Source organism: Stegostoma tigrinum, chromosome 8 (genome assembly GCF_030684315.1).
Source record: "Stegostoma tigrinum isolate sSteTig4 chromosome 8, sSteTig4.hap1, whole genome shotgun sequence".
Classification (NCBI taxonomy): domain Eukaryota; kingdom Metazoa; phylum Chordata; class Chondrichthyes; order Orectolobiformes; family Stegostomatidae; genus Stegostoma; species Stegostoma tigrinum.
The window spans coordinates 102,226,767-102,370,945 of NC_081361.1; the positions used below are offsets into that span (position 1 = coordinate 102,226,767).

Below are 144,179 nucleotides of genomic sequence, written 5' to 3' on the forward strand. Positions count from 1 at the left end.
TGTAACTGACGTACATTAAAGTTTCTGCAGGAAAATATCTGCAACTGAAAGTTTAACTCACAAATGACTTAAATTCCCCGAGGTATCGGAAACAGGGACCTGCTGTCAACACTGACTGAGTGGTCATTTTGGAAACTGTCCTGATGTGTGTTTTCGGGATTACAGAAGGGTTGTTTTGCTTTCAAATTATATGAGGACTTCCTTCTTTCATTATTCACTGATGGCCAGGCAGCATTTATTGCCCATCTCTAATTGCCCAGTGGGCACTTAAGGGTCAACCACATTTGCTGCGGGTCTGGAGCCACTTGCAGGCCAGCCCGGGTAAAGGTGACAAGTTCCTTCCGTAAAGGGCATTAGTGAACCAGATGGGTTTTTCCTGACAATCAACAATGGATTCATGGACCTCGTTAGATTCTTAATTCCAGACATTTTATTGAATTCAAATTCCACCATCTGCTTTGGCAGGATTCGAACCCTGGTCCCTGGAATGTTATCCAGGTCTCTGGATTAACAGTCCAACAATGCTACCACTTGATCATCGCCTCCCCCTACTTTGAGATCAATGTGATCATACATTTCCCGTGTTTTATCAATCTTTGCATCAGTTTTATAAGCATTGCATTGGTTTATTCCAGTTTTTCTTTGTTTCTTTTGGTAATAGACTTCCATTATAATTTTGAAGCCTATTCAGTAGCCTCACACCTTTATATTTTAGTGAGAAACCATTTTGATCAAACCAAACCAAATCAAAGTACAATCTATCAGGCCAAGTTTCTGTCTCCTCCCCTCTCATTTCCTTCAGGTCAGAGGGGTTGCCATGGGCACCTGCATGGGCCCGAGTTATGCCTGTCTCTTCATGGGGTACAGGAAACATTCCCTGTTCCAGTCCTATTCCAGTCCCCAGCCACAACTCTTTCTCCAACACATCGATGATATCATCAGTGCTGCTTTCCTCTCTCATCCAGAATTGGAAAAGTTCATTGACTTCACTCCCAGTGTCCACCCAATCTTCATTTTCATCTGGCCCATCTCTGGCTCCATCCTTCCCTTCCTTGACATCTCTATTACCATTTCTGGGGATAAACTGGCCACTAATATCCCCTACAAACCCACCAACTCTCACAGTTACCTGGGCTATACATCCTCACTCACACCTTCCTGTAAAGACTCCATCCCATTCTCTCAGTTCCTCCATCTCCATCTCATTTGTTCTGATGAGGTCAACTTCAGCAAGGGAGCTTCTGAAATGTCCACCTTCTTCTTCAACCGAGGATTCCCCAGCTCATTGTCGACAGGGCCCTCATCCAGGTCCATCTCCCGCACTTCTGCCCTCAACCTTTCTCTTCCCTCCCACAACAGTGATAGGGTTCCCCTTATCCTCACCTACCATCCCACCAGCATCCACATCCAGAAGATCATCAGGCACCATTTCCACTATCTCAAGCGAGATGCCACCGCCAGACACATATTCCCCTCCCCTCCCTTGTTCGCCTTCCGCAGGGAGTGCTCCCTCTGGAACACCCTGGCCTTCTCTTCCCAATACAACACCCCACAGCCCTACTGCACCTTCCCCTGTAACCAGCAAAGGTGCAACACCTGCCCATTTACCTCCTCCCTCCCCAGTATCGAAGGGCCTAAACATACCTTCGAGGTGAAGCAACACTTCACCTACACTTCCCACAATCTAGTCTACTGCATTTGCTGCTCACAATGTGGTCTCCTCTACTTTGGGGGAACGAAGCGTAGATTGGGTGACCACTTCGCAGAACATCTACGTTCTGCTCGCAAAAAAGACCCTGAACTAGCTGTTGCCTGCCACTTTAACACACCACCCTGTTCCCTGGCCAACATCTCTGCCCCTGTCTTGTTGCAGTGTTCCAGTGAAGCCCAACGCAATCTGGAGGAACAACACCTCATTTTCCACATGGAGACCCTGCAGCCCTCCAGGATCAATATTGAGACAACAAGGTGTAGAGCTGGACGAACACAGCAGGCCAAACAGCATCAGAGGAGCCCAAAAGCTGACGTTTCGGTCCTAGACCCTTCTTCCGAAATGGGGGAGGGGAAGGGGATTCGGAAATAAATAGGGAGAGGGGGGGAATCGGATAGAAGATGGATAGAGGAGAAGCCACTGAGGTTTTTCTGGAGGGAGGAGGGCTCAATTATTTTAGGGTCTGATCTCCCCCATGTCCTAGTCCTCTATCCTACGTACCAGGCCTTGTTATCATTACACACTATCTATTGTTTGTCTCTAACAGTCTCCAATAACAGCAGTTCACCCTCCTAGCCAAATCATTATCAATTCTTTTGTCCAACTGATCTGTCTACAGGCTTTATCCTCACCTTTCATTTACTCCTTACCCTGACCCCACAGCTTATTTTCTGCGTAAAAACTGACACTTTCTGAGCTACCATTAGTTCTGAGGAAGAGTCACTGGACCCGAAATGTTAACTCTCATTTCTCTTCACAGATGCTGCCAGACCTGCTGAGCTTTCCAGCAATCTCTATTTTTGTTCCTGCCTGCTGTTGGACATTTCCAGTACTAACTTTCGCTGAGACCATAATGTGGTAAATTTAAGTTCCATGTACCCAAATATCGATGATTTATTTCATTGCTGCCTGGAGGACTGGGTCATGTACATTTTTTTTCCTTTGTGATAGTAACTTCAGAATGACCTCAGAGGTCCTGGCGTAGAGTAAGCTGTTAAATTCTTCTGGAGATTTGTTTTCACAATTTGACAGAAACATGATTGGAAGACTCTGTTCTCCCTCAATCAAACATCGCCCCTTATGCTTCAAAGTGCTTGGCACTGATTGTGAAGTAGTGGTTCTATTGGAGCAGCTCACAGCTTTTAGGCTAAATGCTCCATATCAGGCCTAACTCTCAATCTTACCAGCTGCCATTGGCGTTTGTTGTGAAGGTTTACAGATCAATATCCAACCTGCTTAGCTGTCTCACAAACACACCTTCTTCGGCCATCCAGTCCTGGAGTGAGACTTGGCCCTGGGAACTTCCATCTCAGAGGCAAGCGCACTACCTCCTGACTCAAAAGACCTCCTTTATTCAGAAACTTATAAACTGCTACCTGTACTTTCTCCTATTTTAACTGAAATCACACCGCATGAGGCTGGCCTGAGGCACTGTAACAATAGAAGCATAGACAATAGACAATAAGCCTGCTCTGCCATTCATTGAGATCATGGCTGATGATCCAACTCAATACTCTTTTCCTGTGTTACCCCCCAATCTATTAGCGTCTTTAGCTCCAAGTGTTATATCCAACTCCTTCTAGAAATCACACATTTTTTGGTCACAACTGTTTTCTGTGGCAGAGAATTCCATAGGCTCCCCACTCGCTGAAGACATTTCTCCTCATCTCAGTCCTGAAAGGTTTACCCCTTATCCTAAAATTATGACCCTGCTTCTGGGCTCCCTGGTCATCAGGAACAATGTTGCTGAATCTGCCCTGTCCAGTTTTGTTAGAATTTTATGGGTTTCTATGACAGTCCCCCTCACTCATCTAAACTCCAGTGAATACAATCCCAACTAATTCAATCTCCCCTCATTGGTCAGGAATCAGCCCGGCAAACCTCCATCTACAGCAAGAACATCCTTCCTCAGATAATTAAAGCAAAAAGAAAACTTTCACACTTGAATTAAAATATTTTGTAAGGTATCCACCAGTCCCAGCACTGCCCACCAGTTGCAGAAGGTCAGGGTCATACTGATAGACACTGTGCCAATTTCCCACAATGCACAGAGGAGCAGGTGTAAGGCTGTAGTGGGCGATGACACCTCCACGGCCCGATGCCTGGTCCTGTTAATGGCTACTTTGGTCAGGAACAGCATAACCATGAGGGGATGCCAGAATCTGCTCACCCCTCTCCCCGGAGTGATCTTTCCTTTGTACATTAGCTTTATTGTTCCATCATTTCCCCATTGAGATGACTGGCAGTGGTTTTCTGAAACTATGTGGGAATCAAAGCAGTGCCCCAGGCTCAGGCATGGGGTTGAATTTGTTTTTTGTATTTATTTGTGGATTTGTAGTCTAGCAATAACCTCGCCAGGCCAACACGTCCCCGCATGAGAGACTCTTCCTGAGCAGCTTCACAAGAGAGTAATTTAGACAAAATTAGCCTGGAGCCATGCGAGGAGAGGACTGGGCAAGTGACAGACAATATGAACAAAGATAACAAAGTGTGGAGCTGGATGAACGCAGCAGTCCAAGCAGCATCTCAGGAGCACAAAAGCTGACGTTTCGGGCCTAGACCCTTCATCAGAGAGGGGGATGGGGAGAGAGTTTTGGAATAAATAGGGAGAGAGGGGGAGGCGGACCGAAGATGGAGAGAAAAGAAGATAGGTGGAGAGGAGAGAATAGGTGGGGAGGTAGGGAGGGGATAGGTCAGTCCAGGGAAGACGGACAGGTCAAGGAGGTGGGATGAGGTGGTAGGTAGGAAATGGAGGTGCGGCTTGAGGTGGGAGGAAGGGATGGTTGAGAGGAAGAACAGGTTAGGGAAGTGGAGACAGGCTGGGCTGGTTTTGGGATGCAGCGGGGGGAGGGGATGAGCTGGGCTGGTTTTGGGATGCAGCGGGGGGAGGGGACGAGCTGGGCTGGTTTTGGGATGCAGTGGGGAAAGGGGAGATTTTGAAGCTTGTGAAGTTCACATTGATACCATTAGGCTGCAGGGTTCCCAGGCAGAATATGAGTTGCTGTTCCTGCAACCTTCGGGTGGCATCATTGTGGCACTGCAGGAGGCCCATGATGGACATGTTGTCTGAGGAATGGGAGGGGGAGTTGAAATGGTTCGCGACTGGGAGGTGCAGTTGTTTATTGCGAACCGAGCGGAGGTGTTCTGCAAAGCGGTCCCCAAGCTTCCGCTTGGTTTCCCCAATGTAGAAGTTGCCACACCGGGTACAAAGCAAGCGGAGGCTTGGGGACCGCTTTGCAGAACACCTACGCTCGGTTCACAATAAACTGCACCTCCCAGTCGCAAACCATTTTAACTCCCCCTCCCATTCCTCAGACGACATGTCCTCATGGGCCTCCTGCAGTGCCACAATGATACCACCCGAAGGTTGCAGGAACAGCAACTCATATTCCGCTTGGGAACCCTGCAGCCCAATGGTATCAATGTGGACTTCACAAGCTTCAAAATCTCCCCTCCCCCAACTGCATCCCAAACCAGCCCAGACTGTCTCTGCTTCCCTAACCTGTTCTTCCTCTCAACCATCCCTTCCTCCCACCTCAAGCTGCCCCTCCATTTCCTACCTACTACCTCATCCCGCCTTCTTGACCTGTCCATCTTCCCTGGACTGACCTATCCCCTCCCTACCTCCCTACCTATACTCCCCTTTCCACTTATCTTCTTTTCTCTCCATCTTTGGTCCGCCTCCCCCTCTCTCCCTATTTATTCCAGTTCCCTCTTCCCCATCCCCCTCTCTGATGAAGGATCTAGGCCTGAAATGTCAGCTGTTGTGCTCCTGAGATGCTGCTGGGCCTGCTGTGTTCATCCAGCCTCACATTTTATTATCTTGATTCTCCAGCACCTGCAGTTCCCATCATCACTGATACTATATGAACAAAGATGTGGGTTTTGAGGAGTGTCTTAGAGAGATGTTGGAGAGATGGAGAGGGTTAATGAGGGAATTCTACAGTCAGGCAGATTACACTGGCTGAGCAGAGGGTATTTGAATCCGTGGAGTACAGAAGAGTATGAAAACTTAAGGAGCACAGGGCTCTGAGGATGGAGGGGACCACATAAAAACGGATGGAGGCCTGCGCTGAGCAGGTAACTTACCTGCCTCTGAATCACAAGCTGCAGGTTCAAATCCCACTCCCGAACATGTTGTCCCAGGAAGGTGTGGCCATATTGCAGCTAAATGCAGCAAATCCCTGGAACACTCACCAATGGAAGGCAGCAGGGGCTGGGAGAGATGGAGCCTGCAGCAAGACAAGTTCGTACATGTACCACAGGGAGAGGTCAGACTATTGAACAGGAGGAGGCTGTTGTTCAGAATGGTGGCTGGAAGTGCAGGCTGCTGAGCAGAATGGCAGGGGAGTGATGGGGATTTGCTGCTCAGGCCCTGGAGATAAAACCTGTGAAACTGGACACAGCACTTCAAAGTGACAAAGCAACGAGAAATAAATCCCCCCAACACTGAGCTTCACTTCCAGGTGCACCGAGAGGCAACAGCGCAGATATAAACTGCTAATCATTTAATGTTCACAGCAACAAGCAAATACTGCACCTTCCCATAGCTCTCACAACAGTCTGTTTGGAAAGCATGGAGGTTTAAATTGTGAAAAAAGCGCCCAGTGGAGATTTTCCGAACCCGATGGCTGGTTTTTCAAAATGTAATCATCTCAAATGTCAGATAAAAGGCCTTTGTGGATAATCACTTGAGATCAGGAAATATTTGACACCAGCTCCCTGGACAGCACAGGAAGAGATAAGTGGAACACAATATAAACTGTGATGAATGCTCTTGTCTAGAACACAATCGACTCACAACATTCAGCAGCGTGTTCCTCTTAGTTTATTGCATTCCAAACTCAAATCCTCAGCTTTCGACCAGTTAGAGTTAGTCAGATTACACTGCAACCAGAGATTGCCAAAATAGAGGTTACCAAGAGCTTCTCCTCATTTCATGATTCACACTGGCAGAGCAACTCGCCAGACCTTACTGTGGGGAGGCGCCACTTGGCATCTCATACAAAGGACAATTACAATAGACAGACACTTTCATCAACACAACCCAAACACCAGTTCCTGCCCAAGACAGAATGAGCTGCAAATGCTGGAGTCAAGGATAGTGCAGTGTGGAGCTGGAAGAACACAGCAGGCCAGGCAGAGTCAGAGGAACAAGGAAGATGACATTTCGGGTCAGGGCTCTTCAGAATTTCAGATTTTCTGCAGAAGGGTCCCGATCAGAAACATTAACTTTCCTGCTCCTCTGATGTTGCTGGGCCTGCTGTGTTCTTCCAGCTCCACACTTTGTTATCACAAATCCCAGCCTGACACTCAGAGAAGAGGACACAGCGACGATAGCAATCAAAGGACAGTGTGCCACACTGTCAGAGGGTCAGTACTGAGGGAGTGCCGCACTGTCAGAGGGTCAGTACTGAGGGAGTGCCGCACTGTCAGAGGGTCAGTACTGAGGGAGTGCCGCACTGTCAGAGGGTCAGTACTGAGGGAGCGCCGCACTGTCAGAGGGTCAGTACTGAGGGAGTGCCGCACTGTCAGAGGGTCAGTACTGAGGGAGCGCCGCACTGTCAGAGGGTCAGTACTGAGGGAGTGCCGTACTGTCAGAGGGTCAGTACTGAGGGAGTGCCGCACTGTCAGAGGGTCAGTACTGAGGGAGTGCCACACTGTCAGAGGGTCAGTACTGAGGGAGTGTTGCACTGTCAGAGGGTCAGTACTGAGGGAGTGCCGCACTGTCAGAGGGTCAGTACTGAGGGAGTGCCACACTGTCAGAGGGTCAGTACTGAGGGAGTGTTGCACTGTCAGAGGGTCAGTACTGAGGGAGTGCCGCACTGTCGAAGGGTCAGGACTGAGGGAGTGCCGCACTGTCAGAGGGTCAGTACTGAGGGTCAGTACTGAGGGAGTGCTGCACTGTCAGAGGGTCAGTACTGAGGGAGTGCCACACTGTCGAAGGGTCAGTACTGAGGGAGTGCCACACTGTCAGACGGTCAGTACTGAGGGAGTGCCACACTGTCAGACGGTCAGTACTGAGGGAGTGCCACACTGTCAGAGGGTCAGTACTGAGGGAGTGCTGCACTGTCAGAGGGTCAGTACTGAGGGAGTACCGCACTGTCAGAGGGTCAGTATTGAGGGAGTGCCGCAGTGCTGGATGTTCAATACTGACGGAGTATTGTAAATTCACAGGTTTTATCAGGTTGATATGAGGAATTGTATCCTAGTTTAAAGAACAGCAGGAGGTGATATCCCAGAGAGTCTTTGCTGAGACTTATCCCTTAAACAACTTCACAAACAGATTATCACATCATCGACAGCTTGTTATTTGCTGAAAAGTCCTTGATTGGCTGGAAAATGCTGTGGCACATCCTGAGCTGGTGAAAGGTGCTATTTAAATGCAGCTTCTCTGTTTGGTTGCCTCGGAGTCGGCCCCAGGGTTGTTGTGATTGGAGAATGGAGATGAGCTGCTGTCTCAGTTCCCCTGGGAAATTCTCTCACTCCACATCCTGGTGACTCCTGGCTGTGTCCAGGATCTGGGATGTATTTGGCATTAGTTCCAGTTAGCTTTTCCCTGGGATAGTCTGGCTGAGGGAGGGAAGTCTGGATTCTGCTGTATTTTCTGCACCATCCCGTGAGGCTCTGGGGGCTGGCAGCTGCTCAGAGGGGCCCATGGTCGTTAGCAGTGATGAGCAGGGCAGTGAGGGAGAGCAGCAGGCTGTGGAAGCTTGGTTCTTGGGGTGAGTGTGAGACACAGGCTCCTGTGCCCTTCCTGCACTGGTGTTTCTCACACAGCAATCCCGTGTATGGAGGCTGGCACAAGCACCGGCCATTGTCCTCACACACTCCCCCATTCTCACACCGGCTCAGCACGTTATCACAAACACTGGCTGCAAGGAAACACAGAGGTCAGCTCAATGACAATTTCACCAAGTCACAGCGCGTTTCAATGCCCCCCAGCACCCAGCTCCAACTTTTAGAACATTCCCATCGACAAATATCTACACCGTGAGAATCGATCGAAGGGCAGTCACAGTTTGTAAAGGAAAGGCCAACCACGAAACATAGAAATGAAGGAATCGGGGGAACAGGAAGGGAAATCAGAGAGCGAAATGATCCCAGAATAGAAACTGAAACTAGGAAATAATCCACAAGGAGAACCAGCCAGGAGGCAGATGGAGTGACTGAGGGATCCACACGATAAACTCACAGATTTCAGCAGAATCCTCTGAAGAGCAGTTTGTGTCTCAGTGTTTACAGGCAGAGGGTCACTGTGGCTGGCAGGTTAAATGGAGACACTGAAATAGGCATTTAAAAACAAAAGGGGGAGATAATAAATGGATCGATGTAAAGGATCATTCGAGCTCACACCTGGATTGAATCTCACTGAGAATTTTAGCGGAGTTTGGGGAGAGATAGCAATCACACTCTTACAGATTTCTAACAAGTCTCGGGGAAAGAGGGCTGTACATAGGAAATGGCAGAGACTGAGTGGGATTCCTGTATTTCAAAAGGAGCAGAGAACGATCCTGGGAATTGTAGATTTATTCCTGTAAAGCCAGAGCGAGGGAAGCTGAGGGAAACTTTCCTTAAAGATGACTGAGAAAACCTGGAGAAGGTGAAAATATGAGCAACCGTGGTCAAAAGAAAGTGCAGATTCCAAAAAGGAAACTAGTGCAAGAAGTGAGGGTTGATAAGAGGAATCTAGTCGATGTTGTGTATTTGGAGTTTTCAATGTCCTTTGATAAGGTGCCGCTGAGTGAGCTCATGGGGAAGGTGAGACCATGAGGAGGATGGATAAGGGGCAGAGTGAGCTCATGGGGAAGGTGAGGCCATGAGAAGGAGGGACATGGGGCAGAGTGAGCTCATGGGGAAGGTGAGGCCATGAGAAGGAGGGACATGGGGCAGAGTGAGCCCATGGGGAAGGTGAGACCATGAGGAGGAGGGACATGGGGCAGAGTGAGCCCATGGGGAAGGTGAGACCATGAGGAGGAGGGACACGGGGCAGAGTGCGCTCATGGGGAAGGTGAGACCATGAGGAGGAGGGACATGGGGCAGAGCGAGCTCATGGGGAAGGTGAGACCATGAGGAGGAGGGACAAGGAGCAGAGTGAGCCCATGGGGAAGGTGAGACCATGAGGAGGAGGGACATGGGGCAGAATGAACAGAAAGTTGCCTCAGAGAAAGCACTGACCATGGGGCATTGGGACAAAGTGGATGATGAATTGTTGACAGAGGGACTGAGGATGGAATTCTGGGCACAGATCTGAGCCTGGTTCTTTAGGAAGGGTGTGAGGGCTTTGGACAGGGTTCTTTCAGTAAAAACCTCCGTGTGTGTCCCCGGTTACTCTGCTCTTGGATGCCCTGCTGTCTCTGAGAGCCAAAAGGCAGGATGGAGTGAGGACAGGAGCTGGGTAGGATCGGTACTGACCTCGACAGCCCCTGTGCCAGTAATATCCAGGCAGACACTTGTCACACTTGGGCCCTGTTGCTCCAGACTTGCAGACACAATACCCCGTGTCATTACAGCGTCGGTGCAGAGCGCCGTCAGGGTTACACTGACAGTCTGTAGGAACAAGACAACACACACACACTGTACACTGTATACCATACACTGCACACCGCATACTGCATACAGTACTCTGCACACTGTATATTACACACTGTGTACTGTACACTACACTGCACACTGTATTCCGTACACTGCACACTGCATACAGTACACTGCACACTGTATACTGTATACCGTACACTGCATCTGTATACCATACACTGTACACTGTATACTGTACACTTCATACTATACATTGCACACTGCATACTGCATACCGTACACAGTACACTGCACACTGTATATTACACACTGTATACTGTACACTACACTGCACACTGCACACTGTATATTACGCACTGTATACTGTACACTACACTGCACACTGCATACCGCACACTGTACACTGTACATAGAGATTACTGAATCAACACATCAACACTAACTCAGCAACACACCTGACTGGGAGTCAGGACAAGGAACAGTGAGACTCTGTGACTAACACGAGTCTCTAAAACTCCAGGAGCAGTTTCAATGCTGCCCCCACTGATTGCGCACAGCCCGGGTCCCAGTTTCCCCAGAATCTGCAGAGATTCCCAACACCAGGAAAAGCAAACATGAGCTCCACTGTCCCAGGATCGAATTCACCAGCAGGGAGGAGAGACCTCACTGGTATCAAACCATAGGTCACACTTGGGAAGCAGTGAACATTTCTGTCCCTGTGTTATAGGCAGCTGGAGATCAGTGGAGAATGGGGTGACGGAGGGGATTAAGATTAACAAAGACACCCCAGAACAAACAGGGTCTGACTGTCAGGAAGGGCTGGACAGGCAGGAGGCTGTTTGCTCCTGACAAGAGGTGGCAGAGAATCTGATGTGAGGGAGCTCTGTAAAATGATGGGGGCTAGGGAGGGTGGGGTTCACTGGCAGACAGAGAGAAGGTGTCCCCCCACCCCTGACTGTGTCGGGGAGACCAGAACGCGGGGCCATCAATATCAGACAGTCTCCAATAAATCCCAGCAGGAATTCAGGAGAAAACCTCTTCCCCGAGGGACTGGGGAGAATGTGGGAATCACTCCCACATCATAGGGGGAGTTGGGGGTGGGGGGAATGTGGGACTGATCCCACCACAGGTAGAGGGTGAGGGGATTATTGTGGGCACATTCAGGGGAAAGCTGGACCCTGGGGAAAGCCTGATTGGGGGGTGGTGGGGGAAGCAGCGGGGTGAAGTGGGGGGTGTGGGGGGTGTGGGAGAGTGCGGCTCAGAGCAGGCACTGACCTAAGCAGACGTTGTGATGGTGGAGCTGAGCTGTAGGGTTTCGATGGTAGCCCAAACGACACAAGTGGCAGCGTCGGCCCCTGGTGTGGTGTCTACAGTTCACACAAACAGCAGCATGGAACAGCTGGAGGAAACTGCACCGGGTCGAGTGTCCGAAACATTGACAGTCTTGTAAGGAAAAGACAGAGACGGGTAGGTGCAGCAGCGACAGCATGGCCGGGTGGGGTGGGGAGGGGGTTTGGCCAACATGCTGCACCACTCAGAGGGAGGGAGAGGGTACGGAGCGAGAGGGGAAGGACGGAGGGACCAAGGGGGTAGGGAGGGAGAGAGGGAGAGGGGAATGATGGAGAGGGGGGGAGGGAGAAGTAGAGCGGGGAAGGAGGTAGGCAGAGAGGGAGGGAGAGAGAGAGAGGAATGAGGGAGAGAGGGAGGGACAATGAGAGAAAGTGGGAGAGTGAGGGAGAGACAGGAGAGTGTGAGGGTGTGAGAGATGGAGTACAGTGTGACTGAGTGATTGGTGGGGGGTGTGCAATGCTGAGGGGTGGTGATGACAGATGGCCGTAAGGACCCTGACTCATTCCTGTTCACATTCATTCAGAAGGTGGTAACAGATGGTCCCAATCCTAGCTGAGGGTTCGGGGTTGTGGGCTTAGGGCCCAAATTAACAACGTCCCACATCCCCAAAGGTCCAGAACCAGAAACACAAATCCTGAACTTCTGAGGAGTTACAGTCACTCTGGGGAGAGTAAGGTCACTCTTAGTCAGTGTGGAGAGTTACAGTCACTCTGGGGAGAGTAAGGTCACTCTTAGTGTGGAGAGTTACAGTTACTGTGGGGAGAGTAAGGTCACTCTTAGTCAGTGTGGAGAGTTACAGTCACTCTGGGGAGAGTAAGGTCACTCTTAGTGTGGAGAGTTACAGTCACTCTGGGGAGAGTAAGGTCACTCTTAGTCAGTGTGGAGAGTTACAGTCACTCTGGGGAGAGTAAGGTCACTCTTAGTGTGGAGAGTTACAGTTACTGTGGGGAGAGTAAGGTCACTCTTAGTCAGTGTGGAGAGTTACAGTCACTCTGGGGAGAGTAAGGTCACTCTTAGTGTGGAGAGTTACAGTTACTGTGGGGAGAGTAAGGTCACTCTTAGTGTGGAGAGTTACAGTCATAAAGTCATACAGATAAACAGCATGGAAACAGACCCTTTGGTCCAACTCGTCCCTGCCGACCAGGTTCCCTAAATTAATCGAGTCCCATTTGCCCAGCATTTGGCCCTTAACCCTCTAAATCTTTCCTAACCATATCCCCATTCCGATGCTGTTTAAATGTTGTAACTATACCAGCGTCCACCACTTCCTCTGGCAGCTCATTCCATACACGCATCACCCTCTACATGAAAAAGTCTCCCCTCAGAGCCTTTGTAAATTCTTCCCCTCTCGCCTTAACCCAATGCCCCCCTAGTTTTGGACTCCCCCCACCCTGGGGAAAAGTCCTTGGCTGTTTATCCCCTGGTCACCCTCAGTCAGTTACAGTCATTCTTGATCAGTTATGGTCACTCCGAGTCAGTGGCGGTCTCTTTCAGTCAGTTACGGTCATTCTTCATCAGTGTGGGGAGTTATGGTCACACTCGGTCACTCTTGGTCAGCATGGGGAGTTATGGTCACTCTCAGTCACTCTTGGTCAGTGTGGGGAGTTATGGTCATTTCCAGTCAGTCAAAATCACTCCTGGTCAGCGTGGTCACTTTTGGTGAGTTGCAATCACCCTTGGTCAGTGAGGGGAGTTACAGTCACACTTGGTCAGTTATAGTCACTCTCGGTCCATGTAGAAAGTTTCGGTCGCCCTCCGTCCGTTATAGCCACTCTTCATCAGTCATGGTCAGTTATGGTCACTCTTGGTCAGTGTGGGGAGTTATGGCCAGACTCGGTCAGTTACAGTCCATCTTGGTCAGTGTGGGGAGTTATGGTCACTCCCGGTCAGTAATGGTCACTCTCAGTCGGGGATAATGTTTCGGGAGTTCGCTCTATGAAGGGTTTGGAATGATGTGAACAGCATGCGAAGGGTTAATGATGAGGACTAGTTTGATGCTAAATCCATAATAAATGTGAAAGGATTGTGAGAGTGAGACTCATCCAGTTCCCATTCCGGTATCTGGGAAATCAGGATTACAACAGGATCAAACCTGTTCTGGTTACAGCTTTCCCACAAATATTCCCTGTGCTTCCCACTGAAAGCTCACACTGAAACAGAGTTAAGATGCAGTTTCCTCTTTGTTCAGATGTGAATCTTGTAAATTACAAATTCCCTGCTTCCTATTTGTTGCTGTATCCGATAGAATCACATGTTCCTCCCGAGATTCCCAATCCCAGATCCCAGTCACTCTAATCATGGTCACACTCACTCCCTGTTCGCACTCACTCCCTGTTCGCGCTCACCCACTGCTCACACTTACTCCCTCCATGCTCACACTCACTCCCCATTGACACACTCTCCCTGATCACACTCACTCCCTGTTCACACTCACTCACTCCTCTTGCACACTCCCTCCCGTTGCACACTCACTCCCCGCTCACACTCAATCACTCCCAGATCATACTTACTGTCTAGTCATACTCACTCCCTGCTCACTCACTCTCTCCCTGCTCACACTCCCTCCACACACACTCACTCCCTGCTCACCCTCAGTCCCTGTTCACCCACTCACTCCGTGATCACACTTACTTTCCATTCACACTCACTCACGCCCTGATCACTCTTACTTCCTGTTCGCACTCATTCTCTGCCCACTCTCACACTGGTCACACTCACTCTGTGTTCACTCTCACTCACTCCATTTTCACACACACACACTCCCTGCTCACTCACTTCCTGCTCACACTCACTCATTCCATGTTCACAGGCACTCTGTCCCCATTCTCACTCCCTCCCTCTTCACACTCCCTCTCTCTTCACACTCCCTCCCTCTTCACAACCTATCCCTCCCCATTGACAATCACTCCCTGCCACGCTCATTCCCTGCTCGTATTCACTCCCTGTTCACATTCCTTCCCTCCCCATTCACACTCACTCCCTGTTCACAATTATTCCCTGTCCAGACTCACTCCCTGCTAACACTCACTCCACGCTCACACTCACTCCCTGCTCACACTCACTCCCTGCTCACACTCACTCCCCATGTACACTCATTCCCCACCCACACTCTATTTACACACTCACTCCCCGCTCACACTCACTACCTGTTCACTCACTCCTCTGTGATCACACTCACTTTCCACTCACACTCACCCACTCCCTGATCATACTCCCTCCCTCTCCATTCACACTCGCTCCTTGTTCACAATCATTGCTTGTTCACATTCACTCCCTGTTCACTTTCATTCCCTGCTCATACTCAGTCCCTGCTCACATTCACTCCCCACTCACTCTCACTCACTTCCCGCTCACTCTCATTCACTTCCTGCTCACACTCACTCACTTCCAGCTCGCACTCACTCAGTGTTCACACTCACTCCTTTCCCATTCTCAATCCCTCCCTCTTAACACCATTCCATTCCCATTCACACTCCCCCCCTTCACAATCACTCCATCCCCATTCACAATAACTCCCTGCTCACATTCACCCCCCCGCTCACACTCAGTTTACACACTCACTCCCCAGTCACACTCGGTGTTTACACTCACTACTCGCTCACACACACACTGTTCACATTCACTCCCTGTTCACTCCTACACTCGATCCATGGACAATGAGGGGAGAGGGATGTTTCAGCCTGTTGAGTTCCCGATACTGGAATGGTCCCTGGTTTCGCAGCTCACAATCAGAGGGTATCACTTTGAACTTACGGTCACTGGGGGTTTTGTCCGGGAGGCCTGGAGAGAGAGACAGAGAGACAGAGAGAGAGTTAGTGAGACGGTGAATTAACAATCCATATTGATCACCAAACACACAGCGAGATTGTCCCGAGACAGCGAGAGACAGAACAAGCCGGGAATTCATGCACTATCCTCCTCAAAGTGCTCACGCCCACATGAAGAGAGACTGAGCAGGTCACTGAAACACTCACAGCACAGAAAGACTTGATTGGAGTGAGACTGTAATATTTCTGAGTGTGAGCAGTGAGACAGTGAGATCACTGAGAGTGTTGCGATGTAATCATGGAAAGGCAATGACCTGCGGCATTATCGCTCGGATATTATTCCAGAAATCCAGGTCACATTCCTGCAGATCAGATTCAAATTCCTACATGAGCGATGTTGGATACTATTCCCATATGTCAGGTTCCTGATCTGAGTTTAATGCCCTGAATTCCATCATGAGCTAACAGAGTCACACTTCCATCATTTCCAAATATCTCTATCCTTCAAGATTCCTGTCCCAATACGAGGCTCAGGAATGCCTAACAAACAATACATATTCATTTCTATTTGTCCCCTCAGCTTAACCTTTCTGGGTCAAATGCTGCAGGAACTCAGATACACAGCCTTCAGTTTTATCTTGTTACACTGTGCAAACTCTCACCGGTTTGTTAAATCTTCCAGTCAGACTCACCATTGCTGCCTGTCGCAATCTGTTCATTATTTTTCACATTAATACCCCTTCTCTTTCTGTGGCCTTGATTCTGTGACTTAATACACATTCCCAGAATTGATCATTTTCCCTCGATATTCAGTTTACAATTTTCTCGGCTTTCCTGGTTTTGGTGTTGGTAGGACCCCCAGCCCTAGTACAGATCAGCTGGAGACCATCCCATTGCTCCCGATCCTCGTGCCCCCCAGAACATTGCTAGTGCCCCACAGCTCAGACCCATTCTGACCCCCAGCCCAGGTGTCTCTGAGCCACACCTTACTCCCTTTAATCTGATTTAGTTGCTGCTGGTTTGCCTGTGGCTCTGGGAATAATATCAAGACGATGTCCTGTCCAGCTTTGGGTAATGTCCCAAACCCTGGCACTGGGCAGCTAGCGCCGATGCTGAGCTGACCCTGCTTGCTGCACAGAGCCCTGGCAGTGCCCCTCACTATCCTGTCCCCAGTCACGACATGCCCTCCTACTCCCATCTCTTGCACAGCTTCCTGTGGCACAGTGTCCCCACATCCCCCTGCGCCCCCAATCCTGCCCCACCCTCCACAGCCCTCACTCTCAACCAGACAAACTGAAAGACCCTGAAAGCTGACGAGAAACTGGAAAAACTGAGGCTCCTGATCTCCTTCCCTCGAGGACCCCTCACAGAACATCAACAACCCGAGGGAGAGGTCACTCAGACCCTCAGCAGCAGCAATCTAGGCTCAGTGTGAGTGAGAGAGAGTAAGAGTGAGTGTGAGTGTGAGTGTGCTAGTGTGAGTGTGAGTGGGTGTGTGAGTGTGTTAGTATGTGTGAGTGTAAGTGAGAGCAAGTGTGTGTGAATGAGTGAGTGAGTGAATGCGTGAGTGGGTACGTGCGTGTGAGTGTTAGTGTGAGTGAGTAAGAGTGAGTGTTAGTGTGTGTGAATGAGTGTGTGTGAGTGAATGAGAGTGTGTGTTAATGTGTGTGAGTGAGAGTGAGTAAGTGAGTGAGTTGGTGTGTGTGTGAGTGTGAATGTGAGTGAGTGTGAGTGTGCTAGTGTGAGTGTGAGTGAGTGTGTGTGTTAGTATGTGTGAGTGTAAGTGAGGGCAAGTGTGTGTGAATGAGTGAGTGATTGAGTGCGCGAGTGCGTGCGTGTGTGTGTTAGTGTGAGTGAGTAAGAGTGAGTGTTAGTGTTACTGTGTGTGATTGAGAGTGAGTAAGTGAGTGAGTTAGTGTGTGCGAGTGAGTGCGTGAGTGAGTGTGCGTGAGAGCGAGTGTGTGTGAATGACTGAGTGAGTGTGTGTGTGAGTCTGTGTATATAAGTGTGAGTGAATGTGTGTGAGTGTTAATGGGTGTGAGTGAGAGTGAGTAAGTGAGTGAGTTAGTATGTGCGAGTGAGTGTGTGTGAGAGAGAGTGTGAGTGAGTGTGTGTGCCAGTGTGTGAGTGAGTGTGTGTGTGTTAGTATGTGTGAGTGTAATTGAGAGCGAGTGTGTGTGAATGAGTGTGAGTGTGTGTTAATGTGTGTGATTGAGAGTAAGTGAGTGAGTTAGTTTGTGTGAGTGTGTGAGTGAGTGTGAGTGAGAGCGAATATGTGTACAAGTGTGAGTGAGTGCGTGAGTGTGTGTGTGTTTACAAGTGTGAGTGAGTGAGTAGCAGTGTGTGTTAGTGTGTGTGAATGAGTGTGTGAGTGAGTTACTGTGAGTGTGTGTTAATGTGTGTGAGTGAGTGACTAAGTGAGGGAGTTAGTGTGTGTGAGTGAGTATGAGTGAGAGTGAGTAAATGCGTGAGTGAGTGAGAGTGACTAAATGAGAGAGTTAGTGTGTGTGAGTGAGTAAGAGTGAGTGTGCGTTAGTGAGTGAGTGTGTGTTAGTGTGTTTGAATGAGTGAAACAGTGAGTGAATGAGTGTGAGTGTGAGAGAGTGTGTGTTTGACTGAGAGAGTATGCGAAAGTGAATGCCAGTGAGAGAGAATGTGAGCAAGACAGTGAGTGTGAGAATGAGTGAGCATGACAGGGACTGAGGGAGAGAGATAGAGACAGAGAGAAAGTGTGAGTGAGTGTGCGTGTGTGACAGTGACAGTCAGTTTGGAGACCTGTGTAGGATTGTGTGCGTGAGTGAGTGGGGTTGGGCGGTGGGGGTGGGTAGTGTGTACGGAGGGGATTGATCATTTGTAACACAGATTTCAATGTGAACCTCAGCCTCCACGTAATCCCAGGAACTTCACCGTGTTCACTGACTCCAACACGAAACAGATTGTCAAAGCCTTTAATGTAAATGAGGAGACAGTGTCTCTCAGGGCAGGAGGGTCTGTGAGCCGAGGGAGACAGGTTGAAAGGAACTGGGGAAAGCCGCAGAGAGGGGGATGAGAGGGATTGTTTTACACAGGGAGTTGTTGGGACCTGTAATGTGCTGCCTGAAAGGGAGATGGGAGAAACCACACAATACTTACAGGCCCTTTGGCCCAACAAGTCCACACTGACCCTCGGAGCATCCCACACGCACCCATGCCCCTATAATCCACCTAATTTACACATCTCTGAGCACTATGGGGCGATTTAACAAGGTCGATCCACCCTAACCTGCACATCTATGGACTGTGGGAAGGAACTAGAGCACCCGGAGTAAACCCACACAGGCACAGGGAGGATGTGCAAACTCCACACAGACAGTGACCTGAGGGTGGGATCGAACCCGGGTCCCTGGTGCTATGAGGTAACAGTGATAACCACTGAGCCACCGTGTTGTGATTCAATCATAACTTTCAAAAGGGAATCAGGGGAATCCTGAGAAAGGAACATCACAGAGGGGGCTTCTGGGAAATGGTTCCAATTTGATCGATTGGGTACAGGATGGATGCAGTGAATGGCCTCTGCCTGTGTTGTCAGGTTTACTGTGTGTGTGAGTATGTGTGTGTGTGAGTATGTGTGTGTGTGTGCGCGGTGTGCACGCGCATGTGCATGTACGTGTGTGTGTGTGTGTGTGTGTGAGTGAGTGAGAGTGTGTGCGTGTGTGTGTGTTTATGTGCGTGTGCGTGTCTGTGTTCGCGTGCGTGCGTGTGTGTGTGCATGTGCGTGTGTGCATGTACGTGTGTGTGTGTGAGTGTGCATGTGCGTGTGTGTATGTGCGTGTGTGTATGTGTACGTGGCGAGTGTCTGCGCAGGAACACAAGAGGAAACAGTGACTGGGCTGGGATTGGGAAGCGAGGAGTTGCTGGGAATTGGGAGGGAGCTGGAAGTGAAGTGGATCTTGCAGTGACCCTGACGAAATGTTTGCTACTCACAGACATTGGCCGTTCCTTTGGGGATAGGGAGGTAGGAGCCTGCTCTCCACGGCCGCCCTTGGAAACCATTCCTGCAGCTTTCACAATCCTGGCCTGTTGTGTTGTGCTCACATTGACAGCTCAGCCTCCCGCTCTCCAGGATGCAGTTGTTGGCATGAAGATGGCACTTACACCTGGGAACAGGCAACACGAGCTGCTTCAGAACATGCTCAGCAACTTGGTTCGATAAAAGACTCTGTGCAGAGGCTGTCTGTGTCTCTTTGAGCAGCCAACAACAACACCATTTCCCTCACTGACTCACATTCACAGCAGCAGGCAGGCCTCATGCTCATTGTCTGCCGACACATTCATCATCAGACCCTCAGCAACAACAACAACTGCAGGGCAGGAGTGAGTATCATCATCAACTCAAATACCCCAGGCCCTCAAAGAAAGACCCTGCATTTATATAGCACCTGTCACAAACTCCGGGTGTCTCCTTGCATTGCAAGCTCTTTAGCACATGCTCTTCCAGAGGGTCCATGGAAATGCCAGATGTTGTTGTAGTTTTCTGCTGCTCTGAAAGGAAGCATGTACATTTATATAGCGCCATTAACAGAGTAAACGATCCCAAAGTGTTTTCCAGGAGGAATGATCAAACCTAGTTTGACATTGAACCACAGGAGGAATTATTGAGAGAGGTGACCATGACCCTGGCCAAAGTGGGCAGTTTACAGAGAATCACGTCAGGGGGAGAGAGGTGGTGAAGCAGGGAGGCTTGGGGAGGGAACAGCACAGCTCAGGAGCCAGGCAGCTGAAGGCAGGGCTGCCAATAATGAGTGAGGCCTTCACAGTTTGTGTGCAATCATTTCCTTCAGAGAATTAAAAAATCCGGAAAGAATCTAATCCAGGCAATCGTCCAAGTGAACCTGCAAACTCACGTCCATCCCAATGTATTCCTGCTGTGTTTGAGTTCCCCTCCTGTGTAACACCGAGAGACATTTCATTGTGTGGAAGGTGCTATAGAGAGGCACATTGTTGTTGTTTAGTAGTTGTGATTTAGTGAGGGCTCAAGTGTTTCAGTGTGTGAACAGTTTGCTCAGTGAGTCTGTGCTGATAATATCCAGTCGTTCTTTAACTCAGCACAAAGCCTCCGAATCTGCAGACCGTCCCCTGCATATTTTGCAAGTTGGCAGTTCTGGGTAAATTTTACTAAACTAAGCAAAATGCAGACTGTTCCTTGGAGGGAGTTGAAGGGCAGCATCAACATTTTACTGCTGCAGTTCTCTCATTAGTGGTTGAAGCTTCTCCTGCACTAAAACCTCGGGTGAGTCTCCCAGCAGCTGGCTCTAGAATAATGAACTAATGGTTACCAGTCCTGGAGAGAGTGAGATGGTGGGGTGAAGTGTTCACTTTTCCGACTGAATGTAGGTTCCACACACAGGGAGGCGTTCTGTCAGAATCGTTCACAACATCAGCAGCAGCTTTCAGTAATTAAACAGGAACGTTTGGGGAAAACGGGGCGATTAGGAAGCGGGATAAACTGAATAGAGCTCTCATGGAGCTAGGACAGACTGAGGGGCTGATTGGCCTTCCCCAGAGCTGCCTGATCCTGTGACGAGATTGGGGATTGGCTGTGAGGAGAGGGCCACAGAAGATGTCCTAATGCCAAGCCTGTGGTCACACTCCTTCAGTGAACCTAGCACAGGGACACAGGACACTGCTGATTGACTACGGGAAGCAGCACAATCCATCCCTGTGAAAACACAACAGTTACCAAGGGTTCACAGCAGCTGCTCTGAGCAAAGGGAGAAAAAGGAGCGGAGGGATCTTGGGGTTCAAGCCCATAGCTCCCTGACAGTGACCACAAAAGGTGGTAAGGAAGGCATGTGGCATGCCTGGCATTATTGGCCAGGGAGGTGAGTGCAAGAGTCAGGATGTCATGTTGCAGCTTGATAAGACTTGGGTTAGGCTACACTTAGAGTATTGTGTTCATTTCTGGTCACTGCATCACAGGAAGGATGTGGGGGCTTTGGAGAGGGTGCAGAAGAGGTTTACCAGGATATTGCCTGGATTAGAGGGTGTGAACGATAAAGAAAGGCTGGAAAAACTCAGGTCGGCTTCTCTTGAGTGGCAGAGGCTGAGGGGAGGCTTGATAGAAGTTTATAAAATCATGAGACGTATAGATAGTGATGGCAGTCAGAATCTTTCTCCCAGAATTCAAACATCTGAAACTAGGGGGTGTGCATTTAAGTTGAGAGGGGAAACACTCAAGGGAGATGTGAGGGGCAGGTTTTTTACACAGAGAGTGTCGGGAGTCTGCAACACACTGGCAGCGGTGGTGGTGGGTGCAGATATGAAAGGGGCATTTCAGAGACTTTTAGGTAAGTACATGCCTATGGGATGAATGGAGGGATATGGACCAAGGGCAGGCAGAAGGGGTTAGTTTAATTTGGGCCGAATGGCCTGTTCTTGTGCTGTACAGTTCCATGTTCTATGTCCAATCTATGTTCTATGAACAATCTGTGATCTTCTGGGAAACTCCCAGAGAGAGTGATCCAATCCAGATGTGAGCCCTGAGAGGGGGACTCCAGATGTTGTCCCTGGGAGATCATCCCAGGAGGTATGAATCCCAACAATTTCCCTTAAGGATTTCCACAAGCACTGTAATGTCACTTCCCAACATTAACCTATAGGATGCTTCCAGATGTTTCTAGCCAGACAGTCACCCCAGAATTATTCCCAGGAATTGGGAATCTGGATGTTTCAGGACCCAGCAGTGCTCCAGATGTTAATATGAGACAGTAATTACCCTTTCAATGTTCATCCTGAGTTTCCCCAAGATGGAGACCCCAATATCATTTTGATAGTCTCCCCAATGGCCACCAGATGGTGATCCTAATGCCACACATCCACAAATGATCCTTGGATACTTCTTGCAGATGTTTCCCCCAGATGTTTCCCCTGCTATTTCCCTGAGATATTCCCTCTGACATACCTTCCAGTTTATCCCACCCCCAGATGTTTCCCTGGTACCATCCTTTTATTCCCCCAGATGTTATCCTGTGTGTTGCCTGAGATCATTCCCCGAGATACCCCCTCATATTTCCCCCGCAGGTGTGTCCCCTGATTTTTCCCACAGATATTTCCACCAGATGTTACCCCTAGATATTGCCCCTGGTGCTACCCCCAGGTATACCCCTGATATTCCCCCCAGATATCCTCCCTATTATTTCTCCAGATGTTTCCCCAATTTAAGCACAGATATCCCCTGATATTCCCCCCAGATGTTGCCCCAATATACACACAGATGTTACCCAGATTTTGCCACTAATATACCCCTGATATGCCCCCCCCACTGGGTGTTTCTCCTCATATCCCCCCGAAAGTCCTCCCGGTTGTTGCTCCTGATACGTCCCAAGGTTTTGCCCAGGTGTTGCCGCCGATATCCACTGATATTCTCCCCAGATGTTGCACCTGGTATTCCCCAGATGTTGACCTTCAAATCCCCTCCAGACATCCCCCCGACATCCCCCCAGATGTTGCCCCTGATATCCACTGATATTCTCCCCAGATGTTGCCCCGATATTCCCCAGATGTTGACCTTCATATCCCCTCCAGACACCCCCCTGACATTCCCACCAGATGTTGCCCCAATATTCCCCAGATGTTGACCTTCATATCCCGTCCAGACATCCCCCTGACATTCCCCCCAGATGTTTCCCCGATATCCACTGGCAATCCCCCCAGATGTTGCCCCGATATTCCCCCAGATGTTTCCCCGATATCCACTGACATTCCCCCCAGATGTCGCCCCGATATTCCCCAGATGTTGCCCCGATATCCACTGACATCCCCACCAGATGATGCCCTGATATTCCCCAGATGTTGCCCCGATATCCACTGACATTCCCCCCAGATGTTGCCCCGATATTCCCCAGATGTTGCCCCGATATCCCCTGACATTTCCCCCAGATGGTGCCCCAATATTCCCCAGATGTTGCCCCGATATTCCCTGACATTCCCCCCAGATGTTGCCCCTGATATTCCCTGACATTCCCCCCAGATGTTGCCCCTGATATCCCCTGACATTCCCCCCAGATGTTGCCCTGATATTCCCCAGATGTTGCCCCGATATCCCCTGACATTCCCCCCAGATGTTGCCCCGATATCCCCTGACATTCCCCCCAGATGTTGCCCCTGATATCCCCTGATATTCCCCCCAGATGTTGCCCTGACATTCCCCCCAGATGTTGCCACGATATCCCCTGACATTCCCCCCAGATGTTGCCCCGATATCCACTGACATTCCCTCCAGATGTTGCCCCAATGTTCTCCCCAGATGTTGCCCCCGATATTCCCCCAGGTGTTGCCCCGATATCCCCTGACATTCCCCCCAGATGTTGCCCTGACATTCCCCCCAGATGTTGCCCCCATGCAGTCGCCCCACCCACCCCGGTCCCAGGACTCCGATGGCGGAGGGTTGTGAAGGTCTCACCTGCCCCTGATGTCCAGGTTGGAGATGGCATAGAAGTACCTGGAGAGGTTGTGAGGGTCGACACTGGTGGGGCCTGTAGCAGGCCGGAGGAGCCGCAGCCTCAGGTCAGTCACAGTGAAGAAGTCCCTCAGCTCCTTGGTAGTGTCCAAGTGGCTGTACAGGGAGGCCATATCACGGAGCCAGGGTCCCCCAAACAGGGCAAACCGCGCCTGGATCTCAAATCGCACCGTCTTCTCCAGCTTCCACACATAGCCCCGAGAATACTCCTCGGTGCAGATAATGTCCAGGACGGAAGTGACACTCAGATCCCGCGCTCTCCGAGATTCCATGCCAAAGGAACTGAGGCAGTCGGCTGCGTAGAACTGGTATGGCTGCCACGTTCGTCCATGATCGAGCGATTTCTCCAGCACCATCTGCTCTGGCCGGCCTGACTCAAAGGTGATGATAATATCCTCGGTCAGCTCGACGCTCTTACCCCAGGACAGGGTCAGATTGACCACCAGAGGCTCCGGGAACTGCCTCCATGAGACACTTTGCCAAAAGGTGTTTGGGACCCGGCCCTCATCATCCACCATTAGCTCGGGGGGGTGTGCGAGCTCAGGCGTGCGAGCGTCACACTCATTGTTGCACATGTACGGGTTCTCCTGGAAACAGCAACCAGAATGGCACGGCGTTAGGTACAGGGTAAAACTCCCTCTACACTGTGTCCCCCATCAAACACTCCCAGGGACAGCGTTAGGTCATGTAAAGCTTTTTCTACGCCCTGTTCAATAGCCATCCCTGTAGTGACGTCTCGGGAAAAGCTGAATGATTGTGTGCATGCCTTATCAGACTGCACTGTGCAGTGGGCAGTCAGACAGCTCCAGAGTGATACTGCTGCTGTGCCGGTGATGGATGCCAGCTCTCTGACTAAACATAGCTTCACACCATAAAATATTAACAGACTGGAATTATAAAGCAGCGCAGGATTGGGAAAAGAGATCTTCAATCTCATGCTGTCCTCACTGGGAATTTTTCCCTGTCTCCAAGTGATTCCCCATACAATTATCGGAAACAGGAACAGGATGAGGCCATTCAGCCTATTGATCATGACCTTGGGGTTTCACCCCCACATTCCTCCCCTACCCCACCCCCACCCCCCCGCCCCTTGCTGTCTCTCAATTCCCAGAATCTGCCAAAACCTCTCAGGCCCAAACTAACATCAGTAAAATGATGGAAATGGCTGAACCCACTGTGCGGGGGCTTCCACACATCAACAACACTCTGAGGGAAGGACTTGTTCCTTACCTCACTCCGAATGATTGGACCCTGATCCGAAGAGTGGACCCAGCATTTTGATTTGCTTCCCAGTGGAAAAGTCTCTCAGCAGCTGCCCAATCAAATTGCTGCAGAATCTCTTATGTTTCAACAAGATCCCCTCTCAGTCTTTAAACTAAATTCTACGTTATTCACCTTCCTAATGCTATCTTCCTGTGTTCTTTCATGACAACACCCAATTCTCTCAGAACGTCAAGCTTCACACTTTAAAAAATACTTGCCTTTTCTATCCTTATGATATCACATCCCCCTGTTAAAATCTATTTGCCCACTCACTGATGCTCTCAGTATCTCTTTGCACCGTCTCTGTGTGCTGCCCACAGCTTACCTTTCCAACCAGCTTTGTGTTAACAGTAAACATCAAGACATTACCCTCGGTCTCTTCATTTCGATAATCAATATCGATCGGAAATAGCTGAGGTCCCAGCACTGATCCCTGTCACACTCCAGTCCTCACATCCTGACAATTTCAAAATGCCCCCTTTATTCACGCTCTCTGTTTTCTGTCTGGTAACCAGTCCTTCATTGCAGACTAACATATTACCTGTAACTCCATGGGTCCCTGTCTTTCCTGTTATGGGATTTTGTGGCACTGTACTGGCCTTGTTAGAAATCATTATACATTACATTTACTTGCTCCCCTTCACCTACCTTCCCCAGCTCCTCCCGAAGAGCACACTCATCGGGTGTCCCTATTGTAAAAACAAGTTGATTTGTTCGAACCAATGTCTGCTTTTCGAAGTGCACCATTAACAGGTAAGAATTGAACCTGGTGTTTTCCCAATAACTGATGTCAGGAAATTGTTTTGTTTTCCCACGAATTCTCCCATTTTCTCCCACATCATTCTCTGAGCCATGTGTTTAGAACATAGAACATAGAACATAGAACAGTACAGCACAGAACAGGCCCTTCAGCCCACAATGTTGTGCCGACCATTGATCCTCATGGATGCACCCTCAAATTTCTGTGACCATATGCATGTCCAGCAGTCTCTTAAATGACCCCAATGACCTTGCTTCCACAACTGCTGCCGGCAACGCATTCCATGCTCTCACAACTCTCTGCGTAAAGAACCTGCCTCTGGCATCCCCTCTATACTTTCCACCAACCAGCTTAAAACTATGACCCCTCGTGCTAGCCATTTCTGCCCTGGGAAATAGTCTCTGGCTATCGACTCTATCTATGCCTCTCATTATCTTGTATACCTCAATTAGGTCCCCTCTCCTCCTCCTTTTCTCCAATGAAAAGAGACCGAGCTCAGTCAACCTCTCTTCATAAGATAAGCCCTCCAGTCCAGGCAGCATCCTGGTAAACCTCCTCTGAACCCTCTCCAAAGCATCCACATCTTTCCTATAATAGGGCGCCCAGAACTGGACGCAGATTTACCTCTTTAATTTTGTTGACCCTGTGTCTATTTGCTCGTGGCTCAGGTAGTAATCTGGAGATTATTTCTTTTCTCCAACACCAGGAACATACCAATCTGGCCAACTGATTGGTTACAAGCAAACTCAGTTAATAACATTGCTGACAGCAAAAGGTGAGGTAGGGAGAGGGGGGCGGGAATGAATCAGAATGGAGTTGGAGGGGAGGATACAGCACTGAATCCCCCCACGGTGCCCACAGCTCTCTAAAAGCAACAAGAGCATTGACGGACACCGTGTGCTCCTTCCCCAAGGACCCCCAGGTTCGAACAAAACTGTAGAAGAGGGGCAGATGCTCAGCAGGAATGACACCCTTCACGGCCCACTGCCTGAGCCTGTTAATCTGGAGATTATTACCTTCCTGGTTCCGCCTTGTAATTTAGCCCCGAGCTGCTCACATTCCCTCAACAGAACACTTTCCTCTTTCTAACTGTATTGCTGGTGTGTGCAGGCATCGCGATGGATTCAGCGCTGTAAAGGTACAAACTGAGACATCCTGAGGATGAGATACACTGCTCCTCCCATCATCAACAACAGAGTGTATCAGCCCAAACTCCTTTTGGAAATGATCAGAGCTCCCCTGTTCAGGATGACTCTGTGATAGAAGTGGAGAGGGTGGCAATACAGAGAGATAATCGAGATAAATGAATCTGTGAATGCTGCAGCATTAACTGAAAGCTTTAGGTACAGCTGCATATTGCAACAGGTTATTTTTAATTCCCATGTAAATTGAATCAACTGAAGGTTACAGGCAGAAGCCTGAAGCCGGGTCAATTCTGAATGAATTCTCCAACACTTCAGATCTGAAGGGCTCCTGAATTGATCTGCACTCTGTACAAAACAACCAGTCCCGTGACACACAGTTACAGCTAACAGCTTGATAAAATTTTACTGTTCAAACAGACAGTAATCTCGAAGGGAATCAATGCTGGGAGCAAGCTGTGACCCCTAACTGGGAGAGTGGGGTAAAACTCAGAGACTCTGTCACTGTCTCCCTCCACCACTCCCAGCTATCTCTGATTGTCAATCCTGAACTCTCACACATATCCCCAATGATTTCTGCTTTATTATCCTCCTCAGAACAATCTGCGTCCGGGCCACCTCCACACTCCATCGTTCCAATATTCTCCGGCTCAGTCTCTCATCTCAATGCTCCACAAACGTTAGTTCCTCCCGAACTCTGCTGTTTGTAACAAACACTTGCCAGGTCCCGTTCACCCATTACCCCATCTGCTCCCTGGCAAACACAGTCTGCAGCCCCTACACCCTCTCCCTATCTCGGTAAACTCCTCCAGCCTCTCCACCGACTCCCTATCTCTGTAACCCCCTCCACCCCCTATATCCCCTCCCTATCTCTGTAACACCCTCCAGCCCCTACACCCCCTCCCTGTCTCTGTAACCTCCTCCACCCACTATATCTCCTCCCTATCCCTGTAACCTCCTCTAGCCCCAACACCTCTCCCTATCTCTGTAACCTCCTCAAGCCCATACACCCCCTCCCTGTCTCTGTAACCCCCTCCAGTCCCTACACCCCCGCCCTTTCTCTGTAACCCCCTCCAGCCACTACATCCCCTCCCTATCTTTGTAACTGCTTCCAGCTGCTACACCCCCTCCCTGTCTCTGTAACTCCCTCCAGTCCCTACACCCCCGCCCTTTCTCTGTAACCCCCTCCAGCCCCTACACCCCCTCCCTATCTTTGTAACTGCCTCCAGCCCCTACACCCCCTCCCTATCTCTGTAACATCCTCTAAACCCTACTCGCCTCCCTATCTGTGTAGCTTCTTCCCGCCCCTAGTCTCCAACCGACCTCGGTGACCATATCCAGGCCCTACTCCCCTCCCTATTTCTGCAACCTGCTCCAAGATCTCTGCCTCCCTCTAATTCCGGGATTTGCATAATCCTGATTTAAATCGCTCCACCATTGAAGGCTGTGCCAGTCCTAAACACCAGAATTCACTCCCTGACTGTCGCCACCTTCTCTCGCTCTGTCCTCATTTAAAATGCTCCTCAAACTTCCATATATGAACTGGTCTTCTCCATGGACATCTCCATGGTTGGGTCACAATCATTTTACTGTCTTTTGCTGTCCTTCCAGTCAGTTTGGCCTTTTAACACCATAAATGTGCCATAGAAATGCAGGCCTTTGTCGGTATGAGTGAAGAACAACCATCCCGAGCAGAGAAGCAACAAGTAACTGATGCCTTTGTCTCAATCAGAACAGAAAAGGTAACATTTCACCAGAATGGCCCTATGTTCCGGAGGCTGTCAGTGTCACACTGCACACCGACAGCAGCACCTCACTATCAGTGTCACACTGCACACCGACAGCAGCACCTCACTGTCAGTGTCACACTGCACACCGACAGCAGCACCTCACTGTCAGTGTCACACTGCACACCGACAGCAGCACCTCACTGTCAGTGTCACACTGCACACCGACAGCAGCACCTCACTGTCAGTGTCACACTGCACACCGACAGCAGCACCTCACTGTCAGTGTCACACTGCACACCGACAGCAGCACCTCACCGTCAGTGTCACACTGCACACCGACAGCAGCACCTCACTGTCAGTGTCACACTGCACACCGACAGCAGCACCTCACTGTCAGTGTCACACTGCACACCGACAGCAGCACCTCACTGTCAGTGTCACACTGCACACCGACAGCAGCACCTCACCGTCAGTGTCAAACTGCACACCGACAGCAGCAACTCACCGTCAGTGTCACACTGCACACCGACAGCAGCACCTCACTGTCAGTGTCACGCTGCACACCGACAGCAGCACCTCACTGTCAGTGTCACACTGCACACCGACAGCAGCACCTCACTGTCAGTGTCACACTGCACACCGACAGCAGCACCTCACTATCAGTGTCACACTGCACACCGACAGCAGCACCTCACTGTCAGTGTCACACTGCACACCGACAGCAGCACCTCACCGTCAGTGTCACACTGCACACCGACAGCAGCACCTCACCGTCAGTGTCACACTGCACACCGACAGAAGCACCTCACCGTCAGTGTCACACTGCACACCGACAGCAGCACCTCACCGTCAGTGTCACACTGCACACCGACAGCAGCACCTCACTGTCAGTGTCACACTGCACACCGACAGCAGCACCTCACCGTCAGTGTCACACTGCACACCGACAGCAGCACCTCACCGTCAGTGTCACACTGCACACCGACAGCAGCACCTCACTGTTAGTGTCACACTGCACACCGACAGCAGCACCTCACCGTCAGTGTCACACTGCACACCGACAGCAGCACCTCACCGTCAGTGTCACACTGCACACCGACAGCAGCACCTCACTGTCAGTGTCACACTGCACACCGACAGCAGCACCTCACCGTCAGTGTCACACTGCACACCGACAGCAGCACCTCACTGTCAGTGTCACACTGCACACCGACAGCAGCACCTCACTGTCAGTGTCACACTGCACACCGACAGCAGCAACTCACTGTTAGTGTCACACTGCACACCGACAGCAGCACCCCACTGTCAGTGTCACACTGCACACCGACAGCAGCACCTCACTGTTAGTGTCACACTGCACACCGACAGCAGCACCTCACCGTCAGTGTCACACTGCACACCGACAGCAGCACCTCACTGTCAGTGTCACACTGCACACCGACAGCAGCACCTCATCGTCAGTGTCACACTGCACACCGACAGCAGCACCTCACTGTCAGTGTCACACTGCACACCGACAGCAGCACCTCACTGTCAGTGTCACACTGCACGCCGACAGCAGCACCTCACTGTCAGTGTCACACTGCACACCGACAGCAGCACCTCACCGTCAGTGTCACACTGCACACCGACAGCAGCACCTCACTGTCAGTGTCACACTGCACACCGACAGAAGCACCTCACTGTCAGTGTCACACTGCACACCGACAGCAGCACCTCACCGTCAGTGTCACACTGCACACCGACAGCAGCACCTCACCGTCAGTGTCACACTGCACACCGACAGTAGCACCTCACTGTCAGTGTCACACTGCACACCGACAGCAGCACCTCACCGTCAGTGTCACACTGCACACCGACAGAAGCACCTCACTGTCAGTGTCACACTGCACACCGACAGCAGCACCTCACTATCAGTGTCACACTGCACACCGACAGCAGCACCTCACCGTCAGTGTCACACTGCACACCGACAGCAGCACCTCACTGTTAGTGTCACACTGCACACCGACAGCAGCACCTCACTGTCAGTGTCACACTGCACACCGACAGCAGCACCTCACCGTCAGTGTCACACTGCACACCGACAGCAGCACCTCACTGTCAGTGTCACACTGCACACCGACAGCAGCACCTCACTGTCAGTGTCACACTGCACACCGACAACAGCACCTCACTGTCAGTGTCACACTGCACACCGACAGCAGCACCTCACTGTCAGTGTCACACTGCACACCGACAGCAGCACCTCACCGTCAGTGTCACACTGCACACCGACAGCAGCACCTCACCGTCAGTGTCACACTGCACACCGACAGCAGCACCTCACCGTCAGTGTCACACTGCACACCGACAGCAGCACCTCACCGTCAGTGTCACACTGCACACCGACATCAGCACCTCACCGTCAGTGTCACACTGCACACCGACAGCAGCACCTCACCGTCAGTGTCACACTGCACACCGACAGCAGCACCTCACTGTCAGTGTCACACTGCACACCGACAGCAGCACCTCACCGTCAGTGTCACACTGCACACCGACAGCAGCACCTAACTGTCAGTGTCACACTGCACACCGACAGCAGCACCTCACTGTCAGTGTCACACTGCACACCGACAACAGCACCTCACTGTCAGTGTCACACTGCACACCGACAGCAGCACCTCACTATCAGTGTCACACTGCACACCGACAGCAGCACCTCACTGTCAGTGTCACACTGCACACCGACAGCAGCACCTCACCGTCAGTGTCACACTGCACACCGACAGCAGCACCTCACCGTCAGTGTCACACTGCACACCGACAGCAGCACCTCACCGTCAGTGTCACACTGCACACCGACAGCAGCACCTCACCGGCAGTGTCACACTGCACACCGACAGCAGCACCTCACCGTCAGTGTCACACTGCACACCGACAGCAGCACCTCACCGTCAGTGTCACACTGCACACCGACAGCAGCACCTCACCGTCAGTGTCACACTGCACACCGACAGCAGCACCTCACCGTCAGTGTCACACTGCACACCGACAGCAGCACCTCACCGTCAGTGTCACACTGCACACCGACAGCAGCACCTCACCGTCAGTGTCACACTGCACACCGACAGCAGCACCTCACCGTCAGTGTCACACTGCACACCGACAGCAGCAGCTCACCGTCAGTGTCACACTGCACACCGACAGCAGCACCTCACCGTCAGTGTCACACTGCACACCGACAGCAGCACCTCACCGTCAGTGTCACACTGCACACCGACAGCAGCACCTCACTGTCAGTGTCACACTGCACACCGACAGCAGCACCTCACTGTCAGTGTCACACTGCACACCGACAGCAGCACCTCACTGTTAGTGTCACACTGCACACCGACAGCAGCACCTCACTGTCATTGTCACACTGCACACCGACAGCAGCACCTCACCGTCAGTGTCACACTGCACACCGACAGCAGCACCTCACTGTTAGTGTCACACTGCACACCGACAGCAGCACCTCACTGTCAGTGTCACACTGCACACCGACAGCAGCACCTCACCGTCAGTGTCACGCTGCACACCGACAGCAGCACCTCACTGTCAGTGTCACACTGCACACCGACAGCAGCACCTCACTGTTAGTGTCACACTGCACACCGACAGCAGCACCTCACTGTTAGTGTCACAATGCACACCGACAGAAGCACCTCACTGTCAGTGTCACACTGCACACCGACAGCAGCACCTCACTGTCAGTGTCACACTGCACACCGACAGCAGCACCTCACCGTCAGTGTCACACTGCACACCGACAGAAGCACCTCACCGTCAGTGTCACACTGCACACCGACAGCAGCACCTCACCGTCAGTGTCACACTGCACACCGACAGCAGCACCTCACTGTCAGTGTCACACTGCACACCGACAGAAGCACCTCACTGTCAGTGTCACACTGCACACCGACAGCAGAACCTCACTGTCAGTGTCACACTGCACACCGACAGCAGCACCTCACTGTCAGTGTCACACTGCACACCGACAGCAGCACCTCACTGTCAGTGTCACACTGCACACCGACAGAAGCACCTCACTGTCAGTGTCACACTGCACACCGACAGAAGCACCTCACCGTCAGTGTCACACTGCACACCGACAGCAGCACCTCACTGTTAGTGTCACACTGCACACCGACAGAAGCACCTCACTGTCAGTGTCACACTGCACACCGACAGCAGCACCTCACTGTCAGTGTCACACTGCACACCGACAGCAGCACCTCACCGTCAGTGTCACACTGCACACCGACAGAAGCACCTCACCGTCAGTGTCACACTGCACACCGACAGCAGCACCTCACCGTCAGTGTCACACTGCACACCGACAGCAGCACCTCACTGTCAGTGTCACACTGCACACCGACAGCAGCACCTCACCGTCAGTGTCACACTGCACACCGACAGCAGCACCTCACTGTCAGTGTCACACTGCACACCGACAGCAGCACCTCACTGTTAGTGTCACACTGCACACCGACAGAAGCACCTCACTGTCAGTGTCACACTGCACACCGACAGCAGCACCTCACTGTCAGTGTCACACTGCACACCGACAGCAGCACCTCACTGTTAGTGTCACACTGCACACCGACAGCAGCACCTCACCGTCAGTGTCACACTGCACACCGACAGCAGCGCCTCACCGTCAGTGTCACACTGCACACCGACAGCAGCACCTCACCGTCAGTGTCACACTGCACACCGACAGCAGCGCCTCACCGTCAGTGTCACACTGCACACCGACAGCAGCGCCTCACCGTCAGTGTCACACTGCACACCGACAGCAGCGCCTCACCGTCAGTGTCACACTGCACACCGACAGCAGCACCTCACCGTCAGTGTCACACTGCACACCGACAGCAGCACCTCACTGTCAGTGTCACACTGCACACCGACAGCAGCACCTCACCGTCAGTGTCACACTGCACACCGACAGCAGCACCTCAGGATTGATTGCCCCAAGGCAGGGTCATTACTGAGGGAGTGCCGCACTGTCAGAGGTTCAGTGCTGAGGGAGTGGGCACTGTCAGAGGGTCAGTACTGAGGGAGTGCTGCACTGTCAGAGGGTCAGTCCTGAGGGAGTGGGCACTGTCAGAGGGTCAGAACTGAGGGGGTGCCGCACTGTCGGAGGGTCAGTACTGAGGGAGTGTCACACTGTCAGAGGGTCAGTACTGAGGGAGTGCCGCACTGTCGGAGGGTCAGTACTGAGGAAGTGCCACACTGTCAGAGGGTCAGTACTGAGGGAGTGCTGCACTGTCGGAGGGTCAGTACTGAGGGAGTGCCACACTGTCAGAGGGTCAGTACTGAGGGAGTGCTGCACTGTCGGAGGGTCAGTACTGAGGGAGTGCCACACTGTCAGAGGGTCAGTACTGAGGGAGTGCTGCACTGTCGGAGGGTCAGTACTGAGGGAGTGCCGCACTGTCGGAGGGTCAGTACTAAGGGAGTGCCGCACTGTCAGAGGGTCAGTACTGAGGGAGTGCCGCACTTTTAGAGGGTCAGTATTGAGGGAGTGCCACACTGTCAGAGGGTCAGTACTGAGGGAGTGCCGCACTGTCGGAGGGTCAGTACTGAGGGAGTGCCGCACTGTCAGAGGGTCAGTGCTAAGGGAGTGCTACACTGTCAGAGGGTGAGTGCTGACGGAGCGCCGCGCTATACGGGGAAGATGATGCTGTTCAATGCCTCGTGACAGTTTCTGTGGTAATGCACTGTCTATTCATTGTCGTTCTCCTATTTGGGAGAAAATGTTTTAGGTTTTGTTTTCTGCACCCACGGAGCTTACGTTATAATCTGCGAGAAAACCACTGCCTGGGAATAATTGATTGGAGCCGTATTGTGTTGATGTTTGTTATGACATCTTTCAATTCCAAATAAGAATGTTGGGTTTGGAGGGCCAGCTGTCAAAGGCTGATTTGATAAAGATACAAACAGATACTGTCGCAAATAAATTTTAAACTAATTATGTGAAATGATCAGCTCAAACATACAGTGTACTAACACAATAGCTCGGGGAAATAGATCAATCTGTGGATACCTAACAGCGTGAAACAGTGTATTATATAAAACGGAGGGGAGTACAATGTTGGGGCAAATGCTAATAACGATTGAGAGAGTTTTCCAAACCAGCTCAGAGTGACCGAAACATTAAAGAAAATCAAAAATGTAAAGTTGAGTAAAACAGCTGAGAAAATATGTCAGCGAACAGGAAATTTTATCAGGATATAGAAAGAGGCATTAAAGATTGTCCCTTCAAGAGAGAAATGGGGGCAATTCCCTTGAGTAAGAGGAAGAAGGAGAGATATCAAACCAATACACTGTACCTGCCTTGTGGAAGACGTAATGGATGTTGCAAAATTAGAAGTAATTGAGAAATTAATTTTAACGAGGAGCTTCGAGTCATTAATGTCATCAGAGAATGAGTTTGCAAAAACTGCGCATGAAATATTCCAGATCTGCCCTGTGCCTCGAAACATATATCACCTTCCTTGTTCCAAATCGACACACAGAAATGACACACACAGAATGGGGCCATTTGGCCCACCTTGGCCATGTTTACCCAGAGACACCTAGATGTCCTTTCCAATCCCATCTTCCTGCACACGGTCCAAAGCCCGGCAGCTTACAGCATTTCAGGTGCAGCTCCAGGGATCATTTCAAATAGTTTAACCTCGCTGCCCTCATCACCAACTCAGGCAGCGAATTCTAGACACCAACCACTCTCTGCACAAAAATGCTTTTCCTCATTCTCTCTAATTCCCTGCCATTTAGCTTGAAACTAAGACCCCACCCCCCAACCAGCTTTTGAACTCGCTGCCAAGGGAAAAGGGTTCCCTTGTCTGTTCTATCTCGAGTCCTCACAATTCTGTACACCTTAATCAAGTCACCCTTCAGCCTTCTCTGTTCCAAGGAAAACAAACCCAACCCCTCCAAACTCCCCTCTTAGCTGCAATTCTCCAGCCCGAGTAACATTCTGGTAAATCTCTGCTCTTCTCTGCTCTCTCTCCAGAGCAATTACATCCTTCCTGGAATGTGCTGAGCAGGACTGCACACAATACTCCAATTCAGGCCTCACCAGTGTCACCTACAGTTCCATCATTATATCCCTGCCTGTGTGCTCCACATCTCTGTTGATGAAGGAGAGCAGTCCACGTGCCTCGTTATAACCTTAATTCCCTGTGCTGCTACTTTCTGGGACCTGGGCACTTGGACAGTGCACCCACCTGTGGGCTATCTACAAATTACTGGCTGATCGTGGGCTTTTTTATGTTAACGGCTATTCAATTCTCATATTCTCTCTCTACCTCCCAGCGTTATTTTCCCCTTCAATTCACCTCACACCCTGTTAGATTTATCAAGGTTTTGGTTTGAAGAATTGACCTGATGTACATCCTACTCTCTCCGTTTTTTCTTCATCACAGCCTCTCACTCTCCCTCTCTCACTATCCCGGGAGGTCAGCTTTACACTCCTCCAGCCTTGCTTTTGTTGGAATGATCCTGTTGTGTTTCTGAAACTTCTCCGTGGAAAGATGGTCCATCGCACAGTTGCAGTTCCTCCTGTTCAGTTTCTGGTTCCATCTTCCCCGGCTCGATCCTTTCACACCTGATTGCCCTTTGTCCTGCACCAGCTGACATCTTCTCTTTATGATAGCTCCTCTCTTTTCTGCATTCCCCAGTTCAAGCTGTTCCAGTTTCGTATCTGGGGGGTCGGGTTCGCTCAGGTGGCTGGACGGCTGGTTTTTGAAACAGAGTGATGCCGACAGTGTGGATTCAATCCCTATCACTGACTGAGGTTACAATGAAGGACTTTACTTCTCAACCTCTCCCCTCAGCTCCGACACGATGACCCTCAGGTTAAATCACCATCAGCCATCTCTGTCCACACAGACAGCTGCCCAATGTTCTGGTAAGACTTTGGCATTACCACACATTCCCAACTCCCTAAAGGCTCAGCAGCATCGTGTCTGGGTCACAAAGAGTGGGGAATAAACCCCAGTCCTGCCAGTGACACCCACAGCCTCAGTATTGAGTTAATAACGAAATGACAGGTTTAAGTCAACATCTTGCCAGGGAGCTCGATGGGATTAGCAGCGTTGGAATTTAATTACAAAGGATGTGAGCTGGCAGAAATGAATGTTTGTTCAAGTTAATGAAAGCCAGCACTCTGCACCTGGTGTTTGTGTCTAAACATTTCAGTAATGAGAAGACCAGGGGGAGGTTTCAGAGATCAGAAAGCAGGATGGTGATAGAATGAGAATTTACAGGAAATCTTTCACCACGCAGCCTGGTTGCCCTACACTATTGACAGAGTCCTGTGTAAATCAGTCCCCCTCAATCACAATCAGCTTTCACTGAACAGTCAGTATTCACTTTTAAACCCTCCTTCCCCAAGAGGGACCTCCCTGAAATGAAAACTGTCCATAAAGGGCTTTCTCCCCAGTCTGGTCTCCTGAGTGTCCCCAGCTCATACAGACTCAGGGTAGTGAAAGTGCGTCAGCTCGGTCAGCACATCCTTGTTAACAGAATGACATGCCTGACAAATCTGTTCGAATCCTTGAAGGAGGTAATGAACAAGTTCAACAAAGGAGAGACAGTGGATGTGATCTATTTGGATTTTCAAAAGGACTTTGACAAGGTGCCAACAGGAGGCTGCGAAATAACATAGTGTCAGAGGCAGGGTACAGGCATGGAGAGAGGATTGGCTGACTGGCAGAAAGCAGAGAGTGGGGATGACAGACAGTGACCACTGGAGCTCTGCAGGGGTCAGTGTTGGGACCACAGCTATCCACGTTACACATTAACGATCTGGATGGAGGAACTGAGGGCTTGTTGCTAAGTTTGTAGGTCACACAAAGATAGGTGGAGGGACAGGTAGAGCTGAGGACACGGGGAGGCTGCAGAACGACTCGGGCAGGTTGGGAGAGTGAGCAAAGAAGTGGCAGATGGAACACAATGTGGGAAGGTGTGAGGTTATACACTTTGGTCGGAAGAACAGAGGCATAGAATATTTTCTGAATGGGGAAAAGCCACAGAAATCTGAACCACAAAGGACCATGTGAGCCCGACTTCCTGATTCTATTAAAATTAAAATGTAGGCTTAGTTGGCAGTTGGACGGCAAATGCAATGTTAGCTGAGAATATAATAGCACAGACATATTGCTGAGGCTGTATAAGGCTCTGGTCAGACCACATTTGAAACATTGCAAGCAGTTTTGGGCCTGTGTCTAGGAATAGATGAGCTGGTATTGGAAGGAGTCCAGAGGAGGTTCATTAAAATGATCCTGGGAATGAAGGGATAGTCGAGGACTCTGGGCCTCTGACCCTCTGACAGTGCGACATTCCTTCCGTACTGACCCTCTGACAGTGCACTGCTCCCTCAGTACTAACACTCCGACAGTGCGGCACTTCCTCAGTACTGACCCTCCGACAGTGCGGCACTCCCTCAGTACTGACCCTCCGACAGTGCGGCACTCCCTCAGTACTGACCCTCTGATAGTGAGGCACTCCCTCAGTACTGACCCTCTGACAGTGCGGCACAGCGCTGAGTCTGTGTTGCTCTGCGTTTTTCAAATGGATTTATTTGCTGATGTGGGTCTTGAACCCTGGGCCTTACTGTCTGTCTCTCTCTGTGTTTGATATTAAATGTCTGTTTGGGTAAAACAGCGCAGGCTCAAACTGAGACTGACAGGTGATGGAAATGAGAATCTCATCGATCAAAAGCTTCAAAATAAAAATCTACTGGCTGACGAGATGGTCAGAGGTCAGTCAGTCTTTGCTACGACAAGATTAAATTATTCTTCAATCTACTTGTCTCTCTGCTTATAATTGATCCGGGCATTCCCTCTGGGAATCATTCAATGAGGAACCCTGCTCCGAGGGCACTGAGCCTGGTCAGGGTGAATGCCCAGACAGCTGGCCAGGTTGAGGCACTCAGTAGGGAGGGAGATAGTGGCCCGGATTAATGAGGGAGAATGTTCACGGCCTCAGCTTTAACCGCCCGCCCCACCCAACCCCCTCAACCCTCTTTCTCACCCCAACCCCTAGACCCTGTCCTCAGCCCTCGATGTTCCTGTGCAGTGTAAAGATGAGAACATAGAATAGTACAGTACAGTCCAGGCCCTTTGACTCAAGATATTGCTCTGACCTATTATCCTACTCTCAAATCAAACTACCCTGCATACCCAACATTGTACTATCATCCATGTGCCTATCCAAGAGTTACTTGAAAGTCCCTAAAGTGTCTAACTCTACTACTATGCTGGCAGCGCATTTCACACTCCCACTATAGACCCTACCTCTGACACTTCCCCATACCTTCTTCCAATCACCTTAAAATTATGCCCCTTGTAATAGTCTTTTCTGTCCTTGGAAAATGTCTCTGACTGTCCACTCTATCTGTGCCTCTCATCATGTTGTAAACCTCTATCGAGTCACCTCTCATCTTTCTTTGCTCCAATTAGAAAAGCCCGAGCTGCCTCAACCTTCCCTCATAAGACCTGCCCTCTAGTCCAGGCAGCATCCTGGTAAATCTCCTCAGCACCCTCTCTGAAGCTTCTACACCTTTCCTATAGTGAGCTGACCAAACTGAACACAATATTACAAGTGTGGTCTAATCGGCGTTTTATAGAGCTGTAGTATAACCTCATGGCTCTTAAACTCAATTCCCCTGCTATTGAAAGCTAACACACCATACACCTTCTTTACAACCCCATCAACTTGGGTCGTCACTTTGAGGGATCTATGGACATGGACCTCAAGATCCCTTAGTTCTTCCACACTGCTGAGAATCCTGCCATTAACCCTGTATTCTGCATTCAAATTTGACCTTCCAAAATGAATCACTTCACACTTTTCTGGGTTGAATCCCATCTGCCTCTTCTTTCCCCAGCTCTACATCCTGTCTATGTCCTGTTGCAACCTACAACAGCCCTCCACACCGTTTCAACTCCACCAACCTTTCTATCATCGGCAAACTTATTCTCGCACACTTCCACTTCCTCATCCAAGTCATTTATAAAGATCACAAAGAGCAGAGGTCCCAGAACAGATCCCTGCGGGACACCACTGGTCACCGAGCTCCAGGCTGAATACTTTTCACTTACTACCACCCTCCATCTTCTTTTGGACAGCCAATTGTTCAGGGATGAGGGACAGTTGCAAGAGAATGGACTCTGAGATTCCAGAGTGAATGTTCAGATTGCAATCCCAACCACAAATAAACTCCCTTCCAATCGGGAAAACCTGGGGGTATCTAGAATCAGAGAAGGCCATTCATCCCATCTTGCCAAACTATGCCCTTTGGAATTGGGGAATGGGAACCAAGGATAATTGGAGAGACTTTGAAAGGGCCAGCAGGGACACAACGGAATGAATGGCCTCCTCCTGTGTTGCGTGGCTGTTGGAACAGGAGGCAGATGAATGGATCCTGACATGAACAATCACAAAAGAATGGGGTCATTATCTTCTCAGTATGAACAATCATCTTCATTCAAATTTCCTGGGGTCTTCGATCCACACATACGTAGCCTTTGGGGGAAAATTACTTCATTGGTTGTAAAGAGCTCTGGGATGTCATGAGATACTGAATGCTGATTTGGAAATGCAAGTCTTTGTTTGAAAGATGAGACCCAGAAACTCGCACATTCACCAGCTGTCACGACTCAATTGGATTTTCATAATTGGTGCTGGGATTCAGAAATAATTGGTTGTCAGCCTTTTAGCGGAGCTAGTTCGAGAGTGTGTTTCCACAGAACTCGTGATGATTCTCTCTTTAAGTCAACAGTTCCAGTCAGCCTCACAACACATGTAGTAAATTCGCTGAGACAAGGATTCCTGGTTAACCACATTCTCTTTCAAACTCACCGACAAAATGAGTGAGATCATCCTGACACTGTGTAAATCATCAGTGAAAACACGCTTAGATACACCAAACTGCTTATCAAATACACTGAACAACTCCATAAATACCCTGACCATCTCAAATACACTGACCATCTCGTCAAATACCCTGACCATCTCCTTAAATACACTGACCATCTCCTCAAATACCCAGACCATCTCCTCAAATACACTGACCATCTCCTCAAATACCCAGACCATCTCTTCAAATACACTGACCATCTCCTCAAATACACTGACCATCTCCTCAAATACACTGACCATCTCCTCAAATACCCTGACCATCTCCTCAAATACACTGACCATCTCTTCAAATACCCTGACCATCTCGTCAAATACACTGAACATCTCGTCAAATACATGATTGGTTCAGAAATCATTTTACTGATTCACGGGTAATGGGATGTGGGTGTCTGGTTGGCCAGCATTTACTGCCCATCCCTAGTTGCCCTTGAGTAGGTGGGGGTGAGCTGCCTTCTAGAACTGCTGCAGTCTAGATGCTGTCGGTTGACCCACAATGCTGTTAGGGAGGGAATTGCAGGATTTTGAGACGGTGACAATGAAGGAACAGCAATATATTTCCAAGTCAGGATGGTGAGTAGCTTGGAGGGGAACTTGCAGGGGGTGGGGTTCCCGTGTATCTGCTGCAGTCGTTGTCACTTTGGAAGGTGCTGTCTGAGGATCTTTGGTGAATTTCTGCAGTGCATCTTGTAGATAGTACACACTGCTGCTACTGCGCGTCAGTGGTGGAGGGAGTGGGATGTTTGTGGATGTGGTGCCAATGAAATAGCTGCTCTATCCTGGACGGTGTCGGGCTTCTTGAGTGTTGTTGGGGCTTCACCCATCCAGGCAAGTGGGGAGTATTCCATCACACTCCTGACTTGTGTCCTGTAGATGGTGGACAGGCTTTGAGGGGTCAGGAGGTGAGTTACTTGAAGCAGGATTCCTAGCCTCAGACCTGCTGCTGTAGACATTATGACAGGCACAGACCAGTTGAGTTTCTGATAGTGGAGGAGTCAGTGATGGTAATGCCATGGAATAACAAGAGGTGATGGATATTGGTGATGGTCACTGCCTGGCATTCGTGTGGCACGAATGTTACTTCCTACGTATTTGCCCAAGCCTGGATAGTGTCCAGATCTTCTTGCATTTGAATTTGGACTGCCTCAGTATCTGCAAGGCACAAATTCTGTAATCGTTGTTAAATATCCACACTTCAGACCTTATGATGGAGGGAAGGTCCTGGATGTGAGTTTGCTCGCTGAGCTGGAAGGTTCGTTTTCAGACGTTTCGTCACCATTCTAGGTAACATCATCAGTGAGCCTCCGACGAAGCGCTGGTGTTATGTCCCGCTTTCTATTTATCTGGTTAGGTTTCCTTGGGTTGGTGATGTCATTTCCTGCGTTGGTGATGTTATTTCCTGTTCTTTTTCTCAGGAGATGGTAGATTGGCTCCAAATCAATGTGTTTGTTGATGGAGTTCCGGTTGGAATGCCATGCTTCTAGGAATTCGTGTGCGTGTCTCTGTTTGGCTTGTCCTAGGATGGGTGTGTTGTCCCAATCAAAGTGGTGTCCTTCCACATCTGTATGTAAGGATACGAGTGACAGTGGGTCATGTCGTTTTGTGGCTAGTTGATGTTCATGTATCCTGGTGGCTAGCTTTCTGCCTGTTTGTCCAATGTAGTGTTTGTCACAGTTCTTGCAAGGTATTTTGTAGATGACGTTTGTTTTATTTGTTGTCTGTATAGGGTCTTTTAAGTTCATTAGCTGCTGTTTTAGTGTGTTGGTGGGTTTGTGGGCTACCCTGATGCCAAGAGGTCCGAGTAGTCTGGCAGTCATTTCGGAAATGTCTTTGATGTAGGGGAGAGTGGTTATGGTTTCTGGGCCCGTTTTGACTGTTTGTTTGGATTTGTTGCTGAGGAATCGGCGGACTGTGTTCATTGGGTACCCGTTCTTTTTGAATATGCTGTTTAGGTGATTTTCTTCTGCTCTGCGTAGTTCTTCTGTGCTGCAGTGTGTGGTGGCTCGTTGGAATAATGTTCTAATGCAGCTTCGTTTGTGGGTGTTGGGATGGTTGCTCCTGTAGTTCAGTATTTGGTCCGTATGTGTTGTTTTCCTGTAGACGCTGGTTTGAAGTTCCCCATTGGCTGTTCGCTCTACTGTGACATCTAGGAATGGCAGTTTCTTGTTGTTTTCCTCCTCTTTTGTGAATGTTATGCCAGTAAAGGGTATTATTGATGGTCTTGAAGGTTTCCTCTAATTTGTTTTGTTTAGTGATGACAAAGGTGTCATCCACATAGCGGACCCAAAGTTTGGGTTGGATGATTGGCAGAGCTGTTTGTTCGAGTCTCTGCATTACTGCCTCTGCTAAGAACCCTGATATCGGAGATCCCATGGGTGTACCGTTGGTTTGTCTGTAGGTTTTGTTATTGAAAGTGAAGTGGGTGGTGAGGCATAGGTCCACCAGCTTGATGATGTTGTCCTTGCTGATGAGGTTGGTGGGGTCTGGTGTATGTGTCTTCGGTTCTTCTAATAGTGTAGTCAGTGTTTCTTTGGCCAGGTTGATGTTGATGGATGTGAACAGGGCTGTTACGTCAAAGGAGACCATTATTTCATCCTCTTCTATCTTGGTGTCTTTGATGGTGTTCAGGAATTCTTGGGTGGAGCGAATGGAGTGGTGGGAGTCTTCTACTGGGTGTTTTAGTCTTTGGTGTAGTTCCTTGGCTAATCTGTAGGTTGGTGTTCCAGGGAGCGAGACTATGGATCTGAGGGGGGCTCCTGGTTTGTGAATTTTTGGTAGTCCGTAGAAGCGTGGTGTGTTGGATCCATCTGGTTTCATTTTTTGGAAGTCTCTCTTGTTTAATTCTCCAGATTTTTGAAGTTTTTTGACTAAGGCTGTGATTCGGACCCTATCGCAGGGAAGGTCATTGATGAAGCAGCTGAAGGTGAATGGGCCTCGGACACTACCCTGAGGAACTCCTGCAGAGGCATGCTCAAAACTCTCTGTGTCACACTGTACCCAGTACCCCATCTCTCTCTGTCAGCCACACTGGACCCAGTGTCCATATCACTCTGGGTCACACTGTACCCAGTACCCCATCTCTGTCTCTGGGTCACACTGTACACAGTACCCCACCTCTCTCTGGGTCACACTGTACTCAGTGCCCATCTCTCTCTCTCTGGGTCACACTGTACTCAGTGCCCATCTCTCTCTCTGGGTCACACTGTGCTCAGTGCCCATCTCTTTCTTTCTGGGTCACACTGTACTCAGTGCCCATCTCTCTCTCTGGGTCACACTGTACACAGTACCCCACCTCTCTCTCTGGGTCACACTGTACTCAGTGCCCATCTCTCTCTCTCTCTGGGTCACACTGTACACAGTACCCCACCTCTCTCTCTGGGTCACACTGTACTCAGTGCCCATCTCTCTCTCTCTGGGCCGCACTGTACCCAGTACCCCATCTCTGTCTCTGGGTCACACTGTACTCAGTGCCCATCTCTCTCTGGGTCACACTGTACTCAGTGCCCATCTCTCTCTCTCTGGGTCACACTGTATTCAGTACCCCATCTCCCTCTCTGGGTCACACTGTACTCAGTGCCCATCTCTCTCTCTCTGGGTCACACTGTACTCAGTGCCCATCTCTCTCTCTGGGTCACACTGTGCTCAGTGCCCATCTCTCTCTTTCTGGGTCACACTGTACTCAGTGCCCATCTCTCTCTCTGGGTCACACTGTACACAGTACCCCACCTCTCTCTCTGGGTCACACTGTACTCAGTGCCCATCTCTCTCTCTCTGGGTCACACTGTACACAGTACCCCACCTCTCTCTCTGGGTCACACTGTACTCAGTGCCCATCTCTCTCTCTCTGGGTCACACTGTATTCAGTACCCCATCTCTCTCTCTGGATCACACTGTACTCAGTGCCCATCTCCCTCTCTGGGTCACACTGTACTCAGTGCCCATCTCTCTCTCTCTGGGTCACACTGTACTCAGTACCCCATCCCTCTCTGGGTCACACTGTATTCAGTGCCCATCTCTCTCTCTGGGTCACACTGTACTCAGTGCCCATCTCTCTCTCTGGGTCACACTGTACACAGTACCCCACCTCTCTCTCTGGGTCACACTGTACTCAGTGCCCATCTCTCTCTCTCTGGGTCACACTGTATTCAGTGCCCATCTCTCTCAGGCAGTGGAATGCCCAACCTACTCAGAGTTTCCTGCTTGTTGCAGATGGTTTTCTTCCCTCTCGGTGAGTTTTATTCAATCCCAGGAGAAATTCTCAGTCCCATCAATCAGTCACAGTGAAGTGGAACAGGGTTTAAATCCTTTGTGTTACTGCCAGAAATTAATCAGCTTGGAGTTTACATGGAGTCAGCAAAATGTTCCCGTTCACAAACAAAAACAAAGTTTCTGGAAAAGCTCAGCAGGTCTGGCAGCATCTGTGAAGGGAAAAACAGAGTTAACATTTCGTGTTCGGTGTCCCTTCTTTAGAACATTCCACTTCCCTCTCTGAGACTGATGATGTTGGACACAAGTCTTTCCACCTGGAGAATGTAAAGGGAACAATTCCCATTCTGCCTCTCACCAAGACCACTCCCTGTGCCCCCCAGGAGCAGCTCCACGGTATTGTGCAAACCACCACCCCACCCCCCTGCCCTCTCCACCCCTACCCCCAGCTACTGAATCTCCCAGCACTGCCTTTGACAGCTCCACTTCACAGACAGTTCTGCCTGGCCTCTCACTAACATGCAGTAAGTCCCAGGGCCAGGCTGTCCCCTTACTCACTGAGCCGCAGTGACCCTTCGCCACCGGCTGTTTATTCCCATTCCTTCAGGAACTGAATGGAAATTGCCAGCTGCTGAGTGGGATTTGATCTCAGGATTATTAAGCTGGCTCTCAGCATTCTCAATCTAATAACGTCACCAATATGTTACCATTCCTGACAGCTCATTTACATCCACATTTCATCCAATTCACTGCTTCAATAAACCCCACTGAAAATGTGAAGTGGATTACATTTATCCCATCGCATTTTGACTCAGACACTCATTTTCAGAATTAATCTGATTGAGGATTTGCTGTTTTTGTGAAGCTTTGAGAGAATAAATCAGTGTCTCCCACAATCTCTTTGGTTAAACTGGGTCCATTGCTGACCGGGTGCTTCAGCTGGGAATTATCAGTGTATTATTTAAATTAGGACAGAGAGACAAATGGGGGAAGTGACCAACCTGTTAGCCTCACATCAGCAGCGAGAGGATGCTTAAATCTATTATCCAGGCTCAGGTACAGGACAAAATTGTATCAGTGATAATGGGAACTGCAGATGCTGGAGAATTCCAAGACAACAAATTGTGAGGCTGGATGAACACAGCAGGCCAAGCAGCATCTTAGGAACACAAAAGCTGACGTTTCGGGCCTAGACCCTTCACCAGAGAGGGGGATGGGATGAGGGCTCTGGAATAAATAGGGAGAGAGGGGGAGGTGGGCCGAAGATGGAGAGTAAAGAAGATAGGTGGAGAGGAGAGTATAGGTGGGGAGGTAGGGAGGGGATAGGTCAGTCCAGGGAAGATGGACAGGTCAAGGAGGTGGGATGAGGTTAGTAGGTAGGAGATGGAGGTGGGGCTTGGGGTGGGAGGAAGGGATGGGTGAGAGGAAGAACAGGTTAGGGAGGCAGAGACAGGTTGGACTGGTTTTGGGATGCAGTGGGTGGAGGGGAAGAGCTGGGCTGGTTGTGTGGTGCAGTGGGGGGAGGAGAAGATCTGGGCTGGTTTTGGGATCCGGTGGGGGAAGGGGAGATTTTGAAGCTGGTGAAATCCACTTTGATACCATTGGGCTGCAGGGTTCCCAAGCAGAATATGAGTTGCTGTTCCTGCAACCTTCGGGTGGCATCATTGTGGCACTGCAGGAGGCCCATGATGGCCACGTCATCTAAAGAATGGGAGGGGGAGTGGAAATGGTTTGCGACTGGGAGGTACAGTTGTTTATTGCGAACCGAGCGGAGGTGTTCTGCAAAGCGGTCCCCAAGCCTCGGAACCGCAACTCATATTCCGCTTGGGAACCCTGCAGCCCAGTGGTATCAATGTGGACTTCACCAGCTTCAAAATCTCCCCTTCCCCCACCGGATCCCAAAACCAGCCCAGTTCGTCCCCTCCCCCCACTGCAGCACACAACCAGCCCAGCTCTTCCCCACCACCCACTGCATTCCATAACCAGTCCAACCTGTCTCTGCCTCCCTAACCTGTTCTTCCTCTGACCCATCCCTTCCTCCCATCTCAAGCCGCACCCCCATCTACCTATTAACCTCATCCCACTTCCTTGACCTGTCCATCTTCCCTGGACTGACCTATCCCCTCCCTACCTCCCCACCTATACTCTCTCCACCTATCTTCTTTTCTCTCCATCTTCGGTCCGCCTCCCCCTCTCTCCCTATTTATTCCAGAACCCTCACCCCATCCCCCTCTCTGATGAAGGGTCTAGGCCCGAAACGTCAGTTTTTGTGCTCCTGAGATGCTGCTTGGCCTGCTGTGTTCATCCAACCTCACATTTTATTATCTCAGGTACAGGACACTTGGGAATTAATAAAGGGATTAGGTTGAGCCAGCATGAGGTTAGGAAAGGGAAATTAGATTGTACAAATCTGGTGGGAATTTTTGAGGATGTTAGAAGCTGAACAGATTAAGCAGAGCCACTGGATGTGGGATATTTGGACGCTTTGGAGGATTTTGATAAAAGTTGCATGAGAGAGACTTGTGAAGAGTACTACAACTTATGGGATTCAAGAGAAAAGCCTGGAATGGATTGCAACTGAGTGAATGGACAGAGAACTGGGACAGGCTTTGATCACCAGCTCTGAGCAAGATCGAGTTTCTTTCCAGCCCATTGCCAGGCCCAGACTGAATACATTCTCACCTCGAAGCCTTTCCTGCTAACATTCCCACTCACACTGAATACCAACTGCGACAACAGATGTTTCTGAGATGGAGCAGTTTGGGAGAGAGAGAGAGAGAGAATGAGAGAATATGTCAAAAAAAAACCCAGGCCCTTATTAAAGCCCACAAACTGCCAGATAAATGCTGAGAAACCCAGGCAGGACAATCATCCACTAAATGGCCAATAAACTCTAATATGACCGAGACAGTCGATGTTTATCCTTTAGCCGACCTCACTCGGTGCAGATTAAATAGGAAAATAAGGAACAGCAAAAATAGGAAGAGGCCATTCGGCCCTTTCAGCTGTTGCCCCATTCAAGACAGGCATGGGTAATGATGTGTGTGTGTGTGTGTGTGTGTGTGTGTGTGTGTGTGTGTGTGTGTGTGTGTGTGTGTGTGTGTGTGTGTGAGAGAGAGAGAGAGTATGTGTGTGTGGGAGAGTGTGTGTGACCGTGTGTGTGTGAGAGTCTGTGTGTGTGAGAGAGAGAGAGTATGTGTGTGTGAGAGAGAGTGTGTGTGTGTGTGTGTGTGTGTGTGTGTGTGTGTGTGTGTGTGTGTGTGTGTGTGTGTGAGAGTGTGTGTGTGTGTGAGCGTGTGTGTGTGAGAGTGAGAGAGTGTGTGAGCATGTGTGTGTGAGCGTGTGTGTGTGAGCATGAGAGAGAGAGAGTGTGTGTGTGTGTGTGTGTGTGTGTGTGTGTGTGTGTGTGTGTGTGTGTGTTTGTGTGAGAGAGAGAGCATGTGAATGAGGATGTGGTGTGAGTGGGGGTATGGGGATGTGCGCCTGGGGAGATTTGTGGGTGGGGGTGCATTTGGGTGACGTCCAAAACCAGTGACCGAAACCGTTTCCCCACAATGCCCTCAGTTTTAGCCTCAGTGCCCTGGTTTCTGATTGTGGAGTGGGATTGAGGAGAGAGATGCCTTCGATAAAAACCATTCCCTGAGGCTCCATTAACACAGAGACACACACAACACACACTGGGTCAAGAAGCTGTCAACTTACCAGTGTGCAGTACATCTCGGGGCTCTCCCCACATGTACTGTTGGGGGGGTCCAAGCTGATCTTCAGAAACCTGGTGAGTTGGGCAGCTTCAGGCTGACATGCCATGTAATCCCAGCTCAGTCCCTGATCCCTGTGAACCTGGGTTTTACACAGATCATAGTGACCCCAGGATGGGAAGTGTTGGCCAGCGAGACCCAGGCTCAGCGACAGGGCCTGGAGTGTCAACAGACTGAACAGGGGCATCGTTCTGACTAGACCGTGATGCGAGATGGAGCCCTCAGTGTGAGCACACCCTCAGGGGCTCAGGAATTCCAGAGATTTCTTCCAGCTGATTGATACATCAGATGGATGTTGTGGTTGGCTGATCACTTGGCACTGGGAGCCAATGGGATGACTCTATCCTGACCAGAGTTGGTTTCCATGAATCAGCTCTTACCCCAGCATCGGAATCCTGTTGGGAGAGAAATGAAAACCAGTGAATTTGGGATTACTGTCCGACACTGTCTCACTCCCACCCCCAGTCTCTGTCTCCTGTTGGTGGTGAACAATTAGGAAAAACAACAGCTAATAGCACAGTGAGATCCCAAATGAGAGTAAATCATACCTCCTGTCACCTTCGCTCGTACTCTGCAACAGCCTACACTGGAAAGCAAACAGTTTTTTTTTCATTTTAATAGACAGTTCATTCCCTTTCAACTAAACACAGAGACTGGCAAATCTGCCCCCAGATTATTTTACAATACAATGTTTTAAAAACAAAGAACCAAAGAAACCTACAGCACAGGAACAGGCCCTTCGGCCCTCCAAGCCTGCGTCGATCAAGATCCTCTGTCTAACCTGTCATCTATTTTCTAACGGCCTGTGTCCATTTGCTCCCTGCCCATCCATGTACCTGTCCAAATATATCTTCAAAGACGCTAACGTGTCTGTGTCTACCACCTCTGCTGGCAACGCGTTCCAGGCACCCACCACCCTCTGTGTAAAGAACTTTCCACGCATATCTCCCTTAAACTTTCCTCCTCTCACTTTGAACTCATGACCCCTAGTAATTGAGTCCCCCACTCTGGGAAAAAGCTTATTGCTATTCACCCTGTGTACACCCCTGATGATTTTGTAGAACTCAATCAGGTCCCCCCTCAATCTCCGTCTTTCTAATGTAAATAATCCTAATCTACTCAACCTCTCTTCAGAGCTAGCACCCTCCAAACCGGGCAACATCGTGCTGAACCTCCTCTGCACCCTCTCCAAAGCATCCACATCCTTTTGGTAATGTGGCGACCAGAACTGTACACAGTACTCTAAATGTGGCCGCACCAAAGTCTTATACAACTGTAACATGACCTGCCAACTCTTGTACTCAATACCCCGCCCAATGAAGGAAAGCATGCCATATGCCTTCTTGACCACCCTATTGACCTGCGTTGTCACCTTCAGGGAACAATGGACCTGAACACCCAGATCTCTCTGTTCATCAATTTTCCCTCGGACTTTTCCATTTACTGTATAGTTTGCCCTTGAATTAGAACTTCCAAAATGCATCACCTCGCATTTGCCCGGATTGAACTCCAACTTGGGAAGTGAGTGATGTCCAGTCAAAAGGCAGTGAGGAATATAAACCATTCTCTGGGAGAAACACCACAGCATTTTATAAACTGCTGCGGAAACAGCTTCAGAATCCTCTCTCATCCGCTCGAGTTACTCTATTCCCCTTTACTTCAAGCACTTCAAACACACACACACACATTCAGGAGATCCATGTCACTGACCCACTCAAACCCACTGCACACTCACCAACACACACTCACCAACACACACTCACTGCCTCCAATTTCTGACTCACGTTCACAATTACCTGCTCAAATGCTGACAAGAATTTTCATTTGATTAGCACCTGAATGCTGTGAGGTGCAACACAACATTGTAAACAGAGGATAGGTCTGAACGCCAGGCAAAGGCATGGGAAGTATAGACCAGAGGATTGTCTCCAAGGAGGGAGCTAATGAGCAGCGAGGGATAGAGAGATTCAGGAGGGGAGTCCCAAAACTCAGGATGGAGTTGCTGAAGACATGGCTGCCAGTAATGAAGGACAGATCTCAGAGCAGGGTCCAGAGTTCAATGTCTTCAGAATCATTAAGAGATAAGGAGCATGTAGGGACTGGAGGAAGTTACAGAGACAGGGAGGTGTGTCAGGAATTGCAGGTTTTATAGAGATAGAGAGAGATTCAGGGTTGGGGGACATTACAGAGACAATGAGGGGTCTGTGGGTTGGATCAGGGAGGGGTTAGGGGGCAGAGGAGTTTGCAAAGGTAGGGAGATGTGTAGGGGGATGGAAGAGGTTACACAGATGGTGTGGTGTTAGATGCTGCAGGTCATTACAGAGATAAGGGCTGGTATAGGGTTATGAGGAGGTTACAGAGATAGGGAGGGGGTGTAGGGACTGGAGGAGGTTGCAGAGATAGGGAGGGGTGTAGGGGCTGGAAGAGGCGACAGAGATAAGGAGGGGATGTGGGGGCTGGAGGGGGTTACAGAAATACGGAAGGGCTGAAGGGGTTGGAGGGGGTTACAGAGATAGGGAGGGTTGTAGGGGCTTGAGGAGGTTACAGACATAGGAAGGGGGTGTAGGGGCTGGAGGAGGTTACAGAGATAGGGAGGGGGTGTAGGGGCTGGAGGAGGTTACAGAGATAGGGAGGGGGTGTAGGGGCTGGAGGAGGTTACAGAGATAGGGAGGGGGTGTAGGGGCTGGAAGGGGTGTAGGGGCTGGAGGGGGTTACAGAGATAGGGAGGGGGTGTAGGGGCTGGAGGAGGTTACAGAGATAGGGAGGGGGTGTAGGGGCTGGAGGAGGTTACAGAGATAGGGAGGGGGTGTAGGGGCTGGAGGGGGTTACAGAGATAGGGAGGGGGTGTAGGGGGTGGAGGAGGTTACAGAGATAGGGAGGGGGTGTAGGGGCTGGAGGAGGTTACAGAGATAGGGAGGGGGTGTAGGGGCTGGAGGGGGTTACAGAGATAGGGAGGGGGTGGGGGAGTAGAGGAATTTCCAGACAAAATGAGGTTTGTTGCTGTATATTCTCACACTTGGACACCTTGAGCGTGGTGGTGAGTTTGTGGATGTTTCTGTTTCGTTTGTAGAGGACATTTTCAGGCAACATTAGTTCATAGAACATAGAACATAGAACATAGAACATAACAGCACAGTACAGGCCCTTCGGCCCTCAGTGTTGTGCCGACCTGTCATACCGATCTCAAGCCCATCTAACCTACACTATTCCATGTATGTCCATATGCTTGTCCTATGACGACTTAAATGTACCTAAAGTTGGCAAATCTACTACCGTTGCAGGCAAAGCGTTCCGTTCGCTTACTACTCACTGAGTAAAGAAACTACCTTGACATCTGTCCTATATCTTTCACCCCTCAATTTAAAGCTGAGCCCCCTCATGCTCGCCGTCACCATCCTAGGAAAAAGGCTCTCCCTATCCACCCTATCTAACCCTCTGATTATTTTATATGTTTCAATTAAGTCACCTCTCAACCGTCTTCTCTCTAACGAAAACAGCCTCAAGTCCCTCAGCCTTTCCTCGTAAGACCTTCCCTCTGTACCAGGCAACATCCTAGTAAATCTCCTCTGCACCCTTTCCAAAGCTTCCATATCCTTCTTATAATGTGGTGACCAGAACTGTACGCAATACTCCAAGTGCGGCCGCACCAGAGTTTTGCACAGCTGCAGCATAACCTCTTGGTTCCGGAACTCGATCCTTCTATTAATAAAAGCTAAAACACTGTATGCCTTCTTCACAGCCCTGTCAACCTGGGTGGCAACTTTCAAGGATCTATGTACTTGGACACCGAGATCGCTCTGCTCATCTACACTACTAAGAATCTTATCATTAGCCCTGTACTTTGCCTTCTGGTTACTCCTACCAAAGTGCATCACCTCACACTTGTCTGCATTAAACTCCATTTGCCACCTCTCAGCCCAGCTCTGCAGCTCATGTTTTGCAAATGAGTCTCAATAATTGAACATTGGGAAGGGGTTAATTGTATTTGAATTTATGTAGAACTGAGGGGTGTTTGAATGTTGCCCAGTGACAGAGTGTGGGATTTGGGCAGGTTTTATGTCTTGATCTGGAAACTTGAGGATTGAGACATGACATGGAATGCTGCAGAAAGTTAATCTGATGTCAAACAGGATCATTAGACGCCTGGAGAGCAATTAAAACACATTCCACAAACCCACCGTTCACCACATACTCACTTTCCAGCAACCCAGCCAATTCCATTATTCGTTTGTCCAGGATTATTCCATTGCATAAAAGCAGAACACTTCCTGCATCTCCAGTCATTCCTAAATTCACTCACTAGAAGTGAGGAGATTCTGAAAGAGATGTATTTAATCTCAACTTTGGGACTATACTTTTTGGAGTTTAGAAAGATGAGGGGGGGATCTAATTGAAACTTACAGAATACTGAATGGTCTGGACAGAGTGGATGCTTTCATTGATAGGAGAGACTAGCCCTGACGGCACAGCCTTAGAGTCGGGAAGGCTCTTTAGAACGGAGATAAGAAGAAACTTCTTCAGCCAGAGAGTGGAGAATCTATGAAATTCATTGCCACAGAAGGCTGTCGAGGTCAGGTCATTGAGTACATTTAAGATGGAGATAGAAAGGTTCTTGATTATCAAGGGGATCAAGTGTTGTGGGGAGAAAGCAGGAGAATGAGGTTGAGGAACTTGTCAGCCATGAATAAATGGCAGAGCAGACTCGATGACAGAATGATCTGATTTCTGCTCCTATTTCTTATGGTCTTGTGGCCTTACCTGCCATCTCACTGTCCAGGTCACCTACTGAGAAACAGGATAAACACAATGAACATGTCAGCTTCACAAACCTCAGACAACAGGAGCAATGACAAGGCATGTGTTTGTTGTGGAGATTGATGCTGAGATTAGATTTCAAAGATATTGAGGGAGAAAGAAATCGATCAAAGTATAACCAGGTCACTGAAATGCATGCTCTGCTGTCAGTGAGATCACATCAGGATCTCTACATTCCTCCAGTTCCGAACTCACACACATCCAGATTTCATCCCTTTATCAATGCTGGGAGCGAGCTGTGACCCCAAACTGCGAGAGTGGGGTCACACTCAGAGACTCTGTCACTATCTCCCTCCACCATTCCCTCCAGCTGTCTCTGATTGTCAATCCTGAACTCTCACACATTTCCCCAATGATTTCTGCTTTATTATCCTCCTCGGAACAATCTGTGTCCGGGTCACCTCCACACTCCATCGTTCCAATTTTCTCCGGCTCAGTCTCTCATCACAACGCTCCACAATTTCAGTTCCTCCCGAACTCTGCTGTTTGGAACAAACATTCACCAGGTCCCGTTCACCCAACACCCCATCTGCTCCCGGACCAACACAGTCTGCAGCCCCAACATCCCCTCCCTATCTCTGTCACCCCCTCCAGCCCCTACATCCCCTCCCTATCTCTGTAACACCCTCCAGCCCCAACACCCCCTCCCTGTCTCTGTAACCCCCACCAGCCCCTACACCCCCTCCCTATCTCTGTCACCTCCTCCAGCCCCTACACCCCTCCCTATCTCTGTCACCTCCTCCAGCCCCTACACCCCTCCCTATTTCTGTAACCTCCTCCAGCCCCTACACCCCTTCCCTATCTCTGTAACTCGTCCAGCCTCGACACCCCCTCCCCATCTCTGGAACCTCCTCCAGCACCTACACTCCCTCCCTATCTCTGTAACCTCCTCCTGCCCCTACACACCCTCCCTATCTCTGTAAACTCCTCCACCCCCTACACCCCCTCCCTATCTCTGTATCCCATGCAGCCCCTACACACCCTCCCTATCTCTGTAACCCCCTCCAGCCCCTACACCCCCTCCCTATCTCTGTAACCCCTTCCAGCCCCTACACCCCCTCCCTATCTCTGTAACACCCTCCAGCCCCTACATCCCTCCCTAACTCTGTCACCCCCTCCATCCCCTAAACCCCCTCCCCCTCCATCCCCTACACCCCCTCCCTGTCTCGGTAAACTCCTGCAGTCCCTACACCCCCTCCCTATCTCTGTAACCTCCTCCAGCCCCTACACCCCCTCCCTATCTCTGTCACCTTCTCCAGCCCCTACACCCCCACCCTATCTCTGTAGTGTCCTCCAGCCCCTACACCCCCTCACTATCTCTGTAACCTCCTCCAGCCCCTATACCCCCTCCCTATCTCTGTAACCCCCTCCAGCCACTACGTCCCTCTCTACCTCTGTAACCCCCTCCAGCCCCTACACCCCCTCCCTATCTCTGTAACCCCCTCCAGCCACTACGTCCCTCTCTACCTCTGTAACCCCCTCCAGCCCCTACACACCCTCCCTATCTCTGTAACACCCTCCAGCCCCTACACCCCGTCCCTATCTCCTTAACACCCTCCAGCCCCTACACCCCCTCCTTGTCTCTGTAACCTCCTCCAGCCCCTACACTCCCTCCCTATCTCTGTAACCCCCTCCAGCCCCTACACCCCCTCCCTATCTCTATAACACCCTCCAGCCCCTACACCCCCTCCCTATCTCTGTAACCCCCTCCAGCCCCTACACCTCCTCCCTATCTCTGTAACCGCCTCCAACATCTACAACCCCTCCCTATCTCTGTAACCCCCTCCAGCCCCTACACCCCCTCCCTATCTCTATAACACCCTCCAGCCCCTACACCCCTCCCTATCTCTGTAACCCCCTCCAGCCCCTACACCCCCTCCCTATCTCTGTAACCGCCTCCAACATCTACAACCCCTCCCTATCTCTGTGACCCCCTCCAATCCCTACACCCCCTCCCTATCTCTGTAACCCCCTCCAGCCCCTACACCCCCTCCCTATCTCTGTAAGCCCCTCCAGCTCCTCATTTCATGATCTCCACCCTCCTGTAATCCTGGTTGCTCTTGAATCCTAGTTTCCATCGCTCCAGCATTGGTAATGTCTGCGACCTGTCCCCACAATCTGCCTGTGTGAAAGAATAAGTGAAAGGTCAGGGGCAAAGCCACAGTGCTGGGTTCAGAACATATGAATCTCAGTATAGCAGCTCCAACCTCTGAATTTACAAAACCGTCTGAGTAGCTCTCTGTCTGTGAGAGGCTGAAATATTCCCACTGAGAGTGTTAGAACATAGGACAGTACTGCACAAGAACAGGCCCTTCAGCCCACCATGTCTGTGCTGACCATGATGCCATTTTAAGCGAATCCCATCTGTCTGCACATTGTCCATACCCAAGGATTTGTTTAAACAACATTTAAACATTGCTATGGTACCTGGTTCCATCACATTGTTTTAACCTGAACCATTCTTTCTAACCTAAATTCCAACATTAAGTTTTCAAAATTTATCCGAAAAGTCAGTGATTCTGTGTGAGGTTCATGATTCAGTGCAGCGTCCCCAGTGAGGCACTCCCTCAGTGCTGACCCTCCGACAGTGCGGCACTCCCTCAGTACTGACCCTCTGACAGTGCAGCACTCCCTCAGTACTGACCCTCCGACAGTGTGACACTCCCTCAGTACTGACCCTCTGACAGTGTGACACTCCCTCAGTACTGACCCTCTGACAGTGAGCACTCCCTCAGTACTGACCCTCTGACAGTGAGCACTCCCTCAGTACTGACCCTCTGACAGTGTGACACTCCCTCAGTACTGACCCTCCGACAGTGCGGCACTCCCTCAGTGCTGACCCTCCGACAGTGCGGCACTCCCTCAGTACTGACCCTCTGACAGTGTGACACTCCCTCAGTACTGACCCTCTGACAGTGTGACACTCCCTCAGTACTGACCCTCTGACAGTGCGGCACTCCCTCAGTACTGACCCTCCGACAGTGCGGCACTCCCTCAGTACTGACCCTCCGACAGTGCGGCACTCCCTCAGTACTGACCCTCCGACAGTGCGGCACTCCCTCAGTACTGACCCTCCGACAGTGCGGCACTCCCTCAGTGCTGACCCTCCGACAGTGCGGCACTCCCTCAGTACTGACCCTCTGACAGTGCAGCACTCCCTCAGTGCTGACCCTCCGACAGTGCGGCACTCCCTCAGTACTGACCCTCCGACAGTGTGGCACTCCCTCAGCACTGACCCTCTGACAGTGCGGCACTCCCTCAGTACTGACCCTCTGACAGTGCGGCACTCCCTCAGTACTGACCCTCTGACAGTGTGACACTCCCTCAGCACTGACCCTCTGACAGTGCGGCACTCCCTCAGGACTGACCCTCCGACAGTGTGGCACTCCCTCAGCACTGACCCTCCGACAGTGTGGCACTCCCTCAGTACTGACCCTCTGACCGTGCGACACTCCCTCAGCACTGACCCTCTGACAATGCGGCACTCCCTCAGTACTAACCCTCTGACAGTGCGACACTCCCTCAGTACTAACCCTCTGACAGTGCGACACTCCCTCAGTACTGACCCTCTGACAGTGCGACACTCCCTCAGCACTGACCCTCTGACAATGCGGCACTCCCTCAGTACTAACCCTCTGACAGTGCGGCACTCCCTCAGCACTGACCCTCTGACAGTGCGGCACTCCCTCAGTACTGACCCTCCGACAGTGTGGCACTCCCTCAGTACTGACCCTCTGACAGTGCAGCACTCCCTCAGTAGTGACCCTCTGACAGTGCGGCACTCCCTCAGGACTGACGCTCTGACAGTGCGGCACTCCCTCAGGACTGACCCTCCGACAGTGCGGCACTCCCTCAGGACTGACCCTCTGACAGTGTGGCACTCCCTCAGCACTGACCCTCTGACAGTGCGGCACTCCCTCAGTACTGACCCTCTGACAGTGCGGCACTCGCTCAGGACTGACCCTCCGACAGTGAGGCACTCCCTCAGCACTGACCCTCTGACAATGCGGCACTCCCTCAGTACTGACCCTCTGACAGTGCAGCACTCCCTCAGTACTGACCCTCCGACAGTGTGGCACTCCCTCAGTACTGACCCTCTGACAGTGCAGCACTCCCTCAGTAGTGACCCTCTGACAGTGCGGCACTCCCTCAGGACTGACGCTCTGACAGTGCGGCACTCCCTCAGGACTGACCCTCCGACAGTGCGGCACTCCCTCAGGACTGACCCTCTGACAGTGTGGCACTCCCTCAGCACTGACCCTCTGACAGTGCGGCACTCCCTCAGTACTGACCCTCTGACAGTGCGGCACTCCCTCAGGACTGACCCTCCGACAGTGTGGCACTCCCTCAGCACTGACCCTCTGACAGTGCAGCACTCCCTCAGTACTGACCCTCTGACAGTGCGGCACTCCCTCAGGACTGACCCTCCGACAGTGAGGCACTCCCTCAGTACTGACCCTCTGACAGTGCAGCACACCCTCAGTACTGACCCTCCGACAGTGCGGCACTCCCTCAGGACTGACCCTCCGACAGTGAGGCACTCCCTCAGCACTGACCCTCTGACAGTGCAGCACACCCTCAGTACTGACCCTCCGACAGTGCGACACTCCCTCAGTACTGACCCTCTGACAGTGCAGCACTCCCTCAGCACTGACCCTCCGACAGTGCGACACTCCCTCAGTACTGACCCTCCGACAGTGCGACACTCCCTCAGTACTGACCCTCTGACAGTGCAGCACTCCCTCAGCACTGACCCTCTGACAGTGCAGCACACCCTCAGTACTGACCCTCCGACAGTGCGACACTCCCTCAGTACTGACCCTCTGACAGTGCAGCACTCCCTCAGCACTGACCCTCTGACAGTGTGGCACTCCCTCAGTACTGACCCTCTGACAGTGCGGCACTCCCTCAGGACTGACCCTCCGACAGTGAGGCACTCCCTCAGTACTGACCCTCTGACAGTGCAGCACTCCCTCAGCACTGACCCTCTGACAGTGCGGCGCTCCCTCAGTACTGACCCTCTGACAGTGAGACACTCCCTCAGCACTGACCCCCTGACAGTGCGGCGCTCCCTCAGCACTGACCCTCTGACAGTGCGACACTCCCTCAGTACAGACCCTCTGACAGTGCGGCACTCCCTCAGTACTGACCCTCTGACAGTGCGGCACTCCCTTAGTACTGACCCTCTGACAGTGCGGCACTCCCTTAGTACTGATCCTCCGACAGTGCGGCACTCCCTCAGTACTGACCCTCTGACAGTGCGGCACTCCCTTAGTACTGACCCTCTGACAGTGCTGCACTCCCTCAGTACTGACCCTCTGACAGTGCGGCACTCCCTCAGTGCTGACCCTCCGACAGTGAGGCACTCCCTCAGTACTGACCCTCTGACAGTGTGGCACTCCCTCAGTACTGACCCTCCGACAGTGAGGCACTCCCTCAGTACTGACCCTCTGACAGTGTGGCACTCCCTCAGTACTGACCCTCTGACAGTGTGGCACTCCCTCAGTACTGACCCTCCGACAGTGAGGCACTTCCTCAGTATTGTCTGTCGGACAGTGCGGCACTCCGTCAGTACTGATCCTCCGACAGTGCGGCACTCCCTCAGGACTGTCCCTCTGTCAGTGCTGACCCTCTGACAGTGCGGCACTCCCTCAGTACTGACCCTCTGACAGTGCGCCACTCCCTCAGCACTGACCCTCCGACAGTGCATTACTCCCTCAGTACTGACCCTCTGAAGGTGCGGCACTCGGTCAGTACTGACCCTCTGACAGTGAGCACTCCCTCAGTACTGACCCTCTGACAGTGCGGCGCTCCCTCAGTACTGACCCTCTGACAGTGAGACACTCCCTCAGCACTGACCCCCTGACAGTGCGGCACTCCCTCAGTACTGACCCTCTGACAGTGTGACACTCCCTCAGCACTGACCCTCTGACAGTGAGACACTCCCTCAGTACTGACCCTCTGACAGTGAGCACTCCCTCAGTACTGACCCTCTGACAGTGCGGCGCTCCCTCAGTACTGACCCTCTGACAGTGTGACACTCCCTCAGCACTGACCCTCTGACAGTGAGACACTCCCTCAGTACAGACCCTCTGACAGTGCGGCACTCGGTCAGTACTGACCCTCTGACAGTGCGGCTCTCCCTCACTCCCTCAGTACTGATCCTCCGACAGTGCGGCACTCCCTCAGTACTGACCCTCTGACAGTGCGGCACTCCCTCAGTACTGACCCTCTGACAGTGCTGCACTCCCTCAGTACTGACCCTCTGACAGTGCGGCACTCCCTCAGTGCTGACCCTCCGACAGTGAGGCACTCCCTCAGTACTGACCCTCTGACAGTGTGGCACTCCCTCAGTACTGACCCTCCGACAGTGAGGCACTCCCTCAGTACTGACCCTCTGACAGTATGACACTCCCTCAGTACTGACCCTCTGACAGTGCGGCACTCCCTCAGTACTGACCCTCTGACAGTGCGGCACTCCCTCAGCACTGACCCTCTGACAGTGCGACACTCCCTCAGTACTGATCCTCCGACAGTGTGGCACTCCCTCAGTACTGACCCTCCGACAGTGAGGCACTTCCTCAGTATTGGCTGTCGGACAGTGCGGCACTCCGTCAGTACTGATCCTCCGACAGTGCGGCACTCCCTCAGGACTGTCCCTCTGTCAGTGCTGACCCTCTGACAGTGCGTTACTCCCTCAATACTGACCCTCCGACAGTGCGGCACTCCCTCAGTACTGACTCTCTGACAGTGCGGCACTCCCTCAGAACTGACCCTCTGACAGTGCTGCACTCCCTCAGTACTGACCCTCTGACAGTGCGGCTCTCCCTCACTCCCTCAGTACTGATCCTCCAACAGTGCGGCACTCCCTCAGTGCTGACTGTCGGACAGTGCGGCACTCCCTCAGCAGTGACCCTCTGACAGTGCGACACTCCCTCAGTACTGGCCCTACGACAGTGCGGCCCTCCCTCAGTACTGACCCTCTGACAGTGTGGCACTTCCTCAGTACTGACCCTCTGACAGTGCGGCACTCCCTCAGTACTGACTCTCTGACAGTGCGGCACTCCCTCAGTACTGACCCTCTGACAGTGCGGCACTCCCTCAGTACTGATCCTCCGACAGTGTGGCACTCCCTCAGTACTGACCCTCTGACAGTGCGGCGCTCCCTCAGTACTTGGCATCGACTCAAAGTGCCAAATTGCCTGCTTCCACATGATTGGGATTCTCTGACTTTATAAGAAAATGTGTAAAATTAAACCATTAAGCTGATCAAAATCCTCTCTCATTCAATCATAGCTGATATCTTTCTCAACCCACAACCCCACTCTGTTGGCTTTTCCTGTAAGCATTGTTCCCCGTACTAGTCATCAGCTGATCTATCTCTGTTATGGAGTCATAGATTTGAACATCATGGAAACAGGCCCTTTGGCCCAGCACAATCATGCTAACAAGGTTTCCTGAACAGAACTATTCCCATTTGCCTGATAGGTTTACCGTTAAATTACAGAGCGACCATCGTAAATCAGCCTGGTCACTGTTCAACGTACAGAGCGAGGGATGGAGAGTAACCGGGTCACTGTTAATCTACAGAGTGAGTGATGGAGAGGAACCGGGTCACTGTTAATGTACAGAGAGTGATGGTGAGTAACCGGGTTCTTGTTAATGTACAGAGCGAGTGATGGAGAGTAACCGGGTCACTGTTAATCTACAGAGTGAGTGATGGAGAGTAACCGGTCACTGTTAATGTACAGAGTGAGTGATGGAGAGTAACCGGGTTATTGTTAATGTACAGAGTGAGTGATGGAGAGGAACTGGGTCACCGTTAATGTACAGAGTGAGTGATGGAGAGTAACCGGGTCATTGTTAATGTACAGAGTGAGTGATGGAGAGGAACCGGGTCACTGTTAATGTACAGAGCGAGTGATGGAGAATAACCAGATCACTGTTAATGTACAGAGCGAGTGATGGAGAGTAACCAGGTTTGTGTTAATCTACTGGAGCCTCCTGTTCCAGGCTGTGCCTTCATGCACTGACTATTTGCTGTTGTGGGAATGAATTATTTATGCTTTGGGACTTGAATAAAGTCACTTTCAATTCTCATCACACAGGAATCAGCAGAATGTTTCAGTTCCATTGTGTTCCTGAAGGTGAAGGATGTTGGACCTGGGAAAGAATCAGCCCCATTTCATCATTCTGTGTCAAAGAACAAAGAACAAAGAAAATTACAGCACGGGAACAGGCCCTTCGGCCCTCCAAGCCTGTGCCGATCAAGATCCTCTGTCTAACCTGTCATCAATTTTCTAACGGTCTGTGTCCATTTGCTCCCTGCCCATCCATCTACCTGTCCAAATATATCTTACAAGACGCTAACATGTCTGCGTCTACCACCTCCGCTAGCAACGTGTTCCAGGCACCGAACACCCTCTGTGTAAAGAACGTTCCACGCATACCTCCCTTAAACTTTCCTCCTCTCACTTTGAACTCATGACCCCTAGTAATTGAGTCCACCACTCTGGGAAAAAGCTTCTTGCTATCCACCCTGTCTATACCCCTCATGATTTTGTAGACCTCAATCAGGTCCCCCCTCAATCTCCATCTTTCTAATGAAAATAATCCTTATCTATTCAACCTCTCTTCATAGCTAGCACCCTCCATTCCAGGCAACATCGTGTTGAACCTCCTCTGCACCCTCTCCAAAGCATCCACATCCTTTTGGTAATGTGGTGACCAGAACTGTACACAGTACTCCAAATGTGGCTGAACCAAAGTCCTATACAACTGTAACATGACCTGCCAACTCTTGTACTCAATAACCCGCCCAATGAAGGAAAGCATGCCATATGCCTTCTTGACCACCCTATTGACCTGCGTTGTCACCTTCAGGGAACAATGGACCTGAACACCCAGATCTCTCTGTTCATCAATTTTCCCTGGGACTTTTCCATTTACTGTATAGTTCGCCCTTGAATTTGATCTTCCAAAATGCATCACCTCGCATGTGCCTGGATTGAACTCTATCTGCCATTTATCTGCCCAACTCCCCAGTCTATCTATATTCTGCTGTAATTTCTGACAGTCCCCTTCACTATCAGCTACTCCACCAATCTTAGTGTCATCAGCAAACTTGCTGATCAGACCACCTACACCTTCCTCCAAATCATTTACATATATCACAAACTACAGTGGTCCCAACACAGATCCCTGTGGAACACCACTAGTCACAGGTCTCCAATTTGAGAAACTCCCTTCTACTTCTACCCTCTGTCACCTGTTGCCCAGCCAATTTTTTATCCATCTAGCTAGCACACCCTGGACCCCATGAGACTTCACTTTCTCCATCAGCCTGCCATGGGGAACCTTATCAAACACCTTACTGAAATCCATGTATATGACATCTACAGCCTTTCCCTCATCAATCAACTTTGTCACGTCCTCAAAGAATTCCATTAAGTTGGTAAGACATGACCTTCCCTGTACAAAACCATGTTGCCTATCACTGATAAGCCCATTTTCTTCCAAATGGGAATAGATCCTATCCCTCCGTATCTTCTCCAGTAGCTTCCCTATCACTGACGTCAGGCCACCAGTCGATAATTACCTGGATTATCCTTGCTGCCCTTTTTAAACAAGGGGACAACATTAGCAAGTCTCCAGTCCTCCGGGACGTCAACCGTGTTTAAGGATGCTGCAAAGATATCTGTTAAAGCCCCGGCTATTTCCTCTCTCGCTTCCCTCAGAAACCTAGAATAGATCCCATCCGGACCTGGGGACTTGTTCACCTTAATGTCTTTTAGGATACCCAACACTTCCTCCTTCCTTATGTCAACTTGACCTAGGTGTCAACCCAAAACACTGACAGGACAGGGACAGCATGTGGCCAGAGACAGTGTAAAGCTCTCTCTACACTGTCCCTCCTCAAACTTCCCCAGGACAAGGACAGCATGGGGTTAGAGACAGTGTACAGCTCTCTCTACACTGTTCTTCATCAAACATCCCCAGGTCAGGGACAGCATGGAGTTAGGTACTGAGTAAAGCTCTGTCTATACTGTTCCCCATCAAACATGCCCAGGACAGAGAGTGGATGAAGTGAGATAGAGTGAAGCTCCCTCAACATGTCCCCATCAAACAATCCCTGGATAGGGACAGCAAAGGGTTGGATACAGCGTAAAGCTCTCTCTATACGGTCTCCCATCAAAACCTTCAAGGGCAGAGACAGCACAGTGTTAGATACAGAGTAAAGCTACCTCTAATCTTTTTGAACTAAAATTAATCTCACTTGATACTGTTCCTATCAAACAGGACAGGTACTGAAGGGCTTTGACTCCCTTTCTGAAAAGCAGGGTGAGGATCAGACATGATAATCTAATTGCAACCTCCACGTTTTCCAAACATTCATTACAACCACTTGACTCTGATCGTCGCTGTCTCGGCTTATAAAGCCCTGGGCCCCCAAAGGTATTTTTAAACAATTTTATCCACCATTCTTTAAAGACAGGATAGGTTTCACTGTGACTCCTCCTGATGTCGAATAGCCAGCTAACATCGGGCCTTGTAGATGAAGAATGACCACTTGGGGTGTGAGATCCTGCTCAGGGAGTGGGGGCCAGCGTTAATTGCTCCCAGGAAGGAGGAACCAGGACAGCGAGGAAAGGAGAGTCAATCCATTGGGATTGGAATAGATGCTGAAAGCTGGAGTGGGAGTCATTCCTGAGATACAGAAACACTGGAGTGGAAATCACTCAGTGTGATATTCCTCCCAATCCCTGAGCTCACGGCTCAGTTTCTGGCCCAAGGCTGACAGTGTGACACTCTGTAAACAGATCAAAGAGGAATGAGCAAAGCTCAATGTAATTACAGCCCTGATAGCCCCATCCATCAAAACTAAAACGAGAAACATTCACCAACAAGACGGCAAACATCAGCTGGGGCTGAGACTCGGAGGCAGCTCGAGTGGAATAGGAAACCTGTCATCATTTATTGTCCATCTCCAGGGAGCAAACACAGTCCTTTCACACTGACCGAGAGGCTGATGTGAAACAAGCCTAGCTTGGGCTCACAGATATTAAAGAAAGGACTTACATTGCTCTAGCGCCTGCCACCACCTCAGGACATTCCAAAGCTCTTTGCAGTCAGTGGAAGTGTAGACAGTATTGTAATGTCTGCAGTCTGTCCTCTTCATTTAACCTTTTCTGCTCTATTGCTCAGCGCCCATTGATGCCCTCAGGAATGAGAGGAAAGGAGAATTCAGGAGAGGTTATTAACATCTCCAGCACAGACACCAGTAGGACAGACTGCCTGGAAAGGGCTAGCAATCAGACACACTGGAAAAATGGATGAAAATGGAAGAGAGAGGGTTAATAGAGGACTGAAGGCGTTATTTTCTGAGGAATTAGGTAAAGGAGCTTGTGGTACAGATCGAAACTGGCAGGTATGATGTGGTAGGCATCACAGAGACATGGCTGCAAGGGAATCAGGATTGGGAACTGACTATTCAAGGATATACATCCTATCGAAAAGATAGGCAGGTGGGCCTAGGGGGTGGGGTTGCCTTATGAGTGAGAAATGAAGTTAAATCAACTGGAAGAAACAAAGTAGGGTCGGATGGTGTAGAATCTGTGTGGGTAGAATTGAGGAACCACAAAGGCTAAAAAAAACACCGCTGGAGTTGTGCACAGGCCTCCAAACAGCACTCAGGACCTGGGGCACAAGATATACCAGGAGATAGAAAAGGTGCATAAGAGGTAAAGTCACAGTGATCAGGGGGGATTTCAACATGCAGGTGGACTGGGAAAACATGTTGGTGGTGGGTTGCTAGAAAAGGAGTGTGTGGAATGTCTATGAGATGGCTTTTTGGAGCAGCTCGTGGTGGAGCCCACAAAGGAACAGGGAATACTGGATTTAGTGCTGTGCAATGAGGCAGACTTGATAAGGGAGCTTAAGGTAAAGGAACCCTGAGGAGGCAGTGACCACAAAATGATAGAATTTACTCTGCAATTTGAAAGGGAGAAAATAAAATTAGAGGTAACGGTATTACAGCTGAATAAAGGCGACCTCAGAGGTATAAGGGAGGAACTGGGCAGAATTGACTGGAAGAGGAGCCTAGAAGGAAAGACAGTGGAACTGCAATGGCAGGAGTTTCTGGGCATAATTCAGGAGACACAGCGACAATTCATCCCGAGGGAAAAGAAGCATGGTACAGGGAGGGTGAGGCAACCATGGCTGACTGAGGAAGTCAGGGATAGCATAAAAGCAAAAGAGAAAGCATATAATGTGGTGAAGCGCAGTTAGAAACCAGAGGACTGGGAAGCTTACGAAGACCAACAGAGAGCAACCAAAAAAGAAGTAATGAAGGAGAAGATTACATGTGAGGATAAGCTGGCCAGAAATAGAAGTGAAGGTCAAAAGAGAGGCAAAAGTGGACATTGGACACTGGAAAATGGCAGTAGAGAGACAGTAGGCGGGAACAAGGAAATGGCTGAGGAACTGAATAATTACATTGCATCAGTCTTCACAGTGGAAGACACGAGTAATATCCCAAAAATTCAAGAGCTTCAGGGGGCAGAGCTGAGTATGGTGGTCATCACCAAGGAAAAGGTGCTAGCTAAACTGAATGGCCTGAAAGTGGATAAATCGCCTTGACCAGCTGGACTACACTCCAGAGTCCTAAAAGAGATAGCTGAAGAGATAATGGAAGCGTTCGTGGTGATCTTTCAGGAATCGCTAGAGTCAGGGAGGGTCCCAGAGGACTGGAAAATCCCAAACCTGACACCCTCGTTTAAATAGGGAGTAAGGCAAAAGATGGAAATTTGCAGGTCAATTAACCTAACCTCAGTCATGGGTAAGATTTTAGAGTCCATTGTAAAGGATGAGATTTCTGAATATTTGGAAGTATATGGTAAAGTAGGGCAAAGTCAGCATTGTTTCATCAAGGGGAGGTCATGCCTGACAAATCTGCTAGAATTCTTTGAGGAAGTAATGACTAGGGTAGACCAAGGGGGGCTAATGCATGTTATCTACCTGGGCTTCAATGAGGCCTTTGACAAGGTGCTGCACAAGAGGCTGCTGAGTAAGATAAGGGCCCATGGTTCTAGAGGCAAGGTGCTAGCATGGCTAGAAGATTGGCTGTCTGGCAGAAAGCAGGGAGTGGAGATAAAAGGGTCTTTCTCCGGATGGCAGCTGGTGACAAGTGGTTTTCCACAAGGGTCAGAGCCGGGACCACAACTTTTCACTTCACAAGATAAGCATGAGATATTTTCTCAATGGGGAGAAAATTCAGAAATCTAAAGTGCAAAGAGACTTGGGAGTTCTAACCCAGGATTTTCTCAAAGTAAACTTGCAGATTGAGTCATCAATTAGGAAGGCAAATGCAATGTTGGCATTTATTTCGAAAGGACTTGAATATAACAGCAGGGATGCACCCCTGAGGCTTTGTAAGGCTTTGGTCATGCCACAGTTGTGTACAGTTTTGGACCCCATATCACAGGAAGGATGTACTGGCGCTGGAGTGGGTTCTGACGAGGTTCACAAGAATGGCTGTGGAGACCAGATCATTGCGTACATATAAGACAGAGATATCAAGGGGATCAAGGGTAGTGGAGAAAAAGCAGGAGGATGGGGTGGAGAAACTTATCAGCCATGATTGAATAGTGGAACAGACTCAATGGGTTGAATGACATAATTTCTCCTCCTATGTCTTATGGTCTTAAGATCTTATGAAATTTGACGGATTCCAGTTTGATGTTCCTGATTACCGAATCTCTCCCATTGACACAGTTTCTGACCCTGTTCCCAACTCACTCACTGAACACATAGAAACATAGAACAAAGGGGAAATAGGAGCGGGAGAGACCATTCAGCCCTTCGATCGAGCTCTGCCATCCAATATGATCATGGTTGATCATCCATTCAACAGCATGTTCCTGCTTTACCCCAGGATCCTTTCACTTCTGTAGTCCCAAGTGTTATATCCAACTCCTTCTTGAAAACATTTTGAAATCAACCATTTCCTACAGGAGAGAATTCCACAGACCCACCACTCTCTGGGTGAAGACATTTCTCCTCATCTCAAACTCAAACCATAAGACCATAAGACATAGGAGTAGAAGTAAGGCCATTCGGCCCATCAAGTCCACTCTGCCATTTGAATCATGGATGATGGGCATTTCAACACCACTTCCCTGCACTCTCCCCGTAGCCCTTGATTCCTTCTGAGATCAAGAATTTGTCGATCTCTGCCTTGAAGGCATCTAACGTCCCGGACTCCACTGCACTCTGTGGCAATGAATTCCACAAGCCCACTACTCTCTGGCTGAAGAAATGTCGTCTCATTTCAGTTTTGAATTTATCCCCTCTAATTTTAAGGCTGTGCTCACGGGTCCTAGTCTCCCGGCCTCACGGAAACAACTTCCCAACGTCCACCCCTTCTAAACCATAAATTATCTTGTAAGTTTCTATTAGATCTCCCCTCAACCTTCTAAACTCTAATGAATATAATCCCAGGATCCTTAGCCGTTCATCATACGCTAAACCTACCATTCCAGGGATCATCCGTGTGAATCTTCGCTGGACATGCTCCCAGGCTAGTATGTCCTTCCTGAGGTGTGGGGCCCAAAATTGGACACAGTATTCTAAATGGGGCCTAACCAAAGCCTTATAAAGCCTCAGAAGCACATCACTGCTTTTATATTCCAACCCTCTTGAGATAAACGACAACATTACGTTCGCTTTCTTAATTACGGACTCCTCCTGCAAGTTAACCTTTAAAGAATCCTGGACCAACGCTCCCAGATCCCTTTGTACTTCTGATTTACGAATTTTCTCACCATTTAGAAAATAGTCCATGCCTGTATTCTTTTTTCCAAAGTTCAAAACCTCACATTTACTCACATTGAATTTCATCAGCCATTTCCTGGACAACTCTCCTAAACTGTCTAAATCTTTCTGCAGCTTCCCCACCTCCTCAGTACGACCTGCCTGTCCACCTATCTTTGTACCATCGGCAAACTTCACCAGAATGCCCCCAATCCCTTCATCCAGATCATTAATATATAAAAGGTGAATAGCTGTGGCACCAACACTGAACCCTGCGGGACACCACTCATCACCAGTTGCCATTCCGAAAAAGAGCCTTTTATCCCAACTCTCTGCCTTCTGTCAGACAGCCAATCCTCAATCCAAGCCAGTAGCTCACCTCGAACACCATGGGCCCTCACCTTGCTCAGCAGCCTCCCGTGAGGCACTGTATCAAAAGCCTTTTGGAGGTCTAGATAGATAACATCTACTGGGTTTCCCTGGTCTAACATACTTGTTACCTCTTCAAAGAATTCTTACAGGTTTGTCAGGCACAACCTCCCCTTACTAAAACTATGCTGACTTGTTTTAATCTGACCCTACACTTCCAGGAATTTAGAAATCTCATCCCTAATGATGGATTCTAGAATTTTACCAACTACCGAGGTTAGCCTAATCGGCCTAAAATTTTCCATCTTTTGCCTTGTTCCTTTCTTAAATAAGTGGGTTACAACAGCAATTTTCCAATCATCTGGGACTTTCCCTGACTCCAGTGACTTTTGAAAGATCACAACCAAAGCCTCCGCTATTTCCTCAGCCTCCTCCCCAGAACTCTAGGATGTAGCCCATCGGGGCCAGGGTATTTATCAATTTTTAGACCTTTTCTAACACTTTCTCTTTTGTAATGCCTACCGCACTCAACTCTTCCCCCGACTCTCCCTAATTGTTGGCATACTACTCATGTCCTCCACTGTGAAGACTGATGCAAAGTACTTATTAAGTTCTTCAGCTATTTCCTTATTTCCCATCACTAGCCTTCCAGAATCAATTTGGAGAGGCCCAGTGCCTACCAGAGCTGCTAAATCAATACTCCACAATGGATTATCTAATGTTATTACACTTGCACTGAATTTGTCTTCAACATAATATCCAAAAGTTTTCCTCATCATCTGGGACCTGTTTTTATTTGCAAGGAGCAGCCAACAAGATGGTGAGGACCTGCTCCTGTCCCTCTGGCCAATCATTCCTCACTGCGCCCTTGGCTCTGCCCCAGTGATCCTCATTGTAATCCATGGTGTCCCTGAGGTCCCACTCCCTCCTTCACCCTCTCTGTCACTCCCTGACTCCCACATCGACCTGCTTCACTCTCTCCCTCACTGTCTCCATCACTCCCTGACAACCCATGCCTCACTCTCTCCATCTGATGATTGATGGGAGAAAGATTTTCAGGCAATTTTCCAGCACAAGGCATTTGACACAGACATTTCACATAGAGCCATGAGAAAACTCCATAAATCGCCCAGGGGCCATTCATCCCTTCAATGCTGCCCTGTCATACTGTGAAGTCATGACAGATCTTCACTCTAATCTCATCCAGCTACCATTGCTCTCCATATGTAGGGATGGAGAGGGGGAAAGCAGTGGGAAAGAGGAGAGACTGATGGAGAAAGATGCAGCGGGATCTGGCCTTCCTTGTGCATGAATCACAAAATGTTAGTTTGCAGGGACAGCGAGTCATTCAGAACGCCGGCAGAATCTTACCATGGATCGAAAGAGGTAATGAATATAAACGCTGAGAGGTTATACTTCAGTTAGGCAGGGCCCTGGTGGTATTGGGCACAGTGATACAGCACTAACATGGACTGGACACAGTGATACAGTGTTTACATGGACTGGGCACAGTGATACAGCATTAACATGGACTGGACACAGTGATACAGTGTTTACATGGACTGGACACAGCGATACAGCACTAACATGGACTGGACACCGCGATACAGCGTTAAGATGTACTGGACACCGCGATACAGCATTAACATGTACTGGACACAGTGATACAGCATTAACATGGACTGGACACAGCGATACAGCATTAACATGGACTGGACACAGTGATATAGCATTCACATGGACTGGGATTGATGGTGTGTTTGGTCTGAATGTTAAATGTGGGCAATATACCAAAGAGGTGAGTGTAACACAGAGCTCACCCTGAGAGACTCTCAGTCATGGAGAGATTCAGACTTCCATCACTCTCTCACCATCTCCCAAATGTCCAGAAGCTTTCAGGGTTAAAGCAATGACCATCACACGGACTGAACCCAGGGGAAGGGTTGGCTGGACCATTGACCCCACAGCCCTCCCCCTGACCTTCAGGCAGAACAATCTGCTGCCCTCCACCCCTGTCCTCAGGGTGGGGCTTTAAACAGATGCTCAGATTGTCTCCAAGGGGGCAAACTTTAAACATTTCAACTCATTCTTACAACTTGCACAACATCATTTATTCTCCAGTGTCTGTACAAATGAACATTGAGCTCTGGCTGTTAAATATTTATATCCTACAGCCTGATTAAAGCTTCTCACCCACTGCATTAATTCTCCAGCTATCGGAATGAGAGGCAGTTTATACAGCGACATTAGCAGCAGGATTTATACCTTCCCCACCCATTGGTCATCACAGTCAATGTGAGCTGACAGCTCCTTTCAGGAGCTGATTATTTCCCTGGATTTGGAGGGGTCGGCATTTTGAAGAATTATTTCAGGGAAGCTGGCTCTCATGGGTAAGGCTATATTCATTGGCCAAGTCTTGTTGCTGTGAAATTGTCCACCCTTTTAATCCCAATCAAATTAACCCTTCATTGTCCAGAGAAGATGCTGACAGCTTTATCCAAAGGCCCATCCAGCCAATGAAACACTCGGAAACAACAGCTACTTCCATTTACATAGCGCCTTTCAAAGAATGAAAGGTCGCAGAATGTTTCAGAGGAACGTTGCAAGATTAAGTCTGACATAGGGACACATCAGGAGATATTCAGTCAGGAAGAGTCACTGGACTCGGAACGTTAACTCTGTTTGTCTCTCCATGCAAACTGCCAGACCTGCTGAGTTTCTCCTGCAGATTTTTCTTCAGATTTCCAGCATCTATAGTTCCTTGTTTTTATTCTGCTGATGTTTTGTTTCTGTATCTGGGCGAGTTGGGTCAATATGGAGCTGGGAGTGGAGGGCTAATAGGGGCAGGCCTCTGTAGTAACAGGCATCCAGTGCTCTCCGATAGCAATGGGACAGCACAGGGCTTTTCACTGACCCAGGGATTGGAAAACCTCGTACATTCCCATCACAGGGGAGGCTGTGTCTTAGGCCGGTTACTGTGATTGACACATTCCATTGAAATCTCCATGTGCCTCTCTCACCTTCTGTCTGTCAGCCTCCATATCTCTGCATCACTCACTCCCTCTCTCAATCTCTCATTCTCTCTCTCTGTTACTCACTCCCTCTCTACTTCACTTATTCTCTCTTTCTGTCTCCCTCTCTCAGCTCCTCCTTCATTCCATGACTCACTCTCTGTCTCTCCTGATCACTCACTCTCTTCAGCACTCCCCCTCCCTCTCTCCATGAGTCCCTTTCTTCATTACACACTCTCTCTCCCTCATCTGCTTCCTTTTCCCATCAGTCTCTCTCTCCTTCTCACTTACCCTCACTCCCTTTCTCCATCACTCACTTTCTGTTTGCCTGTGCCAAAGGACTATCTTTTGTTTCTTGTGTGTTTTATTTTAAACTGAGCAGTTGATTGTTGAGAGCGACTGCTTTTCTCCCTGAACTCTCATTTCAGATCCTCTTTGTGAAAGTTCTGCTTCTGGCTGTTGCACTCAAATCCTGTTTCACCCCCATGCCTCCCACTCTCACCCAGCAATGTGAAGCTGCTGCCTAACACTGGGTCACCTCACGTCACTGGATCACTGTCCATCACTGGGTCACTGACTGCCACTGGGTCGCTGACTTCCACTGGGTCACCGCCTGTCACTGGGTCACTGCCTGCCACTGAGTCACTGCCCATCACTGAGTCATTGCCCATCACTGGGTCACTGCCTGCCACTGAGTCACTGCCCATCACTGAGTCACTGCCCATCACTGGGTAAGTGGGTCTCACTGGGTCACTGCTCAGCACTGGGTCACTCTCAGTCACTGGGTCATTGCCTGTCACTGGGTCACTGTCAGTCACTGGGTCACTGCCCGTCACGGAGTAAGTGGCTCTCACTGGGTCACTGCTCAGCACTGGGTCACTGCCCGTCACTGGGTCACTGCCTGTCGTTGGGTCACTGTCAGTCACTGAATCAATGCCAATCACTGGATCACTGCCTGTCATTGAATCACTGCCAGTGGCAAAAGCATAGGTTCTTCAGACCATTCATCATCCTGAAAGGGCCTTCACTGTGAGCGAACACTGCCCACGGGCTGTCCTGACTGAATCAGAGAGGCACAATGAGGGGGAGGGGTGTGGTGGGGGTTAGGATCACCAATCTCCATCCACCCCCAATTAAATATTGACCCCAACAAACACACCCATTGGGACAGTTCCAAACTTCACATCCTCTCCAAATCACAACAACTTGCCACGTGAATAAAACCCAGAGACCCCTCTCAGACTGTGACCACTGTCTTTATTCTGACCCTGTTCAATTTTCCTGCTCCTTGTTTCCTCGCTCTCTAATAACAAATCACAGCCTCAGAGAGAGGATGGTGTTCAGTCCTGGGCCCCACTCTTTAGGAAGGATGTCAGGGCCTTGGAGAGGGTGTGGAAGAGATTTACTGGAACAGGAGCAGGGATGAGGAACTTCAGCGAATGTGGAGAGACTGGAGATGCTGGGATTGTTCTCCTTAGAGCGGAAAAGGTTCAGGGGGGTTTAATCGAGGCCCTCAAGGTCATTGGGAGAGCTTAACTGAGTATGGTGATAAATGTAGACAGGGTGGTGAAAGGTGTTTGGCACACTTGCCTTCATTGGTCACAGCAATGAGTACAGGAGTTGGGATGTCATGTTACAGCTGCACAAGACAATTGCTGAAGCCATATTTGGAGTACTGTGTACAATTCCAGCCGTATTGCTCTTGGAAGGATATTGCTAAACTGGAAAGGATGCAACAAACATTTAGAAGGGTGTTATTGAGGTGGGAGGTTTTGAGTTGGAAGGAGAGGCTGGATAAGCTGTAACTTTTTCACCGAAGCATAAGAGGCTGAAGTAGAGGTTTACAGAGATTATAAAACCATGAGAGGCCTGGATAAGATGAATAGCCAAGGTCTTTTCCCCAGGGAATCCAAAACAAAGTTTAAGGTGAGAGTGCAAAGATTTAAAAGCGACTTGAGGGGCAGCTTTTTCATACGGAGGGCTGTGCATGTATGGAACAGGGGAACTGGTAGAAGCTGGAATAATTACAACATTTAAAAGACTTTTAGATGGTTACATGGATAGCAAAGGGTTGGAGGGATCTGTGCCAAACATAGGCAAGTAGGGCTAGTTCAGTTTAGAAAACCTGGTGGGCACAGATGAGTTGGGCTAAAGGGCCTGTTTCTGTGCTGTATAACTCTGTGAGCCTACGGATAAATCAGGGGAAAATGTTTGCGGGGGAGGAGGGTCAGTGACTAGAGGGTCACAGATTGAAGGTGAAGGGGTTCCTATTGTGTTGTCTCATGCTGTGATTTGATGCTTCAAGTGCAGTGGAATTATATCACATTACACTGATATTACAGGACTTTTCACCAACTCGGGAATTGAATGGTTACACAGGAGATAAAAGTCGATGTTAAATATACGGAGAATGTTAAATAAAAGATACTGTTTTCCTGTGAGTGACTAAACTCGACCATTAGGAGGAAATCAGATCTTATTCACTGCAGAAACTCAGCCTTGGCTTGTAATTCCAGATTTCTCAATGTCTGAGGCATTTCAGGGAATAAAATCTCAGATCAGAGCTTTATCTCCGGGGCCTGATCTCTAGCTCCCTCTGATCAGAGTCTCCTGAAGGACAATTAGTTCATTGCACAGGCCCAAAGCCTGTAATTGAGCACAGCCACTTAACACAAAGATTCTGGTCTGAAAACACAGCAGCAAATGGTAGGCCTTCTCCAACGTTTAGGCCTGGGCTATGGGTGAACTTAGATCAGGGACATGAAGCTCCTATTGGTCCCATCATTTGGCTCTGGTTATCGTCACTGAACAAGTTAGGGAGCACAGTTTAACACACGGTTTTTCTCCATTAACATGAAGCATATAATAAAGTAATAACACTGAGCAGATAATGTGACAGCGCTGAGCACTAATTATGGGCTGTGGAGTTTGGAATGAAAACACTTGGTGACAATCTCTCTGTCACCAGCTGCTGTATAATTTCACATTCCCCTGTGTAAAGCTTTCCATGTTCAGCTGCTGTTTGTGGGACTGATCACATTCTCCAGACTGCTTTATGAATCCAGCAGGCCAAGCAGCATCTTAGGAGCACAAAAGTTGATATTTCAGGCCTAGACCCTTCATCAGACAGTTCCCATTGTCTCTGCTTTATGAATCAATCTAGTCCCCATTTGTGACTCTGACACTGACTGGGGCCACTGTATGGAAGGAGTTACCTACAGGAAACAATCTAATTAAAGGAGAGTCACAGCATGGAAACAGGCCAAATGCTCCATGCTAAGATTTTTACTCCACATAAATTTCCTCCCAACATCTCTCCATTTCACCCTGTCATCGTAGCCTTCTATTCTTTTCTCCATCATTGGATCTTGCATCTTCCCCTTTGTGCCTCTGTAATTTTCCTCAATTACTCCCTGTGATTTCACATTCTGCTCACTTTGTGGAGAAAGACATTTTTTCCTGAATTTCCAGCTCTATTAATGTCTGAAGTTGATAATTCTTCTTGTGAGCTCTTTCTCTCCTTACTTTTCCTGTAAATGGTGCAACAGAATCTTGGGATGAATGGACTCCTCTTCCTGTGGGAATGAGCTGGAAGCTAGACATTTGATGTTGGCTGACAGTGTTAGTTTGAGATAAAAAAGTGTGGGGCTGGATGAACAAAGCAGGCCAAGCAGCATCTTAGGAGCACAAAACAATGAAGGGTCTAGGCCCGAAATGTCAGCTTCTGTGCTCCTAAGCTGCTGCTTGGCCTGCTGTGTTCATCCAGCCCCACACTTTGTTATTTCAAATGCTCCAGCGTCTACAGTTCCTATTATCTCTGATACAATCTCAGTTTGAGTCTGCCTCTGTCCCAGTAAAGCTATGATTAATCAGACTGAGTAAATTGTTGATGAAAGATGTTAGGGTTGGGTCTGAGACAGATTCTCAAACTCACACAAAAGCCCTACCATGAGGGCTGAGTCTTTGGAGAGGTTGAGTTGCTCCGAACAACCTTGGTGCGGGTTGCTGTCCATGGTGCTGGTTCGGCAAGAACAGCTGTCCAAACCTCACCCGGCATTTCTGACCTTTCTATCACTGTTCCCACCAAGCCTGCTCCCAAACCGATCACAGTCCACATTGTAAAAGGAGGAATTTGGGTCTAAACTTTGGGAGGTAACGTGAATTTGTACGGAAGGTAGGGCAGTATTTGAGTAAGGAGCAGGTTCACTAAGTGGGGAGGCTATGACAGATGGAGTATAATGTGGGAATTGTTGACTTTGCCAGAGAGAACAGAAAAGCAGCAATTTATAAAAAGAAAAGGGCAATGGCTGCACGAATCTGCAGTCCAGCAGGATCGGGGTGGGGGGGGGGGGTCCTGGTGCATCAGTCACAAAACAGGCTGAGGAAACAGGGACAGGGAGTGATTTGGAAGGGAGATGGAATGTTGTTGTTCAGTTAGAGGGGAATAGAATAATAAACAGTGTAAGTTTTCTTACAATTTAAAACATACAGGATGTTGGTGAGACCACGGGAATACTGAGCACAGTCCTGTATTGCTCAGTTATGAGAGGACATAATTACATTAGGAGTAATTCAGACAAAGTTCGCTGGACTGATTCCTGGGATGAGGGGGTTATCTATTGAGGGAAGGATGTACAGACTGGGCCTGTATCCATTGGTGTGATGGGAAATGTGAGGTGAACTTAATTGAAACAATTTAGATTATCAGATTCTATAGCATCCACAGTTCTTTTGATTTTTATTCAGATTCTTAGGTGCCTTGACATGGTGGTTTATGAGAAGATGTTTTCCCTTGAGGAGGGGCTGAGGCAGGGCATTTTTCCTCACAAGGTGATGAGGATTTCGAATTTTTCTCCTCAGAGAGCACTGAGAGTGTGATATTGATTTTCTTTGAGGCTGAGGAGGATAGGTCCATCATTAATAAAGGAGTCAAAGGTTATTGTGGTGTGACTATGAAGTGGAGAGGTGGCACAGCCAGATCAGCCATGACCTTATCAAAAATAGCACAGGGTTTTGGGGCAGAAAAGCCTCCTGCTCCTGATTTGTGTGGTTGTTGTTCATTTGTACTTGTTACTATCCATTCACTCTCTGTTACAAACTACAGGAGATTGAGTCCAGTCGTGGACCCCACTCTTTAGGAAGGACATTGGGGTCATGGAGAGAGTGTGGAGGAGATTTGCTGGAATGGAATCAGGAATATAGACAGACTGGAAAAGTTGGTTTTGTTCCCCTTAGAGCAGAGAAGGTTAAGCAGAGATTCAATAAAATGCTGACAAATCAGCTGAGAGTTCAAACAATTTGTGAAAGGTTCTGATGAAGTAAATATTGAGAAAGTGTTTCCAAGGGCAGGGATGTCAGTGATTAGAGGGGGATGGATTGAAGACAATCGGGAAAAGGCCCAGAGGGGAAGACAAAGGATTTTTAAAAATTTTCTATGTAGTCTGAGCTCATTTCGGGAGTGGGCTTTGCATGGAAAGTGATGGAAATGCCAGGAGAGAGCCTGCGACAGTGGGCCCTGCTGCGGTCATCACCATGGACAGTGGGTCCAACGGAGACCAGCACCATGGACAGCGGGCCATGCTGGTGTCAGCACCCGGGCAGTGTGTCCTGCTCTGGGCTGCACCATGGGCAGTGATCATGCCTCAGTCGTTCTGCACAATTGAGCTGCTCCAAAGAACCAAACATCATCGCAGGGTTTGTGAGTGAGATTGAGAATCTGTTGTGAGCTCCAATGTGCTGCCTGAAACGGCAGTGAAAGCAGGTTTAATAATAATTTTCAGATGGTAATCAGGGAAGTACAGGAAGGAGAGTACATTGGAGGATTATAAGGAATGAATAGGTTGTGGGGGTAATTGGACAAATCTTTCAAACATCTGCAGCACACTGATGGGCTGAATGGCCTTTTTCGGAACAAAGAGAGTCACTCAATGTGTGAACACCATGACACCAGATCAGGGAGATTCCACATTTGTTGGTCCTGCTGTGTTCCCCAATCATCTTCCTCGATCATTGGGCTTTTGGGATCGGTAACAGGAGATGTCAACATCTGAAGGGGGGGCCAACTTTACTCAGGAATATCTCAAATTCACCACAAACCATCATCAACAAATTCAAAGCATCAGCAAGATGCAAACAAACAAATTGATCTGAGTGACATTTAAATCTGCACATCACTGTGGAAACTTGTTTAAAGAGAATATTGGAAGTGAGAATCACTCCTGCCTCATGTGAACTTTCTGCAGTCTCAAACTGATCCTCATGAATATTTTGTGGGATGGATGAGCTGCTTCAGAGAATTTACAGAAGCTTCAGTGAGTGAGCCAAACATCTTTATTCATTAAATAATAAGCCTGCTTCCCAGAGACTGTATTGTGTCAGTGACTGTGTCTGTGAGAGATATTTTGTGTGATTGTGGCGATGTGTTTCTGTCAGTCTGCTTATGCACCCGAGTGCTTCATTGTACGTGTGGGCCTTTGTATATATCTGTGTCTATCCGCGGCTCAGTATGTGTTGGTGTCTCTGTGTGTCTATTTGTGTCACGGATTGCGTGATTCTAATTGTTCATGTTTATGTGCGTCTCAATCTCAGTGTCTGTGCTTGTGTCAGAGACAGTGAGACTGTTTGTATCCATCTATGTCTATCTGAGTCTCTGTGCCTGTCTTTGTCTGTCTGCATCTGATTGGGTCTAAGTATCTGTCTTCACTTTGTATCTGTTACACGGTTACACTCCCTCAGCACCAACTTGGTGACAATGCAACACGCCCTCAGTCCTGACCCTCCAATACTGCAGCACTCCCTTAGCACTGACCCTCTGACAGTGTGACACTCCCTCAGTACTGACCCTCTGACAGTGCGGCACTCCCTCAGCACTGACCCTCTGACAGTGCGGCACTCCCTCAGTACTGACCCTCTGACAGTGCGGCACTCCCTCAGCACTGACCCTCTGACAGTGCGGCACTCCCTCAGTACTGACCCTCTGACAGTGCTGCACTCCCTTAGCACTGACCCTCTGACAGTGCGGCACTCCCTCAGCACTGACCCTCCGACAGTGCGGCACTCCCTCAGTACTGACCCTCTGACAGTGCGGCACTCCCTCAGTACTGACCCTCCGACAGTGCGGCACTCCCTCAGCACTGACCCTCTGACAGTGCGGCACTCCCTCAGTACTGACCCTCCGACAGTGCGGCACTCCCTCAGCACTGACCCTCTGACAGTGTGGCATTCCCTCAGTACTGACTCTCTGACAGTGTGGCACTCCCTTAGCACTGACCCTCCGACAGTGCGGCACTCCCTCAGCACTGACCCTCTGTCAGTGTGACACTCCCTCAGTACTGACCCTCTGACAGTGCGGCTCTCCCTCAGTACTGACTCTCTGACAGTGCGGCACTCCCTCATAGCTGACCCTCTGGCAGTGCGGCACTCCCTCAGTACTGACCCTCTGACAGTGCGGCACTCCCTCAGCACTGACCCTCTGACAGTGCGGCATTCCCTCAGTACTGACTCTCTGAGTGTGGCACTCCCTCAGCACTGACCCCCTGATAGTGCGACACCCTCTCAGCACTGACCCTCTAGTGTGGATTTGAAGGGGCGATATTGCAGGGTGATGGGGAATGAGCCAGATTTTGCACTCCGTGAATAACTTTTCATGGGAGTAGCACTGCGATGGTGGGTAGAAAGGCACGTTCCTGTTCTGCTGTTTGAGAGGAAAAGTGAAATTCTGGGATATTAAGCAGTGCCTCTCACTCATTGATGGGACACTCACACTACCTAAGCGTTGGACTGAGAGCCCAGAAGATTATTAATCACAGACTAGAGCCCAACATTTTATCCCAGAAACAGTGGGTTGGGGTGGAAAGAATGGGTCTGAGTACTCACTGAAGAGTAAATCTAAAAATAAATCTGAGCAATTCTCTCACTTTACAATGAAAGGTTGTAGAGAAGGTTTTGTCCACTGGGTCAGTATAAGTGGAAGTCAGAAACAGGAAAGGAACAGTCACTTTATTGGGAGTTTTCTATAGACCCCCCAATTGCAACAGAGACTCTGAGGAACAGATTGGGAGGAAGATTGTGGAAATGTGCAGAAGTAATAGAGTTGTTGTCATGGGTATAGACTAATATTGACTGGAACCTCCTAAGTGCAAATAGTTTCGATGGAGCAGATTTTGTCAGGTGTCTCCAGGAAGGATTTCTGACTCAGTGGGTAGATAGGCCAACTAGAGGGGAGGCCATATTGGATTTGGTGCTTGGTAATGAACCAGGCCAGGTGTCAGATCTCTCAGTGAGAGAGAATTTTGGTAACAGTGAACATAATTCCCCGACCTTTATGAGAGTAATGGAGAGGGATAGGAGCAGACAGTATGGGTAAGTATTTAACTGAGGAAGGGAGAATTACAATGCTACAGGCAGGAACTATGGAGCTTAAATTGGGATCAGATGTTCTCAGGGAAATGCACAACAGAAATGTGCATGTTGATTAGGGAGCACTTGCTATATGTACTGGATAGACTTGTCCCACTGAGGCAAGGAACGGCATGGTAACATGAAGGAGCCTTGGATGGCAAGACTTATTTAACACCTAGTCAAGAGGAAGAAGGAAGCTTACTTAAGGTTGAGGAAGCAAGTATTAGACAGCGCTCTAGAGGTCTACAAGGTAGACAGAAAGGAACAGAAGAATGGACTGAGGGGAGCTAGAAGCGGGTGTGAGAAAACCTTGGTGGGTAGGGTCAAGGAAAACCCCAAGGTGTTCTATGCATATGTGAGAAAAAAGAGGATGGCCAGAGTGAGGGTAGGGCCAATCAGGGATAGTGGAGGGAACTTGTGCGTGGAGTCGTAGGAGGTAGGGGAGTTCTTTAATGAATACTTTGTTTCAGCATTCACCTGTGAGAGGGACCTTGGCATTTATGAGGGTAATGTAAAAAGGGCAGATATGCTCGAACAGGTTGATGTTGGGAAAGAGGGTGTGCTAGAAATTTTGAAAAACACGAAGATAGATAAGTCCCCTAAGACAGAGAGGATATACCCAAGGTCACTATGGGAAGGGAGGGAAGAGATTGCTGCCTGTTTAGCAACGATCTTCCATCATCACTGCCCACTGGCATAGTGCCAGATGGAGGGTGGCAAATGTCATTCCCTTGGTTAAGACAGGGAAGAGGGATAATCCTGGGGATTACAGACGAGTCAGTCTTCTGTGGTGGGAAAATTATTGGAGAAGATTCTGAGAGATAGTATTTATGATCATATGGAAAAGCACAGTTTGATTAGAAGTAGTCAGTGCAGATTTGTAAGGGGCAGGTCATGCCTCATAAGCCTTACTGAATTCAGTGGGGATGTGACAAAACACATCACTGAAGGCAGAGCAGTGGATGTGGTGTAGAGGGATTTTAGCAAGGCATTCGAGAAGGTCCCCCATGGTACGCTCATTCAGAAAGTAAGAACGCATGGGATTCAGGGAAATTTGGTTGTCTGGATACAGAATTGGCTGTTCAATAGAAGACAGATCGTGGTAGTAAATGGAAAGTATTCAGCCCAGAACTTGGTGGCTGGCGGTGTCCCACAGGGAGCTGTTCTGGGACCTCTGCTCTTTGTGATTTTATAAATGACTTGGATGAGGAAGTGGAAGGGTGGGTTAGTAAGTTTGCTGGTGACACAAAGGTTGGTGGAGTTGTGGACAGTGTGGAGGGCAGTTGTGGTTTGCAATGGGACATTGACAGGATGCAGAGCTGGGCAAAGAACTGGCAGATGGAATTCAACCCAGAAAAGTGTGAAGTGATTCATTTTAGAAGGTCAAATTTGAATGAAAAGGATAGGGTTAATAGCAGGATTCTTGGCAGTATGGAGGAACAGAGGGAAATTGGGGTCCACATCCTTAGATCTCTCAAAGTTGTGACCTAAGTTGAGAGGGTTGTAAAGAAGGCATATGGTGTGTTAGCTTTCATTGGCAGAAGAATTAAGTTTTAGAGCCGTGAGGTTATGCTGCAGCTCTATAAAACCCTGGTTAGACCACACTTGGAATATTGTACTCAGTTTTGGTCACCTCATTATAGGAAGGATGTGGAAGCTTTAAAGAAGGTGTAGAGGAGGTTTACTAGGATGCTGCCTGGACTGGAGGGTGGGTCTAACGAGGAAAGGTTGAGGAAGCCAGGGCGTTTTTGATTGGAGCAAAGAAGGATGAGAGAACATAGAACATAGAACATAGTACATTACAGCACAGTACAGGCCCTTCGACCCTCGATGTTGTGCCGACCTATCTAACCGATCTCAAGCCCATCTAACCTATACTATTCCATGTACGTCTATATGCTTATCCAATGGCGCCTTAAATGTACCCAAAGTTGGCGAATCTACTACCGTTGCAGGCAAAGCGTTCCATTCCCTTACTAGTCTCTGAGTAAAGAAACCACCTCTGACATCTGTCCTATATCTTTCACCCCTCAATTTAAAACTATGCCCCCTCGTGCTCGCCATCACCATCCCAGGAAAAAGGCTCTTCCTATCCACCCTATCCAACCCTCTGATTATTTTATATGTTTCAATTAAGTCACCTCTCAACCTTCTTCTCTCTAATGAAAACAGCCTCAAGTCCCTCAGCCTTTCCTCGTATGACCTTCCCTCCATACCAGGCAACATCCCAGTAAATCTCCTCTGCACCCTTTCCAAAGCTTCCACATCCTTCTTATAATGCGGTGACCAGAACTGTACACAATACTCCAAGTGTGGCCGCACCAGAGTTTTGTACAGCTTCACTATAACCTCTTAGTTCTGGAACTCGATCCCTCTATTAATAAAAGCTAAAACACTTTGCCTTCTTAACAGCCCTGTCAACCTGGGTGGCAACTTTCAAGGATCTGTATACATGGACACCGAGATCTCTCTGCTCATCTACACCACTAAGAATCTTACCATTAACCCTGTACTTTGCCTTCCGGTTACTCCTACCAAAGTGCATCACCTCACACTTGTCTGCGTTAAACTCCATTTGCCACCTCTCAGCCCAGCTCTGCAGCTTATCTATGTCTCTCTACAACCTATTGCATCCTTCGTCACTGTCCACAACTCCACCGACCTTAGTGTCGTCTGCAAATTTACTAACCCATCCTCCTACGCCCTCATCCAGGTCATTTATAAAAATGACAAACAGCAGTGGACCCAACACCGACCCTTGCGGTGCATCACTAGTAACTGGTCTCCAGGATGAACATTTCCCATCAACTACCACCCTCTGTCTTCTTTCAGCAAGCCAATTTCCGATCCAAACTGCTATATCTCCCACAATCCCATTCCTCCACATTTTGTATAATAGCTTATTGTGGGGAACCTTATCGAACGCCTTGCTGAAATCCATATACACATCAACCGGTTTACTCTCATCTACTGACTTGACAGAACTACATAAGATGATGAGAGGCACGGACAGAGTAGACAGAAGCTTTTTCCCAGGGCAGAAACGACTATTTCGAAGGGGCATTATTTTAAGGTGGTTGGAGGAAGGTATAGGATACATGTCAGAGGTAGGTTTTTTATACAGAGAGTTGTGGGCACGTGGAATGTGCTGCCGGCAGTGGTGGTGGAATTAGATACTTTAGAGACTTCTGAGAGACTCTTGGATAGGCACATGAGGATTTTAAAATATAACATATGCAGTGTAGTTTGAAATTAAAATATGACATTTTGAGGCCAGTATCAGACCATCCACTTCCTGCCCCCAGTCACCTTTCCCTGTTCTCATGGACGGATATTAAGCTGTGTATGTGCTGACTACCTGCTCAGGCACTGGGCCAGCACAGGTTTACCAACTCCACAGAGTCCAGTCACTACCTCTGGATTTCTCCCACAACAGGCAGCAAACAGGAAATCTCGATAAGTACAACAAAGGCTTTAAATAAGACAGACAGTTCCAGTCACCAAAGATTTACAAAGTGTAGAGTTTGAGGTAAGAATGTTAGACTGGAGAATGTGGTGTATGTGGATTTAAGACAATCCCTCAAATCATAAAGGAAAGAGTTGCACTCCGAAAGCACCTTACGGCAACTCAGCACACCCGAGGATCAATGGGAGTACACGAGCCATACAGTCAAAGCTCTGATGGAGGAAATTTGGCTGCAAACAGGAACACAGAAATATCCCAAAAAACGCAATACATGAGAAAGAGGAGGCCATTCAACCCATTGAGACTGCCCCACCATTCACTGGGATCTTGGTTGCTCTCAGTGATAACAACATCCCCCAATCTTGCTGCAAAACCCAATAATGCAGCATCCAATCACAAACCTATCGCCAATTCAAATGCCGACTCACCAATCAATAGCAAAGTGCTGGTTTCCGGGACAGCGTCAAAGTGTTGCAGAGAACAATCAGAAAGACTTTACAGAGCTCAACAACTCGGCAGGTGTAGGAATTGCCATCCACGTCAGGACAACTAAAGTCAGGAATGAGAGGGAACTGGAAAAGACCAGAAAGTTACCGCATTAGCATTAGAGGAGGGTGTGAGGATAAAGAGGGGACTAAGCAGCAGAGGAGGTTACAGAGTTAGGGAGGGGTTTAGGGGCTGGAGGAGGTTACAGAGATAGGGACGGGGTGTCGGGGCTGGAGGAGGTTACAGAGATAGGGAAGGGTATAGGGGCTGGAGGAGGTTACAGAGATAGGGAGGGGGTGTAGGGGCTGGAGGATGTTACAGAGATTTAGGGAGGGGGTTTAGGGGCTGGAGGAGTTAGAGAGATAGGGAGGGGTGTAGAGGCTGGAGGAGGTGACAGAGATAGGGACGGGGTGTCGGGGCTGGAGGAGGTTACAGAGATAGGGAGGGGTGTAGGGGCAGGAGGAGGTTACAGAGATAGGGAGCGGGTGTAGGGGGCTGGAGGAGGTTACAGAGGTAGGGAGGGGTGTAGGGGCAGGAGGAGGTTACAGAGATAGGGAGCGGGTGTAGGGTGCTGGAGGAGGTTACAGAGATAGGGAGGGGGTTTAGGGGCTGGAGGGGTTACAGAGATAGGGAGGGGCGTAGGGGCTGGAGGAGGCGACAGAGATAGGGACGGGGTGTCGGGGCTGCAGGAGGTTACAGAGATAGGGAGGGGTGTAGGGGCAGGAGGAGGTTACAGAGATAGGGAGGGGTGTAGGGGCTGGAGGAGGCGACAGAGATAGGGACGGGGTGTCGGGGCTGGAGGAGGTTACAGAGATAGGGAGGGGTGTAGGGGCAGGAGGAGGTTACAGAGATAGGGAGGGGTGTTGGGGCAGGAGGAGGTTACAGAGATAGGGAGGGGTGTAGGGGCTGGAGGAGGCGACAGAGATAGGTACGGGGTGTCGGGGCTGGAGGAGGTTACAAAGATAGGGAGGGGTGTAGGGGCAGGAGGAGGTTACAGAGATAGGGAGGGGTGTAGGGGCAGGAGGAGGTTACAGAGATAGGGAGGGGTGTAGGGGCTGGAGGAGGCGACAGAGATAGGGAGAGGTGTAGGGGCAGGAGGAGGTTACAGAGATAGGGAGGGGGTGTGGGGCAGGAGGAGGTTAAAGAGATAAGAAGGGGTGTAGGGGCTGGAGGGGGTTACAGAGATAGGAAGGGGGTGTAGGGGCTGGAGGAGGTTACAGAGATAGGGAGGGGGCGTGGGGCAGGAGGAGGTTAAAGAGATAGGAAGGGGTGTAGGGGCTGGAGGGGGTTACAGAGATAGGGAGGGGGTGTAGGGGGCTGGAGGGGGTTACAGAGATAGGGAGGGGGTGTAGGGGCTGAAGGATGTTACAGAGATAGGGAGGGGGTGTAGGGGTTGGAGGGGGTTACTGGGATAGGGAGGGAGTGTTGGGGCTGGAGGGGGTAAAGAGATAGGGAGGGGGTGTAGGGGCTGCAGGAGGTTACAGAGATAGGGAGGGGGTGTCGAGGCTGGAGGATATTACACAGATAGGGAATTGGGCAGGTTTAGCTCAGCAATTGTTAAGTTTTTGCTGTCTTCATTTTCAGCCCCTGAGCAGCTCCATTATTCCTTCTCAAGGTGACTGATTGAATTTGTGATGATGATAACCTTGGGTTGAGATGTTGAGAGTGCAATGATTTTCTGTCCTTGTTGCTGAGTGTGTGGTGCCCAGGACAGGAGATGAGTTTGTTCATCTGCCTGGTGTCAGAACGGGGCCAGAAATGAAGTGTTAAGGATGATTTGGAGCTGACAGTAATGGAATAGAGAACAGCACTTTGTTCAGCTCAGTGCAAGAGGCCATCAGCTCGAGGGCAGCTCAGTTAGTGCTTCCCTTCAGCAGGATGTTCATTAACAGACAGAACAATTCTGAAACACAAACACCAAGTTCCCACAGCCTCGTGCACATCCCCTTGACTTTAACCCCCCCACCAGTGGCCCTGCGTGGAACCATGAGGGGTTACAGATCACCCTGTGGGCTGTCAGTTCTCCGCCATCCCTCTAATTCTCTTTTGGATCTCTGTGCTGCTCCGATTCTAGCCTCTTACATACCCCCAGGCTTTAATCCCTCCCCCCATCAACGGACAAGTCTTTTGCTGCCTGAGCTCTGATCTCTGGAATTGCCCACATCACCCTCATCCTCTCCCTCACTCTCTCCCTCTCCGTCTCTCTGCTCCTTTAAAATGCTTCTTAAAACCTGCCTCTTTATCAAGCCTTTGGTCACCTGCCAATTTGGTTTGGTGATAATTTGGGCCTGATTTCTGCTCCTGTAATGCCACCACTGCTGATTCCCTGTGATAAGGGTGCTGTAGAAATGTAACTTGTTGTTTGTACTTGTCCTATGAACATATCGCAGGAGCTATCCAATCCCTGGCAGAAATGATAAACTGACCAATAATGATCGGACATAATAGGAACTGCCGATGCTGGAGAATCTGAGATAACAAGGTGTAGAGCTGGATGAACACAGCAGGCCAAGCAGCATCTCAGGAGCAGGAAAGCTGACATTTTGGGCCTAGAGAAGAAAGTTATTTTTCTGATGAAGGATCTAGGCCTACCTCATCAGCCTTCCTGCTCCTCCGATGCTTGGCCTGCTGTGTTCATCCAGCTCTACACCTTGTTATCTCCAATACTGATCGGAGCCGGGGTTCCTTTGCCAGGATTTCACTCCATTGTTTCTCTTCCTTCTTTCACAGAAACCTCTATTCCAATCTCTGTTCCTCCTCCTGAGGACTGTGTGTCAGATTCTGTTCACTTAATGCTGCCTTCCATTTCATTTGATTTCATACCTGTTTTCATGTTGTCCCATCTTTTGCGGAGAACTACTGAACATTCATAACCCTGGCCCATTATCCATCTTGTGATAGGAGGGGGCTATTCAGGCCCTCAAGCCTGTTCCAATCAATGTGGCAATGATTGCCCTGAATTGACTGACCAGGATCTATCACTCCCAGTTAATAAATCTGCAGTGCCTTTCTCTCTGCCTCTAAGAGAGTTTCACTCCAAACACCACTTCTATGATGACCAGTTTCCTCATTTCTCTGCTGGATGGCCTGGCTCTGATTTCAGTTTCTGTCCCAATCTTACCCCACTCAGGTAAAAAGTATAACCCGATCTGTCCCAGTCACTCCCCTTACCCCGTACTGTACCTCAGGATCATCTCCCAGAAAACATTCATCCTGTCTCCTCCTTTCATGTGGTGTGTGGGTGTTGGGGTGGGAGGGTGTGTGGTGTATGGTGTGGGGGTGTGAAGGTGTGTGGTGTATGGCAGAGGGTGTGTTAGGGTTTGGGTGGGGGTTTGTGGGTGTGATGTGAGGGTGTGTGATGTATGGGAGAGAGTGTGTGGTGTGTGGGTGTGGGTGTGTGTGTGTGTGTGAGAGAGAGAGAGAGAGATGAGAGGGTGTGAGGGTGAATGTACTTTCATGATCCACTCATGAGACTGGATTCATTTGTTGGTCCCGTTTACAAGACCCTGAACCCTGACACCGGCCACTGGCTAATTCGATCATGAGGGTCAATTAGCAGCTTACTGTTAACAGAAATGTTAAAGTCTGTGTCTGCAATATTTACAGTTATAATGTTTCTATCTGTGTTAGCTCCATGACCAAGGTATTAAACTGTCACCTTGTGGGAATGTGCAATCAGTAATCTGAGCATGTTAGGACACAGGAGGGATGGCGAGAGCTTTGCTTCTGTGTCTACAAAGAACTTTCTCATCCTCAGTGGAACTAAACCCGAGAATGGAGACTATTAATTCAGATAACAAAGTGTGGAGCTGGATGAACACAGCAGGCCAAACAGCATCTCAGGAGCACAAAAGCTGACGCTTCAGGCCTAGACCCTTCAACATTTTATGCTCCTAAGATGCTGCTTGGCCTGCTGTGTTCACCCAGCCCCACATTTTGTTCTCTCGGATTCTCCAGCATCTGCAGTTCCCGTTATCTCTGATCACTATTTAATTCAGAGCAATTTTGCAGCAAGTGTTGGAAAAGGGAAGGGTTTGACCTTAGACGTTTTGAGGGAAAAGCTTCCTGCAGAGTTAGGGACTAAAATGGAAAGAAAAGATTTACATTTCTATTGCAGCTTCCACTCCCTCATGACATCCCGAAGAATTTCACAGCCCACGAGGCACATCTGAAGTATGGTCCTTGTTAAACAGCGGGAAACGCATCAAGCAAGTTGTACACAGCAAGATCCCAGATATATTTGGATGAGGAGGAGTAGAAAAATCTGAATCATCTAAAATGCCAGGACATGGTCGGCTCAGGATCAAGTGCAGGCAAAACTGGATGAGTATAGTCTGGTGTTTGTTGATCAGCATGGACATGGGGAGCCGAAGGGCCTGTTTCTGTGCTGATTGAGAGATGAATATTCATCAATTCATTAGATGAATCTGCCCGGCTCCTTTATCTATCATTGCCCTGGGAATATTCCTGTTCAAGTGGGAAGACAGACAGGGTCTGAGTTGAAATCTTCACTTGAACCATGAGACTGATGAGCTCCTGGCTCAGAGTGAGATTTACTGTCACAGCTGGGGCATGATAAAAGGTATTTGGAGTAAGGCCAGTGAAATGGGGCGGAGATCCAGGTCAGTTTTGATCTAATTTCCTGGTGGAATTGGCTTGAGGGGCAGAATCGTCTTTTCCTGTTCCTGAATTATCCTCCCAACCTGTCACTTCACTCCAAATGGAATTGAAAATATGAAAGGGAATGGTGCCCAGGATTATGGGGAAAAGCAGGGGTACAGGAAGAATTGGGTGTTGTGTCTCCAAACTAGCATAGATGAGGTGGGCTGCATGGCCTCATTCTGCACTATATGATACTCTGAATGGCTGCAGCATTCTTGATTAAATCTATGTTCCCAGACGTTCTGCTTTTTCAGCTTAGTAAAGAGCCCTGTCCTACTGTAATCCCACCCTTGGAGCCAGTGGGGAATTACCGAGGATGATGACTTCAGCTTGTACAAGGGGGCATAGCTACAAATTGAGGGGTGATAGATTTAAGACAGATGTCAGAGGCAGGTTCTTTACTCAGAGAGTGGTAAGGGCGTGGAACGCCCTGCCTGCCAATGTAGTTAACTCAGCCACATTAGGGGCATTTAAACAGTCCTTGGATAAGCATATGGATAATGATGGGATAGTGTAGGGGGAGGGGCTTAGATTAGTTCACAGGCCAGCGCAACATCAAGGGCTGAAGGGCCTGTTCTGCGCTATATTGTTCTATGTTCTATCATTCAGTAATCCTCAGACTGGATCCCGGATCACTGGCTGTTCCAGCAAGTCTTCAGTGTCAGGAACTCATTTACAACTGGATAACTGACCAATCACCTTCAACTCCCCAACCTGACTTTTGAAGAAATCCAACATTTCTCAATCATCAGGATTGAGGAATGTGTTCCACCGGGAACGGCTGTGTTCCTGGATGGAAAACTGTGAGGCTGTCGCTCAATTAGATCCTTATTTCCATTTAGAAACTCACTCTGCTCAGCCCTGAGCTCCTTCTTTCCTATTGCTTTGTGTTTCAGCGAGAATTGGACTTCAGTTTTTAATCTTTCAATGAAGCTTCACTCTCCCACAGGCTGAGGAGACAATAACATTCTCTGAGCTAACTGAGAAATAGAGTCCCATCTTAATCATTTCATATTGATGGCTCATCTAATCTGGGTGTGGATTGGACACACACATTGACACAGGAAGAGACCGAGAGATGGACAGCAATAACACATCAGCAAATAAGGTCCATGCGAGGAATTGTGAGAATGAAATGAAAGACTCATGGAGTGAATGCACAGAACAGAATGTGATAGTGGACAGCAGCAAAAACGGGGCAGAATGGTCTAGAAAAATCACTTATACAGAGACATTTTTGGAAAGTTATCAACATTGGACAATTCATGCCCCTGTCCACACAAGCTCTCAGAAAGACAGACTGAATGAGGAAGGAGGATGTGTGCCCCTGAAAGTAAAGGATGAATTAAGAACTGTTGAGTCACAGAGTTGTAGAGCTGTACAGCACGGAAATAGATCCTTTGGTCCAACTCATCCATGCCAAGCAGGTATCCTAAATTTATCTAGTCCCATTTGCCAGCATTTGGCCCACATACCTCTAAACCCTTTCTATTCATATACCCATCCAGATACCATTTAAATGTTGTAATTGTACCTCTGGCACCTCATTCCATACACACACCACCCTCAGTGTGTAAATGTTGCCCCTTACGTCCCTCTTAAATCTTTCCTCTCACACCTGAAACCATACCCTCTAGCTTTAGACTCCCCCCAACCCTGGGGAAAAGACCTTGGTTATTCATGCTGGGAATGCTCATGATTTTATAAACCTCTATGAGTTTACCTCTATCAGCCTTCGATGCCTTGGGGAAAATAACCCCAGGCTGTTCAGCCTCTCCAAACATCCCACACTCTCTAACCCTGGAAACATCCTTGTCCATCTTTAGTGAACCCTTTCAAGTTTCACAACATCCTTCGTATAACAGGGAGACCAGAATTGAGTGCAGTATTCCAAACATTGGTGAGGCTGTGTCCTGTACAGTGGCCACATGGCTTCTCAACTCCAATACTCAATGATCTGACCAATAAAGTTAATCCTACCAAACACTTTCTTCACCACGCTGTCTACCAGCAACTCCCTGTTCAAGGAACTATGAACCTGCATCCCAAAGTTTCTTTGTTTGGCAACAGTCTCCAGGATCTTACCATTCAACGTATAAGTCCTGTCCTGATTTGCTGTACCAGAATGTAGCACGTCACATTTAGCTGCCACTCCTTGGCCCATTGATCAGCTGGGCCAAGGCCCCAATGTACTTTGAGGTAACCTTTACTATCCACCTCACCACCAATTCTGGTGTCATCTGTAAACTTACTGACCATACAAGATTCTGGGTAATCCAAGATGGAGAATGAGAGAAAATTATGGCTGTTAGAGGTGCTTCTTTTGTGTTTTTTTTCAGCATTGGAGCTAATTTCCTCAATTTCGCAGAGCAGAAATAACTGTTTTATTAACTGTTGCATTGTTTTGGAACATTGGAACTATGGGGAGAAAGGATTAAGACTCAAAAACTCTGGAAGTTGGATCAGTTTGGATGGAGATTAGAAACAGCAAAGCTCAAAACGCAGGTCTGAAATGGTGTATAGGGCCTGCAACAATAGTTACTCTGATGGGCTGAACATTAAAAAATAAATTGGTGCTTATAATAAAGGTGATTTAAAACTCATGAGGGATTTAATCATAAGGTAGAGAAGGCCAATCAGATTAGTGAATGTGAAATAACTGTACAGAGGCTGGCATCCAATCACCACATCATGTACACAGTACATAGGCTCTAAATAGCCAGTTCACAATCAGTCCCTGAAGTGAGGAGACACTGAGTTTCCTGTTTATATTGGTCAGCCAAGGCTCCCTGATTGGCCCAGAGTAGTAATCCCAATCAAGGATCTCCAGGTCAGTTAGATCCATCTGGTTCCAATCACTACAAAAGGTTTCTCTGGAAGCTAATCTCGTAACTGTATTTCCAACAAATTTCAGGCATAATATTATGTTCAGCCAATTTATTTTCAGTTGCATCAGTTCTGGGGAAGGGTCACTGGAGCCAAAATATTGACTCTGATTTCTCCCAACGGATGTTGCCAGGCCTGCTGAGCTTTTCCAGCAACTTCTGGTTTTATTTTTGTACAAGAATTGAGGTATGTTTAATCAGTAGCCTCTTTGTAAAAGATGCTCAAGGGAATAGAGTTCATAAATAATTACATTCTACTTTAAACTGAAACTGAAAAACCACTCTCCAACTAAGAATTTTAAAAGTAAACAGGAATCAGGAGAGAGCTGGCAAACATTGGTTGGTTAAAATAGGCAGAAATGTAAAGTAGTAAATAAATAATGAAAGATGTTGAAAGAAAAAATTTAAAATCATCAACAAAAATATGTTTCAGTAAAAGTCAAAATAGCAAGAAAACCCCATCTGCAACTCACTTCGGAAATGGTGGATACAGTTAGATTAAAAGAAAAGGTTTGTAAATGTTGCAAGGAACAGAAATCAGCCTGAGGATTGGGATTCAGAAATCTGCAAAGGGCCATCTAACGCTAATAAAAGGAGACAATACAGAATTGGGAGATTAAACGAGCCAGGATGATAAAAACAGATTGGAAGAGCTCAATCAAGTTTACAAAAATGAGCAGAGTAAACAAGGAGTCCCTTAGAGACAGAGAAGGCAAAAATTATCATGGGGAATGGGGAACAGTACTGACAAAATTAGTTTTCAAAAAACCAAAAGAACTGCGGATGCTGGAAATCTGAAGCAGAAACAGAAATTGCTGGCAGCCTCCGCAGAGTGAAATCAGAGGTAATGTTTCGGGCTCAGTGATCCTTCTCAGAACAACTGTTAACTCTGATTTCTGCCCACAAGAGAAATATTTTACAACAAGGCAGAAGACAGGAATTACTCAGAAATAGAGTAGAATCCGGACCTGATAAAAATGGGGGAATTCAGGTCATTGATATCAACAGAGACAAAGACCCTTCAGAGGAAGTAGGTGGCACTGAAACTGGGGAAATCTGCAGGAGCTGAAGGGTGAGACACTCTAGTTTGAAAGAGCCAGCTGCAGTGAATATGAGTACTCAGGCTATGAATGTCTGATGCTCCCTGGATTCTAGAATGTTCCCTGCAGATTGGAAACAAACAAATGTGACATCAACATTCAAGAAATGATGGAGAGTGAGAGAAAACAGGAATGACAAGACAGTTAGCCTGATATCAGGAAATGCTAGAACCTATCGTGGAGTAGATGGAAAATCACAGTCTGGCCTGGATGGCACAGTGGCTCAGTGGTTAGCATCGCTGCCTCACAGTGTCTCGGACCCAGGTTCAATCCCAGATTCTGGTGACTGTGTGGAGTTTATACATTCTTCCGAAGACTGTGCAGGCATGCTATGAGTGCTCTGATATTCTCCAACAGCCCAAAAATGTGGAGATTATATGGATTGGGCATGCTAAATTGCCCATAGTTTCCAGGGATCTGTAGATTCGCAATGGGAATGCAATCTTGAAGGGACAGAGTGGAATGCTCTTCTGAGGGCTGGTACTGAGTCAATGGGCTGCTTCCATGCTGCAGGAATTCTATGATTTTAAGCCAACAGATTTTGGCAAAACAGAAATCACCTGCAATAAAGTTGTCAGAGATTTTCAACAATGTAACTCATCAGATGGATGAAGGTGACACAGTAAGTAAAGGGATATTGGGATTTCCAAAAGGAATTTGATAAGACGACAAAAAGGATTAAAATAGAAAGTAAGGACTCATGGGGCCATGGGTGATGTATTACGCTGGGTAAAGGGTTAGTTAGTACAGAGGGAGCGAACAGTAGGGAACAGCTCACTGTCTGTCTCTCACTGGGAGGGAAGGATCTACTCACCGTGTTTCTCTCATTGGGAGTGAGGGATCTGTAAGGATGGGAGGTGGATGCTGAAGCAATCCTTGGTGAGTTGCTGTGGTGCAACTTGTAAAATGGGCACATTGCTGCTGTTGTGTGTCGGTGCTGGAGGGACGGAATGTCGAAGGTGGTGGATGAGGCGTTGACAACTCGAGCTGTTTCATCCGCAGGAAGAATGTCATAATTTTGTCTGAATCCATGTAAACTGACTCCTTTACAGCTGGGAATGACTGTGTGAGCCTTGACTGAAAACTGAGTCCTGTCACATGTTCCCTAATCTTCCTCGACATTACACATAGTCATTAATCTGACATTGTAGAGAATCACAATCCCATCCTCCCGTCTGAGTGTTTATCCTTCAACCACGTTTTGACAAAGAGAATCCAGTAACAGAGATAAACAGTGAAGGGCAAAAGGCAAACCCCATTGTGAGGTGATGTGTTGAATCTAATCCTGCAGCTGGTTGTGAGCTGATCTCTCTTTAAATGAGGCAGGACAGTGGTTTAGGAGATCAAATACATCCACTTTGTGGTCACAACACAAATATGTCAGACCACACTCTGTAAACACATCACTGAGAAAGCTGTTCAATGGAAGAGAAGATTGAGCTTCTCACTGACTGAGAGTCTGTCGATAAAGTTCAGGAACCTCGCAGATGGTTTGTAGAAACACTGTTAGCTGGACAGGAAACTCTCCGCACAAACTCCCTGTAAAAACTCAATATGATTCAGTGAGTGATCACAACCTCACTCCGCACATTCAATCACTTCATCTAAACCAATGTGGGTTTACAAAACACACCTGGATCAGGAATCTCGGGGAAACTCTCCTGTGGAGACTGACCCTGAGTGCAGCGTTCCAAACCATGTCCACTTCATTGTTCAACTGGGAAAAACACAATTAGAATGGTCACCTCACAGACTCAAGATGATCATTACAGATTACACCCAGAGCGTCAGTACTGAGGGAGTGCTGCACGGTCGGAGGGTCAGTCCTGAGGGAGTGCCGCACTGTCAGAGGGTCAGTACTGAGGGAGTGCCGCACTGACAGAGGGTCAGTACTGAGGGAGTGCCGCACTGTCAGAGGGTCAGTACTGAGGGAGTGCTGCACGGTCGGAGGGTCAGTACTGAGGGAGAGCCACACTGTCAGAGGGTCAGTGCTGAGGGAGAGCTGCACTGTCAGAGGGTCAGTGCTGAGGGAGTGCCGCACTGTCAGAGGGTCAGTACTGAGGGAGTGCTGCACGGTCGGAGGGTCAGTACTGAGGGAGAGCCACACTGTCAGAGGGTCAGTACTGAGGGAGTGCTGCACGGTCGGAGGGTCAGTACTGAGGGAGAGCCACACTGTCAGAGGGTCAGTGCTGAGGGAGAGCTGCACTGTCAGAGGGTCAGTGCTGAGGGAACGCCACACTGTCAGAGGGTCAGTGCTGAGGGAACGCCACACTGTCAGACGGTCAGTACTGAGGAAACGCTGCACTGTCAGAGGGTCAGTACTGAGGGAGTGCTGCACTGTCAGAGGGTCAGTACTGAGGGAGTGTCACACTGTCAGAGGGTCAGTACTGAGGAAACGCTGCACTGTCAGAGGGTCAGCGCTCAGGGGGTTATTATTTATCCCTCTGCCCTACATCACATCTCAATTTTGAATGCACTGGAAATGTTTCCACCTGAATCTCCAAACATTTCCCCTTTTCTCATCCTCACTCTGATCGTTTCATCTGTTGCAGTGAGGACATTTCTCAGGAAGACCATGCCATGGACTGAAGGAATATTTCCAAATCCCCCTCTCACTGATCCAAATTTTTGTCCTTCTCTTCATTCTCCTTGCATTCCCATAGCACATTGCTCATCTTCCCCAGGAGTTTGGATGGGATCTCATTGCTGTGTTATTCACAACCTGGGCCAAAGGACAGTGAGCGAATAACAAGCTCCACATTCCCAGAATGTAAATCTCATCACATTGAGGGGGTCAGCCTCCCAGGAATGTGTGTACCATGCAATAGCAACAGAAAAATATCAATAAAAGACAAAAGAACATGAACAAAGAACAAAGAAAATTACAGCACAGGATCAGGCCCTTCGGCCCTCCAAGCCTGCGCCATCCAGATCCTCTGTCTAAACTTGTTGCCTATTTTCCAAGGATCTGTATCCCTCTGCTCCCTGCCCATTCATGTATCTGAAGACCATCAGCTTTGTAACGCCCCTGATAGCAGCTCCCTGCTGAATGACCCACCATTCCTGACGCCTTCACACTTCCCTCCCAACAACACACACCTCAACAAAATTTCCTTCCAGTCCTCACACACTCCTGATTCAATCAGCACACAGTCCACATGCTCGCCAGCGTCCTATCCCCAGGCTCCCTCCCATCTCCCCTGTCTTTTCCCTTTCCTTTCATCCTTACCTACTTCCCTCAACAGTCCCCTCCCCTGCCCCTGCTCTCTCCTCCTAACCTGTCCTCGCACCTCCTCTGTTCCTACCCCCATCCTCCATTCCCCCTCTCCTCCCTCCTCAACTCTTCTCCTTCCACCCCGCCCTGAGACAGCTTTTGAGTTTACTACACCTTTCACATTTGAATAAATGCCCACCTGAAATCTCTGGGCTGCCCTCCCATCCTGGGGAAGCTCCAACACCTTTTCTCCCGGTCAAACAGCATCGATGTTATTGGCAGGGGATTCAGATACAGACAGGAAGTACGGGAAGGTATCTGGAGGTCTTCCTGGAGGGCAGAGTGAATCTCATCATCTGCCAGGGGGAAAGAGTGAATTCCATCATCTGCCTGGAGGGCAGAGTGAATCCCATCATCTGCCAGGGGGAAAGAGTGAATCCCATCATCTGCCTGGAGGAAAGAGTGAATCCCATCATCTGCCTGGAGGAAAGAGTGAATCCCATCATCTGCCAGGGGGAAAGAGTGAATGCCATCATCTGCCAGGGGGAAAGAGTGAATCTCATCAGGTTAATGCACAAGGGCATTGCTGGGTGGGTGTTTGTTTTAATGCGGGAACCTGTGAGGGAGGCAGTGGGGGTGATGCTGTTGACTAACATGTGGTGATGTGATATTGTTATCACAGAGACATGGCTGAAAGAAGGATCGGACCAGCAGTTCAGTATTACAGGGGGTGGAATCTTTAGGTGAGAAAGGTGGTGGATGGTGAGTGGTAAATATCGAAGTCGTGTCACAATATCAATCATTATTACATTCCTACATATGACATTACAGAAATCTCCTCAACTGAGGCCATGTGTGTTGAATTTAAAAACAAAGTGGGGAGCCACTTTGGGAATCAAGCATAATTGCCCAGCAGAGAGCTGAGGATAGTAAAAAAGTTAGATGTATAAACAGATGATTTCAGAGAAGTGTAAAAAGAAAAAGGTTAATATGAGAGTCAGTCCTGCTCGAGGGCTGCATTATTACAGCAGAAACACAGCTGGAAACAACTGCTCTCAGAAAAATCCTAAGGACGGCAGAAACAAGCAGAGGCAATGCTCAGTAACTCAACAGGTCTGGCAGTATCGAGATAGAGAAACAGAATCAATATTTCAAGTCCAGTGACCCTTCTTTAGAGCCAGACCTGAAACTTTCGATATTTCTCTTTCCCCAGAGGCTTTCAGGCCTGCCGTGTTTCTCCAGAATATTCTGTGGTTGTCTCAGAAATACTGAATTGACTGTGTAACACTTTGGAACCTGGGGAAATTCTTCAAGATGCCACAGAAATAAGACCATAAGACATAGGAGTGGAAGTAAGGCCATTCGGTCCATCAAGATAAGCATGGATAAGCATATGGGCGTACATGGAATAGTGTGGGTTAGGTGGGCTTGAGATCGGTATGACAGTTCGGCACAACATCGAGGGCTGAAGGGCCTGTACTGTGCTGTAATGTTCTATGTTCTATGTTCTAAGTCCACTCCACCATTTAATCATAGCTGATGGGCATTTCAACTCCATTTCCCTGCACTCTCCCTGTAGCCCTTAATTCCTTGTGAGATCAAGAATTTGTCGATCTCTGCCTTGAAGACACTTAACGTCCCGGCCTCCACTGCGTTCCGTGGCAATGAATTCTACAAGCCCACCACTCTCTGGCTGAAGAAATGTCCCCTCATTTCCGTTATAAATTTACCCCCTCTAATTGTAAGGCTGTGCCCACGGGTCCTAGTCTCCCCACCTAATGGAAACAACTTCCCAGCGTCCACCCCTTCTAAGCCATACATTATCTTGTAAGTTTCTATTAGATCTCCCCTCAACCTTCTAAACTCTAATGAGTACAATCCCAGGACCCTTAGCTGTTCATCGTACGTTAAACCTACCATTCCAGGGATCATCTGTGTAGGATGCAGGTTATTTCATTAGGCAGTGATCAAAAAAGCCACATTTCTGTAGTTTCTTTATGAACAGCTTCCTCTCTATAATTCTTCAAATCCTTTTGTGCTATACTTACTTCCTCAGCCAATGGCAGAAGAAGGGTAAGGGTCTGCCAAAGGGAGACAGTATCTGAGATCAGGTTCAGCCAGTGTCGGGGAACAGGGTTGGATCGAAGCTATGAAAGGTGATACAGTAATTCAGGTTGTTGTTGCAGTGAGAGATGATGATGTTTGAGCTGTGAATTAAGGGCTCTCCAGGCACTGGGAGTGAACAGTCTGGCTCCAGTCCAGTTTCAATGCAAATTCAGATTTTACAGTCTTTTGTCGAGGACATCCTGTTTCAGCTGAATTCGTATCCAATGCAATACATCCCCTTCTTCCTGACTGGAGTGTGTCCTGCAAATGATTCATCAAGTCCCCAGAGGAATAGAAAGAGCTCAAAATCTGCCAACTCTCAGGTTATCCATTCCCATGTATCCTTAGAGGCAACACCTTTGTTGAAACTGCTGGGATTTTCTCCAGCGAGATGTCTAATTTCCAGCCTTTGCCCTGAAGTAAAGACTTGATTTGGTTTCTGACTGTTCTGAATTTCATTGCTTGCTGGCTTTCACACAGAATGGTTTTAGGGCAGTTTGTCACTTGGACTCAATGCGTATTGACTGAGCCGCAAGGTATCAAGCTCAATGCTGTTTAAATGAGTCTGTTAATGAAAAATTCACCTCGCTGTTCCGAGCAATTCATTACATTCAAACAAGAATGATATTTATTTCCAAAGCACCAATCACATTCCCAGGAGGAGCCACAGTCCACTACAGCCAATCATGTCCCAGTGAGCTGTAAAGGCGTAATGTAGAAAACTTGCCAGTCACTATGCACAGAAAGATCCCACAAACAGCTGTGTGGTAATGAACAGAGAATGAAGTTGGTGAGGGAAGAATTTTTGCCGAGACATTAGGAGAACACTGATCTGTACTTCACAAAGTTGCATAAAGGGATGATTAGCTTCAAACTGGGAGTAAAATGAAGTCTCTATTTCAGGATTCAAATGAGAGCTTGTACCTCTGATAGTGTGGCGCTCCCTCGGCGCCGACCCTCCGGCAGCGCGGCGCTCCCTCACTACTGACCCTCTGACAGTGTGACACTCCCTCAGCACTGACCCTCCAACAGTGCGGCACTCCCTCAGTACTGACCCTCTGACAGTGCAGCACTCCCTCACTACTGACCCTCCAACAGTGCAGCACTCCCTCAGTACTGACCCTCCGACAGTGTGACACTCCCTCAGTACTGACCCTCCGGCAGTGTGGCGCTCCCTCAGCGCCAACCCTCCGGCAGTGCAGCAGTGAAGTGATGGCCTTGTAGTTTTATCGCGAGACTATTAATCCAGAAACTGAGCTAATTTATAACGGACCTGGGTTTGAGTCCCTCCCTAGCAAATGCTGGAGCTTGGATTCCAGAAAATAAATCTGGAATTAAGAGTCTAGCTATTATTGTAAAAAACCCATCTGGTTCACTAATGTCCTTTAGGGAAGAAAATCTGTCACCCTTACCTGGCCTGGCCTACATGTGACTCCAGACCCACAGCAATGTGGTTGACTCCCAACTGCCCTCTGAAATGGCCCTGCAAGCCGCTCAGATGTACCCATCACAACAAAGTCTCAAAGAAATGAAACAGGATGGATCACCCGGCATTGACCAGGGACCGGAAAAGTCAACGGCAGGAACAGCCCTGTCGACCCTGCACTCTCCTCCTCACTAACACCTGGGGGTTAGTGCCACCATGGGGGAGCTGTCTCACAGGCTAGCCTGGCACATTCATACTCACAGAATCATACCCTACAGACACCACCAGCACCATCCCTGGGTGTCCTGTCCCACCGTCCGGGCAGTCCCAGCAGAGGGGGCGATACAGTGGGATACAGTGGGGAGAGTATTGGTGTGGGAGTCCTCAACATTGCCTCTGGATTCCCATGGAGTCTCATGGCTTCAGGTTAAACATTGGCAAGGAAACCTCCTGCTGATTACCACTCACTGTCCTCCCTCAGCTGATGAGCCAGTACTCCTCCACGCTGAACAACACTTAGAGGAATCACTGAGGATGGCAAGGACAGAAAATGTACTCTGGGAGGGGGGGTTTCAATGCCCACCACCAAGAGTGGCTCGGCAGCATTACTACTGATCGAGCTGGTCGGGTCCTAAAGGACAGAGCTGCGAGACTGGGTCTGCGGCAGGTGGTGAGGGAACCAACAAGAGGGAAAAATAAACTTGGCCTCATCCTTACCAATCTGCCAGCTGCTGATGTATCTGTCCATGACCGTATCGGTAAGAGTGACCATTGCATTGTCCTTGTGGAGACAAAGTCCTGCCTTCACATTGAGAACAACCTCCACCGTGTTGTGTGGCACTATCAAAGTGCTCAATGGGACAGACTTCGCACAGATCTAGCAATTCAAGGCTGGGCATCCACAAGGCGCTGTGGGCCATCGACAGCAGCAGAATTGTACTCAGGTATCATTGTGTAACCTCATGGCCCAGCATAGCCCCCACTCAACCATTACCATCAAGCCAGGGGATCAACCCTGGTTCAATGGAGAGTGCAGGAGGGCATGCCAGGAGCAGCACCAGGCATTCCTGAAGATGAGGTACCAACCTGGTGAAGCCACCAAACAGGACTACTTGCTCATCAAACAGCGAAAGCAGCAAGTGACAGACAGAGATAAATGATCCCACAACCAACGGATCAGATCTAAACTCTGCAGTCCTGCCACATCCAGTTGTGAATGGTGGTGGACAATTAAACATCTCACTGGAAGACGAGGCTTCACAAATATCCCCATCCTCAATGACGGAAGAGCCCAGCGCATCAGTGCAAAAGATAAGGCCGAAGCATTCACAGTAACCTTCAGCCAGAAGTGCTGAGTGGATGATCCAGCCGCCTCCAGTTAGCCCAGCATTATAGATACCAGTAAAAACCAAAAAATGTGCAAATGCTGTAAATCAGGAATAAAAAAAAAGCTGCTGGAAAAGCTCAGCAGGTCTGGCAGCATCTGTGGAGGAGAAAACAGAGTTAATGTTTCAGGTCCAGTGACCCTTCCTCAGAACTGAGGAAGGGTCTGACAGAGGGTCACCAGCCCCAAAACATTAACTCTGTTTTCTCCTCCACAGATGCTGCCAGACCTGCTGAGCTTTTCCAGCAGCTTTTGTTTTGTTATACATACCAATGTTCACCAATTCAATTCACGACATGTGATATCAAGAAGTTGTTGGATACACTGGATATTGCAAAGTCTACGGGCCCTGACAACATTCAGACAATAGTACTGAAGACTTAATCTCCAGAGCTTGCTGCCCTTTGACCCAAGCTGTTCCAGAACAGTTACAACACTGGCATTCACCCGACAATGTGGCAAATTGCCCAGGTATGTCCTGTACATAAAAAACAGGACAAATCTGACCCGGCCAATTACAGCCCCATCAGTCTCCTCTCGACCATCAGTAAAGTGATGGAAGGTGTCAGTAACAGCGCTACCAAGCAGCACCTGCTCAGCAATAACCTGCTCAGTGACGCCCAGTTTGGGTTCTGCCAGGGACACTCAGCTCCTGAGCTCATTACAGCCTTGGTTCAAACATGGACAGAAGAGCTGAATTCCAGAGGGTGAGGTGAGAGTGACAGCCCTTGATATCAAGGCTGCATTTGATTGAGTGTGGCATCATGGAGCCCTGGCAAAACTGGATCAGTATCGGGGGAAAACTGTCTGCTGGTTGGAGTCATACCTGACGCATTGGAAGATGCTCGTGGTTGTTGGAGGCCAATCATCTCAGCTCCAGGACATCTCTGCAGGAGTTCCTCAGGGTAGTGTCCTCAGCCCAACCATCTTCAGCTCTTTCATCAATGACCTTCCCTCCATCAGAAGGTCGGAATTGGAGATGTTCACCGATGATTGCACAATGTTCAGCACCATTCGGGACTCCTCAATTCTGAAGCAGACCGTGCTCAAATGTACAATATCCAGGTTTGGGCTGACAAGTGGCAATTAACATTTGCACCACACAAATGCCAGGCTATGATCATAGAACATAGAACACAGAACAGTACAGGCCCTTCGGCCCACAATGTGGTGCCAACCGACTATCCAACTAAGATCAATTTACCCTGCTTACCCAACATTTTATCATCCTCCCTGTCCCTATCCAAGAGTCGCTTAAAAGTCTCTGAAGTATCTGATTCCACTACAACTGTCGGCAGCACATTCCACATGCACCCCCACTCTCTGTGTGTAAAAAACCTACCTCTGGCATCTCCCCATACTTTCCTCCAATCACCTTAAAATTATGCCCCTTCATAATAGTCATTTTCACCCTTGGAAAAAAGCCACTGACTATCCATTCTATCTATACCTCTCACCATCTTGCACACCTCTATCAAGTCACCTCTCATCTTCTTCGCTCCAATGAGAAAATACCTGGCTCCCTCAACCTTTCCTCATTAGACCTGACCTCCATTCCAGGCAGCATCCTGGTAAATCTCCTCTGCACCATCTCTAAACCTTCCACATCTTTCCAATAGTGAGGTGACCAGAACTGAACACAATATTCCAAGTATAGTCTGACCAGGGTTATATAGAGCTGCAGCATAACCTCACGGCTCTTAAACTCAAACCCCTGCCAATGAAAGCCAACACACCATATGCCTTCTTTGCTACTCTATCAACTTGGGTCGCAACTTTGAGGGATCTATGAACATGGACTCCAAGATCCCTCTGTTCCTCCGCACTGCTGAGAATCCTGCCATTAACACCACATTCTGCATTCAAATTTGACCTTCCAAAATGAATCCCTTCACACTTTTCTGGGTTGAATTCCATCTGCCACTTCTTTGCCCAGTTCTGCATCCTGTCAATGTCCCCTTGCAACCTGCAACAGCCCTCCACGCTGTCCACAACTCCACCAACCTTTGTGTCACCAGTAAACTTACAAACCCCGCCTTCCATTTTGTCATCCAAGTCATTTATAAAGATCACAAAGAGTAGAGGCCTCAGAACAGATTCAATGAACAGATTCACCCTTGACATTCAATGGTGTTACCATCACAGATACCCCCCACTATCAACATCCTGGGGTTACTATTGACCAGAAACTCAACTGGACTCACCACATAAACACAGTGGCCACAAGAACAGGTCAGAAGCTGGGAACACTGTGGCGAGTAACTCACCTCCTGACTCCCCAAAGCCTATCCACCATCTACAAGGTACAAGTCAGGAATGTGATGGAATACTCCCCACTTGCCCCAACGACAATCAAGAAGCCCGACACCATCCAGGACAAAGCAGTCCCCGCTTGATTGGCATCACATCCACAAGCATCTACTTCCTCCACGATCAACACTCAGAAGCAGTGATGGGTATTACCTACAGATGCACTGCAGAAATTCACCAGTGATCCTAAGACAACACCGTCCAAAGAGATGATGTCCATCTAAAAAGGACAAGGGCAGCAGATAGATGGGAACAACACCCCCTGTAAGTTCCCCTACAAGCCACTCACCATCCTGACTTGAAAATATATCGCTGTTCCTTCACTGTCACTGTGTCAAAATTCTGGAATTTCCTCCCTAAGGGCATTGTGGGGCAATGTACATCACGTGGTTCAAGGCGGGATCTCACCCCCACCCCTCAGGGGTAATTAGGGTCGGCCAGTGATGCTCACAGGCAATGGAACAAATTCCCACGAACTCTGTTCTCTGACTGGCCCCTTACCAGAAAACCTGCTCCTGCCCAGTTGCCAGCGTGAATCGGGGCATTTTGGGTTGATGGAGACTGGAGAATGACATCAGGAAAAGTGCCACAATATTTATTACTGAGGTTTAAAGAATGACAGAAATGAAATCAAATAATACTTAAACCTTGTTGGATAAAGTTCTGAAGCTGAACGCCAATAGCTGCATTAAATTCATGGACCAAGATTCATTCAGATTCCCTGAGGTTGCAGTTGACTAATTTATGCAATAAAGTCTGAAGGAGCAGAATCTGTTTTCTAAGCATTTTATTGATCAGGCTGCAATCCATAAACTACAATTCTCCCATTATCGAATTCCTGTAATGATTTCATCCTGATCATGATTCCCAGGTGATTCTGGTTAATTGTTAATGAAGGTGATGTATTCATTGGCTGTCCCCACTCCTGAATCAGCAAATGGAAATCAGGCAGTTTCCAACACTGGCTCTTCACAAACAAGTTCCAGTGCAGAGACTGGCCATTCGGCCCACCTGCTCCATGCTGGGCTTTCTGCTTCACACCATCTTCCTCCCAGCCTTTCTACATCTCACCCTCTCTGCAGACTCTTTCATTCCCTGCTCAAGCCCAGGCCAGTGACATTCAGCCTGATTTCTGAAGCTGCAATGTTGTGTGTGTGTTGTTGCAAGGATCAATGAGAGAGAGAGAGAGAGAGAGAGAGAGCCAGCAGCAGCAATAAGGATCACCCCCACATGGGTCGTTCCAACAGCTGCTCGATCACTGTCAGTGCAACACACAGCCTGGGTCGGTCTCTCTACTCCCCTCCCCTGAACTCACCCTCCTCACCTGGAGACGACCCAAAGACAGATGAGTAGGAGAATGACTTGCCCTCTGGTACCTTCCCCGATTCCCTCTCATCACTGACCCTCCCCCCCCCTGCAAACACTTTCTATCCTAACTCATCAATGCAGATCACTTCCGTTTCTGTGAATTGATCAGAATATTCCAACTGGGGCCTAAATTGTCGTTTCAAAAGGGGCTCACATCCCTGCTTCCCTTTTATGGATGATGTGCAGGTGCCGGTGTTGGACACGAGTGGACACGGTCAGAAGTCACACAACACCAGGTTATAGTGCAACAGGTTTATTAGAAATCACAAGCTTTCAGAATCTTACTGTTCCTTCTTCAGGTGTGAATGAGAGAGAGGGAGCATCAGACAGGATTTACAAGTAAAATATCCAAGATTTAACAGCTTCTTAGGTGTGTTTAGTACATTGAGAGTGGTGTGACCGTTTGATCTTTTACTTATAAATCCTGTCTCTGATGTTACCTCTCTCAATTACACCTGAAGGAGGAGGAAGACTCTAAAAGCTTGTGTTTTCAAAGAAACCTGTTGGACCATAAGCTGGTCTAATGTGATTTCTGACACTTTTAGAGACACACACTCAAAGAGACAGACGGACACACAGAAGGAGAGAGCAATTGTCCAGCTAAACTGATGACACTTTGTGCCAATGACCGAGGAATTTCTCCCAGATATAGATCACTGCCACAGCCTGCAATGACCCACATCAGCCCACAATCACTCAATACTCCTCATCGATTTCTACTTCCCTTCGAGTCCCGGCTCATTTCCCTCGTATTGAACCACAAGATAAAGTACATCCTGTGACACAGAGCTCTCTCACCCTAATTAACCCAAATTAAAGTTTCAATCATTCCATCTGCCTGTCGAGCCAATGTTACCAAAACCCAATTTGTTTCCAATGCGGAGAAAGCCACGTTCTCCATCACTGTCTTGTCCACATTCGCCGAAACCAAGTGAGAGTGAATGAAGGGCTCGATGAATCTCTTGCTCTGTCTCAACTCTCCCCCAGTCAGTGGGCTCTTCCAACAAGTTGCCGCTGCTTTCAGGGACAGCAAACCTCCTTTCAACAGCAAACCTACTTTTGTGACAGGGCCAGAGATTGCTTCATTTCCAAAGTGTCATTGAACAGAATCATCCAATCAAACACTGAATTGTCATCAGCCGTGGCACAGTGGGGAGGGAGCTTACCCAAGAGCCACCAGGTTGTGGGTTCAAATCCCATCCAGAGACCGGACCTTCACATCCAGGACAATAGTGCTAATACAGTACTGAGGCAGAGCCACACTGTCAGAGGGTCAGTGCTGTGGGAGCGCCGCACTGTCGGAGGGTGAGCGCTGAGGGAGTGCCGCACTGTCAGAGGGTCAGTACTGAGGGAGTGCCGCACTGTCAGAGGGTCAGTGCTGAGGGAGTGCCGCACTGTCAGAGGGTCAGTGCTGAGGGAGTGCCGCACTGTCAGAGGGTCAGTACTGAGGGAGCGCCGCACTGTCGGAGGGTCAGTGCTGAGGGAATTGCTCCTGTTAATACAGAGCCTGATCCCACTCAGGTACAAAATCCATCGGCATTGTCTCCTGAGCTGTTCCTGGCAGGACAATGATCTTGTCTGTTCTCACTTCACCAGGAGTGGCCCTTCGTGCTCTGTTTGACCAGCCCCAAGTAATTCAGATGCTCACAGAGTTCATCAGGGATAGAGTCGCAATGTTTCTGGAACCAGATTGCGATGGTGATGTTCCTGCTTCCTGTCTGACTGGGCCTTTGGAGTTCCGGATTGATGAGAGAGCAGGGCATTGGGAACTGAGACCCTTTGTCCCGCTCTCTGGATGGGATCAAGGGCTGGCAGTGAGAGACTCTCACGGAATGGACAGGTTGGGTTTCACTGGGTCACATGAATACTCTTCCCAATAGGACAGGAGCTTGTGAGCCCAAACCACACGCCTGACTCTGAGTATTATGGGATGTCCTCTCCTCTGGAGCAGACAGCCAGGTGATGTTCTGACCAGGTGGCCGTCCATTGCCCAATGGGAGTGTTTGTCCTGAGGCAGGGATTTGACTTGGAGCCGTGGCTAAAGCTCCTCCCTCAATCGATGATAGAATCAAATACTTCCCCAAAACATTGCTATGGGATCTTTCTGTGCCAAAGCCCAAGTCTTTGAAAATGATGAAGAGGAAAGGGCAGGAAACGAGCAGCCAGCTCTTCTGAAAGACCAGGTGCTGGCACATTCCTGATAGGCCCCACTTTTGTGGAAAGTGCTTTGAACCCTTTGATATGCAGCCATTTGTCAGCAGGTTTGGAGCTGACACTTCCTCCTCCAGATCGATGTACTCTCTCTCTCTGCCTGAGAATCAACAAACAGATGATCAGGAGCTGGGGAAGATGATGAGCTGAGAGCTGGAAAGTCAGTGAGGATCCCCACTGTCTCCCATGTGCTGAGTGTGGGAGCCTGGAAGAGACATCAGTCAGAAGCAGAGTGTTCCCTCGTCAGGTCTCAGCCAGTGGCCTGGTGTGAGCTGGGAGCTCCTCTTTCAGAGAGATCGTGTGAAAGCTCTTTCATGGAGATGAGGTTTTGCAGCTTCAACATGCCATTGGGCACAGCTGGCTCTCTCCCTGATCGATAGGAGACAGAATTCGAAGCTGTCCATCCAGCTGCCTCTGAGGGAGATCCCACTGCATTTGAGACTGCAGGATGGCGTCACATTTCCAGGCATCAGGTGAGGCTGGGCATTGAGGGAGACATCATTATCCCACTCAGTAAACACATTTGGAACATTTGTGCAGGGACCTCACTGACACAGCTCATCACAACAACATCTGGCAAGAGGAATTCTGTGGAATTCTCTTCCCCAGAGAACACACGGGCTGGATCATTCAAGAAATTCCAAGTTAGACAGCGTTTTGATCAATGAGGGGTCAACGGTTATTGGGAGTGTACAGGGGGAAGGGGTGGGAAGGGGCAGGAAAGGGAGAAGAGGCCATCAGATCAGCCAATCATAAACAGTAAGCCATCTTTCTCAGTGATTCGTTCTGTTGAGAATTTACAGTGTGAGAGAGAGATTGGTGGTGTGGGGTTCATAAATACATTTTAACACAAAGCACTGCCGGAAATCAGCTTCCTCAATTCCCTCAAGAAAGGGACCATTCAGCCCATAATGTCAGTGCTGTTCCAGGTCCCAGTTTATGATGTGATTTTTGTCAATACTTTAAAACTGGACACAAAATGCTGTTAAAGATAGACTATTGAGGGCCCCCTTGAGGGTTGGTGGATTCAAACCAGTTCCCTGTCACAAAAGGGAACAAAAGGAACATCCCAGACTGACGTGTGTCAATGCCCTTCTCTGAGACCAATCAGAAAGTGTAATGACCATCAGATGGACTGAGTCATTCAGAAGCAATAACACTGACCGTCTGAAACCTGTGAGGTGTGGGACCACAGCACAGAATATTGGAATCACCACAAACACAACCTCTTTGTTTGCAAAATCACTTTGAATTGGCAAACCAGTCACAAGGGACTGCCATGTTCTCTGTCTCCTTTTAAAACCAACAGAAACTGTTTGCAAACAGTTCCACCAGAAATTGACCAAAATATCTGCCATTAATTCAACCAGACAAGGGAACTAACACATTGACGTGACAGTGAGAGATTCGAGCGGAGAGATACTGCCCACAGACTGCTACACCTTCAGGTTCAGCTGAGGACCAACCTCCAAAAAATTCAACTGTGAGAAATCTCACAACCTTGTGAAATCCCTTTACTTCACAAAACCCTCACTTCAACTGCAAAGCATCGAAACAAGCCAACCCACTGCAGGCCTGCCTCAAAGGAGACTGGAGATCGTACATCAGAGAATGAGATAAATATAAATTGTTGTATGTGTATTGATAAATTTTATTTCTAAACTCACTGATGCTTGCTGCTGACCACATGGAGCTGGGATCCACTTGAGGAGTAAGTGAACATATACCTCATAAATCCCAAATAGCCAAAGGCAGTCTGTACCTGGATAGTGAGGGGAACACATGCATTCTGGAAACGACATTGTCTCATTGTTGCCTGTGGGATCCTCCTGTGCGCAATCGGCAGCTGGGTTTCTCCATTGAAACTGCGACAACACCATGCAAGTGTTTTACTGGCTGTAAATGTGGCCGTGCTGCCTTCCTGGGACTGTCCCAAATCAAATTTCCCAAATTCATATCAGACAATGAGAGAGTGTGTGAGGGAGAGAGAGGCAGAGGGGTAAAATGGAGACAGAACCTGATAGACAGAGGGAGAGTGAGACAGAAAGAGAAAGAAAGAGAGAGAAAAACGGTATGAGAGAGGCAGGTGGAGAATGAGTTAAATACTAAATAAAAATCAAACAAACTGCTGATGGTGTAAATCAGATACAAAAGTTGCTGGAAAAGCTCAAGAGATCTTGCAGCATCTGTGAAGACAAAAATTTGAGTTAACATTTCAGATCCATTGATGCTGATGTTCTGAGGAAGGGTCACCGGACTCAAAATGTCAACTTGAATTTTCATCTTCACAGATGCTGCCAGACCCGCTGAGCTTTTCCAGCAACCTCTGTTTTTGTTGAGAGATGGAGAGTGAGAATGAGAGAGTGATACACAGATGGACAGAAAGAGAAGCAGACAAAGAGAGAGATGGAATTTGAAAGAGGAAGAGAAACAGCAATGAACACAATGTGAGACAGTGAGATGAGGGACGCAGAGTAATAGCTAGAGGGAGAGAGACTGTGCTGAAGGGAGAGTGAGAGAGAGAGAGAGACTGAGAAACAGAAGGTGAGAGAAGAAACGAGACAGGTTGTAGAGAGACACAGTGAAAGAAAAAGCGAGCAACAGCCCGAGATTCACGCAGTGAGGATGAGCAGCTCGACTTACCATCATTACTCCCTGGGCTTTTCTCTATGGGACAGTTTGATCTCCTGCTGCTCTTTCTCAGTCACTGTGTTGGAAATCGTGGGTTTTTCTGGTTTCCCTGAAAAGGATCCATGAGGAACAGAAAGGGAGGGAAAGAGGTGACATGGATAAGCTACAGGACAGTTGCCCCTGAGAGGCTCTGGAAGCCTGAAATTCTAGAGGGGCTTGTGTTTGAAGGTTTTCAGAATGACTTTGTCACAGGTCTGTCTCAGCTCTGTCGCTGGCTCTCACTCCCTCGGGCTGTCACACTTCATCAAAGCCTCTTGATCCTGGCTCAATCCTTCCTTGGGAATTAATAAATAATACAAGGTGTGTGTGTGTGTGTGTGTGTGTGTGTGTGTGTGTGTGTGTGTGTGTGTGTGTGTGTGTGTGTGTGTGTGTGTGTCTGTGTGTGTGTGTGTGTGAGAGAGAGAGACAGACAGAGAGTGCAGCTCAGTGAGAGAGAGACAGAGAGTGCAGCTCAGTGAGAGAGAGAGAGAGAGAGAGAGACAGAGAGTGCAGCTCAGTGAGAGTGTGTGTGTGTGTGTGTGTGTGTGTGTGTGTGTGTGTGTGTGTGTAAGAGAGAGAGAGAGAACTGGGAGAACGTTGCCTCTGTAAGGTTCTGTCACACTCTGCTCCTTCAGCTTTCTGACTGCTGCTTATTAAGGGCTCCATGCGGATTGGGCACGGACTCGATGGCATCTCGGCACTGATTGGTTTTATTCACATTTACATTGAACTGACAGGGCTCCAATGAAAACAAACAACATGCTGCATCTATATAGCACCATCCACACACTTCAAAATCAGACAAGGGCCACAGGGAAGTGCATCACAGCAAAATGAGTCAGTGAGAAACACAGAGAGGGATGGAGAGCCTAGAGGAGGTGACAGAGGGAGGGAGGGGGTGTAGAGACTGGAGGAGTTTACAGAGATAGGGAGGGGGTGTAAGGGCTGGAAGAGGTTACGGAGATAGTGAGGGGGTGTAGGGGCTGGAAGAGGTTACGGAGATAGGGAGGGGGTATAGGGGCTGGAGGAGGTTACAGAGATAGGGAGGGGCTGTAGGGGCTGGAGGGGGTTACAGAAATAGGGAGGGGGTGTAGGGGCTGGAGGGGGTTACAGAAATAGGGAGGAGGTGTAGGGGCTGGAAGAGGTTACGGAGATAGGGAGGGGGTATAGGGGCTGGAGGAGGTTACAGAGATAGGGAGGGGGTGTAGGGGCTGGAGGACGTTACAGAGATAGGGAGGGGGTGTGGGGCTGGAAGAGGTTACAGAGAAAGGGAGGGGTATAGGGGCTGGAGGAGGTGAGAAGATAGGGAGGGGTGTGGGGGCTGGAGGAGGTTACAGAGATAGGGAGGGGGTGTAGGGGCTGGAGGAGGTTACTGAGATAGGGAGGGGGTGTAGGGGCTGGAGGGGGTACAGAGATAGGGAGGGGGTGTAGGGGCTGGAGGGGGTTACAGAGATAGGGAGAGGGTATAGCGGCTGGAGGGGGTTACAGATATAGGGAGGGGGTGTAGGGGTTGGAGGGGGTTACAGAGATGGGGGGGTGTAGGGGCTGGAGGAGGTGACAGAGATAAGGAGGGGGTGTAGGGGCTGGAGGTGGTTACAGAGATAGGGAGGGGGTGTAGGGGTTGAACAGATTACAGAGATAAGGAGGGATGCAGGGACTGGAGGATGCTACAGAGATAGGGAAGGATGTATGGACTGGATTTAGGGAGGATACAGGTTAATGTGTCCATGGAATTGTGACTGATCTGTTTCCCTCTCTCGAGTGCTGTGTTTACACCTGGTCGATGAGGTTTCACTGATCCCTGAGACTGTGAGGATGAAGCCAAGTCAGTAATGACCATCTCAAGTCACATCACACGACAGAGACAGAGAGATGAATGCAGTTGATAAGGTCTGAGAAACATAGGCACACTGTATCTGCTCCCAGTGAGGAACTGCCACTGACTTCAATAACAGGACAGAAGTGTGCTCAATGACCTGGGAAATGTTTGGGGTCAAATCTCCAAGATACAGACTGAGGAGTGTGCAATCTGTGAGTTCCACTCAACCACTTGCAAAAATCTCTCTTTCCCTCAGATCACCAGCTAATCTGTACCTCATTAACATTTCCCAGCTTTGCTTGATATCCCCTTGCTCCAAAAACACACCCATCACAGTCTCGGAATGCCCCCACTAATCCCTCAGAATGTACACCTTTCCTGTGGGAGACCATTCCAGACCCCAGCCCCTACTGTGGCAGGAAGTTTTTCCTGACACTTCAGGCACTGAACACACCTGTTGTGCACCAAAGACATGGAAATGAAAGCTCACTTACTCTGAGTTACCACGAGGTCCTGCCGAAAGGACACCAGATGAAAGAATTTCAATCAGCCTGTGATCTGAGAGGTCCAAACCAGGCTGTTCAAGTGCTGGCCTTAAAGCTAACAGGACCATCTTCGGTAACTCCACAACACTCTCTTGATGACACTTACAAACAGCTCAGAGATTGAGATAGCGAGAACTGCAGAAGCTGGAGTCAAAGATAACACAGTGTGGAGCTGGAGGAACACAGCAGGCCAGGCAGCATCAGAGGAGCAGGAAAGCTAACATTTCGGGTCAGGTTCCTTTTTTAAAAAATGGACAAGAGGAAGGTAGTTCAGGAAGAAATAGAGAGGAGTGGTGGGGCTGGGGAAGGTAGGTTGGGTGGTGATCGGTGAGTGCAGGTAGGGAGTGATGGGGATTGGTCAGTGGGATCGGTGAGGAGGATAGTTAGGAGAGAAGATGAACAGGTTGTGTTAGGTCAATGTCAGCAGAGATGAGAGGGAAGGTTGGCCATGGAATGAGGCCAGGGCTGGGGAGATTTTGAAACTATTAAAATCCACTTTTAGGCCATCAGGCTGTCAGTTCCTGAGGCGGAATATGAGGTGCTATTCCTCCAGTTTTTGGGTGGCATTATTGTGACACTGGAAGAGGCCCAGGATGGACATGTCACCCAGGGACTGGGAGAGGGTGTTGAAATGACTTGCGACCCGAAGGTTTTGTCGTTTGTCATGAACAAAGTGCAGATGCTCCTCAACATTGTCTCCGAGTCTCCGCTTGATCTCACCGATGTAGAGGAGGTCAGATCGGGAGGAGCAGATGCAATGAAGGATGTGCAGGTGAACCTCTGTCTGATGTGAAAGGTTTTGTTTTGTGCCTTACAAAAATAAAGACAGGATCCCGCTTGTCCTCACATATCAGCCCACCAACTTCTGTACCCAATGCGTCATTCTCCGTCACTCCAGCCACCTACAATCCAATCCCACTACCAAAGATATATTTCCCTCCTCCTATCTGCCTTTCATAGGGACTGCTCACTCTGCAACGCCCCCATCTGCTCCACACTCCCCACTAGCCCCACCACCTCCAGCACCTTTCCCTGCCATCGCAGGAAGTTTTATACCTGCCTTGACACCTCCCCCCTCACCCCCATCACAGGCACCAAACAAAACTTCCACATCGGGCATGGGTGCACCTGGACATGCACCAATGTAGTCTATTGCATCCGTTGCTCCCAATGTGGCCTCCTCTACATCGGTGAGACCAAGCAGGAATTCGGAGACTGTTTTGTGGAGCACCTGCACTCTGTGCGTGACAAACGACAACACCTTCTGGTCACAAGCCATTTCAACTCCCCCTCCCATTCCCTCAGTGACATGTCCATCCTGGGCCTCCCCCAGTGTCACATTGACACCACCCACAAACTGGAGGAGAAACACCACATATTCTGCCTCAGGAGCCTACAGCCCGATAGCCTAAACATAGAATTCACCAGTTTTAAACTCTCTCCACCCCCGGCCTCGTCCCATGTCAAGCCCTCCCTCTCATTCCTGTCCTCTTGATCTGACACAACCTGTCCATCTTCTCTCCCACCTATCCTCCCCTCCCACCTCACTGACCAATCCCCATCACTCCTTACCTGCACTCACCTATCACCAACCCACCTACCTTCTACATCCCCATCCCTCCTCTCTCTATTTGTTTCTGAGCTCCCCTCTCCGTTCCCATTTCTGAAGAACGGTCCCGACCAAAAACGCAAACTCCCCTGTTCCTCTGATGCTGCCTGGCCCATAGTGTTCCTCAGACTCCACACTGTGTTAGCTCAGAAATTGATCTGTTTTCATTTTTAAGTTTCTTTTTGACTCTTTCCTAATTCCTAAACTGTGTTATTTTTAAAAAATTTGTTATTATTTTGGTTGTTTCGGAACAAATCAACTCAACATTCTGTGAACTCAGGAACACCAGGTTTAATTGGCTTCTTTTAAAGTATAAGGTGATTGGATCTGGGAAAAATGAGACCTGGCAGGGAAGGACATTTTAAATAATTCCGTTTCAAAAGGGGAGGGGAAAGTGAGGACCTGAATGGAACAAGCTCACCTGCTCACCTCGGAGTTTAACGATGTAGTGTATCCTGTCCAGATCCTGAGCTGATTGGGAATCTGTCCAGACGCTGGTTGTAACATTCGTTAATGAAAAACTGTGGAACTTTGAGACTTTGTTCTCTCAGTAACTTCCCTGGAACTCACTCTGACGACTTTAAAGATTATTCCTGATCTCTAACCATGGAATTGGTGTCTCATCCAGGATCATAACAATGGCATTGTGAGGGAGAAACAGGAGAATGAGGGAACAGTCTGAGGCAGGAGGCTTCTGAGATTCCCCACACTCTGTGTGGAGACAAATTACATTGCAAATCTGTCAGAGTGAATTATCCCCACCTCACTTCACGTTCCAGTTAAACAAAGATTTCTCCAGCTGAGTAGCTCACATTCTGATCATTTCCAGAAAATCACTGAAAGTGCAATAAAAAAAGACCCATTTCTCAGCAGCAAATCAGATTTTTCTGTCTTTTCAAACATCCCAAGCAGCCCCAGAGGCAATCTTCAAATGTTGATTCAGTGTTTGGATATGAGCAGGAGTCAGTATAAAATGAAGTTCAGCTCTTTCTCCCATATATCACTGTCACTTAATGCAGCAGGAATCTCACTGCCAATTTCACACCTTTCTCAAGAAATGGACATGGTTCGATTTGATCCATCAGTGGACATCGGGGACAACAGGAGGAACTAAACTGGGGAAAGAAAAATGAAGAAAAGGGAAAGTGAGGGAGAATGAGAGAAAAGACAGGAAGAGATGAAAGAGAGACAGAGAAAAAGGTGGCAATAAAACAAAGAAAGAAACAATCTGCATTGTGCTCTGTCCACTTGAGACTTAGCAACCAGTAAGAGCGGAGGAGGGGACAGTATTATGTGGAGACACTGGGCCTGAGAGTTAGTTGGAGGCTAAATGGGCAGCATTCTGGCCTGTGCCTCCAACATTTCCCATTTCAAAACCCAGCCCGGGTTGAGTTTCAAAATCGTGCCTAACAGCAGCAGCTCACCAGTGAGGGCCGAAGGGACTTGTCCTGTGCTATGGATGCTTGTCCCAGGAGTACTGAGGGCAGGCCGCACTGTTGCAGATGTGAAACTGACGATTCAGCTACCCCTTCAGGGTGACGGGATCCATCCCATTGCAGGGCCTCAAACAGGAGCAGGGAGCTATCCTCAACGTCCTGACCATTGACCCTATCAGTCTCAAAACAGAGAGTCCAACAGCACAAAAAGAAGCCATTCAGCCCCATCCCCAAGACTCCCTGCCTGATTAAAGTTCCTCTTTCAAACCTCGCACTTTAACTAAACTTTCAGTCTCTTGTCCTAATATCTCCCAGAACTACTCAGTCTGATCACTCTACCCCAGAGCAGTTGGAGAGGTCTCATTACCTTAAAGGTGATAAATAAATGCAGAAGTCTGTTGGTTCAAAGGCATTTGCTGCAAATTGGGAATCTTGAGGGTAACTGATTGCTGTTTGAAAGCTCGAGGTTTTGAGCCTGGAAAACATAAAACGTAGAAGAGTACAGCACAGTACAGGCCCTTCAGCCTCTGATGTTGTGCCAACCTATTGTCCTATGCTAAGATCAAACTGCACTGTGTACCTTACATTGGATGGTGTCTTCACAGGGACAAACAGAAAGAGGGGAATCACTTGACTCTGACATTTTGACAAGAGATAGATGTTTGAGGAGTGGGTTGTATTGAAATTGAGACAGACAGAGAGAGAGCTCAGTGCATTGATCACAATGTTACAGCGAATATCGAGTGACGATCAAAAGCGACGTTTCCCAGATATTTCCAGCAACATCACTTCAGCTACAGCAGCAATGTCTGGGCAATAAGCAGCCAATAAAAGCACATTCAATCTGTCTTCATCCTGGGGCCGACTGTCCGAGTGAGAGCCCATTCAGGAAGGTGGAGAAAGTAAGGAGGAGAGGGACGAGAGGGATTTGAGATGTTTGGTTTGTTTATTGTCATGTGTATCTTGTTACGTAATACAGTGAAAAATATTGTATGGTGCTGCAACTCTCCAGTGCCATCTTAAAACACAGAAAATAAACCAAAAAATGGAATATAAAGGCAGCAAGCTGAAGAAATAAAGAAAAAAATGTTTAACCTTGCAGACCTTCTTGTTAAGTGCCCCCTTCACCACACACCATTGGACTGTAAGTCGCCAACTTTTCAGCAGCAGCTCGCCTCCACCGATGCCGTCAGCAATATGAATCCTTGCCAGTGTCGTCATCACCAATGCTGCTGGCTACCACACCAGCCCAAAGTCAACTCTTCCACGCTGTGAATCTAGATGTAGATGCCACTGGGAACTCAAACTCTGTCCAATGCTGCCTCTATGAGCCTGCACTGGGCCCACTCAGAGAGTTGGTCGGTGAGAGAGGGCAGTGGTGGAGGGTTGTTTTTCCATCTGGAGGCATGTGTGCAGTGGTGTGCCACCAGGATCAGTGATTTGGATGTGAACATAGAAGGTATGGTTGGTCAATTTGCATATGATACCAAAATTGGTGGAGTAGCAGGCAGCCAGGAATGTTACCTCAGAATGCGACGAGACCTTGATCAGATGGGCTAATGGGCCAAGGAGTGGCAGATGGAGATTAATTTAGGTAAATGTGAGGTGCTGCATTTTGGGAAAAGCAAATCAGGGCAGGACTTATGCACTTAATGGCAAGGCCCTGGGGAGTTGTTTTTTCCTATTCATTTTGTGGGATATAGGCATTTCTGACTGGCTAGCAATTCTTGCTCATCCCTAGTTGCCCTTGAGAAGATGGTGCTGAGCTGCCTTGTTGAACTGCTGCAGTCCTCCTGCTGTGGGTTGACCTACACTACACTTATTGAGGGAATTCCAGGATTTGACCCAGCGACAGTGAAGGAATGGCGATATATTTCCCAATCAGGATGGCCAGTGGCTTGGAGGGGAACTTGCAGGGGGTGGTGTTCCCATGTATCTGCTGCCCCTTGTCCTTCTAGATGGAAGTGGTTGTGGGTTTGGAAGGTGCTGTCTGAGGATCTTTGGTGAGTTTCTGCAGTGCATCGTGTAGATAGTACACACTGCTGCTACTGAGTGTCGGTGGTGGAGGGAGTGGGATGTTTGTGGATGCGGTGCCAATCAAGCGGCTGCTTTGTCCTGGATGGTGTGAAGCTTCTTGAGTGTTGTTGGGGCTGCACCCATCCAGGCAAGTGGGGAGTATTCCATCACACTCCTGACTTATGCCTTGTAGATAGCTGTTCTACCTCTGATAAGAAATATGTTGTTAACCTTAAAACAGTGCAGAAAAGAGGGTTTGAGCTATAGGGAGAGACTGAATGGGCTGGGGCTATTTTCCCTGGGAGATTGGAGTTTGTGAGGAGACCTTGTAGATGTTTGTAAAAACATGAGGGACATGGATAGGGTGAGTAGTTAAGATCTTTTTCTGAGGATAGAGGCTTCGAAACTAAAGGGGCGCAGGTTTCAGGTGAAAGGGGAAAGGGACTACACTGAGGGTGGTGTGTGTATGGAACGAGCTTCCAGAGGAAGTGGTGGAAGCTGGTACAGTTACAATATTTAATAAACATCCGGGTGGGTATATGAGTAGGATTGGATTGGAGGGATGTGGGCCATATGCTGGCAAATAGGATTGGATCAGTTTAGGATATCTGATCGGTGTGGACAAGTTGGAGTGAAGGATCAGTTTGTGTGCGGTAATCTCCCTGCCTGTGTGAGTTCGCACTGGGGCCACTCACCATCATGTCACTGCCGCAGCTGAGCTCTTCAACAAGATGTAAGTAAAACAAAAGAGAGAAATAAGTTAAAGGATGAGAAAAAAGAGGAAAAAAATGTAAAATGAAATGAAGGGAAGAGCGGATGAAGTTATTTACCATGGTGAGAGCGGAGTTTCTGGATTAATAGTCTAGCTGTCATACTGCTAGACCATTGCCTCTGGGTGGGGATGATGTTACTGAAGACCATAATGCTTTGGAGAATAATTTTCTCCATTCTGGTGTTAAACAACAGCTTAGTGATCTCTGTGAGACATAAGCAGCTGAGTTCCAGGGACTGTGAAATTTCCCAGGCAGTAATATTTTTACAGTGAGGGTAGGACATGGAGTGGACAATGGGGTTATGGGGGTGCAATGTGTGGATTAATTCTACAATTTCATGGTCTGTGGGTGATTCAATACAGAACCATTCTCTCTCAGAGAGGAGCGGAGCAGACTCTGAGCTGATGGGATTGTTGACTATGCAGAGTCTCCTGATCATTGAGACATGAATCCACTGTCTCCTCAATCCTGACTGGCTGCCCCTCCCATTTGGGCTGCCAATTAATCCAGGGTTATTTCCCTTTCCTCACTTCTTGGGATCACTTTTTTTTCCAAGTTATCTTCAGCAGTGAAATGGCCTGTCACCTGAAACTCAATGCCCACAGGCTGACATTCAATCTCTCTATGTTTGAAGAATAGTCGGAACATGAGTTTTCCATGAATTGGTCACAGGGATCACCTTGAAAGCTGCGACTGTCATTGAAGAGAAAGATTTCCTGCTGGAATCCGATCAGATCCGAAATGAAGAGGGAGAATTAAAGAGGCCAATAAAGAAGCCCTGTGTTTGGACTTTGTGGTCTGCCGAGGGAAGAGCAATCTTTAGTCACTACAATTACATCGAGGAAGCTCAGTTTGAGAATGGAACAGACACAGGGACAGTCTGGTCAGGGTTTGTCAGCACTGGGAGCCAGATTGACTCCAGATGAGATTCTATTTCCTGATACAAAAACAGGAGTTGCTGGAAAAACGTTTTGGGCCCAGTGACCCTTCCTGCCTAAATGAACTGAAACATCGTACAGGGACTGACCTGCCCTGAAAGCTGCTGCTAACCCCCACTTCAGAACCTCCCACTGTCAGAAAAATGGGGCCACTCTGCCCATCGATCCTGCTCTGTGCTATCACTTCCCTGGAAACTGTTTGCTAACATTCCTATTTCCACTTCTGTTCCCACATTCTTGCTGTATTTCCCAGACTTATTGGAGCTTGAGGGCTGAGGAAACCCTCTCAGCAATTAACAGCCTTTTTCTTTCTCGCTCCCTCTTTTAGCTATTACCACCTGACAGGCTTCCTGAATGAACAGAGCTCGAGATGTAGGGAAGGAATAAAGCTGAGATCTTCTTGTGCTGGATTGCAAGAACTCATAGGACAGGCAGCAGTCATTGGGAGCTCATGTCCTCACCATTCCTAGAATAATCCAGTCACATCCGGCCACATCCCAGACACAGGCGGCAACAAACTTCAACATTAAAATACACTTTGTTCTCATTGCCTTCGATTAGCGTCCACTTCCTCTTTCATTGCTACATTGTGACTGCCCCGGGGTGGGGAGGGGGGGGGGTCTCCAGCAGTTCCTCGTCATCACTGAAATAAAGAGACACTGAAATAAGGAGTCAATGAAATGGATCATTCAGCATTTCCTCTGAGAAGCTCTCAGGATTTCACGGAGTTGTTCAACCCATAGATCTCAATTTCATCTCCTGCAGGTGCCCCTCTGACACAGAGATGGCAGGAGTCTCAAGTCAATCATCTTTTATGTTTCATAATCGGAGAGTGATCGGGCAGAGACAGCACAGATTCATAAAAGGGAAATGGTCTTTCTCAAATCAATTGGAGTTTTTGGACTGTGTAACAAGCAGCTAGAGACAAGAGGCAGATGGATGTGGGAGATTTGGGTGTTTAAAAGGAATTTGATAACGGTCCACAGGAAAGGTTTATGTACAGAATAAAAAGAAGATTGGAATCAGGGAGCACAGAGGCAGGATTAGTATAATAATTACAACTGCAACATTGTCAATCAAACAATTATAACCCTGGATTAAATCTCTGTTTCACTCTCTCACCTCCATGTGGAACAATCACAGCTTCACCACTTTCTCTGGGAACAAGTATCATCAGGAGCTTTGGATCATGGTCAATACTGAGACAGCGGTCACAGAGGCAGGAGGCACAGGAATCAGGCGGAGGTGGGTTGGATGGAATCAGAAATGATCCAGAGACGGCGAGCATCCAGTTTAAATTTCTCTTCCTGTGTTACAAAGCCCTCTGTGTGTCCTCACCCTCACCGTCTCTGTCATCTCGCCCAGCCCCACAACCAACCCAGAGCTCTGTCTTTCTCCAACTTGAAAGAGCCAGCATAGCACATATGGGCAGAGTGGTCTCTTTCTGAGCTGTAAGATTCGATGGCTGAAATAAATTGTACAGAACCATCTCATTTCCTTAATGTTCTTCCTGCTTTGATCGATTCAGAGGCACATTACATCTTTACTGTATCTGTGTTGTTACCACGGCAATTGTCCAGAATTTAATAAACCAATAAACTGCAGCTTGAGCCATTTATTCCTCAGCCTCAGACATCACAACATTTCGATATTACATTAAACTCCCAGATTCCTATATCCAGCAGCTCTGTGTAAAGCTCATCAGTTCAGATCAATACAGACAAGCTGTTGTAATGAAGGGTTCAGATCTGGCCCTGTGGGGCCTGAACCCAATATTGTTTCTGTTCCTGTTGAAATGTCCCAGGTTATTGAGTGCCTGGGTGAGGAGGGTTCCATGGGCTGTCCCTTCTTCACTCAACCTACCTCCTCACTTGGTCATGACAAGTTTTATTCAGAAGCACCCCTTCCCTTTCTGGGTCCCCATCTCCCAGGGCAAATGTATTCATGTTGTAAATGAAACTATTTGAAACAGGTTTTAGTGACTGAATGAAAGTGTGAGCTGATTTATTCCTAAGCACCTGAGGAAATAATAACACAACATGGGGCGCTACAGTGGCTCAGTGATTGGCATTGCTGCCTCTCAGCACCAGGGATGTGGGTTCAATTCCGCCTTTGGGTGACTGTGTAGAGTTTGCACGTTCTCTTTGGGTCCATGCTGGCTTCATCCAGGAGCTCTGGTTTGCTTCCACAGTCCTGGTCAGGTGGATTTGCCTTGGTGTCAACAGATGAGCGAGCTTGGCCAATAAGCCATGGGAAATGCAACATTGCAAGGATAGGGTTAGTGGGTGTGTCTGGGTCAGATGCTCTTTGGAGGGTGCGTGTGAACTCGATAGGCCGAATGGCCTGTTTCCACACTGTAGGGATTCAATGGACATGGAGTAGAAATGAGTTGATAAAAGTTACAGAAAGTCCCTCGGGCATTTGTGAACAGGAGATTGTGGAACATTGAGAATGGAGAAATCAATACAAAGGGATCTAGCTTTGAAAGGAGGTGACATGGTCTCAGGTTTGGCTGTCTTTTCTATCTTCATGTTCACATTCTGAGATACTCTGAGGAGATTACAGACCAGTTGGTAAAAGTTGAATTTCTCTCTCTGAAGCTCCCTTAAAGCTTTCAGAATATGTATTCAGGGCTCCTGCCCAGATAGCCACTGAATGTACAGATACAGTCATCTCTTGACAATATTCCCTCCTTTCAAAACTACACATTTTAATGCCAGTCCAATCTGTCTGTGAGTGAGTCTGGGGCACCATCGATGGTCGTTGCAGAAGCATTGGCTTTAGCAAAGTGTGACTGAACAACATCCTCAAGACAGACCTATCTCTGTAATACCCCGGAGCCTGACACTCCTCCCTGTCTCTGTAACATCCTCCAGGTGCTACATCCCTCCTTATCACTGCATCATCATCCAACACCCCAACCCAATGAGGTATCAGGTCTACTCAAGTTCTGGAGTCTTGCTCTTCTCCTATTCCCATTGGCCCACTTTTGTTGGCTGTACGGTGGGAACCTGGGCCCGAAGATCTGGAACTCCCTCCCGAAACAAATCTGTCGCTGCTCCTCTTCCCTCTTTTGCAATATTCCTTAACACCTCCCTCATTGACTGATCTCTTGGTCACATGCCTTAAAGTCTACACATGTGGCTCAAGGACAGTTTGTCCCAATATGCTCCAGTGAATCACCATTGGGTGTGAAAGGTGCTATACCAATGCAATTAGTTGGTATTAACACACGCTGGAGGCAATTTGAGGGAGTCACTCTAATTCTTCGTTTCAGTGTTAACAGTTTGAATTTGTGTAGATTGTTGAATTAACAGAGGACAGTAATGAGCTGACTAGATATTTACAGCGAGCATGGTAATCCTGGGACTGTGCTGCGCCCCACAGCTAATGGAGCAATAAGCCTGTGATAGAGGGGCAGGAAGATCATTCTCAGCTGAAAATAGAACAGTAACAAGCCCCTGAGGAATAATTGAAGCTGCCCACAGAACTGTTCACCCTTCATTCGGGCACTGACTGTGATTCAGGGCACTGACTTCATTGAAATGTCAGAGTTCAGTCCCAGAGAAACGCCCTGTGTATCTACGAGCTCTCATCAATGCTCATTTCTGGAAGGATTCTCTGCTGATTTATTTCATTCTGTCGATATCAGCTCAGGCTGGTTCTCTGCCTTTTAATGAGCCCTTGAATCTCTCTGCTCTCTTGGTTCCAGAAAGCTCTCTGTGTGTTGAGCCTGAACGTTTATTTTATTCATTAATAGGATGAGTATATCACTGACCAGGCAGCATTTATTGTCCATCCCTAATTACCCAGAGGGCAATTCAGAGTCAACCACATTGCTGTGGGTCTGGATTCACATGTAGGCCAGACCAGGTAAGGATGGCAGTTTCCCTCCCTAAAGGATATTAGTGAGCCAGATGGGTTTTTCCAACAATCGACAATGGATTCATGGTTATCATTAGATCCTTAATTCCAGATTTTTTAATTGAATTCAAATTCCACCATGTGCCGTGGTGGGATTTAAACACCGATCTTCAGAATATTATCTGGGTCTCTGGATTAGTACCAGCAGGCCATCACCTTCCCTTGATCCCATTCCTCCATCACCATCTGTTTCTCTCCAAACAGGAATGATTCCCATTTCTCAGTGTCACGATGAGAAGCCACGATGATGCTCCTGGTCCAGTCAGTTTCTGTTCAAGGTGGCAGTTACTGTGTTCATCAGCGAGAGCTCATTCTCCAGCAGTGAGCGGCTTGTTATCAGTGAGTAAGGCTGACAGACAGATTCCTGACTCCAATTGTCTTATTAATATGGTCTGGGAATACTCACATTGGTTGCTGACAGTATCAGGCAGAGAGGGGCCAGGGATAAAGGGCTAAATTTCCGTGCAGTTTCACAGTCTCTCCAATAAAGGGTTAAATTTCCGTGCAGTTCCACAGTCTCTCCAATAAAGGGTTAAATTTCCATGCAGTTTCACAGTCTCTCCAATAAAGCGTTAAATTTCCGTGCAGTTTCACAGTCTCTCCAATAAAGGGTTAAATTTCCGTGCAGTTTCACAGTCTCTCTAATGTTGCTGTTCGCACACTGAGCCGTGGTTGAGGATACAAGATATCACTGAGTGTTGCACGAAATCTGATGGTTTATTGGAGCTGGGTTCACACAATTAGAAATTAATTCTCCAGGAACAGATCACTATTAGTCAAATGTAGTCTCGAAACTGAACTGAGCATCAAAGGGAGAGTGCGAAGCCACAAATTATGAGCTATTTGGGAGTTCAGGTTTTAATTAGCTGCCAGAGGCTGAAATCTTTGCAAAGGAAAATGTGAACATGTTGTTACGTTTAACCAGAAGCTTTAAGCAGATGATTGAAGGTCATTTGGTCTCTGATTAAAACAATATAATAACTTTGAACTGTCTCTGAGCTGTCATATATCAGCTGGTGAACACTGGTGTGTTTTATGCCAATGGGGGGAATGGAGAGAAAAGAAGTAGGAGAGCAGACAGAGCCCAGAAAGTGGGGTGAGAGGATTCAACTCCAGGTCTGCCTGCAGCCAGCTCCATGTTGCTGTTGGGCTGTAGGTCAGTCACTCTCCATAACTCAGCGATGCCCCTCCAGCAGCACCTTCCAAACATAGAACCTTTACCACCCTAAAGGACAAGGACAGCAGGTACATGGGAACACCCAGCCCTGTAATCTCCCCTCCAAGCCACTCCCCATCCTCCTGACTTGGAAACATATCGCAGTTCCATCAGTGTCACTGGGGTAAAATCCTCGAATTCCTTCCCTGAGGACATTGTAGGACAACCTACAGCACATGGACTGCAGCGTTTCAGGAAGAGAGCTCACTCCCAGAATTCTCACGAACTGATTACGTCGTAATCAGGAACACACTTGGAACTGCTCTCATAGAAAATTTATGTTGTTAGACATTGAAGGCAGATCTGAATTCACACACCGTCTGGACAGAGAGATGTGGGGGAGAGAGAGTGATAGAGACAGAGAGAAAGAGAAATGTTCTGTAATCTCACACCTGATGAGAATTCAGAATGTTTCAAAGAGAGAAACTGTAAGAAACATGAACTTGCCACGTTCTGGGAATTTCTTAGACAGCGATTGGGATGATAATAAAATGCAGGAGGAGTCTGGGCAAGAGACATATTTAGGTTTCCCCATTCCAATTTCAGAAACAGTTACAGGAGAACAACAACCTTTTGGAGTAACTTCAACACACCAGCCTTCATTTGGATTATTTGAAAGGACAAACTCATTGGGTTTGGGGCAAAGGATTGAGAAGGGAAGGGGTCACTTTCCAATGAACTTTGTTGTGACTACCTGAGGGGTAGGGGGAGGAAAGAAAGTGAGTCCATTCATCTCTCTTTTTGGTGTCCATGTACATAGATCCCTGAAAGTTGCCACCCAGGTTGATAGTGCTGTTAAGTAGGCTTACGGTGTGTTCGGCTCTTTTGGGAGAGGGGTTGAGTTCCGGAGCCGTGATGTCATGCTGCAACTGTACAAAACGCCAGGGCGGCCTCATTTGGAATATTGCGTGCAGTTCTGATCACCCCATTACAGAAAGGATGTGGAAGCATTGGAAAAGGTGCAGAGGAGATTTACCAGGATGTTGCCTGGCCTGGAGCGCAGGCCCTATGAAGAAAGCCTGAGGGACTTGGGTCTGTTCTCATTGGCGAGAAGCAGGCTAAGAGGGGATTGAATAGAGACATACAAGATGATCAGAGGATTAGATAGGGTGGACAGCGAGAGTCTTTTTCCGAGGATGATGACTTCATCTTGTATAAGGGGTCATAGCTACAAATTGAAGGGTGATAGATTTAAGACAGATGTCAGAGGCAGGTTCTTTACTCAGAGAGTGGTAAGGGCGTGGAACGCCCTGCCTGCCAATGTAGTTCACTCAGCCACATTGGGGGCATTTAAACAGTCCTTGGATAAGCATATGGATAATGATGGGATAGTGTAGGGGGAGGGGCTTAGATTAGTTCACAGGTCGGCGCAACATCGACGGCCGATGGGCCTGTTCTGCGCTGTATTGTTCTATGTTTTATGTACCCAACAAGAGAACAATTTGAGGTGCCTGTACTTCAATCATTACTGATTTTATTCAATAAGAGTGGGATGAGGGCTTTGCTAGCTCGGCCAGGATTTATTGCACATCCCTAATTGCCTATTGCGAAGGCGGCGGGGGGGGGTGAGCTGCTTCTTGAGACGTGCAGCCCACGTACTCGAGTTAGATTCAAAGTGTCCATACAGGAGGAAATGCAGGAATTGAACAATGACAGTGAAGGAACGGCGATATATTTCCAAGCCAGGATGGTGAGTGTCTTGGAGGGGAATGTGCCGGGGGTGGTGTTCCCATGTATCTGCTGTCCTTGTCCTTCTAGATGGAAGTGGCCATGGGTTTGGAAGGTGCTGTCTGAGAATTTTCTGGATCGTACACACTGCTGGGACAGAGTATCAGTGATGGAGAGAGTGAATGTTTGTGGATGTGCTACCAATCAAGCGGGGGCTGCCTTGTCATGGATGGCGTCAAGCTTCTTGAGTGTTGTGGAGCGGCACCCATCCACCCAAGTGTGGAATAGTCAATCACAATCCTAGCTTGTGCCTTGTAGATAGTGGACAGGCAGTGGGGAGTCAGGAAATGAGCCACATGCTGCAGGATTCCAAATCTCTGATCTGCTCTTGTCGCTATCCCATGTCCCTTGTTATTGAACAGAATCAGCACTGAACCCAATATTTCAGTATTGAGATGACAGAAGCCATTGTCCTCAGGACCATCAGAAACTGTGTTCCGTCATCACAGAGCCCATCCCTCTCCCTGGTCACTGTCTGATTCTGAATCAGATTGCTCATAACCTTGAAATCCTGTGTGATCAAGAGCTAAGCTTCCAGGCATGTACTCTCTCTGTCTGTCTCCAATGCTGATTACTTCCAGTTCAGTCACATTGACAAGCAGCAGCCCTGCCTCAGCCCATCTCTTTCTGAAATCTTGTCCATCTCTTTGTTCACTGTAGACTATACTATTGCAGTGCTGTCCTCTCTGCTGTCCCAATGGACACCCTTGGTTAACCTGAGCTCATCCTGCTCTAGAAATTGTGGACGCGTTGGTAATTATTTTCCAAGGTTCTATAGATTCAGGATCAGTTTCTGTAGATTGGAGGGTGGCAAATGTTGTCCCACTTTTCAAGAAAGGAGGGAGAGAGAAAACAGGAAATTACAGACGGGTTAGCCTGACGTCAGAGGTGGAAAAGATGCTGGAGTCAATTATAAAAGATGAAATTACGACTCATTTGGATAGCAGTAACAGAATAGGTCAGAGTCAGCATGGATTTACGAAGGGGAAATTGTGCTTGACTAAACTTCTGGAATTTTTTGAGGATGTATCTATGAAGATGGACAAGGGAGAACCAGTGGATGTAGTATACCTGGACTTTCAGAAAGCCTTTGATAAAGTCCCGCATAGGAGATTGGTGAACAAAATTACGGCACATGGTATTGGGGGCAAAATACTGAGTTGGACTGAAAATTGGCTGTCTGACAGGAAGCAAAGAGTAGTGATAAACGGGTCCCTTTCGGAATGGCAGGCAGTAACCAGTGGGGTACCACAAGGTTCGGTGCTGGGACCGCAGCTGTTTGCGATATATATTAATGACATAGACCAAGGCATTAGAAGTAATATTAGCAAATTTGCTGATGACACAAAGTTGGGTGGCAGTGTGAAATGTGAGGAGGATGTTATTAGAATACAGGGTGACTTGGACAGGCTAGGTGAGTGGACAAATGCATGGCAGATGCAGTTTAATGTGGATAAATGTGTGGTTATACACTTTTGTGGCAAGAACAGGAAGGCAGATTACTATCTCAATGGAGTCATTAGGTAAAGGGGAAGCACAACAAGATCTAGGTGCTCTTGTACATCAGTAAATGAAAGCAAGCATGCAGGTACAGCAGGTAGTGAAGAAAGCTAATAGCATGCTGGCCTTCATAACAAGAGGAATTGAGTAAAGGAGCAAAGAGGTCCTTCTGCAGCTGTACAGGGCCCTGGTGAGACTGCACCTGGAGTATTGTGTGCAGTTTTGGTCTCCCAATTTGAGGAAGGACATTCTTGCTATTGAGGGAGTGCAGCGTAGGTTCACAAGGTCAATTCGCAGAATGGGGGACTATCATATGTTGAAAGATTGGAGCGACTGGGCTTGTATACTCTTGAGTTTAGAAGGATGAGAGGGGATCTGATTGAGATGTATAAGATTATTAAGGGATTGGACACTCTGGAGGCAGGAAGCATGTTTCTGCTGATGGGTGAGTCCAGGACCAGAGGACACAGTTTAAAAATAAGGGGTAGGCCATTTAGAACAGAGTTGAGGAAAAACGTCTTCACCCAGAGAGTGGTGGACATATGGAATGCTCTGCCCCAGAAGGCAGTGGAGGCCAACTCTCTGGATGCTTTCAAGAAAGAGATAGACAGAGCTCTCAAAGATAGTGGAATGAAGGGTTATGGGGATAAGGCAGGAACAGGATACTGATTGTGGATGATCAGCTATGATCATAATGAATGGTGCTGCTGGCTTGAAGGGCCGAATGGCCTACTCCAGCACCTATTGTCTATTGTCTATTGCTGCTCTGCATCCTAAATCTGGGCAAGTCCTGTTCACACATGAGCTGCACCCCCCCCCCACCACACCCCACACCCCACCCCCTGTACTCTCTCACCTCCATTCAGCAATACATCCAACTTAAAATGCTCTTCCCATTTTACAAATCCCGCTGTGTATCCTCACTCTCCACAGGGTGGGAGCCTACCATTACCCCCAGGCCCAACAACCAATCAGGATCTCCGTGCTTCTCTTGTTCTACAGATCAATATAGAAAGACCGCGACTCGGGCACAGAAATGGCAGATGGAGTTTAATACTGACAAATGTGAGGTGATGCATTTTGCAGGATCAAATTTCAGTGAGAATTGTACGGTAAATGGCAGAACCCTGAGGAACATGAACATGCAGATGGATCTGGGTGTGCAGGCCCACAATTCCTTAAAAGTGGCAACACAGGTAGCCAAGGTGATTAAGAAAGCAGATGGCATGCTTGCCTTCATCGGCTGGGACATGGAGTACAAGAGTTGGTAAAACATGTTGCAGTGATATAAACCCCTTGTTAGGCCACATTTGGAGTATTGTGTGCAGTTTTGGTCACCAAATTACAGAAGGATATTGAAGCTTTGGAGAGAGTACAGAGAAGCTTCACCAGGATGTTGTCTGGTCTCCAGGGCATTGACTATGAGGAAAGGTTAAAGAGACTACGATTGTTTTCACTGGAAAGATGGCAGCTGAGAGGAGACCTGATAGAGTTTGACAAAATTATGAGAGGCACAGATAGGGTGGATAGTGAGGGGCTTTTTCCCAGGGTTGAACTTTCAATTACAAGGGGCCACTGGTTAAAGGTGAGAGGGGGCAAGTTTAAGGGAGATGCGTGAGGGAAGTTTCTCCCACAGAGAGTGGTAACAGTCTGGAATGTACTGCCAGAGGAGGTGATGTAAGCAGAAACACTGTAGACATTTAAGAGGCTCTGGGATGGGTACCCGAACAAGGAGAGAATGGAGGGTTAAGAATCGAAAAATGGCAGGTTTTTAGATTAATTAGGGCATGACGGTTGGCACAGGCTTGGAGGGCCGAAAGGCCTGTCCCTACGCTGTACTTTATCTTTTGCGCATTTGTTCAATTTGTTCTGGTCTCTTGACTCTCCTCCTCACCTTCCCTCTGACCACACTGGTGGTCATTCCTTCTGCTGTCTGTCAATTAAACTCCCTTTGGTGAATTCCCTCCTATAAACCTCAATATCTTCCCTGGTTCCCAATGCTCATAGAAAGTTCCATCTGTGTTCTGTTCTGAAGATCTGCTGGTGTAACTCCTTGTTATATCAGTTTGATAATCCTCTCCTGGGGTAATGTGCGGTGGTTTACGCTGTGAAAGGGGCTAAATAAATACAAATATGTTTAGCCATTTCATCCCCATTGCACCAGCCTGTGATACATCCCATGATGCTGTTCTTATAGTTACACTTGAGAAATTCCTGAGAGAGAACAGTCAATAATTAACGATGGTCTAAATTGAGCTGAAACTCTTTCAGATGCAGTGAGTGCTTGCTGGTTGTGTGTGGAGTTAGCTGCTGTGTTAATGAAGGGACATTTCGAACTGTTCCTGTGAGATTATTCAGTCTCCATTCTCCTGATATTATGAACTGAAGTGTTCACAATCGTAATAACCTGACCCAGCTGCCCGACAGGTATTGGAACACAATAGCAGCACAGGGAACATCTGCACTTTGAACAGGCAGCTAAATGACACAATTATTTCATTTGTTGATGGGATGTGGTCATATTTAGCTGGCCCAGCATTTATTGTCCATCCCATGAGGCTATGAGAAGGTGGTGGTGAGCTGCCTTCTTGAACCTCTGCAGGCCGTGTCCTGGAGGTTGACCCACAATGACTTCAATGAGGGAATTCTAGGATTTTGACCCAGCGACACTGTGGGAATGATGATATATTTCCAAGTCAGGATGGTGGGTGGTTCAGGTGGAGTCGTGTAGAGCGTACTGTTTGCATGTATCTGCTACCCTTGTCCTTCTAGACATACGTTGTTGTGAGTTTGGAAGGTGCTCTCTGAACATCTTTGGTGAATTTCTGCCGTGCATCTTGTAGATAGTACACACTGCTGCTTCTGAGCGTCAGTGATGTGGGGATTTATTGATGTAGTGCCAGTCGAGCGGGCTATTTTGTCGGGGATGGTGTCAAGCTTTTTGAATGTTGTTGGAGCTGCACTGAACCAGGTAAGTGGGGAGTGTTCCCTCAGTCTCTAAATGACTGCAATGAGACATGATGATGTCCCACACAGTGCTCCCAGTGAGTGGACCAATCCCAGCACTAACAGTAATGGTCTTGTGTAGACTGAGAGATTCCAGAGCTAATGATAACTGACAGCGTATGTTGGCCACAATTTGTCACCATCAGCTCCCATCGGACTGTCCTCACTGTTTGCCAGAATTAAAGGATAAATATTTCATGGATGTGACCCCAAGTTCCAGAAATGCTCTTCCCTGACAGAAGGCTGTGTGATGAGTGAGAGAAAGCAGGTGCTGTTCACTCAGTCACTGTGCTGTTAACCAACTTCTGGAAACAGCCCAAGCTTCATTCACACTCTTTGATGGTGAACGGGAACCTTCTTCTCGTCTTCATGAGAAGGTTTAGGTAAACAATAACAGGGGTGATAGGGCTCGAGGCATTTCGATAATCTTAATAGAGCTCATGTAAGCTGCTCTCCTGAACACAGAGAGAGAGAGAGAGAGAGAGACAGAGAGACAGAGACAGAGATAGAGACAGAATTTGTGTGTGTGTGTGAGTCAGAGAAAGAGAGAGAGCGAGAGAGAGAGAGAGAGAGGGAGGGAGAGAGAGAGAGAGTGAGAGCGAGTGAGAGAGCCAGAGAGACACAGAGACAGAGACAGACAGAGAGAGAGAGACAGAGAGATAGAGATAGAGTTTGTGCATGTGTGTGTATGTGTGTGTGTGTATGTGTGAGTGGGTGTGAGCGAGAGAGAGAGAGAGAGAGAGAGCGAGTGAGAGAGCCAGAGAGACACAGAGACAGAGACAGACAGACAGAGAGAGACAGAGAGACAGAGATAGAGTTTGTGCTTGTGTGTGTATGTGTGAGTGGGTGTGAGAGAGAGAGAGAAAGAGAGAGAGTGAGAGAGCCAGAGAGACACAGAGAGAGAGAGAGAGACAGACAGACAGAGAAACAGAGGCAGAGAGGCAGAGAGACAGACAGAGAGAGAGAGAGACAGAGAGACAGAGACAGAGGCTGGGACAGAGACAGAGAGACACGGAAGAGCGGTGACAGGTATCTTTTCCATCTCAGCCGTGCACGAGGCATTACTGGGTTCTGTAGACATGAAGCACTTCAACAGACAGCACTTTCTGAAACCAGATCCAACAAAGAAGGACATCAGCAGCAGATAAATGGGAACACAACCCTTGCAGGTTTCCCTCCAAACCACTGAACACACTGACTTGGAAATATATTGTCGATCCTTCGTTGTCACTGGGTCTAAATCCTGGAAATCCCTCCCTAAGGGCTTTGCAGGGCAACCTACAGCATATGAAGTGGAGCGGTTCAAGAAGGCAGATCACCTCCACCTTCTCAATGGGAATAGGGATGGGCAAGAAATGTTGGGCCAATGACCCTGCCACTGACCCTCCCTCAGCAACGACCCTCCGACAGTGCGGCACTCCCTCAGTACTGACCCTCCGATAGAGCGGCACTCCCTTGGTACTGACCCTCTGGCAGTGCGGCACTCCCTCAGTACTGACCCTCTGACAGTGCAACACTCTCTCAGTACTGACCCCCTGACAGTGCGACACTCCCTCAGCACTGATCCTCTGACAGTGCGACACTCCCTCAGCACTGACCCTCTCATAGTTCGGCACTCCCTCAGTACTGACCCTCTGACAGTGCGGCACTCCCTCAGTACTGACCCTCTGACAGTGCGACACTCCCTCAGTACTGACCCTCTGACAGTGCGGCACTCCCTCAGTACTGACCCTCTGACAGTGCGGCACTCCCTCAGCACTGACCCTCTGACAGTGCGGCGCTCCCTCAGTACTGACCCTCCGACAGTGCGGCACTCCCTCTGTACTGACCCTCTGACAGTGCGGCACTCCCTCTGTACTGACCCTCTGACAGTGCGGCACTCCCTCAGCACTGACCCTCTGACAGTGCGGCGCTCCCTCAGTACTGACCCTCCGACAGTGCGGCACTCCCTCAGTACTGACCCTCTGACAGTGCGACACTCCCTCAGTACTGACCCTCTGACAGTGCAGCACTCCCTCAGTACTGACCCTCCGACAGTGCGGCACTCCCTCAGTACTGACCCTCTGACAGTGCGGCACTCCCTCAGTACTGACCCTCTGACAGTGCGACACTCCCTCAGTACTGACCCTCTGACAGTGCGGCACTCCCTCTGTACTGACCCTCTGACAGTGCGGCGCTCCCTCAGTACTGACCCTCTGACAGTGCGACACTCCCTCAGTACTGACCCTCTGACAGTGCGGCACTCCCTCAGCACTGACCCTCTGACAGTGCGGCGCTCCCTCAGTACTGACCCTCTGACAGTGCGGCACTCCCTCAGCACTGACCCTCTGACAGTGCGGCACTCCCTCAGTACTGACCCTCTGACAGTGTGGCACTCCCTCAGTACTGACCCTCTGACAGTGCGACACTCCCTCAGCACTGACCCTCTGACAGTGCGGCACTCCCTCAGTACTGACCCTCTGACAGTGCGGCACTCCCTCAGCACTGACCCTCTGACAGTGCGGCGCTCCCTCAGTACTGACCCTCTGACAGTGCGGCACTCCCTCAGCACTGACCCTCTGACAGTGCGGCACTCCCTCAGTACTGACCCTCTGACAGTGTGGCACTCCCTCAGTACTGACCCTCTGACAGTGCGACACTCCCTCAGCACTGACCCTCTGAAAGTGCGGCACTCCCTCAGTACTGACCCTCCGACAGTGCGGCACTCCCTCAGTACTGACCCTCTGACAGTGCGACACTCCCTCAGCACTGACCCTCTGACAGTGCGACACTCCCTCAGCACTGACCCTCTGACAGTGCGGCACTCCCTCAGTACTGACCCTCTGACAGTGCGACACTCCCTCAGCACTGACCCTCTGACAGTGCGACACTCCCTCAGTACTGCCCCTCTGACAGTGCGACACTCCCTCAGTACTGCCCCTCTGACAGTGCGACACTCCCTTATTACTGACCCCCTGACAGTGCGACACTCCCTCAGTACTGACTCTCTGACAGTGTGACACTCCCTCAGCACTGACCCCCTGACAGTGCGACACTCCCCCAGTACTGACCCTCTGACAGTGTGGCGCTCCCTCAGTACTGACCCCCTGACAGTGCGACACTCCCCCAGTACTGACCCTCTGACAGTGAGACACTCCCTCAGTACTGACCCTCTGACAGTGTGGCACTCCCTCAGTACTGACCCTCTGACAGTGCGGCACTCCCTCAGTACTGACTCTCTGACAGTGTGACACTCCCTCAGTACTGACCCTCTGACAGTGTGGCGCTCCCTCAGTACTGCCCCTCTGACAGTGCGACACTCCCTCAGTACTGACTCTCTGACAGTGTGACACTCCCTCAGCACTGACCCTCTGACAGTGCGGCACTCCCTCAGTACTGACTCTCCGACAGTGCGACACTCCCTCAGTACTGACCCTCTGACAGTGCGGCACTCCCTCAGTACTGCCCCTCTGACAGTGTGACACTCCCTCAGTACTGACCCTCTGACAGTGTGACACTCCGTCAGGACTGACCCTGTGACGGTGCGGCACTCCCTCAGTACTGACCCTCTGAGAGTGCGACACTCCCTCAGTACTGACCCTCTGAGAGTGTGACACTCCCTCAGCACTGACCCCCTGACAGTGCGACACTCCCTCAGTACTGACCCTCTGAGAGTGTGACACTCCCTCAGCACTGACCCCCTGACAGGGCGACACTCCCTTATTACTGACCCTCTGACAGTGCGACACTCCCTCAGCACTGATCCCCTGACAGTGCGGCACTCCCTCAGTACTGACCCTGTGACAGTGCGGCACTCCCTCAGTACTGACCCACTGACAGTGTGGCGCTCCCTCAGTACTGCCCCTCTGACAGTGTGACACTCCCTCAGTACTGACCCTCCGACAGTGCGACACTCCCTCAGTACTGACCCTCTGACAGTGCGACACTCCCTCAGTACTGACCCTCCGACAGTGCGACACTCCCTCAGTACTGACCCTCTGACAGTGCGGCGCTCCCTCAGTACTGCCCCTCTGACAGTGCGACACTCCCTCAGTACTGACCCTCTGACAGTGTGACACTCCCTCAGCACTGACCCTCTGACAGTGCGACACTCCCTCAGTACTGACCCTCCGACAGTGCGGCACTCCCTCAGTACTGACCCTCTGACAGTGCGACACTCCCTCAGTACTGACCCTCCGACAGTGCGACACTCCCTCAGTACTGACCCTCCGACAGTGCGGCGCTCCCTCAGTACTGCCCCTCTGACAGTGCGACACTCCCTCAGTACTGACCCTCCGACAGTGCAGCACTCCCTCAGTACTGACCCTCTGACAGTGCGGCACTCCCTCAGCACTGACCCTCTGACAGTGCGGCACTCCTTCAGTACTGACCCTCTGACAGTGCAGCACTCCCTCAGTACTGACCCTCTGACAGTGCGGCACTCCCTCAGCACTGACCCTCTGACAGTGCGGCGCTCCGTCAGTCCTGACCCTCTGACAGTGCAGCACTCCCTCAGCACTGACCCTCTGACAGTGCGGCACTCCCTCAGTACTGACCCTCTGACAGTGCGACACTCCCTCAGTACTGACCCTCTGACAGTGCGACACTCCCTCAGCACTGACCCTCTGACAGTGCGACACTCCCTCAGTACTGCCCCTCTGACAGTGCGGCACTCCCTTATTACTGACCCCCTGACAGTGCGACACTCCCTCAGCACTGACCCCCTGACAGTGCGACACTCCCCCAGTACTGACCCTCTGACAGTGTGGCGCTCCCTCAGTACTGCCCCTCTGACAGTGCGACACTCCCTCAGCACTGACCCTCTGACAGTGCGGCGCTCCCTCAGTACTGACCCTCTGACAGTGAGACACTCCCTCAGTACTGACCCTCTGACAGTGTGGCACTCCCTCAGTACTGACCCTCTGACAGTGCGGCACTCCCTCAGTACTGACTCTCTGACAGTGTGACACTCCCTCAGCACTGACCCTCTGACAGTGCGGCACTCCCTCAGTACTGACCCTCTGACAGTGTGACACTCCCTCAGTACTGACCCTCTGACAGTGAGACACTCCCTCAGTACTGACCCTCTGACAGTGTGGCACTCCCTCAGTACTGACCCTCTGACAGTGTGGCGCTCCCTCAGTACTGCCCCTCTGACAGTGCGACACTCCCTCAGTACTGACTCTCTGACAGTGTGACACTCCCTCAGCACTGACCCTCTGACAGTGCGGCACTCCCTCAGTACTGACTCTCCGACAGTGCGACACTCCCTCAGTACTGACTCTCCGACAGTGTGACACTCCCTCAGTACTGACCCTCTGACAGTGCGACACTCCCTCAGCACTGACCCTCTGACAGTGCGGCACTCCCTTATTACTGACCCCCTGACACTGCGACACTCCCTCAGTACTGACCCTCTGACAGTGCGGCACTCCCTCAGTACTGCCCCTCTGACAGTGTGACACTCCCTCAGTACTGACCCTCTGACAGTGTGACACTCCCTCAGCACTGACCCCCTGACAGTGCGACACTCCCTCACTACTGACCCTCTGACAGTGCGACACTCCCTCAGTACTGACCCTCTGACAGTGTGACACTCCCTCAGCACTGACCCTCTGACAGTGCGGCACTCCCTCAGCACTGACCCTCTGACAGTGCGGCACTCCCTCAGTACTGACCCTCCGACAGTGTGACACTCCCTCAGCACTGACCCTCTGACAGTGCGGCACTCAATCAGTACTGACCCTCCGACAGTGTGACACTCCCTCAGCACTGACCCTCCGACAGTGTGACACACCCTCAGTAGTGACCCTCCGACAGTGTGACACTCCCTCAGTACTGACCCTCTGACAGTGCGACACTCCCTCAGCACTGACCCTCTGACAGTGCGGCACTCCCTCAGTACTGACCCTCTGACAGTGCGGCACTCCCTTATTACTGACCCCCTGACACTGCGACACTCCCTCAGTACTGACCCTCTGACAATGCGGCACGCCCTCAGTACTGACCCTCTGACAGTGCGGCGCTCCCTCAGTACTGACCCTCTGACAGTGCGGCACTCCCTCAGTACTGACCCTCTGACAGTGTGACACTCCCTCAGTACTGACCCTCTGACAGTGTGACACTCCCTCAGCACTGACCCCCTGACAGTGCGACACTCCCTCAGTACTGACCCTCTGACAGTGCGACACTCTCTCAGTACTGACTCTCTGACAGTGTGACACTCCCTCAGTACTGACCCTCTGACAGTGTGACACTCCCTCAGCACTGACCCTCTGACAGTGCGGCACTCCCTCAGTACTGACCCTCCGACAGTGTGACACTCCCTCAGCACTGACCCTCTGACAGTGCGGCACTCAAACAGTACTGACCCTCCGACAGTGTGACACTCCCTCAGTACTGACCCTCCGACAGTGTGACACTCCCTCAGCACTGACCCTCTGACAGTGCGGCACTCCCTCAGTACTGACCCTCCGACAGTGCGGCACTCCCTCAGTACTGACCCTCTGACAGTGCGACACTCCCTCAGCACTGACCCTCTGACAGTGCGACACTCCCTCAGCACTGACCCTCTGACAGTGCGGCACTCCCTCAGTACTGACCCTCTGACAGTGCGACACTCCCTCAGCACTGACCCTCTGACAGTGTGACACTCCCTCAGTACTGCCCCTCTGACAGTGCGACACTCCCTCAGTACTGCCCCTCTGACAGTGCGACACTCCCTTATTACTGACCCCCTGACAGTGCGACACTCCCTCAGTACTGACTCTCTGACAGTGTGACACTCCCTCAGCACTGACCCCCTGACAGTGCGACACTCCCCCAGTACTGACCCTCTGACAGTGTGGCGCTCCCTCAGTACTGACCCCCTGACAGTGCGACACTCCCCCAGTACTGACCCTCTGACAGTGAGACACTCCCTCAGTACTGACCCTCTGACAGTGTGGCACTCCCTCAGTACTGACCCTCTGACAGTGCGGCACTCCCTCAGTACTGACTCTCTGACAGTGTGACACTCCCTCAGTACTGACCCTCTGACAGTGTGGCGCTCCCTCAGTACTGCCCCTCTGACAGTGCGACACTCCCTCAGTACTGACTCTCTGACAGTGTGACACTCCCTCAGCACTGACCCTCTGACAGTGCGGCACTCCCTCAGTACTGACTCTCCGACAGTGCGACACTCCCTCAGTACTGACCCTCTGACAGTGCGGCACTCCCTCAGTACTGCCCCTCTGACAGTGTGACACTCCCTCAGTACTGACCCTCTGACAGTGTGACACTCCGTCAGGACTGACCCTGTGACGGTGCGGCACTCCCTCAGTACTGACCCTCTGAGAGTGCGACACTCCCTCAGTACTGACCCTCTGAGAGTGTGACACTCCCTCAGCACTGACCCCCTGACAGTGCGACACTCCCTCAGTACTGACCCTCTGAGAGTGTGACACTCCCTCAGCACTGACCCCCTGACAGGGCGACACTCCCTTATTACTGACCCTCTGACAGTGCGACACTCCCTCAGCACTGATCCCCTGACAGTGCGGCACTCCCTCAGTACTGACCCTGTGACAGTGCGGCACTCCCTCAGTACTGACCCACTGACAGTGTGGCGCTCCCTCAGTACTGCCCCTCTGACAGTGTGACACTCCCTCAGTACTGACCCTCCGACAGTGCGACACTCCCTCAGTACTGACCCTCTGACAGTGCGACACTCCCTCAGTACTGACCCTCCGACAGTGCGACACTCCCTCAGTACTGACCCTCTGACAGTGCGGCGCTCCCTCAGTACTGACCCTCTGACAGTGCGACACTCCCTCAGTACTGACCCTCTGACAGTGTGACACTCCCTCAGCACTGACCCTCTGACAGTGCGACACTCCCTCAGTACTGACCCTCCGACAGTGCGGCACTCCCTCAGTACTGACCCTCTGACAGTGCGACACTCCCTCAGTACTGACCCTCCGACAGTGCGACACTCCCTCAGTACTGACCCTCCGACAGTGCGGCGCTCCCTCAGTACTGCCCCTCTGACAGTGCGACACTCCCTCAGTACTGACCCTCCGACAGTGCAGCACTCCCTCAGTACTGACCCTCTGACAGTGCGGCACTCCCTCAGCACTGACCCTCTGACAGTGCGGCACTCCTTCAGTACTGACCCTCTGACAGTGCAGCACTCCCTCAGTACTGACCCTCTGACAGTGCGGCACTCCCTCAGCACTGACCCTCTGACAGTGCGGCGCTCCGTCAGTCCTGACCCTCTGACAGTGCAGCACTCCCTCAGCACTGACCCTCTGACAGTGCGGCACTCCCTCAGTACTGACCCTCTGACAGTGCGACACTCCCTCAGTACTGACCCTCTGACAGTGCGACACTCCCTCAGCACTGACCCTCTGACAGTGCGACACTCCCTCAGTACTGCCCCTCTGACAGTGCGGCACTCCCTTATTACTGACCCCCTGACAGTGCGACACTCCCTCAGCACTGACCCCCTGACAGTGCGACACTCCCCCAGTACTGACCCTCTGACAGTGTGGCGCTCCCTCAGTACTGCCCCTCTGACAGTGCGACACTTCCTCAGTACTGACTCTCTGACAGTGTGACACTCCCTCAGCACTGACCCTCTGACAGTGCGGCGCTCCCTCAGTACTGACCCTCTGACAGTGAGACACTCCCTCAGTACTGACCCTCTGACAGTGTGGCACTCCCTCAGTACTGACCCTCTGACAGTGCGGCACTCCCTCAGTACTGACTCTCTGACAGTGTGACACTCCCTCAGCACTGACCCTCTGACAGTGCGGCACTCCCTCAGTACTGACCCTCTGACAGTGTGACACTCCCTCAGTACTGACCCTCTGACAGTGAGACACTCCCTCAGTACTGACCCTCTGACAGTGTGGCACTCCCTCAGTACTGACCCTCTGACAGTGTGGCGCTCCCTCAGTACTGCCCCTCTGACAGTGCGACACTCCCTCAGTACTGACTCTCTGACAGTGTGACACTCCCTCAGCACTGACCCTCTGACAGTGCGGCACTCCCTCAGTACTGACTCTCCGACAGTGCGACACTCCCTCAGTACTGACTCTCCGACAGTGTGACACTCCCTCAGTACTGACCCTCTGACAGTGCGACACTCCCTCAGCACTGACCCTCTGACAGTGCGGCACTCCCTTATTACTGACCCCCTGACACTGCGAGACTCCCTCAGTACTGACCCTCTGACAGTGCGGCACTCCCTCAGTACTGCCCCTCTGACAGTGTGACACTCCCTCAGTACTGACCCTCTGACAGTGTGACACTCCCTCAGCACTGACCCCCTGACAGTGCGACACTCCCTCACTACTGACCCTCTGACAGTGCGACACTCCCTCAGTACTGACCCTCTGACAGTGTGACACTCCCTCAGCACTGACCCTCTGACAGTGCGGCACTCCCTCAGCACTGACCCTCTGACAGTGCGGCACTCCCTCAGTACTGACCCTCCGACAGTGTGACACTCCCTCAGCACTGACCCTCTGACAGTGCGGCACTCAATCAGTACTGACCCTCCGACAGTGTGACACTCCCTCAGCACTGACCCTCCGACAGTGTGACACACCCTCAGTAGTGACCCTCCGACAGTGTGACACTCCCTCAGTACTGACCCTCTGACAGTGCGACACTCCCTCAGCACTGACCCTCTGACAGTGCGGCACTCCCTCAGTACTGACCCTCTGACAGTGCGGCACTCCCTTATTACTGACCCCCTGACACTGCGACACTCCCTCAGTACTGACCCTCTGACAATGCGGCACGCCCTCAGTACTGACCCTCTGACAGTGCGGCGCTCCCTCAGTACTGACCCTCTGACAGTGCGGCACTCCCTCAGTACTGACCCTCTGACAGTGTGACACTCCCTCAGTACTGACCCTCTGACAGTGTGACACTCCCTCAGCACTGACCCCCTGACAGTGCGACACTCCCTCAGTACTGACCCTCTGACAGTGCGACACTCTCTCAGTACTGACTCTCTGACAGTGTGACACTCCCTCAGTACTGACCCTCTGACAGTGTGACACTCCCTCAGCACTGACCCTCTGACAGTGCGGCACTCCCTCAGTACTGACCCTCCGACAGTGTGACACTCCCTCAGCACTGACCCTCCGACAGTGCGGCACTCAAACAGTACTGACCCTCCGACAGTGTGACACTCCCTCAGTACTGACCCTCCGACAGTGTGACACTCCCTCAGCACTGACCCTCTGACAGTGCAGCACTCCCTCAGTGCTGACCCTCCGACAGTGTGACACTCCCTCAGCACTGACCCTCCGACAGTGTGACACACCCTCAGTAGTGACCCTCCGACAGTGTGACACTCCCTCAGCACTGACCCTCCGACAGTGTGACACAGTGGTAAACAGTAACAACTGTAACAGGATTGTAACCCTCTTTGATCAGAGGTTTCTGTTGGCATAATGTAGCCCCTCTGGAATGTTGGAGCTGTCTAATCTGAGGCACATCCCATGTTCCCTGACAGGAAATAATCTCTCGCTGTAAAGTCCCAGGAAAAATGTATCTGAACCCACATTCCAGCATCTGAATCGAAACAGGAGACAAAGCTGGGAGCTTTAGACACAATGTATTACTGAGCTTTCGTAGTTGGGGGGAGAAAGGATCAGCTTTTTATAACTGTGAGATCAGAGAGGATTAGATATTGGAGGAAAGCTTAGATCAGGGAGTTTAAGAAAGAATTAAATTAATTTACAAGAAATGTCGGCTCTTTATAAAGGGTTCAGCTGATTGAATGATTTTTAGAGGATTAATTTTCTTGGTCTATATTTCTCATGTTGATAATCCGCAGAGAGATTTCCACATCAGCTCCTGCTCCATTCCTTGCTCTTTTCCGCTGCAATTCTGCTGTGTTTCTGAATGTATTTCTCTCTTGTTGATGGAATCTAAATGTAGTGCGATTCTAACGTTACAATCGAACTGAACAAGATCATTTAGCTACAGGAGACGTCTGGAAAAAGATGTTCAGCAAAATTGTCTCATTGCTGTCAAATATTCAGAGTTTTTAAACTCAAATCCGGCACCATCACAATGATTGGATTGGAGATTAATATATTGGAAAGCTTGTTTCTCAACTTTACCCAGGGATTAAATGTAGATCTGTCTTTGAAAGGAAATGGTTTTTCATCAAGGTAACCTTGTCTCTTTGCAGAGAGTGGGCAATGCCCACCTTGAACCCTCTTCGCTGATTATCTACTGGAATTTCTGCAGTGGGATTTAAACTCCCAGCCTTCGGTAATGAACAGTCACAGAGCTGTGCGCAGAGCCCTGACTAAGCCCCTTGGGACAGTGAGTCCCTCATGTGGCAGCTAGTGTATGTCGATGTGTCACAGACCGTTCCCCGAGGGCCCAGCAATGTCAGGAACAGAATGTTTCCCAGCCAGTACCATGAACCTCTGACTGGAAGACCCCGGGACAAAAAGACAATGTGTCCCTCACCTTTCCAGCCCCAGGCTCAAAGCTGTGATTCTCAGCGACCAAAATGTCTCAAGATCTTTGTTTGAGTTTAAAATGAGCAAGGCGCTAGTTAGATTCAGTCTGGTCTGAACTGGATGTTTCGAGAGAATGGAGTTTGACCCATGAGGGGCTACTGGAAGTCAATTTGTTTCAGTGTCATCCAGAGATTGTTCAAACAGGGAGGGAGTGGTTTGTGTCGGGGAGCAATGCAGCTTTTGTCAGGCAGTGTGTGAGGACTGGGGCATCAACCAGAACCATTCAGATGTAACACCTTCCCCATCGCTGAAAACATTTCACCCCAGCTTTACCGTAAACCTCCTGTGTCTCTCACACCCAGTGCCCTGCACTGCTGCTTCTGGTGTGATCTCACTTCCAGCCAGATAGCAGCTCCAAGCTCACATTGTTTCTAGATCACAGTGACTGAATGAGAAAGAGAGCAGGAATCGTCTGGGTGACAGCGGGAAGGGCAGGAGAGGGGTCAGGGCGTGGATAGTAATCGTCAGAATATTGTCAGTTCTAATTTAACAAATTAACTAAAATTCACCAATAACTGGCAATGATATATTTCCAATTAAGAATTGTGGATATAATTCCTCAACATTAATAATTCAGCCGCTGGTTGCAATCGATGTTAATCACTTCAGCTCATTCCTGGGCATTATTTGATGAATTGTTAATTTATTAGAATTGTTGCTCCAATTTCTTCCTGTGCTCTAAGTGATGGCTTGGATCTGTTCTCAAACCCCCACTTTGCATAGAGTTAACCTTCACTGGGTATAACAGAGACGTTGACTGCTCCTTTCCAACAGATGCTGCCTGGCTTTCTGTGTTCTTCCAGCCTCCTGTTTGTCTCACCTTTACTGGGACCACTGCTGTGACAAGGAGACTCTTCATATCCCTGTATTCAAAAGGGAATTGTTGTCTGAGACTCCAGCCCCACTTTCCACACTGAGCTGTTTGCCCGCAGCGGGCTTCACTCGCAGAGAGTAGACACAGTGTGAGATCAGAAGCGGAATGGGATGTTGGTAAAATGCTGAAGGCACAGGGATAGTGTTTAATGGAAAGTTGGTTTCGATTAGCATTCTGTCAATGTAGATGAGGGTAATTTGTATTCACACAAAATAACTTGACTGAAGCTGTTCTTAATGTTTCAGCACGAAACAATAATGAAGCAATAATTGGAGATTATTTAACACAAATCTGATTAATCAGGCCTTATTTATTATTGAACATGGTAGGTGTAAGATTTCTCAGGAATGATTTATTAATGGACGTGGATGTGCTAGTCAGATGGACTAATCAGTGGCAAATGGAATTCTTTCGGATAAATGCGAGGTGATGCACTTGCACAGGATAAATAAGAAAAAGGAACACATGATGAATGGTATTCCCTGGGAAGCACTGAGGATCAGACAGACCATGGCATGTATGTGCACCGGTCCTTTAAGATGGATAAAATGGTTAAGAAGTCATGTAGAATATTAGCCAAGGCTTCGAGTTGAAGAGCGGGTATGTTGTGTTATAATTGAAAAAGTGTTGGTTAGGTCATAGCTAGAGTATCACGTGTAGCTCCAGTGCCTATCTTACAGAGGGATGTGATATTCACCAGGGTGTTGCCTGGGCTGAAGAGTTTCAGTTATGGCGAGGGATTGGAGAGACTGGGATTGTTTCCCTTGGAGCAGAGGAGGCTGAGAGGGGACTGATTAAAATGTAGAAAATGAAAGGCCATAGACAGGATAGACGGGATGACACTGTTCCCCTTGATGAAGGGATCAGTGATCAGGGAGCATTGATTTGAGATAAGGGGCAGGAGGTTTAGTGAGTGGTAGGAATGTGGAACTCACTGCCTGTGAGGCTAGAGGCAGAAACTGTCATCAGAAGCATTTAGATGTGCACTTACAATGCTAAGACATACAAAGCTATGGAGCAAGGGCTGGAGAATGAGATTAGAATAGTGAGGTGGGTGCTTATGACTGGAACTGTTTTGGAGCTGAATGGCCTTGTTGTTTCTGCAGCCATCTATAATTGTTTGGCCTTGTTACTTCAAATTATTCATTAAACTCTTCATTAAGATCTGTCTCCACTGAACAAATTGACATCATTCCCTGATCATATTATACAGGCTCAGAAAGAGGCCGCTTGGCCACTGCTGAAGTTAACCTTCTCACAGACACATATTTATCTCATAGCCAACATCACCTTACCCTTTCACTGGGTCATTACTGGTAGTGGAATCTTGCTGTGCGCAGTTTTATTGCCATGGGTCCTTTATTACAGCAGCAATTCGAATTCATTAATGCTTCCTTACCTGAGCTGGTGAGGCAGCTATGGAAAGGTAGTGCTTTCTGTCTGTCGCAGCAATATCCTTGGCAAGGGATGATTCTGTAAATGTTAGCGGTCTCTCAGCTTCCAGATCCGTGTGCGCAGACTGATTTGTTCCCATTGGACTTTCCATGCCTCCTTCACTCAGTCTCCTCCTTGTTTGGATCAAATCCATATAGCACCAGGAATGGAAAGGCTGTTATCAGTCACAGAGCGATAGTCTCAATCACCCCAATCTGAGGAGAGCACCCAGCACTAGCTCCACATTCCTGTAATCCCTTATCCCTGCTCCCATTCAGTCACTCTCCTCTCCACCTTCTCCATGACCCTGGCATCCTCTCTAAAGACACAATCCAGCTCCTGGGCTCTCCACCAATGATTTGTAAACATCCACTGGACCTTCCTTTCCACTGTTTTCTGATCCTCTGCTTTGTAAAACCTCTGTTTCTGTGTGTTATTCCACAGCCTCATCATCTTGTCCTGCCTTCTTCAAAGACT

The 144,179-nt window shown here is 49.2% G+C and overlaps 1 protein-coding gene across 8 annotated transcripts; it reads right to left on the reverse strand.

Annotated features, from left to right (window-relative positions):
- Positions 1 to 7,348: 7,348 nt before the first annotated feature.
- Positions 7,349 to 109,715, reverse strand: LOC125456535 (netrin-G1-like). Of its 8 annotated transcripts, XM_059648199.1 has the most exons (11): positions 109,345 to 109,715; positions 83,978 to 84,121; positions 64,572 to 64,711; positions 48,622 to 49,072; positions 23,807 to 24,450; positions 19,330 to 19,502; positions 15,353 to 15,379; positions 11,525 to 11,692; positions 10,127 to 10,261; positions 8,907 to 8,994; positions 8,476 to 8,586 (listed from the first exon to the last, which is right to left on the reverse strand). In XM_059648199.1, the coding sequence occupies exons 4-10, from the start codon at positions 48,862 to 48,864 to the stop codon at positions 8,951 to 8,953; spliced, it is 1,434 nt and encodes a 477-aa protein (XP_059504182.1). In that variant the 5' UTR covers positions 48,865 to 49,072; positions 64,572 to 64,711; positions 83,978 to 84,121; positions 109,345 to 109,715; the 3' UTR covers positions 8,476 to 8,586; positions 8,907 to 8,950. The 8 variants fall into 8 exon arrangements, with proteins under 8 accessions (XP_059504183.1, XP_059504177.1, XP_059504180.1 ...); XM_059648194.1 differs by lacking the exon at positions 8,907 to 8,994 and having other exon boundaries at positions 7,350 to 8,586; XM_059648197.1 differs by lacking the exons at positions 8,907 to 8,994; positions 83,978 to 84,121 and having other exon boundaries at positions 7,350 to 8,586.
- Between the last annotated feature and the right edge of the window lie 34,464 nt (positions 109,716 to 144,179).

What these genes read in the sequence shown, in the direction of transcription:
- LOC125456535 (XM_059648196.1), bottom strand. Translation starts at nt 48,864, where the DNA reads ATGCCCCTGTTCAGTCTGTTGACACTCCAGGCCCTGTCGCTGAGCCTG. An exon ending in GGACAAAACCCCCAGTGACC is followed by an intron (nt 11,693 to 15,352) that starts GTAAGTTCAAAG and finishes TTTCCTTACAAG; the next exon opens with ACTGTCAATGTTTCGGACAC. An exon ending in CTGGCACAGGGGCTGTCGAG is followed by an intron (nt 8,587 to 10,126) that starts GTCAGTACCGAT and finishes GTTTCCTTGCAG; the next exon opens with CCAGTGTTTGTGATAACGTG.